At 42.5% G+C, this 136,871-nt stretch overlaps 4 protein-coding genes across 10 annotated transcripts; 1 reads left to right on the forward strand and 3 right to left on the reverse strand.

Annotated features, from left to right (window-relative positions):
* The first annotated feature begins 3,832 nt into the window (after positions 1–3,832).
* Positions 3,833–84,347, forward strand: CYFIP1 (cytoplasmic FMR1 interacting protein 1). 3 transcript variants are annotated; one of them, XM_076358809.1, is made up of 31 exons: positions 3,833–3,926; positions 23,117–23,240; positions 23,425–23,514; positions 24,886–24,963; positions 26,038–26,139; positions 27,895–28,076; positions 29,474–29,570; positions 29,710–29,838; positions 31,146–31,250; positions 31,419–31,510; positions 32,758–32,875; positions 33,806–33,928; positions 36,431–36,556; positions 36,850–37,016; positions 38,414–38,561; positions 39,976–40,123; positions 41,810–41,966; positions 42,587–42,683; positions 43,035–43,111; positions 43,205–43,313; positions 43,880–43,999; positions 45,732–45,931; positions 53,622–53,709; positions 66,698–66,841; positions 68,391–68,481; positions 76,557–76,687; positions 78,960–79,032; positions 80,225–80,319; positions 81,484–81,722; positions 82,647–82,794; positions 83,268–84,347. In XM_076358809.1, the coding sequence occupies exons 2-31, from the start codon at positions 23,124–23,126 to the stop codon at positions 83,430–83,432; spliced, it is 3,756 nt and encodes a 1,251-aa protein (XP_076214924.1). In that variant the 5' UTR covers positions 3,833–3,926; positions 23,117–23,123; the 3' UTR covers positions 83,433–84,347. The 3 variants fall into 3 exon arrangements, with proteins under 3 accessions (XP_076214924.1, XP_076214916.1, XP_076214932.1); XM_076358801.1 differs by lacking the exon at positions 39,976–40,123 and adding an exon at positions 40,426–40,579; XM_076358817.1 differs by lacking the exons at positions 3,833–3,926; positions 23,117–23,240; positions 23,425–23,514; ... (10 more) ...; positions 36,850–37,016; positions 38,414–38,561 and adding an exon at positions 40,426–40,579 and having other exon boundaries at positions 40,071–40,123.
* LOC143170453 (fibronectin type III domain-containing protein 9-like) lies at positions 59,087–63,365 on the reverse strand. Of its 2 annotated transcripts, none has more exons than XM_076358788.1 (2): positions 62,971–63,365; positions 59,087–60,220 (listed from the first exon to the last, which is right to left on the reverse strand). In XM_076358788.1, the coding sequence occupies exon 2, from the start codon at positions 60,153–60,155 to the stop codon at positions 59,484–59,486; it is 672 nt and encodes a 223-aa protein (XP_076214903.1). In that variant the 5' UTR covers positions 60,156–60,220; positions 62,971–63,365; the 3' UTR covers positions 59,087–59,483. The 2 variants fall into 2 exon arrangements, with proteins under 2 accessions (XP_076214903.1, XP_076214894.1); XM_076358779.1 differs by having other exon boundaries at positions 59,087–60,308.
* Positions 84,348–87,356: 3,009 nt separating the features above from the next.
* NIPA2 (NIPA magnesium transporter 2) lies at positions 87,357–101,057 on the reverse strand. 4 transcript variants are annotated; one of them, XM_076358828.1, is made up of 8 exons: positions 100,828–101,057; positions 97,995–98,051; positions 93,134–93,194; positions 92,549–92,771; positions 90,807–90,863; positions 89,921–90,011; positions 89,203–89,363; positions 87,357–88,330 (listed from the first exon to the last, which is right to left on the reverse strand). In XM_076358828.1, the coding sequence occupies exons 4-8, from the start codon at positions 92,685–92,687 to the stop codon at positions 87,693–87,695; spliced, it is 1,086 nt and encodes a 361-aa protein (XP_076214943.1). In that variant the 5' UTR covers positions 92,688–92,771; positions 93,134–93,194; positions 97,995–98,051; positions 100,828–101,057; the 3' UTR covers positions 87,357–87,692. The 4 variants fall into 4 exon arrangements, with proteins under 4 accessions (XP_076214943.1, XP_076214952.1, XP_076214968.1 ...); XM_076358837.1 differs by lacking the exon at positions 100,828–101,057 and adding an exon at positions 100,398–100,596; XM_076358853.1 differs by lacking the exon at positions 100,828–101,057 and adding an exon at positions 99,770–99,790.
* Positions 101,058–105,834: 4,777 nt separating this feature from the next.
* NIPA1 (NIPA magnesium transporter 1) lies at positions 105,835–121,607 on the reverse strand. The gene is made up of 5 exons (XM_076358863.1): positions 121,244–121,607; positions 117,910–117,957; positions 113,904–113,994; positions 112,449–112,609; positions 105,835–111,148 (listed from the first exon to the last, which is right to left on the reverse strand). Exons 1-5 carry the CDS (start codon positions 121,605–121,607, stop codon positions 110,637–110,639), a joined length of 1,176 nt encoding a protein of 391 aa, XP_076214978.1. The 3' UTR covers positions 105,835–110,636.
* Between the last annotated feature and the right edge of the window lie 15,264 nt (positions 121,608–136,871).

Here is a 136,871-nt window from a genome sequence, read left to right on the forward strand (position 1 = left end):
GCTTCCTGCTGTGGGCAGGTTCTCACTTTCTGAGCTGGCTGCGCATTGAGACCTCTGAGACAGTTGCTGCTTTCTGCTTGGTCTCTTCTGCTTCAACTCTCGCAAGTGCTGTGCCCTTTACGTAGGTGCCTATCTCCTCCTGAGCGCTGAAACAACAAGTTTGCTCTATGTAGTGTGGAAGCATATAATCTTTTCATAGCCTTGCCATGCTTTAAACCATTTGCTACATCTGACACAAAATGAAGTCTGTGCTGACTTCTTGTGCGAAAAGTCTTGTCCAGTCCTTCAGAGTACGGACAGGTGGCTGATATGTTGCCAGAGGTTGGATTTAATTTTTTAACTGACTTATAGACAACTACCTATTTTCTTTCTTTGTAGTTTTCCATGGTGTCCTGTTCTTGGGGTTATTGTGGCCATTGCGCATCGTGGCTTCATAAATATCTTTCTGTGTCAGGTCATGACAGTTTCCTGTGTTGCCTTACCTCCTTTCTGAGTATGCAAAGATCTCTGTGGACTCAGCAGGTAAAAAAAAGAAATGAATAGCTAGATATGCTATTAAGCTTAATCGCTAAAATATCTGAGTGGAAAGGTGCAAAACCAGAGAGTACATCAGCATCTTAGACATAGCAGACACCTCATGGCAGGACCACAAGATTCCTGTTGAAGCTCTCAGGCTGCTGCGGAATCGAACTCGTCCGTGGATTCCTGTGGGCTCTTGCCACAGTCAATGATTTTCTTTCATTGACTTTGGATAAGTACTATAAAGTCCAAAGAAAGAAATTAAAATTAAAATGGCTGGAATTCCGGAAGCAGGCTTGTGGACGTCTGTGGCTAGCATAGTGCCTTGAACAAAGGCTTTATCTAGTCTTCAGACAATTGCATTATGCTTGTTCCTACCATATTATCTGACGTTCATCTGGTTTAGATGTAGGGTACATAAATTGCCAGGAGCATGATACATTAGTGTTATAGATCTCGCTAAAGATCGTTGACAGGCATGGGTTAAATATCAGGTTTAAATAAATACCACCCAGGAAAGGGCTGTGTGAGATCCTAAGTCTAGCCATCGGCCTCATAAAAAACACACCTAACTTCCAGTGGATAGAAGATCAGTTAATGGCTTGATCAGGAATACGTAGACACATAAATCTTTAGCTAGGCCCAGAAGGCCCGCGTTCAGTGTGACAAGGATAATTAAGAAGGATGGATACAGTAGAGGGAGAAGCAGGTCATGGAGCCTGCTTGAACGCCTTTAATCAAGTACTGTCGTTGAGTAGTTAAATTGCACAAAAGTGGAAAGAGCAGGGAGTCGTGGGGGCATTTCAGAATTAAATCTGGCAGCTGGAATGGTGGGATGTGGGCTCTTTTAAAATCGTTCTGATAACCATGCCTTGTGTTACATGAGAACATAGACATCCAGATGGTAAAATGTAATTGTCCTCTAATTCCAATATCAAATAATAGAAAAGCAACACGAATCTTGACTAGCTGCATATCATCATCAATATTTTTTATCTGACCTTATAGGTAGCGATAAACTTGAGTATGGGAGTGTTGATAAAGAGCAGATTGCTCCAGCAGTGGGGAAGGAGCTCCTTCGCCCACTCAATTACTTTAGAAGGAGCATAGCAAGACCTGGGGCATCAGCCAGTCCTTAGGACAAGCTGTTACTGCTAGGACAGTATGGCGCCGGCTGGCAGCGTCTTACTTTCATGCAAAGCAGCCGCTCCTGGCACCAGGTGGCTTTCGGTAAGTACGGGAGCTGCAGCGGCAGTCCCGCACAGGAGCACTACGACGAAGCGTCACCCATCTGGGGGCAAGCTGCTGTTGATCAGATCTCGCTGGGAGCTTTTGGCTTCGCTTGGAGCAAGTGCCCTGTCCTCGCTGCTCCGTTGTGGCTTGGTAATGGAGGTCTCACTGCTGACGTAGGCCAAGCGGCTGCATTAAGACAAGGCTGTTCTGAATTTGCACTCACCCAGGACAAGGAAACAAAACGAATCCTGCGTTACGAAGGTGAGTTACTCTTTAGCGAGCTCGTTGCCCCAAGCAGGGTTTGTGGAAAAGGGCATGGGATGGATTGCATTGGACAGTATCAGCTGTCGTTTTGGAAACCGAAGCATCCAGCTCTGGTTGTGTTTTACAGTTTTGACTGAGCTGGGTTTAGAAGCTAGATGGATAAGGAGCTGTGAGGGGTGAAATTCATTTGTTTGGTATACGCACTCAAAATGCTTATGAATATATACAAACAGAGAAGAATAAGCAGCCACATCCTAGAAAAGAAATTGTTTCACAGAAAAGACTATATTGCAGCGCTGGGAAAAATATGACTGTGAAGATGTGTCTGTGATATGATGAAATGGTAACAATAACATTTTGAAAGGATGCATAACTTCTCCGCAAGCTGTGGGAATTCTTAATGATATGGAATGGGTGGAATAATGGGATTAGAGAGTACTTGAAATAATGAGAATTGGGGGGTTTAGCAACTTATCCCCCCTTTCCAAAGGCCTTCTTGTAGATGCCATTACAAAAAGGCTAGTTAAGGAAACTTAATACAGCGGAAACTTGTTTGAAAAAAACAATAGATGAAGTAACAGAATAATTATTCTGTTCTCAGCACAAAAAGCATTAATAGCACAGTGTCCCACTAACAGCTGTTAAAAACAGAGACCTAAAATTGCTTGCTGCAGCAAGCAATACTGTGGAGTTTGCTAACGATTGGAGAGGGTTTTCAAGAGTAAATAAAATATTGGATGCAACTTAAAGCAGTCAAATACAAGCAAATAGGCTTTGAGGAAAAATCAAAATTGTGTGGGAGTTCCCATGCTCTCAGCTGACTGTAACCCCTACATATAGTAGGTTTGTGGATTCTGTCTGCCATAAAATAGTGATGGAAAGAACAATCCTGACAAACTTTAGTGAAAAAGAGCTGGCAGTTTCATTTTGTGGTGCAGCATCAACTTCATTAGATGAACCTTGAAGAAATAAAAGAAAAACAGAACTTGGGAGAACGTTACATGGGAAAGGTAAGCGAAGTTTAAAATGAGCAAGTATACACGCTTTGTTGTGTTTTATAGAAAAATAAAAGTGGGAGGTTGTCAACAGCCAGTGGAAATAGCCAGTCTTGTTTTTTCTATTTTTAGTCTCGGTGAACAGTGGCGTTTCGGATACGAAACAGACGTGCATGGGCACCCTCTAGAGGACACTCGAAAGGGTTTCCTACGGGATACCCTTCGCTGCTTTAAGGTTAGGTCCTGCACCCTTACTGCTGGGCTCTTTCCCTCGCCGGCCTGCCAAAACTGTAAAGTGGAAAAAACCCAGGTGACCTGTTAATGCCGACCGCGGGGTCCCCGGGGCGCTGGACTTCCCTACGGGGGGCTCTCGCGGTGATGCTGGGGGCACCCGGGCCCCGCGCGGACAGGGGCGCAGGATCGGACTTTGGTCGTACACAAGTACGACGGGGGCGCGGTCGTCTTATACATAGATTTATCTCATATACAGATTTCCCTGCGCACATGGCACGGAAAAGGTGGCTTTCATGAAAAGCGAAGAGACGGATCACAGCGCGGCAGCCGAGCACGCAGCTCTGCCGCCTGCGGCAGCCCCGGGACGGCTCCCGGCTCCCCGGGAGGAGGAGGAGCCGGAGCCTGCCGTGGGGGGGGAAGGGGCGGCAGGTTTGGGATGAGGCGGGAGGAGGAGGAGCTGGAGCGGCAGGAAGGGTGTTTCCCTGCGCAGCTCCCGGTTGAAGTGACTCAGACAGGAAACTCCCCGCCAGGCGCGGCCCAGGAGCGGAGCCGCCGGGCCGACGCGACCCTCGGCGGCGGCGGACGGGCCGGGCCGAGCGGAGCGGAGCCCCCGGGCGGGCGGACAGACGGGCCCCTCCCGCCGCCGGTGCAGCGCCGTTCCCGGGAGCCGGCGGCGAGCGGGTGAGCAGCGCTTCCCCGGGCCCGGAGCGGCCTGCCGGCGGGGTGGGGGCCGTCCCTGCGGCGGCGGCGGCGACTCCGCCGCTTTGGGTGCGCCTTCGCCCCCCTCCCCCGTTTATAAAGCGTTTATAGACGCTTTATCTGAGGCGCCGGGCGGTTCCGTGCCCCCTCCGCGCGCCTCTCGCTAGTGACCGCGAGCCCGATACGCTTATTTTTGTTTTATTTATTCCCCCCCCGCTCTGTTTTTGGTGCTTCCCCCGGGCTGACCCCCTCGCAGCAGGCTGCGGCCCGCCGAGCTGCGGGGCCGCGCCCGCCCCGCCGCGGGGGCGCGGGGCCTCCCCGGGGCCGCCGGCTTGAAGGTGCCGGTGCCGCCGCGGGGCGTCCCGCTGCTCGGGCGGAGCCGGGCCCCGGGGTGCCGGGCGTCGCCTCGGAGGTGCTGCTGCGGCGGGGCTGCGGGCGGGCGGCGGGAAGGGTCGGGCGGCGGCTTGGCCGGGCGCTGTGAGGCGGCTGTCGGCGGCAGGCAGGCAGGTGGCCGCTCCCTCAGGGGGGCCCCGCCAGTGGGTAAAGCCTCAGGGGTAGTCACCTAAAAGCCAATTTTAGCCTCTTCTTCTGGGTGTGGGGTCTGAATTGTTCTCTCTCACGCGTAGCCCGTGTGTCTGTAACACAGGGGTGGTTGGAGTTCTGCTTCCTAGGCTGTCCGGGAGCGGATTAGATGGGGAAAAATAGGAGTAAAAAGCCCCATGCAAGTTCATCCCGCTCTTCAGATGAAGGAGGTGATCTAGTGTCTGTCTAAGGACATCGAGTAACTTCCTCTTGAGGAAGTTAAGTGTTGTGCAGTTAAAATAACTGTGCTGTAGTGAGAGCAGCAATGTAAGCACGAAATTCCCCAGGTGGATGGTCTGTTACCCCCGTCCCTCTCCTGCCTGGCTCTGACGAGCAAAGTGATGAAGGCAGGCATGCACTTCGTCTGTGTGAGTATTCCCGTAGTTCATTGGCAACTCTGCTAATCGTCTTTGCCCTTCAGTAGGCTCTCGTTGCCTTGATTTTTATTCCTGTGCCGTTTGATGGCAGGTTTGAGTAGCATTTATTTAGACATGTAAATGGTTGGTTGTGCCAGGGAGGCTGTTAGGAGGAAGTTGTCTTTGTGGGATGTAGCCAGTCTGCCTGCAGTGGTGGCTGGAGAGTGTGCATTGGAGGGGCAGGAAAGCTGTCTGGAGGAACTTTTTCTTAATTAGAAGGTCATACCGCGCTTTGCTGTAAACTGTGGGAAATGGAAGGCTTAGGCTAATGAGCGACTCCAGTCCTTATTGCATTCCAGTTACTTATTTGCCATAACTTTAACATAATAAACTTACTGAACACGTACACATGCAGTGTTGCTGGTTAGCGTGTTTTTCAAAGCAGAACTTCTAATAATAGCATAATGCAATTCTGTGATCTCTGGATTATGTTTATATTAATTGCACTTATACAAACTGTTTTCTGCTCAGACTGAGTACCTCTGAGCTATATGCTAGAAAATGCATTGCTAGTCCTTACTTAAGTGTTCTGGTTCTTGGCTTTATTTAAGTCCTGCTTTTGCCTTTTAAAAACTCTTTTTTTTGCATTTGTAAACACAGAGTTTCTCCTGATCTAATGTAAAAGGCTCTTTAAGCGTTCCCAGACAACTGGTCTGTGAAGTCTGGCTGGTGTAGGCAGCCAGTGCCTCTGTAGCTGCCAGGAAGGAGGAGGAGGAATTCGGAAGCAGCCTGTACAGCATTGGGGTACAGCAGGAAGGCTTAGTCCCAGTATTGTCAAAGCTTGCTCAGCTTGCGCTCTAAGAAATGTACAGTAGGCTTTCTCTGCAGCAGCTTGAATTTTTAATTTTTTTTTTTTTTTTTAAAGGATGATGTGATTGATGAAATCTCTCAATTGTACTTTGTGGTTTTCAGATTGCTACACCTATTTTGCTGCTGTTGTCGTTGTTTAAGAATAAACCTCTCAGAATCTTAGAAAAATAAACAAGACACCACTCCCCCCCACACACCCCCCCAATTGCCCTGTTAAGGATGAGTAAGACTTTGTGTGTTTTGTTTACAGACCTTGGGTTTGGTCAATTCCTGTTGAGGGTCATGATGGGGAGAGCAGAGTGGTGTTTGAAATGTGTTCAGCAGCGTTAGCTTAAAACTTCTGACTTAGTAGATAGCACAATATTTAAACCTAAGTGGAGCTGAATTGCATATGTGTTTTAAAAAAATAAATCTACGTTATAAGAAAGGGAATGTTCCACAAACAGTCCAGACTTTTCAGTTCTTAAATCCTGAATGTGTGACTTACAAAAGCTGCTAGTCCTTTAGTGATGTATGTGTAATATCCAAAGCATTCATTAAGAAAATTCTTATTTGTTCAGTTTGCCTCAGGTGGAAATTGTCCCCTGGGCTTGAACCTACAAATTCTCTCGATTGATTACACAGACTTTAAAGTGTAATTAAATAATTAACAGATATCTGTTCCAGCTACATGTTTTATGTTAGAAGTTTGTCTGATATACTCCTGAGTTTTGGTTAGTACTTTGTTTATGCATTCTGCAAGAGGGCTGCCTTGGAAGGTGGCTAGTTCCCAAGGGTAGGTTTCACAATCTTGTTATAACTGTCTTCTCAGAATCATCTGATTTTTATTTTTTGTTTTGTTTCCTGAAGATTTCCAGGATATTCAGGCTGAGGTGGAAGCTTCAGGGCGGTCGGATTGGAGCTGCAAAGTTGGAACAAAAAGATGGAACAAAAAATCCCCACAAAGCTCCATTTCTTAGATTCAGTTTTATTCGTCCTTTGGCCCGAAAGCTGCTAGAATCGCTTGCAGTGCTATACAAGAGAGAATTAATTTTAGCATAATTTTCACACGTTTTACGTGTGCATCAAGACGGTCTCATTTTACAGTCATTGCTCTGCCTTCTCAGGGCAAGTTCTTCGTGTGGTTCCTTTACCAACGAGTAAAGTAAACTTTAATGTCAGGCGGCGTGTTATACCATAGTGAATCAGAAGTCAGCCGGATGATTGACTTAGCTTCTCTTGAAACAGTGACAGTGCGCGTTTCTGAATTTTTATTGTTTATATATTTTTAAATAGCTGTAGTTACTATGGCAAGCCCCAACTTAATAAGCAATTATTCTTGAACCGAATTAAGGGCTTGTTTACCCGGGGATGCTGCAGGAGCTTGACACAACCCAAGCGTGAATGGCCCGTGAAGTGGTTCGGGTGGATCCACGCAGGCGCTTGGGAATGTGGTTCGTTTAAACAGTCCCGAGCTTCCATTTGGACGTGCTCTCAGCCAGATCACACAGAAAGGGAGTAGTAAATGTAACAGATTTGGAAACTATTGATATTTAGAACGTACACCTTGCCCTACGAGAATAAGGTCTGCCAGATGCCACTGTAGCATTTTGTTAGTTCTTGGCTACATTGTTACTTGAATACATAACAAATGAAAGCCACCTGTATTGTCCTTTTTTTGTGCATATGTGCAGATCTGACACAGTAACATGGAAGAAGGACATTTCAACATTGTGAAATATGATTGTATACCTACAAAAACTTACTGACAACTTAGTAACAGTACTTATATTTTAAGCTACAGACATCCGTTTAGGATTCTTCTTTTACTATACATCTGCCCTTAGAAACTGATGTTTGTAGGGCTCAGGGGTACGCTTTGCTGTGTAATACTGATAACTGAGAGTGTGCATTGATTTTCTTGGTTTAAGTACAATTCCATTAGTCCACATCACCTGCCCTTCTAGAGGTAAAATTAATGTATGATGCATTGATGAGACTTACTACAGGAAGGCAGAGGGTGCAAAATAGCAGATAATCTTTCGATCCCTTGGCACCAAAAATGTTGTAACTCATCTTTTGGGTCGCTCCTTATCCTCGTAAACACACCGGCAAAAAAACCTGAAGCTTGTTTGCTTCGTAGGACTTAAAAGATTTTCTCTGTGTCAGTATGTACTTTTTGCTCTCTACCTCTATTATGACTATAAATATATGTGCGTTCATAAATGTGCGCGTTGTGGAGGAAATCCTGTCTTCAAACAGTTCAGTGTTTTTTGGGAAAAGTGGCAGTCTCGGACTTCTAACTGTAAAAAGTAGGGTGATGGTAAATGTGGGTATGGCACAAATAGTTGTCAGGTATTTGCCACCTCAGCAGAAACCCCCCTCCCCTCAGGCTAACCGTCAGCAGGACAGCAAGTGAATTTATAGCTGTGTAGCCTTTCTGGAGAAAGACAGTTGTAGGGGACGTGATTTAAGGTTGTGGGCAGCAAAGTGCTGGGGAGGGAGCCCAGCTCTCCAAGCCTCCACGGCTGGGAGGTGGTGGTCCCAGGGATGGCTAGGAGCAGTGCTTGTGCTGTGCTGCCATATCCCTTCCCCACATCTTCGGTAGCTGTTTCATCCCACCAGCACTCTGCTCCTGCTGTCAGGGACCCAGATAGGCCATCGGCCTCACGGCCCGGTGAGGCACTGAGCTCAGGGAGGGCTCTCGGGGTGGAAATCCCTTTGTAGCCAAACAAGCTGCTTGCTAGGCGCTCCCTGCGTGGGACTTAACCTGGCTGTGTTCTGCCAGGTGTGGACCTGCAACCCTCCAAGTCACGTAGCGAGGTCCCTGCTAAACTCTTCTCAATAACCTGAGAGAAGTAAAGGTGAACACGGTGGTCCTTCAGTTGGGTGGTTGCTCTCGGGTTCTGCGTCTGTGTTGCTGGGACAGGTGCCCTGGCATAGGCGCAGCTTAAAGTGAATGACCTCCCCAGGAGGGGAGGTTCTACCTACTAACTTTAATAAAGCTTTTCTTATTTCTAATAATTGGGTAACACTAACACGTGAAGAACTGACACTTCTGTTCTTGCTTTCATTAGAGGTAAACGCCAGGGCAGCAGGCTGTGGTGCCTCCCTTTCCCTGGTTTATAAAGCAGTTACTCGTGGAGTGAAATTGCATGATTTCTCCATGCTCGAACCAGATGTTGGGACATTTTCTCAGTTTAACGCTGTGTGTCTCAGCAAGCCTCTCACAGGGCTGGTTTCTGCAGGTCTGCTTTTCAGGAATGTTGGTCAGGAGGTAGTAGAATGACCAAGCAACTTTTAAAGCCAAGAATTACTCATTTGGAGCAAAAAAAATGCCATTCCTCCTCCCCTCCCTCCACCAAAAGACATCTCAAGACTTCAGGCAGTGTGTAGACTTTTATGCTTATTAGGTGACACTCTCTACAAATGATTAGCAGGGTTGAGTCTTAGTAATGTTCTTATGAATTAATACAGTATTAAGTAAAAGAAAAGAATTAAATGGTGCTTTTGGTTTTAGAAACAAATACTCAGATTTCAGAACCAGTACTGTGTTTTCATGTTAGGACATGAGTCTCAAGAGTCGACATGCTGAGCAGTGATTCCAGCTGTGTAAATGGTACAAGGAGCTTTCGGAGATGCTTACTTCATGCACTACAGGTATACAAGAGATTTGTTTCCAGGGCTTAGACAAAAATATGGTAGTGCTGTATGTCACTTTAAAATACTTTAATTCTGACAGGGACATGGACACTTTGTTGGCAGGAAATAAAAATGCTGTAGACCTGAGCTTGATTTATAGTCGTCTTTCAGTGTAGCTCCAATTATTTGAAGTGGGTTCACTGACATACATTAAATCAATAAGGAGAGTGCACTGAATTATATGTTCTGAATGTAAAGTTCAGGTTAAACTATCATGACACGTTGCTCAAGATAGATGTGGATGCTCGTCAGGTGATATCAGAAGTAAAGCTTTTGATGAATTTTTACTGAAATTGCATATTTTCATGTATTGTATAAAAGGTTAGAGATGATGAGCTCTTTTAGAGGAAAAAGAAAGCTTAAGAAACTAAAAGCTATTTGCTTATTTCCGTTTTCTCCTCCACCCTGTCCTGTAGTATTTCCTTAATTTTTTTAAGAGAACTATTAAATTATAACTTGCTTCTTGTCTGATTCTCCCTCTCCTCCCCAAAATGCACGTAGCGGTACTTTTTTTTTTTAACAGCTTCTGAAACCTGTTTTTTTAAAATACTGTAATTTTGCAAAATTGTACATTATTCTTGTACCGTGTTGGATATTAAATAAAAAGCATGAATAGTACCAATTTGCCTAAAATATCTTCCAACTTATTTTTCAGATAAAGAAGCATATTTTTTTTTGCTTCAGTGAAAGTTGAGGGAGCTGTACTGCTGATTTTAGTAAGTACTTTAAGGTTGAGGGAAGGAGTGGGAATGATGGTACGCAGCCTCTTTTTTGAAAAGTCATTTTTATTGAAGCCTTCGTTCACTTTTTAAACTTAAATAAGTCAGCCAGAGCTTCATCTGCAGGTTTGCACTGAAATACCTGCTGGATATAATTAATGCCTGTCATGTCATCGGGGCCATATGCTGTTACGACGGAGCTGGATGCATAATGCGGAGGTGCTGTGGAAGGGAAACTCGGTGGCTGCCCCGACCTGAGCAGCTGCCCTCAGCGGTGCCGTGGCTGGCGGCCTCCCCGCAGGCAGGGGCTGCTGCTGGGTAGGTGTCCTGGTTTTGGCAGGGATAGAGTTAATTTCCTTCCGAGGAAAGGTACAGTGCTGTGTTTTGGATTTAGGGTGAGAACAAAGTTGATAACACACCCATGTTTTAGTTGTTGCTAGGTAGTGTTTACACTAGTCAAGGACTTTTCAGCTTCCCGTGCTCTACCGACTGAGAAGGCTGGAGGTGCACAAGAAGCTGGGAGGGGGCACAGCCAGGACAGCTGACCCCAACTGGCCAAAGGGACATTCCATACCATGTGATGTCATGCTCAGCATATAAAGCTGGGGGAAGAAGAAGGAAGGGGGGGACGTTCGGAGTGATGGCGTTTGTCTTCCCAAGTCACCGTTACGCGTGATGGAGCCCTGCTGTCCTGGAGATGGCTGAACACCTGCCTGCCGATGGGAAGCAGTGAATGAATTCCTTGCTTTGCTTTGCTTGCATGCGTGGCTTTTGCTTTCCCTATTAAACTGTCTTTATCTCAACCCACGAGTTTTTCTCACTTTTACCCTTCCGATTCTCTCCCCCATCCCACCGGGGGGGGAGTGAGCGAGCGGCTGCGTGGTGCTTAGTTGCCAACTGAGATTAAACCACGACAGTGGGCTCCACCAGAAGCGGTGAGGCTGACCTTGGAGCAACCATGTCTGGAAATGGGCTCAAGAAGAGAGTGCTGTCTCTCTCTTCCCTGAGAAAACAATGTTTTCTTCTTTATTTCTCCCAAGTCTTGTGAAATGAAAGTACGTTTCAAAAACTCACATGCTTAAATGAACAGTTTGTCTATGGCTGAGGGGTTGCATTATTGCTTAGATTGAAATCTAGACTCCAGACTCTTGTCTTTCTCTTGATCTTTGTGGCTCATCTCCCTCACCTGTAATGTGACAGACTGGTGCTCAGCCCACCATCCACTGCTCCTTTCAGCATATGCTCACAGGTGCACCCTTTTTGATTAAAGTAACAGCAGTCCCCCCCACCAAATACAAAGGACAACCAACCAAATCCATGTTGAACAGGCACAAGCATGAGCAGTCTCTGATGGTAGTCCTGCAGGATGAAAGGTGCTGTGTCTGAGGAATGCCGGGTTAACTCCGAGCACACGTGCTTTCTCCTCTTCTTTCTGGGGTGGTTATTGCTCTTGCTGCTTCCTTCCTTGTTCTTTGCAGAATCCTTACATTGGGAATCTTATCCTTGCTAAGAAACAAGAGAGCTTTTCACAACTGCTGAACATGCCATAAGCGCGGTGCTTCAGTGCTAAACTTTAGTCTTGCCCAAAGCAATGCTGTGCAGCATTGCTTCCTAACACACCCATGCAACAGCAGGAAGAATCAGAAGTATGAAAGAAATGCGCGTCGAGGACAGCCGCAGGAGGCGGCAGCAGCACAGCAAAATGGCCAAAGCAGCAAAACAAGAAGAGAAGATTAAACAACAGGGGAGGGGAGGAGTGAACTGGGTGAGAGGAAAAGAACATGAAAAAGAGAAGGGGAGGGAGTTAGTCAAGAAGCAATAAAAAGAAAGAACTGGAAGTTGAAGGACAAGCAGAACATAAGTTGCAGTTGATGCAACTCAAAGATGTGGTATCAGGGGAGTGTTAAAGGGGTGAGGCAAATAGGTGTAGCAAGAGAGACCTCAGCACACCTGACCTAGAATGAGGCAACAGTTAACTCTTCTATCTTCATTCCAGCCTGAAGAGAGACCAAATATTGTGGAGGGGTTTTTAATATGTGTGAAAGTTTAGGATTAATGCAGAGCTGAGTTGGTATTCTGAGTGAACATGGAAAAAAAGTAAGAATTAATTAGTAAATCAACACAAGCCCCCTCAGCCTTCTAGCTCCACCAATAGCAGATTTTTAAATTTTATTTTATATTGGCGACTTATATCTTGGGCTTCAGGCTTAGGTACACAGATAAAACAAACCAAGCAAAACCCCTCTGTGAATTCTTGTAGCACAAGTGCCGTTGCAGAGGGGGTTGCGTGCTGCAGACCAAGCTGCAGCGACAGGCCCTTCCTCCTTGTTCACATGCGTGGGATGCCTTTGGAGCAAACTTTACAGGGTTAGGCTTCTCCCATATCATCGTAATGGATTCTCAGATAAAACGAGTGGCAACAAGCAGAATCAGTTTCCCATTTTTGAAGTGTGTGTATCGCACTACGCTTGAGGTTCCTGCGTGGGGATAGCATTTGACCCTACATTTTGTCATCAGGCTGTTGCACCTCTCTTCCAAAGCTTCAAGGTGTGGAATGATACTGCAGATGCATAGTACTAGCCAGGCTGCATATTGAAATACCTGGTGATTACTTGCTGCATCATCCACTGCAGGTACTGCTGCTGTAGAATTAGTGCGTGCTCATCCATGTGCTACTGCTGGCTGCTAGCACAGCAGGAGAAGATAAACCCACTCTTGTGCTAACTTGCTAGCAAGGATATAGTGACTCCAGCCTTGTGCTATGATACGGGAGTGCTAGGGTTACACGATGTTGTCTAATTGTGGGAGAGTTTTCTTACTGAAGCTTTAAAAGGGAGTAGCTAGTAGACCTGAACCTGGTGGCAGGCATCAAGGAAGGCAATTCTGTCCCACCGCGGCTCACCAATCTTGATGTAGGCTTTGTCCAAAGAGCCTGAGAATTCCCGTTCATAACCTATTGTGAGGTTAGTGGAGCGTCAGGCCTTCCTGTCATTGGAAATGTGCTTCAATTCATCCAGGGCATTGGAAGGGAACGCCTATAGTTAATTGACAAGTGTGACCGATTGTCATCTGAGTGCTGGTGGTCAGTGTGTCAGCGAGCTGTTTCAGCTATGACAGCATCGTTAGCAGTGGTGTCCTCCTGACCTTGATTATGGCGTGGGAGGGAAGAAGGAACAGTACTGACTCATGAAAGCGTGGCTTTTAGGTTGCATAAACGGTGCTGCTGTTGCTTACCAAAGTATCTGATGCTGCACAGAATTTGGAGTCCGAGGTGATAAGACTGGTGTATCGCTGAGCCCTTGAACCTTGGTTGCACAGTCATAGCATAGTTTCGCTTGTGTAAAGAGAAGGGAATCGCTTGTCGTGATGTTTCCCTGCAGGGGACAGAAGCTGGTCTGGTAGCAGTGTAGGCTACCTTAATGAAGAAGGTTGCGTGAAAAATTCATGTGTGACTGAAGACAAAGTGCTTTTAGTTTGGGAAGTTGAGATTTTCTAAGGAAAGATTTTCTGTGCTTCAGCATTATGTTCTCCTCCAAATTTGTGCCTGCTCTTGGAAGCCTGCTTCCTCCCCTGCACCCCTCCAACGTCAGGGCAAAGCAGTTAATGTGAGCCATGCCGCCCCATAGGAGTCTAATACTAAATTAATTGTTTCCATTATGCGGCCATTCTTCTGGGACTTGCTATGGTGCTGGGATGGGATAATTAAATGCCGGAATTTTTGTTTTCCCTTTTGCACCTATTGAGCCTTTTTTATTCCAGTCACAGACGTATTTTTGAAAGCTTAACAGTATGTCAAATCTGTTGCACAAAGGACTGTCAGCTGCTGTTTGCTTTCTTCTGTCTTTGACTTTAATCAGGCAGGCCAGTAAATGATGTGAAAAGCATTTTTCTTTGCTCCTTCAGCTTATGCAAATCTGTTGCTTAGGAACAAAGAGGAGCTCCAGTCCCAAAAGGAACATCTTACACTGATCCCCTTGGCAAAAAGGCAGATTGTGCCGTCCAGAGCACAGAAAAGGAGCATTCAAACAGAGAAGATCCAGCACGTTGCTGTTCTCTGAAGCACTTTAGTTATCAGTCTGGTAAAATGTTTTCTGCTCAGTCTGAATTGATAGGTATGCAGTTGAACAGCTGAGGCTTTTGAAGTTTAATTAAAATAGAACTAAAAGGGAATTTTTGAGAGAGATCTTGGAGTTTTGAAAGAAAAGTGAATATTATAGTAACCGCTGTGCTGTTCTTGGAAGAGAAAATCCATTCCCTTTGTTAGCTCTTCCCTTCACAAGGGCCTTTTATGATCAGAGTCTCATGGTATAACTGGAGTATGAACATTACACAGAATATTGAATCAACTTCGCTTCATAGAAAAATTATTTAATTGATTTTCTACAAGCCAATAAAATAAAGGAGTGACACAGTGGAACAGAAGGAACCTGAAAATGTTGTGTTGCTGTAGGGATAAAACTTAACTTCTGCTGCTGTGTAGACCCAGCCTGTTCCTGTGGGAATGTTGTCGTTAGTTCCCATGGAGTTCCCTGAGATTGGTCCCATAGACCCCGGTTCAACAGGCCATTCAATCATCTTTTTAAGTTTATCCCTATTTTAATTTCTCTCCTTCTATGCATGGACTGCTGAATGCCTTTGTTCCTCCTTTTTTGAAGCATATGCTTTCTTTAAGTGCTGTAGGTAGAATTTTCCTGATTTCCATCATGGTATCCTGTCCTGTAAAGTAGGGTAAGCTTTGATTTATTTATTTATTTATGCCTATTTTAAAAAGGCAAAGCAACTCACGTAGATACATGTTTAGATTCATGGGTTGTATGGCAATTATAATTTGCAATATACATGCCAGGCCTGAGATTTTATTTTAATTTAAGATTCAAAGATGCTTTTGCAGACTTAGGAAAGAAGAGAAGCAATGTCAAAGGAAGTGCTGTTTAAAGTGCAGACAGACTTCCTCTTTGTTTTATTTTGAGCCTGGGAACATGTACAAGCACTTGGAGGTCAAATGCATCTATTTAAAAGCAAAATGAAAAAATTTGTTCAGTGGACTGCAAAAAGGCACGGGCCATCCCTTCCCAACACCTTTTTCAGTCAAATGAAACAGTGTTCTCATCTGCAAAGTCATAAAATATTCTAAAACTTCTGTTATGCAGCAATTTTTTCTTAGTCGTTTAAACTCCACCTTAATTATCTCACTCTCTGGCATGAGTCTTCTCCATTTGTTTGGATATGAAATATTTTTTTCCACTTACAAATTTCAGCGTTTGAGATCTTCTTGGGTTACGTAGAGCATGGTCTTACCAAAAACAATTCCCTGAACGTCCCAAAACACCTCTGCTTTCTTGGGCTGTATTCTCGCGCTAATAGTTGCACGTGTTTTATTGGTGTTGGATGTATGCTAATTTTAAGAGCATACATTGTACTGGGTGCCACTGTGGCCCGTTCGGTGCAGCAGGAGGTGGGGTGTGCTGCAGCATCTCTTCTTGCCCCACTTGTGCAGTTGCACTAGCATGTTGCTGAACAAACGGTGGTAGCTTCTCCCGCAGTGGAGAAGGAGGGAGGAACTGTGCTGGAGCGGGTCAGGCTTTGCTGACCCAAGCTCAGAGTGTGGCGTGCAGCCCCTGGCTGCCAGCTGCAGCCCCGAACTGCTGATCCGGCCTTTTGTCACTGGGGGCCCCAACCTCTCCTCTGGAGCGGTAGGAACTTGCCCTGCAGTTACGGTAGCCATAGGATATGTTTTTCCTGAACTGTTTCAGGCTGTTTCAAGTGCATTTTGAATGGATTCACGCTGCTTTTAAACTTAGTTTTCTTGGAACTCATGGTTAAATGACTGAAAATATTTGGGTTTTGAGATGTGTATTTAAGATACCAGTGTCCAAGAATGGTGAAGAAAATGAGTCCCTGTGGTCTGACTTGTACAGTTTGTACAAATGAAGAGTTCATGACAATTTCAGTGCTCAACCCTCTCTTTTGCATCTGAATGATGACTTTGTTTTATGCCTCGTTCCAGGAAAAGCACTTGCACTGTCTGTGTGAAGTTGGGCTCCTGCGGTTCCCTCTGCACCCTGTTGCTTTCCCTTAATTACAGAGGAAGATTAGCCAGTGCTGTTACTTGTCTGACTCTTCTCACCCTGAGAGGCAGTGTGGCTCAACTCTGCCCATTTAGCTCTGCCCGCCTGCCCGGCCAAGTGCGGCTGGAGGTTGTGGTGTGTGCGTTTGGGGTGGGGAGGGAGGGGGGTCTGTCAAAAGAGAAAGCAGCGGTAGGTGGGCTGCTCTGAAGAGGATAGGACCTCAGGAGGGGTTTGATCTGCTATCGCTGCCGTGGGGACAGCCTAGACAGCTGGCGGTTCGTTCAGGAGCACATGGGACGTGCCTCATTTTTCAGCACCCGTTTTCAGAGTCCATCCGAAAAGTGGGATGAACGAGTGGAGGAAAGTTATTTCATCCACCACTTTTTCATCTACCACTGCTAGTTTGCTGCAGCCCTTCATGCCAGGGCAGCTTGAGGACCCAACTGAACCCAGCTGAGCGAAGACACTTGTTTTACTCTCAGACTATTGGGACCTTCTGGTAATTCAGCTGAATTTAAGCTGAAGAAAGTGCAGATCCTTTACGTTATTGTCTCTTTCATACTTCTTTTTTTTTATCAGAGGTTAATGAAAAAAGGAAATCACCGTCTGTGAACAGCTGAGCTGTTGCCTAAATGAGATGAGCCTTTGCTCGCCTTATCAGCTCGAATGCCCTGGGTGGTGAGGTTGGCTGCTGTGCCTCCGTGCGTAATATTGGTGCTGGGGAGGAGTTCCCTCTCTGCGGTATTGCCTGCTCACTCCTCAGATCTTTCCCTTGCTGTGCTATCAGCTAAACCCTTCTTTCGTTTTCCATGGAAGTTTACCTTCCAGGGCACGAGATGAGCATGTGGTAGCAATAGACCCAGTTGTGTCCGTCGCCTGATCTTTCTGGTATGCAGCAGTATGGCAAAAGACGTGCTGTAAGGAGCTGACGGCAAAAAACACCTGGAAATTGTCACTGTGTCCAGATTGTTACCTGCTGCAACCCGCCGTGTTTCAAGCAGGAAGACTGCTGGCTTACTGCTCTGACGGTTGTGTGAGGGTAAATCCTTAAAGACTTCAAGGTGAGGGTGTTCAGGTGCTCCCAGGGTGTCAAATCTTCAAGTGAGTGATGCAAAGGAAAAAGTTCCTGTCAGCTATGGGATTTAGGTTTTAATTATTTTTATTTATTTGAGGGAAGTTTAACATTGTTACTCCTTTTTCCAAAAAGGAGAGCAAGGATTGCCATAAAGTGAATGCGTCTGCTTGCTGTGTAATAGTCTAAAGTGAATGCATCTGCTTGCTGTGTAATAGTCTAAAGTGAATGCATCTGCTTGCTGTGTAATAGTCTAAATCAGTGTCTTCTGAAGAACAGTTGCTTTCACTGTAGCTCGATGCTCTACTCTTTTTTTTTTTTTTTTTTTTTTTACCCGAAGGGCTGAATTATTCTCTTTATCTGTTTTCTGTGAGAATGGTCACTTGACAATCTTAGTCCAGGGGATAATGACAGTTTGCAAGTAATTTAAATGGCATATGTACTTGTACCTCTCCAAGGAGTTACTTCCCATTCTTGCCCTATATATTTTCAGGAAACTCAATATACCTTTTGATTTTTTTTTATATGTTTTGTGATAACATGATACCATTCTCATCATCTCCTGATCTTGTCTAACACAGCCATAGAACTTAATCTGATAATTTTTGTGGTGAAGGGCTTTATTTTTCATCTGTAAGTAGGTGTTATCAAACCCAGTTATTTCAGGTTGAACTTTTTATGTTGGGAATCAGTGTCTTTTTAAAGCTCAGCTGGATAGATTCTTAAGGCCATTAGAGGCCGTTTTGGGGGAAGTCTTGGCCAGATGATTGTGGCAGAGGCCAAAGAGGAACTGCGTGGTAATTTCTGCATTTACAATGAGGTCTCAAGAAGCCTACAGTTACCTAAGTTCATTTGCTTTACCCATATTTTTTTTTTTTAACTTGGTTGCTAGTTACAAGTTACATCTGTTGGATTGTGTGCGCCGTTGCTGAACACGTATAAGAATTATCTCCTATCATCAAACATAGTTTTCCTGTTTTAGCTATTTATAGATTGAGTGCCTGAGTTGTCTTTTGATCTTCTCTTTGATAAATAATCTGACCTGCCTAACTCTGTCACTGGAAGAAATCTTAAAAACTCAAAGGTTTTTTTATAACTACTTAACTCCCTAGATTTTGGGGGAATTTTTTTAACTTTGAGCTTGAAAGCTGAATAGTGTTACAGCAGTCCTCTCTCTCACAGTGATTCTGAAGTTAATACTCTTTTCTCTTCTCTCTGCTTTCTCAGTCCTTACCTTCTGGGTTTTTTTGTTCTGGTCACTTTTCTATTTTTTTTGTCCAAAAGACTTTTCACTATAATTTGCTCCTGTTCATATGTTTTTTCCAAATAGTCTGAAGCTTCAGGAGGCCTAAAAGAGCAAGGCTGAGAGATGCATGCTGGGCATTTTCTGATATGCTTGGAATTAAAATATAGATCTTTTGCAAAGACTTCAGCATTATTCTGTAAGGATGGAGATGTGAAAACAGTGTCTCTGTTAGGATGGACGCTTCAGTCCTCTAAATACCAGAGCAATGTTGTGAGCAGGGCACTGTGTACCATGCAGTTGCATGGCTGTGAACAGCAGTAGAGAATTACGACATTTAAAAAAGATAGGCAAATCTTTTGTCTGAATATGTTTCAATAATAAGCCAGCTTTGAAGTTAAATCAAAATGTAAACAACGCTAAAGGGACTTCAAGGTCTGGTGCCTTTTTTTGTTTTGTTTTTCTTGTGGACAAAATGCAATGGAGGTGGCTCAGAGAGCTGCTCTGCAGCACAAGCTTTTCTGAGCAGGTCAGGCCCAGCTGGTGCTCATCTCCTTCAGAGAAGAAAAAGAAGAATATCATAATTTAAGGTAGTCGGTGGCCTTGCTGTAGCATAGTCAAAGTTTCCCTAAAAACCCTGTGATTGATAACTCTCATCCTTGGACATGGTGGGACTTGGCACTGTAAGGCTGAAGCTTGTCTATGCAGGAGACAGGGATTTTCTTGCTTTGAAATCCAGAAAAAGGAGCTGAAAATCAGCACAGATGCTGCTGTCTCCTGCTTAGAAAGCTTGGTGTGCTCATCAAACACCAGAATTTAGCAAAACAACATGCTGGCATATGTGATTCTCTCTGCTGGAGAGAGGGTGTCAGATAATGAATGGTTTTTAATTAAGTTGTGTACGTCCAGGAAAACATGTTCTTGGAGTGTGTTTTTACTTTACGGCTGTAATGATGGGTCCTGATACAAAGATAACAAAACGAAGAGGAGGATTTTTTCAGAAATAATTCTTACACGTCTTCTACCTGAGAAAATCCATCGTAGAAAATCTCAGGTAGGTACAAAGCTAAAAACACAACATTGTAGGAATTTATTAAGAAAGTAATTCTCACAGCTTGGGTAAATTTACTAGTGTAACTATAATTATCAGTATGACTACAGCATTTTAATCTGTTCTCATTTAGGTAAACTCCTAATCAGACTGCAGCTTTTTTTAAGTAGGTCCTATGTTCTCTGCCGTAAAGGAGTCTGTTAAAGTATTAGCTCTCCTGCCCAGTAATTTCACCTGTAAGAACTCATAGTGAATGACTCTTAAGGAGGCAAAACTATCCAATTTTGTGTCTTGGGAATTTTAGTTTTCTTAAACGAATTTTTCTGAGACTTAGTGGGGAAAAGAATTCTGGTTTTGCCAGCCCTCCGTAGCTGTACATTAGAAACAGCTGTTGTCTTTTGGAGCTGGTTTTATTAACAACAGCAGCAGAAAAGAAAGGGGAAACACCCCAGAACTTCAAGGAAATCTCTTCTGTCCTGGTCCCAGGGCTTCTGCATCAGGCGAGGAGGTGGCACGGACCGTGCGGTGGTGTCGCCTGGCTGTGGGACGTTGTCTCCCAGCTGACGCGGTGTGAGTGTGGCCGAGCTCCAGCTGTGCCCCCCGTCGCTGCTGTCATCAAACCTCTGCTGCTCGCTTCCCGGGGGGCAGAGGGGAAGGGTGAATCATGCCCTCGCAACACTTGCAAACGTGTCAAAGCTGGGCAGGAAGGTGCTGCTTCCTCTTTCACGTCTTGCTAGGTACCAGAGTGAAAAGCTGGAGAACAGGCGCGTTGAACTTGGCCAACGAAACACCAGGTGTGCGGATACCTTTGGCAAAATTACAAAGTGGAGCTGTCAGCGAGAGACCTTAAAATGAGAAGGTTTTTCTAACAGTCTGTGCCCAATTACTTATGTTTTCCTGGTTCAGAAAATGCTGATCTGTCTTTGGGAAATCATGCTGATGGGCTTGGAAAAACGTGCCTTCCCGTATTTTTTTTCACAACCCAGAGGGCAGCGGGAAGCATTTGTTTCTTAGCTTGTGCCTCTGGCCTGCTAACGGGGGTTTCCCAGACGTGTGCTATTAAATAGATGGCAGTGTAAGTGAAATGGGATTTTGGTTTTGCTTATGCTTTGGTTTCTATTTTTAAATTATTTTCCCAGTATTAAAAAAAATCCACAGGTAGTATAAAGTCTGGTAGTCTGAACATAGAAAGCTGATGTTGGAAGATAACATCTGTGCGGTTGTAAATATTGAGGCCAAAAGTGTGCAGGTGTGCTTTCTGAAATAGCACATACAGGGATTAAGGGCCGTATCTTCAGAATATTTACTTGTAGTGCTGAGGAAACACAAGTCAGGAGCCTGGCTTTTGTGGATGCCTGGGTGTCTCCTGCACCAGGGACCTGAGTCATCAATGGACCATGTTTTAGGAGGAAAAGGAAGACGTGTGCATTGGCGAGAGGGTGTTGGTACTTTTCTTGCACTCAATGACAGCTCCCCTTTACTTGGATAAGAGCAGTAATTTTTGGTGTAGAACGGGCAGCCATTTTTCGCTATGGTTTTTGGAGCATGGGTGCAGCAGTTTTTTGTAGCATGCCCTTGTTGTGCTTTCTTGGAGCTGGCGCTTTCTGGCTGTTTGCCTGTCCTGCGGTGCAGCGGAGGAGAGGGCTATGGGCCCATCGGTCCCACCGCCGGCACGTCCTGGAGCAGCTGCACAGCCAGGTGTTTCTGCTTTGATAGGGAGGCTAAGAGGAGGAAAAGTTTCAAGTTGGAAGGAGCCTCTCAGTTAAACTAACCTATGTGAAGTGTTGTGTGGTTTTCTTTTTTAGCTAACGCTTGATCTATAGATACTCAGACCAAAAATTAAAATACTGTTTATTTGAAATGTTCTGTCTTCTTAGCAACTCGCTGCCATTTCCTTTAGGGTAAAACTGTTGAGAGTCTTGCCTCCTCACAGGACTTTTGCCCAGAAGTGGAATTTTTTTGGCATTTGTTTATTTATCGAAGGGAGGACACCGTAGTTTTGCTGGTCTCTAATTTGAGAATAACTGTGGTTCTTGTGAAGGAGCTTGAGCTGGGTGTAGGCAGGTGTTGGGCAAGCATCCCGGCGCAGGTCTGCCAGCCGGCACTCCTGTCAGTCCAGTCCTTCATTGTTTTTCGGCAGGGATCGCAAATTGCACAATATGGGCGTTTGTTTATTTTAACATAAACTCATATGCTCAGGCTTGAAGCAAGGTTTGGGCTGGGGTTTCAAGAAGCAAAAGGCCCGTGGACCTTTCTCATGGTGGTTGTTTAAAGTTGTCGGCGAGCTCTCTCCGTACGTCATGCGTTAGCTTAGTGGCGGTGGCTTGGGACGCAGGGTTGGTCTCTGAAGGTAGATAGGTAATCACTTCTGGCTGCTTCCTTCCCTTTGCTTTGGGTTTGTTTGTTTTTTTTTTTTTTTTGCCAGCTGAGCCCTTCCTTGGAGGTAAAGCTGTTGTTTCTGTGGGGCTTTCCCCAGGAAACCATAATTAGGTAAGAGAAAGTGAGGAGGTTTTTCTGCCAGGCATCTGAAAGAGCTGCGAGTGGGAGGGATCACTAGCCCGTCCCAACTCTTTCTCATGGTGAGTTTTTGGTAAAGCCACGGTGAGATCTGCTTGTTCCCCTCCTGCATGTGGGGATGGCACAGCTCCCTGGGGGTGACACATGCTGGGCAGGGCCCTGCTCCTCTGGGATGCAGGTGCTTCGTGCTTCAGGGGTGTTCCTGCCCTCCTGGTTAGAGCCGAGGGCAGCGCACCGCCACTCCTTTCGCAGTAGGTGCACGGTTTTCCTCTGGCAAACGGGGGAAAATAACTTGCAAAGCCCTATAGAAAAAAAGACAGCTTGATTAGAGGTGTTACCTTAAAAATGAGGAATTTTTTACTCCACTGAGGAGGATGAGTAGGTCATTATACAAAAGTGGCAGATTGGGTTGTTCTTCACCCCACGCTTTCTTCATGAAATTTCTTCTCTTTGCTGTTCTTGGTTCGAACCCCCATGCAGTGGCAGCAGTTGGAGGTGTGTGGAGATTGCCATGACCCTGAGGGGTTTTGGGCCTCTCCATCACTAACTACTCAGAGCGGATCTGGATGTCCTGGGACATGAAACACTGGAGACTGCTGGCACCTTTTGACAGCCAGGTCTCCTGAAGATGGGCTGGTAGTAGTATCTGTGCATAAGGGTTTGAAGACACATCGGCTCAAAACTGAGCATTAGAGGTCATCCTTTCCTCTATTTTTGGTGTATCTCTGGTGTGCAGCAGTGGGGGGAAGAGAAACATTCCCCAACTCATAAAAGTAGGGAGGAGGATGTTAGTCCTAAAAGTCTTTTTTAAACTTGTATACTAAAACCAACTGGGTTTCAGTTTGACTGTTTCCCTTCCGTTATGGTTGAAGGGAAACTGCACATTTCCCATAACATAAGTAGTTCCCTGCTCTTCGTATTACTCATTTGTTTTCTGTGTATATAACAACATATAAAAAGTTATATGTATGTGTGTATATGTATCTATATGTATGTATGTACTTTTTAACCAGGTGCAAAATGACTGCTCAAGTAACACTGGAGGATGCCTTGTCCAATGTGGATCTCTTGGAAGAATTACCATTGCCTGATCAGCAACCGTGTATTGAACCCCCACCATCATCTCTGCTTTACCAGGTGTGTTGTCATTGCAGGAAAATGAGTTTTGCCATTTCCCATTGCTGTTAAGAAAAAGAGTGTGTGCTTTTCAAAAAAACCCAAAACAACCAAAAACAAAACCAAAGTGTGTTTATATTTGCAATATATATAAAAATTCTTTTCCCTGCCAAGGATTAAATTCTGCATTTTGCTTTCTTTGCAGCCAAACTTCAACACTAATTTTGAAGACAGAAATGCTTTTGTCACTGGCATTGCAAGATACATTGAGCAAGCTACAGTCCATTCTAGCATGGTAAGTAGATGTTCAGATACATACTTTTGTGTTAACTCGGAATAAAAGGAGAGGAACATGTCTTCTTGCATTTCATTATAAGAATTGTGGTCGCAGAAAACCAGAAACCAGGTTACCTACAACACTTCCAGGATGCAGTGAGATGAAAAAGTGTGTGGCTTTTATTTTTTCGTACGTGTACTTCTTGTTAATTTTAAAATGGTCTTTCTTCTTGGTCAACCAATGTTGCTCAAAAGTTTCTTGCTTTCATTGTGCGTTTTTCCAGTATTCTGAGGTGAGTTGGTTGTATTGACAAGTAGCTGCCATAACTTGAGTGAAAAATTACGTTCCATCCTCCCAAATTTCTGCTACTACTCTGTCAGTTTAGTGGTGTTGAAGGGTTTTTGTTGGCTTCCTCACTGTGGAGTATGTTAGTGGTTTATTGGCATGCTTTTGTGTAAGGTATTCTGTGGTTTTTAACAGTTCCACAATATAAGATAAGACTTCATACTAGTAACTCCATCCATCTCTGCTGATGGCGTTGCTGTTTGGGCTGCAAACGCTGGTCTGTACTGAACTTGTCATGGCACTCTTGGAAAATGAGGAATAATATGTCTTGTAATTCTAGAAGCCAATTCACAAACAGTGGAATGGGCAGGTTAAGCACCTGATTACATGCTACTGAAAATTACATAAATTTATGCCAAGCGACTCTTAAAATTATCTGGCGACTCCTTAACCTGTTCTGATTGTTTGGATGTTGTAGGGCCTCTCCTTTGACGTGTAAAAAAGGATATTGCTCTGCATGTGCTGACTCTCATCCTTGACCATTCCACCTGCAGTACCCGAGTTTAAATAGAAAAACAAACACTCACCCCTTCGGATTAGCATTTTTATTTATAGATCACAGTGTCTGTAGTTTTGGGAAGAAAGAACAACACAAAAAACAATCTGATCTGGGGAGGTAATAATTTTTGTCATTAGGTAGGCATAATTGCTGCAGTTGTTGATTAGTGATCTGGTAGGTGTTTGTTGGCTTACGTGGTATGAAGATGATGCTGTGAATTCCCTCAGAATTAGGTTGGGTGCTAAAACAGATGACTGAGGATAAATGAAATTTTTTTTAGCTGTTGGATTATAACCAAGTTGGACATCAGTAGCTGGTAAGCTCTAATATAGGTAACATGCCAGCGGAGCCTATGAATTATGCTAATATTATTTTACATACATACAGTATGATGTATCATTCAGCTTGCAATATATTTGTGTTTGTACATAAATGTTCTGATAAGAGATAGGTTTGTTTGGACAAGGTTTTGGAATTGTGGAAGACAATTGGATTTAACCTTTTTGTATTACTATGCCTAATTATGCTGAGTGTCTTTCTTACAGAATGAAATGCTAGAAGAGGGTCAGGAATATGCAGTTATGTTATACACATGGAGAAGTTGCTCAAGAGCCATTCCTCAGGTAAAGGATGAAAATTAAACTGTCATGCATCATGTGAACTTCTGTCTTGTTTTGGTGTGGAGTTGCACGGGTATATCTTTATCAAGGAGCTATGAAATGTAGTCTACTTTGACTCCCAAATAGGCAAGCTGGACATGCCATAGTGTCTTTTAGCACTTGGGGACCAGTTGGTTGGTCTCTCTCTCTCTCTTTAAAAATAAGGGAGCTATAGCAATACCTCATGGGTTTTGTGTTAATCTTACTGATTGGTTCAAGAGTAGTATAGGGGTAATGTGCTCTAGAAGGAAAATCTTTGTCACATCTGTTTGAGGTAAAAATTTAGTTAATTTCATTCAAGAGAATGGACCCCCCCCAACTTAATACTTAAGTTCAGAACAGGTTTAGCAGGTGGCATAGCATGTAATAATCACAATTCAGGTTAAACATTTAAGTTTCTAGACATCCTAGGTAGTAATTTTCTGAATGTCAGAGCTACACAGTGTTTTGTTGATCTGTATGCAAATTAAAACCCTGTGAATAGGTGAGAAGTCCGTAGGCAGCCTCAGGTGTCTGGGAATGGTTATACAGGGGTGGGGTGGGAAGAATATTAAGATGCATCAGAAAACTGAACAAAATTATAGCCATGAGCTGACACCTGCCTGCTTTATAAGGAGTTTGTAATGCAATTATTTTTGTACTGAAATGCAAGGAAGGCTTATCCTGTGGTTTAAATATTTAGAGTGGAAATCAGGTAATCTGTTTTAATTTTTGGTTTTGGGTCAATTTTAGTGCATGACTTTCAGCAAGTGGCTTAATAATGTGGAAAGAATATTGTCCTAACCATACAGAGGTGTTTGAAAACTCAATTATTTGCTGTGAGGTAATAGAGAGAAAAATCTTAGGTTGTTTTTTTTTTTAAACACACACAGTTAATCTTAGAAGACTAGCATAAAATTACCAAAACCGGCAATTTATGCCTTAAGTTTGTCTCTTTAGGATGATAATACATTTTCTCAAGTTGTCATTGGGGATTTTAGTTTCTGAGGCTTTATCAGAAAAAGTTCTAAATGTAATGATCTCTTCAATTGCCCTCAGGTCAAGTGCAACGAGCAGCCTAACAGAGTAGAAATTTATGAGAAAACTGTGGAAGTTCTGGAGCCAGAAGTCACAAAACTGATGAATTTTATGTATTTTCAGGTAAAAGGAATGGAAACAAAATTTGTCAGTAGGCTTGTATCTTTGTATTCCTATGTCGTATGCTTGATATTGTGTGCTCAGATACTGAACCTAGTCATTATACTTTGGAAAAAAACCCAACCCCATATTGTCTCACAGAAGGGCAGAATTTCTAATGCCTACCTTAAAAACTTCAGGCGATCTCCATTAAGACTTTCAGCATAAAATCGGGGGTAATTGCATATGGTCCCTGCATAGCACATGGGGACAGTTCTGGCACTTTAGGAAGAAGGGAAATAGAAATATAATATGTTTCACATGCATACATAAAAGCGTCTCGGCACAGAAACCATTTGTTGGGGGGTGAGGGATCCACAAGTCTGGACACCAGAGCAGCAGGTGCAACTTTGCTACAGAAATTCATAATCGAGGCAAGCTAACCCAGCTGTTGTGACCTGCCAGCCACCCGCGCTACGTGGGCGCTGGAGAACAGCAATGTGTCTCGCGTTCTCCTCCCGTGCTGGCAGCTTGCCATTTGGTTCAATGGACTGAGGATGTTTCCAGGCACACAGGAAGAGGAGACTGAATGAAATGTAGTATTTCCTGTCGTCTTCCCCAACTGGCGGATCTTACTGACTACCAACAATCTCCTTTTGTTCAAGGAGATTAGTGCTCTAAACTCAGAACAGATTCCTCTTTACGTTTGAAGTTGCTGCCTTTTTTGTACTTGTGTCCTGGTTTTGACTGGGATAGAGTTAATTTCCTTCCTAGTAGCTGGTACTGTGCTGTGTTTTGGATTTAGGATGAGAACAATGTTGATAACACACTGATGTTTTAGTTGTTGCTAAGCAGTGCTTACACTAGTCAAGGACTTTTCAGCTCCCTGTGCTCTACCGACTGAGAAGGCTGGAGGTGCACAAGAAGCTGGGAGGGGGCACGGCCAGGACAGCTGACCCAAACTGGCCCAAGGGACATTCCATACCATGTGACGTCATGCTCAGTATATAAGCTGGGGGGAGTTAGCTGGGGGGCGGGGACCGCCTGGGCATCTGTCGGTGGGTGGTGAGCAATTGCATTGTGCATCATTTGCTTTGTATATTCTATGATGATGATGATGATGATGATTTTCCCTTCCTTTTCCGTCCTATTAAACTGTCTTTATCTCAACCCACGAATTTTACTTCCCCCCCCGCCCCAATTCTCTCCCTCATCCCACGTGGCGGGGGGGAGTGAGCGAACGGCTGTGTGGTGGTTAGCTGCCTGCCGGGTTAAACCACAACAACTTGTAATCTCCATCTCAAATGACCCTGATGTGTGCTTGGAAATAAGCCCTCAAATAAACGTGGCAGGATGATTTTGCGAGTTGGCATGTACTGCTATTAATCAGTGTGCTGTGGGGTTTTTTTTGTTTTAAGAGAATATACCTATAATCTGCCTTTTTAATGCATATACACTTTCTCACTAAAGAAGATGAAATCACTTGTTTCAAAGGGATTTTAAACTTTTATGACTTTAATCTGCAAAGAAGAACCTTGCCCCTTGTGCCAGGCAAGCTTTGTGGCAAAAATCACTGGTGACACTTATAGCACGCAGCAAGTACACACAGAGGTGGAGCTGGGAAGTCTGTGCTGATGCCTTGTGAGCCTTGCATGCTTTAAACGTTTTTCTGCTTCAGTGGCACTTTTCATTGGACCAGCTCCAGTTACACGATTAAACTTTTTTCCTGGAAACATCATGGCTTTTACTCCCTGTTTCTTCTCTTTTTTTCTCCACTAGAGAAACGCGATTGAACGATTTTGTGGGGAGGTGAGACGCTTGTGCCATGCGGAGAGGAGGAAGGACTTTGTGTCTGAAGCATATCTGATCACGCTGGGCAAATTCATCAACATGTTTGCGGTATTGGATGAGCTGAAAAATATGAAGTGCAGCGTGAAGAACGACCATTCAGCCTACAAGCGGTAAGTGGCAAGGAGCAACAGGACCCGGGTTTCTGCTGCCAGGATACAGGCCTCCCAGGAGATGGCAGCAGTTGCTCTTTTTCTGACAGCTTTCTCTTCAAAAGTAGTCCCTTCACGTGTGGGACAGATTACCTTGAAACTAGGGATGCATTGGCTGCAGTTAGGCCACTGAGTAAATCTATTTTCTTTATGCTGTTCTTCCAGCAGCAAAAGGTTCTTCTGCCTTTTAATGCCAAGCTGTCAAATACTTCTGTCTTGGTGTACCTAAACATAATGAATATACTTTGCTCAATAAAGCTTTTCTTTTTAAGTTTGAGAGAAAACTGGCTTTCTGGTCCCTTGTGCCACTTCTGTCCTGTCCTGTCCTATTCTATCCTATTCTATTTTTGGCATCTACTTTTGGCATTTGTAGCTGAGAGTTGTTACACTTGTTCTGAAGATGTTTTGGCTTTGCCGTTCAAGGTCTCCGTGACCGCAGGTCTAGCAGGGAGGGGAGGAGGGTGGGATATCAGTGGCCAAGTTTTGTGCTTGAGCTGCCAGATGGTATTGGGTACTTTTGTCAAACACGGTGGTCAGAGCAGCAGGGGAAGACAGTCTTTAAGCCAGTTGTAGCATCTGTGGTCTTTCATAAAGAAAACCATTCAGCCAATGACTAGCCAATTTTATCTATGTTGCTTCCACTTAGATGAGATTTAATTTCTACCTTTACCAGTCGTTGCCTTTTGTAGTTGTTGTTGTGCCTGGAGACCTCTTAAACTTACTTGGTTTGCATGTGTTTTTCTTTGGAGGTGTGCTTCTGGAGGACGAACTCTGTTTTCTGGAAGGTTGACTTTTCCTGGGTTGTTCCGTGGCTTGGGTCTATAGAGCCACTGCTGCCCCCATCAGTTGAGGGATATACCCAATGGTTTTTGGGTTGGGTTGGATTGGGTCTTTTAACTAGGGTGCAGCGGGGGATTTGGGATTGGAAAACTGTTCATTTGGGATAAATGAAGTCCATATCTCTCTCATAGTGAACATGAACCGTTCTTTTCAGCTATTTTCCTAAAAAGCCTTCCCTTTATCTTTTATGAAACAGGCTCTTGACACAGATTTGTCGAGTCCATAGCCTGTGTTTGGATAACTCACTTTTATAAAGCTGTGGCAAAAAAAGTACTGGCTGTGTCTGCCAAGTTCTCTTTCTGCTTGATTCAGGAGTTTGGAGGTGGGGGATGCACTGGGGTTGACAATCCTGTACGAGCAGTGAATGAGAGAGGATTGTACTGGCAGCTAAAGATATGCTGACTACTTACAGTTCCCCTGGTAGATTTGGGGACGAGTGTGTTTCTATTGAGAGAGGATGGATTTGGTTACAAGCAGGCCTGCTGAAGGGAAATACCTTTTTTCCTCTGTTTCCAAAGAGCTGCTCAGTTCCTGCGAAAAATGGCAGATCCTCAGTCCATTCAAGAATCCCAGAACCTCTCCATGTTCCTTGCCAACCACAACAAGATAACACAAGTAAGCTTTAATTGTCTTTTTGCAAAATACCTAATGCTTTACAAAACTATTAAAATAAAACTCTTCCAGTTTGGTAGTAACTGTTGTTCCCCAGGGAGTATAACTAGTTGACTAATATTCTTTTCTTCTTTTTTTCCAGTCTTTACAGCAGCAGTTGGAGGTGATCGTTGGCTATGAAGAGCTGCTTGCAGATATCGTAAATTTGTGTGTGGACTACTATGAGAACAAAATGTATCTAACACCCAGTGAGAAACATATGCTTTTGAAAGTAAGTTTCTTTCTGGTACAATATTAAAAAATAATTGTTCAGGCAGGACACAGATGTCTGAATTCCTGGGTTTTTTTCGTTTTGCCTTTTTCTTTTTTTTAAAAAGAAGAACCAGATTAACCAAATAACTCAAACTATTCCTTTCTGTTCCCCCCCCCCCCCCCCCCCATTGTCTTTTTATTATATTGCATGGTAGATCTATTTAGAAGGTTTCTAATCCATTTTTGTTTTTCATAATTTGAAGTTGACCCAATTGAACTGCAGCCTTGCTAGGAAACCAGTTCTATGGAACTGTGTTTCTATGAACTATGACAACAGAAAGGAACTACTACATTTTATTTTTAGATATATGGCAAGTTTGTATAAAAAGCTTTTGGAGGTGAGGCTGTGTATCAAAGATTTCAGGGAACAAGTAGCTTAAAATTAGGGTTAGTAAGTAGGTAAGTTTAGTTAGCTGGAATGTGTACATGTAATAAGAGAGTGCTGGGCAATATGAAGTGTGGTTGATCTTATCACTGCATGTCTTGCAGTGGAAGAAAAGGTATAGAGTAAGAACTGAAAATTTGCCTCATGACAAATATTTTGAGTCACCTCAGTGTTTAACTTATGAAGAGCTCTGTTTATTAGGACCAAATGAAAGCATCCTGAAACAATACACCAACTCTAGAACATTTGCGTTCTGCCTGCAGGGATGTCCAACGTCTCTTTCATATTTAGGCCTTTTGTTCAGTAAACGTGTGCTTAGAACACATTAAGTGGCTAATACTCAGTTCTGCTATTGTTAATACTGTATTATAACTTTATGTTAATGAATAACTTGAACAAAATGTAGTTAGATTTTTTTTTTGATGCTTCTGAGCTCGTGTGTGTATGATTCAGACATAGGCTGAAAGCCATGAAAAGCAATAGCTCAGAGATGTTAGATCTAAAATTCTGTTACAGATCAGTTTGCACATACAGAATTTTAATAAAATGGAAGTGAAAAAAGACTTGTCTAAAAATAGCCAGGCTCTAGTTTCAGTGAGATTTTTTTTGTACGCTAAACCTTTATACAAACAAGTAGCATCTTTTAAGGATAACTGATTAGGCTAATGTTAATGTAAAAATTACTAATATACATATAATAAAAGAATACTACAGAAATGTATGTATTTGAAAATATATTCTGTTTGAAGGAGGGTGGGTGTTTCAGGACTGTGTTTTTAAAATACTACTTTTTTTTTTAATTATATCAAGAACAGTCTTACTGCAGCATGTTTTTACCTCTGAGGTCCTTTTGTGAAGAGGTTTGTCTTTTTCTTTTTCAGGTTATGGGCTTTGGGTTGTACCTGATGGATGGAAGTGTCAGTAACATCTATAAGCTGGATGCAAAGAAAAGGATAAATTTAACCAAGATAGACAAGTTCTTTAAGGTTGGTTATGATGTGATCTTAATATGTGATTTTAAAGGTAATTCCCCTTGCATTTTAAATTAAATAGAATGAAGATCACTTCGGGCTATAATATGGGTAAATAACGGTTTCCTTTCACTAAGATTTGTGTTAATAATTTATCTAATCTGATTTGTTCCCTGTGTACAGCAGTTGCAGGTTGTCCCACTGTTTGGTGACATGCAGATTGAACTTGCAAGATACATTAAGACCAGTGCCCATTACGAGGAAAATAAATCCAGGTAAGAGAGAGAAGGAAGCAAAGAGTGGAGTGTCTGGGCTGGGGAAAGTCAGGCCCTTGGAGTATGTTTTCGTAACCATCCGTTAGTCTGTGGGTCTGTGGTAATTACTTTAATAGGATTTTCACTTTGGTCTTCTTTCTGGTGTGGGTATTTCACTATTAATGTACTTCATGTAATAGAAACAACTAAAGAAACAAGTTGTTTAAAGACCTTTCTATGCTGCTGAGCTCATTCTTGCATCTGTGACATTTCTTATCACCTGGGTTGGAGGAAATGAATTTTGTCTTATACTAATTTCATTTTTACTTTTTCCTTCAAATACGAAACTTTCTTTAAAAGAAATGAAGGATTTTACTAAGCAAGGTGAGCAGTAGTAGTGCATGGGTAAATAGGCATGTGTATATTGTATATGGAGCAGCAACTTAGCTTGCCTCCCCCCTCTTTTTTTTTTTTTTTTTTTGGCTAGGTGTGCAGCACAGCAAAATGGCTGGAAAATGCAGCCAGTTTTTACATGTTTCCATGGTTTATGGTTATTGCTTTGTTTTAGTGAACGTTTCCGTGCTCCTCCAAGACCTTCCCTCCATGCAGTTACATGAATTTAGAATGTAGTGCTTTGCATTTTAATTCCTGCAGAAAAAACACATAACCTGCATGTAATTGCTAAGAAAAAATCAACAGCGGTGGGCCTACTGAGCTACTAAAAATATGAGGCTACTTAACATGACATTCTTGGTAGCATGTCTTTTGTGTCCCTCTTGATAACATGTTGATAGTATTTAACAATGCCTTTTTTTTTTTTTATTTGGGAGCATACTCTAGGTTCTTCATAGTTAAACAAGAATAACGAAAAACAATCCGAAAGTAGCTAGATGTATCTTGCAGCCTATACCTATACTTCTGCCCTGCCTTTCAATACTTTTCAGTCTCGTCCCTAAGTGTATGCTCCTGAAGAGAGATGCCGGTGTGTATTTCATAGCAGCAGCCTTTAAAAAAATACAGAAAAGAAAAGAAAAAAGGGTTTTTTTAAGACTTGGAAGAAGTGCTGTTTGAACTCAGAAGGGCAATCCATCGCTAATGGGTTGTGCAGGGTCAGAGGTAGAGGTGCGAGGAGAGGAAAGGCCTCAAATAAAGGAGAAGGAAGATTTTTTTTAAAAAAGTCATGTGTTGTGGTTCTTTCTTTGCAGTATCAGTTGTACTGTTTATTGCTTACACTGATTTAGGTGGGGTTTTTTTGTTGTCTGAAACAGATGGACATGCACGTCTTCCAGCAGCAGTCCCCAATACAATATATGTGAGCAGATGATCCAAATCAGAGAAGACCATATGCGTTTCATATCAGAACTGGCTCGTTACAGCAACAGTGAGGTGTGTGGGATTAGAGCTATTCATGCAAATTTCTTGTCACTGATTAACAGTTTTTGTTAAATATCTGAAGAGCAGGTAAACCTCAGGCTAGGTAAATGACAAAGCTTGATCACCTGAATCAAGAAAAGTTGGCTGCAGGGCTAGTACCCAGTCTCTGCATGATTTTTACACTATTTAAATTTAAAATAATAATGATCCATCATACAAACTGCAGTATTCTTCTGCTTTTTTATATATATATATAGACTATATATCCTAGAACTTTTGGCATGTCTCTTTTGGAATAGGTTGTCTAGCCCTTACTTCAAAAGGCTGCTCATAGCAGTTTAAATGAAACTAAAAGTTAAAAGATTAGCTAAAAAAAAAAGAAATGCACATGTATACATGCATGTATACATATACAGAACCTACAACATATATATAATATATATAATTAGTGTCTTGAATTCATAGAATCATAGAATAGTTTGGGTTGGAAGGGACCTCTAAAGGTCACCTAGTCCAACCCCCAGCAATGAGCAGGGACATCTTCAACTAGATCAGGTTGCTCAGAGACCCGTCCAACCTGACCTGGAATGTTTCCAGGGATGGGGCATCCACCACCTCTCTGGGCAACCTGTGCCAGTGCTTCACCACCCTCAGCGTAAAAAACTTCTTCCTTATATCTAGTCTCAATCTACCCCCCTTTAGTTTAAATCTGCAACAATATTTTGGTGATTAGAGATACCAGTGCTTTCCATCACTTGACCAAAATCTGAAGTTTAACTATGTAAGTCTCTGGAAGAAAAAGCTGATATTAATGCAGGTGTTGGTACATGATGCTGTTTTAATGCTTAAAAGAAATCTATGTAGAAATTTGGCTATGGATGCTGGACACAGCATGTTCTGATGTGGGTTTGGGTTTTTTGTTGTTGTTTAATAATGTTCTAGGTGGTGACTGGGTCTGGTCGACAGGAAGCTCAAAAAACAGATGCAGAGTATCGGAAGCTCTTTGATCTCTCTCTCCAAGGCCTGCAGCTTCTCTCCCAGTGGAGTGCACATGTCATGGAAGTGGTATGTTATCTGGGGAATAAAACCAAATGAAAAAGAGGCAGCTTGGTGAGGTTGGACAGGCTTTGCTTTAATGGAATGAAAAATGTATGTTGTGTTTTGTTCCCTTAGTTCCCCTTTTCCTTCTTCCTTCACTCCTTTTCTCCTCCTGCTCTAAACCGCATCCTCAGAGGAAGGCACATGAAGTTCTCAGACGCTAGGAGTAATGTTGCTGCTTTGAAGATCCAGTAGCATGTACAGTCTCATACAGTACATCCAACTTGTTATATTTAATGTATTTATATATTATATATTACATAATATATTTAATGGATAGGTGATCACCTGTGAGCCTTGACCAGATGTTTTTATGTTGCTCTTGATACGTACATTTTGTAGACTAAGACTTCATTATTTTCCTCTAAACGTTGTTTAAAATTATATTCTGTTAGGGATATCCATACCAACATGCAGTCACACAGGAGGTGATAGAACAACTTAAATTGGCTACATTTAGACATCATCACTTAGTAAATTGAAGCATGTAAGGTCTTATCCAAAGACACAAAAATGAATGGAAAGGCTCCCATTGGCTTTAGATCAGGCTTTTAGTCAAAAGGAAAGTAAATGTGGAGAAAGGAATATTTGAGAGGAGATGAGGGAGGGGAAATAAAGAACCTGCAGACTTGTTTCTCTGTATTTTAATAATTTATTTTAAAAACAGATGCCAGTTAGAAAAGTGACTGTGTTTTTTCCAATAAGAAACTGCTTAAGGCAGAAATTGAAGAGGAGGATGCAGGAGTCCTTTTCATGCTGCAGACACTTAGATAAAAGCTGCATGTCTTACCTGCACCAAAGCATGTTCTAGGAAACCGATGAAGTACTGTATGAGAGAAGCCAGACCTGCTCCTCCTCTGCCTCTGATGTCTGAGGGAGCATCAAGCCATTTGCATTGCGTGAATCCAGTGCGGTCACAGCGGGCATAGCTAGAGACCCAGTTTTCTTTCTCTTCTGTATTTTTAACTGCCTCTTTTAAAAGCCAATAGATGAGTCATGCTTTTACCTGTATTATCCTATTCCTATTTAAATCAACAGTGTATTTTATGGTGAAAATCTTGTTCTCCTTTTCTCCTTCTTAAAAGAGGTTGCTGTCATCTATTTCTGGCCTCTGCAACTCCCAGACTTGCTCCTGTATTTCTGTCATTGCAAATTGCTGCATTCAGGCTCTCTCTTCACAATGACAATCTTCCTATTTTATTATATCTCTGTAGAAATTATGTTTTATTATATCTCTGTAGAAAGTCTCTTGTTCTTAGCTCTGTTTTTATCCTCCCAGTTCCAGAACAAACTTTCTCTGAGGACCACAGCAGGTTTTGCCTATTATCACTGCTTTTCTTTCTGTCTTATTTATATGGATTCCCTTAAGTACTTCTCATGTAAGTTTGTGTTCACCTTCTCCCTGTCCTCCTACTGAGAATTTATTCTGATCTGGAGTATCCTACTTATTTACCCGTCTTCTGCATTCACTCAGTATCCATGAACCTTGTTACATACGTCATGTTCAGATAAAAAATTTCAGCATTCATTTGATGTCCAACTTAACCCTGTGAACTTAATGCCCCCAAAATACTTCATCTTTGTTTAATAATTTACCCAGTGTCCTCTTTGTAGCACTTAGGTTGCAGGGTGTGATGCTATTCTTTGCCGTAGGTAGATTGGTGCAAATGTTAATCCGTTACAGTAGGCAAATTTACATTGCTCTGTAATCTAACACTTATGCAAAGATAATATCAACCAGACCTTACTATTCGCTGAACTCAAACTGTGAAAAAATTGTATTTGAATGTGACTAGGATTTTTCACTAAATGTACCCTGATGGATATTAGATCAGCCTGACACTGCTCAGGAACATTTTGAGCTGTGTTTGCAGTGACTGAAAAGGCAGTATTTAAGAGAAATGCATGCTGTGCAGATGATATTGTCACAGATAATACAGCTATTTCCACACCTTTCAGCCTAGTAAACATAAAAAAAACCCCAACCCCCCCCAAAACTGTGTAGTTTTCCAGTTGTCTTTTGAATTCTAAATGTGAATTTTTGGCCAAGTTGGAAGCTCTTCTTTTTGTGTGTGTGTGATGGATTTTTTTGTTATGCTCTGAGGTCTCTTTATGTTTCTCGTGCTTGAATTGGAGAAGAAACTTTTGCCTACGCTAGCATTTGCTCAGTAAAAAATACTCTGAAGTGCATTACCTGCTGAGTGTGAATTGCATTTTTTTGAGCTAATACAAGATCGCTGGCTTTCAGATAACTTTGTTAGGCAAATTATTGTTTGGCATTTCCACTAGATAGTAGTGTCAGAATTTATGCAGGTTTTGAGAATAGTACCAAATACTATTTTTCAGATATTCTTGAAAACACTTGGAACATTTCTTAAAGCATGTTATTTGTGTCCAGCTATGTTTTGCGTTTCTCAGGCCTTTTCCCCCCCAATCTTTTTTCTCCCTATTCTGCTGTGTGAACTGCAGTATTCATGGAAGCTGGTACACCCAACTGACAAATATTCTAATAAAGATTGTCCTGACAATGCGGAAGAGTATGAAAGAGCAACGAGATACAATTATACTAGTGAGGAGAAGTTTGCTTTGGTTGAGGTAAGATAAATCTTTTTTTACAGGGATTTTCCAAAGATTAATTCTATACAAAGGAGAACATTCTCTATAAGCATTTTCTATACCCAGTGCAAAAAGACAGCATGCCCTGTGTTGACTCTGAAAGAGCATGTTTTCCTCCATTCAGTCTGTAGGAGGAGCAGAGAAAAGCCATCCTTTATATTTTGGAGCTTGTTAATTCCCCTTTTATCACTTTCTGTATTTAAAAAAGGGCTTTTTGAACAATTATACAAACAAAATAAGAAAAAGACACAATTTTATTTTTTCTTTCCCAGGTGATTGCCATGATCAAAGGTCTTCAGGTGCTGATGGGAAGGATGGAAAGTGTTTTCAATCATGCCATTCGCCATACTATTTATGCAGCTCTTCAAGACTTTGCCCAGGTCACACTTAGAGAGCCGTTAAGACAAGCCATTAAAAAGAAGAAAAATGTCATTCAGAGGTAACATCCTTGTTTTCATCTTCTCCTGTATTCTTTCCCCCAAATCTTACGAAATTTGTTCCAGAATTGCACAGCTGTTAAATTTTGCCTCTTTAAGTCTGTAATCCCCTACTAGTCTGTCTGGTATTCAAAGTTAGCTTCGTTGAATATGTATTGGAAGTTGAAGAAGTCTGGAGTCAAAAATGAATGGCTGCCAACATGGCTACAGTAAGAGTCCAGGCTGTCTTGAGCCACTTAGGACTACCGCAGGAAGTCTTGCGTTGCCTGTAGTTTATTTTTATTTTAAGGAAAGGTAAGTACTGTAATACTGAAAGCAAGACTAGTATTTTTATTTTGAAGAAAGGTGTTACTGTCCGCCTTCCTTATGATTCCAGTGTTTCCTTTCCTTGTGCCTCATGTTTACATCCCACCCCATAGTTTTCTCTCTGCCCTCTTAGCATCCTGCCTTCTTTCTCAGCTTCTGCTGCTTTTGGCTTATTAGCCTTGCGCTTCCCTTCCAAGTGCTCTGTCTGCCCACACTGATTGGTGGCATTTCCCGACACTTTTTTTGTCCCTGATTGTTTGCTTTTAATCTTGACTTGTTTACTATTTGTGTACTCTCACGTTTCATTGCAAAGCTCTTAGAGGTGAAAGTCTTTGGCTCATTAGGCTATTGCTAAATGCTCTGACTACCACAAAAATACCATCATAAGCTAAAAATAAACAAATTATTCCAAATTACCAAGTTTGCAGGGATAGTCTTTTTGTCCCAGGGACTTTCATGAAATAGGGAACTATTACTTTCATACCTGCTCGGATCTGGGAGGAGACATTTGCTTGATGATTCAGCATGCCACAGGACATGGCAGGCTGTGTTTCTGACAAGTATCTGAAGTCCTGTTCAGTATTTGGAATGAGAAGTATGAGGCTGTTAGTATAAATTCCAGCTGAATTCTGGAGTTCTGCTGGAAACAGGAATTCTACTGTTTCTTTTCATTTCAAGCCCAGATTGTCTCTCTCTAGTTTGGTTAATAATCTGCTTTGGTTTGATTGAATAATCTGCTTTTTGTGGTTTAGGAGAACAAAATGGCTTGATGTGCTTGCTAAGGATCCCAGAGGTGAATTCTTGACAAGTGACTTTTGTCTTTGGTGAACCAGTTTCAGAGGTCAGCTTTCTTCTGACAGAGGAGAAGGGCTCTGGACTATCCTTTTTGATAAACAGCACGGAGCGATTGTTTCGTGGATGTGGCATTCGTGAAGTTGTTGGCAAAATCGTTTGCGGTTGCTCTTGGTTAGCCCGAGCTCCCGAATGCTGTTGCAAAGTTTCTGTGCTTGTGGAAGAGTGCGTAAAAAAGTAAAATGATCCCCTCAGTGTGCTTGGATGCATGCCGGTCTGAAGTAGTGTGAATTGTGTTCAGTGTTTTGCAGGCCATCAGAAAGACAGTCTGTGACTGGGAAGCTGGGCACGAGCCATTCAATGACCCAGCTTTAAGGGGAGAGAAGGACCCCAAAAGTGGTTTTGACATCAAGGTCCCAAGGCGTGCAGTGGGACCCTCCAGCACTCAGGTATCTTCCTGTCTGGTGGTTGTGATATCTGTCAACAATTATTGCATGGAATGTTTTCTCTCTGGCCTGAACTATTTAAAAATTGCAGAGTCTTTTTTTTTTTTTTTTTTTAAATGTTCAAAATCTACTCTAATTAGATTTATATTTACAAAATTATATATACTTAACCAAAATCCTCTATCTGGGTTGCTGTCACTTTCTACTCTGGTGCATAATTTTTCCAAGTGTTCAATCTCTTTAATTTGACTTACCGGGAAGAAATATTTTCTCATTGGGCTCCTAATGTTATTTAAATAATATTTTTGAACTATTTGAATTATTTCTTGACTCCCATCTCTGGTGTGGCTGGTGGATTTTTTTTTTTTTTTTAAAAATCCCATTATTCAATAGGTGTCTATGTAGTTTTAAAATATGTTTAACATATAAATGATTGCCTGTAAAATATGGGAGAGTATTTGACTTCTGACAAGATCCCTCTTACTGTTCAGTAACGAATGATAAAACTGCTCCCTAAAATCTATTTAAGCTGCTGCTAAAACAAGAGGTATTTCGAGTGTGTTTTCTGTGATAGTCATTGAAATCCTATACCTAGGTACTCATTCTTGTTACCTCCATATAATTCTCTTTTTTATTTTCTTTGTGAATTTGTTTGGAGAGTGTATGGTCTGGTATTCATAGTTCATCTGAGTAAATGATGTACTGAGCACTTGGGGTGAGAAATTGAAGGCAACTGTGGTTTGTAAATTGAATATTTTAATCTGTGGGGAAAAGAGCATGTATGAATAATAATCCTGGGTAATAAAAAGTTGCTTAAATAGTGCTAAGATGGGTTCAATAAAGATTTTGTTTTGGGAACTGGAAAAAAATTTTGATTTCTAATTTTCTGGGTGGAAAAAAATTAAATATGACTACCAGTGTGCTTCTCCTGCGCTTGGTATGTTTAAGGGCTTTGTTCCACTGGCTGCAACAGGCTGTTTAGTGTACACGGTTCTGTCTGCTTTTTCTGCTCTTGGGCTGGCACACTTGTCTGTCTCGGCTGACAGGAGGAAGGGAGGTCAAATATATCGATTTTTAGATAGGTTTTTCTCAGTTTCACGTAGTTCTAAAATAGCTATATATGGATTGGTAATACTTGGAAATCTTTGCGAAATCATTTGAGAAGCTAATGGCTCTCTGAGCATCCTCTGAAATGAACGGGAACTTTTCCTTTCGCTTGAGGGAACACCGGATTGCAGTGACTATTCTGAATGAAGAAACCTTTCTGTATGTCCTCCTCTGCATGCTTACTGTGCTGCTTTTCATTTTTAACAAACTAACACATTTTCTCTGCTTCTGTTTCCCCTTCCTTATTCACCCATGTGTTTTTATTAACGGATTCTCTCTCCCCTGCCTGCCCCTGTCTGTTGGTTTTTAGCTCTACATGGTTCGCACTATGACAGAGTCCTTAAACTCTGCTGAGCTGTTGAAGCAGCTCAAGTCTCTGGGATTGGAAAAGCTATTGCATGTGACACACAAGTTTCTGAGGCAGTCCTACATCTATCCGCCTCTTTTAAACTTTGGTGGTAAGACATTACTTATTACTTTTACTTTTGTGGTGATGTGAACTGTTCCACTGCAAATGGTCTGCTGCTAAGTGTCAGTGGAGGTCCCCTTGGCATGGGTAGGCATTCGTGCTGGTGCGTAGGCTAGCGTTGCATCTGTTCCTTTTGCCTGAAAGGCTTTTACCCACACAGTGCCAGTTTTCAATTTGAAGTGGAGCAGTCGCTTACTGATAGTAATTCTCAGTGTTGCTCAACTAATGTACCATGTGTATTTTCCTTTTTTCCCCCCCTTTCCACCACAATTGTTTCCTTTAATGATACAGCTTTACATGGTGAGAACTATGTTAGAGTCCCTCATTGCTGACAAAAGTGGTTCCAAGAAAACCTTGAGAAGTAGCCTTGAGGGGCCCACCATATTGGACATAGAAAAATTCCATCGCGAGTCTTTCTTCTACACTCATTTGATAAATTTCAGTGGTAAGATATGTAGATGATCAGTGTCCAGCTTAGCATGTCCTAACACCTCTAACACAACCTGGAAAATGTTTCCGATTGCCTAAGCCAACTTACCTTTGGTTTATTTATCAAAAGCCTTGGTCTGTCCAAACTTTTTCTGAGACGTGATATTCAGTATTGTGGTGGGATTTTTATTTTGACTTGTTATACGTTTGTTTATGACGCGTCAAATTTCATATTGTTACCTCCCTTTTCTATTTTTTTTATGTACGTATTTATATAAACAAGGGACAGATAAGCCTGTACACATTGAAATTTTAAAAAGGAAGTGGTTTTTGTGTTTTGGGTTTTGGGTTTTTTTTTTTGTTTTCATTTTAAGTACAGAGGAAACAAATTCTCTGTTGTGGTAAATTTGATGTCATTTCACTACTCTTACTATTCAGTTAATTGTAATCGGAAACATGCTGTCCTAAAGAATTCACCTACTGACATTGAATGTATCTAGTCTTTGTCATCACCATGCTGTGTTGTCTTTCATTTTTGTTTTGCTACTGGACTCCTCTACCCTCAGAGAAGGGGGAGCCTGTTAATGTCAGTCATAATGCTACTGGGGAACAGCACTTCAAAAGGTCTTCAGAAGATCTTAATGTAAAGAGTTCATTCCCATTTTGGTTCTCAAGCCGTCCGCAAAAGGAGGCTTGTGCCAAGTGTTTTCTGGAGAGGTGGGAAGCACACCTCCGTGTCCTTGACAGCAGCCTCAGCAATGTTTTGTTTTAATCCCTCCTTCATGTGTCTGTCTGTCATTTCCTGCCCATCGAATCGACAGGAACGTGTGGAGTGATTCAGTCCTCCAGAGGGAGAGATGGTACTGGTGGATCTGGTACAATTTTGTCTCCTTCACCTGTTGCTTCCCAAGTTCAGCATATGGCTTTCTCAGCCCCCAACTGAGAAACTAAACTAGAAATCCCCCTTTACTGGTGTACATAGTGTTTCTGTTTAACTGGTAGTCTGGTCCATTTCCACGCTTTTTTCTGTAATAAGGCACCACTTTGGGGGCCAACGTGAAGTTCAGAACTCTCTGAAAAAGTCATGGGCTTTACGTTTTGAATTTGGTTTACGTATTCGGCCTATGTATAGCTCTAGTGACTCACACCTGCTTTTTTGTTTCACATTGCATCATCAGAATCGCATTTGTATTGTTCTTAATGTATTTCTGTAAGAAGTGTAATTCTTCCTTATTTATTCTGAAAGAAACCCTGCAGCAATGCTGTGATCTGTCCCAGCTGTGGTTCAGGGAATTCTTCTTAGAGCTGACCATGGGCAGAAGAATCCAGTTTCCCATTGAGATGTCCATGCCTTGGATTCTGACGGACCATATTTTGGAGACCAAAGAGGCATCAATGATGGAGTAAGACCTACTTGTGCTCTTCAGTTGAATGATTATTCTTAATGATTGTCACTCCGTATTATAATGTTACTGCTTTAATTGGTTTTAACAAACAGTCACTGAGAAGGTATTCTAAACCTTCATACGCTTTTCCTCTTACATTTGCTGATTTACAGATTCTCAACGTTTTCTCTTTGAAAACAATTATTCACAAATATTCAATATTTGTGAATAATTGAAATAAGAAACCTTTCATGAGAGTATCATTGCACCAGCCAAATATGTTGTTCCCTGAGTGAGTTCTCTTTACTTACTCTTCAAAGATGTCAAATATAATGCATAGTGGTAAAAGCATAATTCCAGTTCGATGGAAAGCTACATCTAGAAAACAAGTTTCAGACTGCAAACTTATCTATACAATTTCTTGAACTAACAAAAGACTTTCTTAAAGGAGAAGGTGCGATTCTTTTCATATAAACTCAAACAAAAAAATGATCCTGTTTGTGTGAACGACACGTAGATTATAATATTGACTGGCTTACAACATCTTGACTGCACCATCCTAAAGAATCATAATTTCTATAGACATGTAACTCTTTTTTCTTTTTTCTTTTTTTTTTTTTTAATTCTTTTTCATTCAGGTATGTTCTGTATTCTTTGGACCTTTATAATGACAGTGCTCATTATGCACTTACTAAATTTAAGAAGCAGTTCCTCTATGATGAGATTGAGGCAGAGGTAAAGTAACCTTACCTACTGGAGAAAAATAGTCTGTAGCTGAATGTGAAAATGATGCTAAAGGCCAAGACCTGTTATAAGACATTCAGAACAGTTAGAGATAATAAACAAACTGAGAAGAAAGGCCAGAAGATGGGTAACTGGTTGGGTGGTATGTTGCAAGGAAACCTGCAGACGTGTGCAAAATGGCTCACATTAATGCTGAAGACTGAATGTCATCTTCTCTTGTACTGGGAAATTTGGATGCATTAACTTTCTTAATTATGTTTGATAAACAGTGGGAGGTCTTGGATAAGCTCCCCTCTTTTAATTTTAAGTATCTCTAAATGCACAATTTTTTCGTCCCCCAAGGTAAACCTGTGCTTTGACCAATTTGTCTACAAGCTGGCAGACCAAATATTTGCGTACTACAAGGCAATGGCTGGCAGGTAGCTATTCCAGTAGTGAGAACTTTTATTCATGCATTTCTGCTCTGCTTTGCTGTCTAATATATTTTAAGAGTTTTCTTCCTTTCTTAATAGCCTGCTTCTGGATAAACGATTGCGTTCAGAATGCAAGAATCAGGGAGCAACCATTCAGTTGCTACCGTCCAACCGCTACGAGACACTGCTGAAACAGCGACATGTCCAAGTGAGTTAACTCATACTCTGTTGTATTCCAGTTGCTCGGCAATTTTCCAATGGTGTTGATTTATGTAGGTATATAAAACTTGCTGTGCTTTATGTCCTGCCATCTAAGTGGCATAACTGACATTTGAGAATCAGCTTTTTTGTCATATGAAGGAGTAAATTAAGAAAAAAAAACGTAAAAGATCCTGTTTTAATGCAAATGTCTGTTGCAGTTAAGCAAACACAAGCCAAATAGGAATGTCACATGTGGTAGCGTTATCTTCCTAATAATGTCTTTCACCAGTTTTCAGTATGTTGTCGGCACCGTGTCATGGAAGCATAAAATGCTGATATAAATACTTAGATGTCAATGCAACATGTGGTTTTACTTGTGTTTGTGAGAATTGGGATGTAAATTGTAATACTTCATTTGTTCATGAATTTATAAATTTTATCCATCTGCTTTGTTTCTGTGTGTTTGGAATGCAAGTTCACCACGTGAGAGTCTGTTAATCTGTGGAGTCTCATAGTCCTTGTGCAGCTTGTCTCAGACTTTCAGTTCCAAACCTCATGGCATTTTTTCTTTAGCTTCTTGGTAGGTCAATAGACCTGAACCGACTGATCACTCAGCGAATTTCAGCAGCCATGTATAGGTCAATGGAACTGGCAATTGGCCGATTTGAAAGTGAGGATTTGACTTCCATTGTGGTGAGTGTTGTGTTGCAGTTTTGCCAGAGCACTAATACTGCAGTTAGGAGTCTAGAGTGCTAGATGATGATGATGATGATTATTATTAACTTAATTTTATTTTGTTATGGTTTTTTTTTTTTACTTCTTTTATTTACATTGATATTGATAGCACTTCCCCCCCCCCCATTATAAATCTATGTTTGTTTTTTTAATGGCAGAAGCAAAAAAGTTTTCTCAGATTTTGCTTTTTGCTAGACATCCTCTAGGTATTCTCTCAGTGAATAGTTGTACAGTCACTACTGAAGGGAGAAGAGGCTGAATGACTAACAGGCAAACTTGTTTTATCCCAAACCGTAGTTAAATATATATACAAATGGGCAAGAATTTAAGCAGTCTTATTAGAAAAATTACAAAAATTTTGCCTCTGATGTTTTGTTTTCATTTTTCTGTAAGCATGAAATCGTATGATGCTATGGTTGAAGTTTTTCTGGTTTACTAGGTCTAGATTGACTAAACCCCTTACCAGAGAAGCAGCTTATTCTTGCAAAAGGCATTTTTTTGTAGTGTAGTTAGTCATCTGCAGCTACACCATAAATTATACTGGCAAATCCTCTGTTACCATTGTAGTATATTGTGGACTTTATTGATTCTGATGTGCTGTGATTTTTTCACCCCATACCTTAACCTGTATCTCTGTTCAAACAGTGCTTTGGCCTGACCTGACGCAGTATTCTGGAGTATGCTGCTGTACATGGGACTGTGCAAGTCCCAGTCCTACTGAGGCTGAGAACCTTGTTCTTTCCTTGCCCAGCAAAAAATAAATATGCTGCAAGCGAGGGCATCTGTAGAGAAGGCATATACTAGAGGCTATGATGAAACAAATAATGAGAATGCTCATTTTCCTTAAATTTTTGTAAATGCCCACTTTTGTCCGTGCATATAGATAAATTGCAGACCAAAACAAAACAGCCCTGTGCCTGGTAGAATCAAAATGAGTTTGTTTACCCAGGCAGCTTGGTTTTGTAGCATGACAAAATAAAAATAATTTTTTTGTGGAGGAATGAGATCTGACTTGTGCCTGTGGAAGGAGAGCATCTGTGCAATATTGAGATGTCTCTTTGAGTAAGTTTCCTGATTAAAATGCTAACAAACAAATTTTATTTCCAGACAGCATGAATTTGACAAGTAAATAGGCAGTCAACAAGAAAAATATCAGACACATTGAGTTCTGCTGGAATGAAACAAAATTAGAAGTTGTGCAACAAAGTTTACCATTGGTTTTTCCATAATAAGTTTTCTACCTGTGAGATTTTGTCATGCAGTTAACTACCTTGATTTCATTTCATTCTTTACTGAAGATAAATACGGAGGCCTTAGAGCTGTGCAGGAGTCTGGCTTTTCATGACTTTTCAGTGCTTGGTATTATAGCCTTTGAATTACTTAAACGTAGTTTTTCTTTGTTATGTGCAGGGTTTTCTTAGTAGCTATGCAAACAGAAACTGTTGATGTGTTTCTTAGGCCAGAGGTTCTCCCTCTTTCTTGAGTTATGAAGTAGCGGGGCTAAGGTGTTGTCCCTCCGCCATCTCCTTTTTTTCCTTTCCTTTTTTTTTTTTTTTTTTTAAATGCAAAATAATTTCTGCTGAAAACTGCTTGTTTTCCTCAGTAAGCAACTGATACTAATAGTTTAACTAATAAGTTTCTCCATTTTATTAAATGCACTGCTCACTTTCTTTCCTCTTGTTTTTTGTAGGAGCTGGATGGCTTGATAGAGATAAACAAAATGACTCACAAGCTTCTGAGTAGATATATGACCTTGGACAGCTTTGATGCCATGTTCAGAGAAGCCAATCACAATGTGTCAGCCCCTTACGGAAGAATCACTCTTCATGTCTTTTGGGAACTCAATTATGATTTCCTTCCAAACTACTGCTACAATGGATCCACTAACAGGTTAGCATGGCAGCTTTTTGTTTGCAGCAGTTCTTCTACCACCCCCTTGCAACTTCTTTCCTAGCAAATACTGACAAGTCCATCTCCATTCATGTAGTGTGTTTTCCATTTCTAATGCTTTACTTGAAGTGAAGCAGTATGAGTCATTTTCCTAAGTACTGTAAAAGTTATGAAAGCCTGTTATTTGTCCACAATAGAAGTCAAATGTAACCGCAGCATCCAAATTCTGACATTTTAATGACTTAGCTATGATACGCTGAAAAATAAAGCGTGTCCAAAAAGACTGCAAAGTGCGTATCAGGAAGATATTTTGGTAAACAGGATCCTCAACTGTGAGATGATGTAAATAAAATTATATTCCTGATTCTGCATTAATGTGAAGAAACGGATTGTTTACTGGAGAAGGGAAGAGTTCAGTGTTCACTGCAACTACAGTTGCAGCCTTTAAGGAGAGTAATTTAATTTCTATTAATGGAAATAGAAAGAGAAAGGTAAAATCTAAAGTCTGAATGAGTGGAAGGCACAGTGCTTGGGACTTTGCATTTCTGGGCTTCCTGCTTGTGTGCTGTTTTTAGGATTTGTGTTGCTTTTAGCCTTTACTCAGGTTTTGGTTAAAGCACTGTGAAGTGACAGTAAAATAATATTGAATATTGAGCTGTAGGAAGAGGAGGAAGCCTGTTCTCATCTTTCGCTGTCTCCTTGGAGAGCTTTCCTTGTATGACATGTTCCATGATGGTTATGTTGCACTTTAGATCCAAGATTCTGTCTGTGGGGGGAAGAAAAAAAAAAAGAGGAGTGTGTTTTTTGTGGTTAAGTTTTAGCTAAGAAACTTCTGTTACATGAATCTGTCTGCACAGGAGAGTTGAATGTATTTCCAAGGAAGCTACTGTGCAGTTGATGTATCTGGAGATCAATATTGGAATATTCAGTGCAACGTATTAAGAATCATATAAGCATAATATTAAAAGAAAACCTTGATGAAATGCTGATCTTTCGCCTTCAGCTTTAATGAAAGACATTCAATAGCTCCTACAACAATTCGGTCCGTGTTCACTGTGGCTCTAAGGACTGCCGTACTGCAGACCACCGTGCTTGGGAAGCGAGCATGGAACACTAGACACTAGCAGGATCCTGCAGAACTGTTGCTTGTCTGCTTAAAAACTGTACGCACGAATTGAGTTAGGCTGATCCTCAAGCGTGTTGGGTAATTAATTTAAGAGATGATAAAGGGAGCCGGATCTTAGGCAGTATGTGTACCATGTGTCCAATTTCATCACAGAATTGCTTTGGTTTCAGTCAAAAACAGCAGTGTGGAGAGAATTAATGTGTGTGTTGCACACGCTATAGAGCACCTATTGATGTTTTTGCTGGGAGAGGGAACAGGGAGTTTCTAGCCCTTTTATAGTTGTTAAGCACATTCATTATGTCTATTGCTGCCTTGCTGTTAGCATGAACTTTAAACTGATGAGCTCTCTCTGCATGCAACTGTACAGGTTATTGTCTGCAAATACAGGAGTACCCAGTGAGGAGCTCTGTGTGAACTGCTAGTTTAATTCTTGACTCTTGATAGGGAATGTCTTGCATGAAAGCTACGTGTAAACGAGGGAAGAGAAGTAACAACAGAAGGCTGGAAGAAAGAGAAATAAGCATGATGAAAAGCAGAGAGGTTGCTTGGTGGTGAATGGTTGGAGGTAGAGCTCCCAGGAAATGCGTAATAACTGTGGCTTGCCTTTTATTAATTTGACCACAGCCTAGGTGTAAGGGTCCTTCTTTTAAAGTTAGTGTTTTGGTCAGATTAACTTGTACCCGGTACCTTTGGAAGCTCTTTTTCCAAGAATGCTTGAACGTAATGATTTCAAACATTTGTAAAAGAGTTCAAGTGTCTAGAAACCCTGCAGGTTGGGTTCAAAGGCTAAGGCTATTCATGCAGAAGTATTGAAACATGTTGCATGTTTAATTATTTGGGACTGAGGAATTTTTTTATATCTGATAATGTATTGAGATTAAACAGTGAGGCTGCTAGTGAAAGATTTAGCAATTTAATAATTGCAGTTGCCAGTTTTCTGGAATTTAGTCTCATTAGTGCTGGCCAGCTGCACAGCTGTGTCCAGACTCAGGTGCAACAGTTTGTGGAGAAGGAATGGAGAGATGAGCGAGGGGACCTCTGCGGATGGGCATTAGCAGTGAAATCCAAGGGTGTTTTTAATCTACTTCTTGTCAATCAGGAAAGAAAGAGAACAAGCTTTTGGATAATGGCATGAGCATATGAACTGCAGGTGAGGTCAAGCCCTCTCTAGTCCAGTGTCTTGACGCTGGCAGCAGCCATGCAGAGGCTGAGTATGAAAACAAGGGAGGCTTGTGGTGATTTTTCTTCCAGGAAATGTGCCGGCCTCTAGCAATGATCAGGTGTTTGTAAAACAAAAATGGTGGGATCTTAGTGCATTTCTGTCCCTTTACAGGTATTTTTTTTTTTCCCCCTGTTGCTTTGTCCAGTCCTTTTTTTAAAGCTATGTGAGGTTTTGGCATTCACGACGTGCTGTAGTGAGGAGTCTGCAGTGGAGCTGTGTGCTGCATGAAAAAGTATCTCTCTTAGTTTGCTCTCAAGCTGTTGCCTGCCAGTTCTTATACTGAAAGTGACCATGAGCAGCCATTTCCCACTTGTTGTCTTTCCTGTGCTGCTTGGGATATTTTTTTTAAGAGCTGTCTCTCATGTTGGCCCTCAGTTGCATGTTTTTCTAAGCCAAAGGTCTTTCCACACCAGGAATCTTTGTCATGCTTATGCCTGCATCTGTACTTTTTTCATTCCTCTGTGTCTTCGTGGAGTTAGGAGGACTAGGGCTGGCCAGAGGATTCAAATGACACATGGACAACTGCCAGATTTTTGTTCTTTGTTCTTTTTCCAGCATCTGTAGTGTTCCTTTTTCTGCTTTATTTCGTTACTAATTCTAAGCTGGTCTTTTCCTTCCATGACAGCATGTTTTGTGTTCAGGGCTAAGAGAGGAGTAAGTGTGAGACAGCCTAGACATTTATTTGGATTGAGGATTTTCTGTGCTTTCTTGACACAAATGGTACAAACTTCCTGAGACAGTAGTCAGACTTGTAGCTCCATCGCCTCTCAACACATTATCCAAATCTGTATTCTCTGCTAAAAATTCATGTATATAGCACTCTTCCAAATGCAGTATGACATGTTTCTTCTGAGGATACACATTTGTCACAGAATGAACAAAAAGACCAGCTTCTTATTTTTCGGTCTTCCTGCCTGCCTCCCCCTTCCTTTTGCGAGCGCTCTGTCTCTCTCGTACTGCTTTTGAGACTAGTTTTCACAAGAGAACAGCTGTGTCTTCTTGTCTTGCATATACTCTGTGATAGTCACTGTTCAGACAAATTTTCAGCCCTTTCAGACACTGCTGGAGCAAACCTGAAAAGCAGCACTGGCAATGAAAACTACCTAGTTTCTGCTACAAAGAGCCAAATGGCGTAGTTACATAGGCTCATGCAAAGTAGGGGCGACTGTAGTCAAATACTCCATCAAATCTGACAACAAGCACCTTATCTTCCCCACCTAAAAAAAAAAAAAAAAAAAAAAAAAAAAAAGTAGTCTTCTTTCTGCCAAAATGAACGGTGGTAGCAATGGAGTGGCAGATATCAGTTACTGTTTTATGCTCTGTTTTGTCTGCTGTTTCCTCACACTTCAGTTTGTAGCCCCCTGTTCTCTCTATCTTGACATCCATATTCAAGAAGGGTGAGTTAGATCTAGCATTCACTAAGAGAGGAGGTGTAGGGCTACCCTTAGATCTGGTAGACAGAACAAGCTAATTTGAGAAGGCTGGAAATTAAAAGTGTTCATACCAATTAGACAGGGAAGTGCAGAGGGACACTTTCTGTATTGAGCAGGGAGGGAGAATTGTGATATCTTATTACTCCTCAGGTGAAGCTCAGAAAGTTTATGAATGAGATTGTGTGTCTGATCGGGTGCCTGCAGTAGCAAGGCAGCAGGCTCATTGACCGAAGTGGCCTCTTTCAGATTTCTCCTTATTTTCTTAAATAGATAATGGAATTAGAATCATAGAATCATTTAGGTTAGTTTGTGAAGTGCTCATCATGAACTCCTTCCCGGTAGGTATCACAGAAACACCGATATAAAATGATTTGATCCCTAAAATACTTACTTTGTGACTCATGTTGTCCTTTAGCAATCACTGTTGCAAAGCTTTGGTAAGCCAGCAGGCTTTTCATCTGCCTAATCTACTTTGACTGCTTACAACCTGCGTTGATTAAAATGGATAAAGTGCTGTGAGATCATCAACACTGATTAAAAATGAAAAGAACTGATTATCTTGGAGTATGCCAAAACCTGCATCCAGCAGTATCCAAGGGAAAGTAAAAATTTGTCTAGCTTTAGCATTGATATTCCAAGAGCTTCAGTCCTTCAAAGAGATGTTTCTGTTTCTTGGAGGAGGAGCAGGAGGAAGTCAACCAACAGGATGTCAAAAAGAAAACACATACACATATTGAAAAAGTTTGAAGAATAGCAGATGATGCTGAACTGTAAAGGTTTCTTTATAGCCCTTAGTTTTGAGAGAAGAAATCTCTGATATTTATCTGAATGATATGTCGGGATCAGTCACATACCTCCTAGAACGATGCACTCTTTTCCCTCTTGTATCCTCAGTACTTAGCCATAGCCCCGCTGTAAGATACAAAGTGACTGTATCTCTTGATCCTACTTCCTTTTCTTAACCTCTTTCTTCCTCTCTCGGCATCTTTCCCCCATGTCCCTCAAGAAAGTATAAAAATGGGTGCTTGCTTCAAGTCTTAAAGAAACCTTTAAGGTTATTTTGCTACTATTCTAAAACATTAGAGATGGAGGAACCCCCAAGAATGTAGAGGTGCACTGGGGAACACACAAGAGTTACTTGTGTTTGTACAGAGCTAATGAAACTTAGAGACTGTCTCTCAGAAGTGTTTCTCTGGTATTTGATTTCTGAGGCTGTGATTTCTTCTCAATCCAACTACAGTCCAACTGGTTAGCTCCCAGACACTACTGACACTGTAGTTCAAATATATTCATAATACCTTTTTGAAAAGAGAAAGAATAAGTAACTATTATTATGAGCTTCCCAACTCATGGGATGCACCCACATTTATATTCTGAAACACTCTTTTCCTTGTGAGGGTTTTAATTTAATCAGCTCTTGTCCAATATGTCTGCATGCTGAAACCCAGTCTTATCTCAAATGACATGGTATCTCTCTTGATTTCTTTCATTTTAGAGATTTTCTTAGGGCTTGAAAATTGATGTCAATTTAAAAAGGAATAGGATTTTGAGAGAAAGAAGGGGAAATAGAGTAGTCTCTGCGACTGTCATATGTTGCAGATTACTTTGAATTCCATCAAATGTTTACAACATCTCTGGTAAACTCGTTAATGAAGTATCTGTGCAGAGAACAGATTCAAGTAATCTCGAGGAAGTTTTCAGTTGCTATGTAAGTGAGAAAGAAGGGGGAACTTGTAAACTGAGTGTCGTGGTTTAATCTCAGTCGGCAACTAAGCACCACGCAGCCGCTCGCTCACTCCCCCCCACCCGGTGGGATGGGGGAGAGAATTGGAAGAGCACAAGTGAGAAAAACTCGTGGGTTGAGATAAAAACAGTTTAATAATTGAAATAAAATGATAATAATAATATGATAATACACAAAGCAAGTGATGCACAGTACAATTGCTCACCACCCGCCGACCGATGCCCAGCCAGTCCCCGAGCAGCGGCCCCCCCGGGCCAGCTTTCCCCCAGTTTATGTACTGAGCATGACGTCACATGGTATGGAATGTCCCTTTGGCCAGTTTGGGTCAGCTGTCCTGGCTGTGCCCCCTCCCAGCTTCTTGTGCACCTCCAGCCTTCTCAGTCAGTAGAGCATGGGAAACTGAAAAGTCCTTGGCTAGTGTAAGCATTACCTCGCAACAACTGAAACATCGGTGCGTTATCAACTTTGTTCTCATCCTAAATCCAAAACACAGCACTGTACCAGCCACTCGGAAGGAAATTAACTCTATCCCTACCGAAACCAGGACACTGAGGAAATGTAAATGTAAGGAGGTTTAAACGCTCTCTATATAGTATCAAAAATAATACACATAAATGATCTTTTCCTCAAAAGCTCTAAATGCAAGCACTTTCTGGGCTTCAGGAAGTACAAGGACTTTTGGAAAGATGGGGCTAAAATACATATGAACAAGTAGCTGAAACTGTAGGTATACCTATTTTTGAGCAGGTTAAAAAAATACAGAAAACCTTGTCCTGAAGTTACAGATTCTCACAAGAATGATTCCGATTACTCAGAAATAAAACACAGTGGAAATAATTGTAAGCAACATGGTGCAATTTATACATGTTTGGGTAAAACAATTTTTGATTAGCATGGCTAGTTTTGTTTTCAGCTAGAAAATGGATGTATTAAACATAGAATTTCTATGTTCTTTCTAGGAAAAATTATTAATGAATAATTTATTTTGTGTATTGGTTAAATTCAAACATATTATAAACAAAAAACAGATCAAGATATAATTGTATCTTATGATATTATAATGTACTGCAAACTTCCTTTCCTGAAACCTTTTCCTAGATGCATTTTACTCAGCTATCACTCAGAACAGCCTGATCTGAGACAAACATTTGATGTACACTTCTTAAATAGCTGTTTTTCCTCTTCCCTGTGTATGTACAGCTTTGCACCATTTACCAAGAAATCCTTTTTATCGAGTTAAAAAATAAAGTAGCCATCCAACCTGTAAACACACGCACCAGTAATTTTGCTCGGTTTAGTGAAGTTAAGCAGAATCAGAATTGTAGTAGATGTTGATTAACTTCTTTCTGCACTAAAACTGTAGTGCTGCAAAACGTGCATTACGCAGTTAACAGGCGACATCAGGGGAGTAGGTCTGTGCAGACCTACTGTGCAGACCTGTAGGTCTGCAGAGCTCTGCCCGAGCACCGTTCTTCAGACCCCGAGGCCCTCAGTTTGGAGTGGGCTGTTTGATCCTATCTTTTGCAGTACTCCATATCTTTGTAGTTCTCTTGTCATCCTCTTAACAATATACAAAGGTAAGGCTAAACATGATTTGTATTAGTACATGCTCGCACTAAAGTATGATCAAACTTTTGAAACATTACTTTTGCTACAAGGATTGTACCTTTCCTCCTGACTTTTTTTTTTTAAGGTATTAACCTAAAGTATTTCTCCTGCTGTGAGTTTCGTTGGGGAGGGGGAAGCTACAAAACATTAGACAGAAATGTTATGTTCTTCTTTGAAGGTGTAGTTCATTCTCAAGGACATAATTTTGGAAGCAGAAGGAACTTCCTTACTCTCTGTGAGAGGCTATTGCTGCTTTGTTAGTTGCTTCTCTTTTTGCTGGGTTGGGCTAGAGTAGAGGTGAGAAATACTTTGGGACCCTGCACACCACTGGAAGAACAGGGTCCCAGTAAGTGGTGGGGAAGTGCATTGTGATTTGTGTACAGGCTTTTGGGCAATGCAGGCTATGTGCTTCCCCAGTTTCAACTTGGGCTGAGAGGCTACCGGTCTGGTTTTGATTTTATATGTAGACAAAAGCAGTATTACACAGGGTAAGGTGCATTAGGCACAACCCTACTAACCTAAGTATAATTAATGAATTCTTTATTTTGTTTTTGTAGGTTTGTTCGGACCGTGCTACCGTTTTCTCAGGAGTTTCAGAGAGATAAGCAGCCTAATGCACAGCCGCAGTACCTCTATGGATCAAAGGTTGGATTTAATTCCCTTTATATCTATGGTTTGCTAATGTTTAAAGGTATCTTTTTTTAATTCTAGAACTTATGGAATATGAAAGTTATTAAAAATGGACTCAAATACATTTTGTGAGTATTTTAAATTCAATATATGCTTTTTTTTCAGACTTTGCTGTGAAGCTCACCATATGTTTCAGCCAAAGTGCAAGTGATTAGTCTGATGGTTAGTCTTGTCTGACATAGCTAAAAATAAGTCCTTCTCTCAACCACCTTGCATTGCACAGTTGCTTATAGTGGCAGAGCAGACTCAAAAAAAGATTAATTAGTCATCTGGTGAAGTGAGAACAAGAGCCTGTCTTGGGTGCAGCTGCTCCCTTGTTACAGTGATGAAGACTGTGATGGCAGGAGAAAAGGGAACAGATAGGAAAAACTGCTTCAGATGTTATCTGACTTAAAAGGAATATAGATTCTGACCATCCTAAACTATCAGATACCAAACTGCTTAAATTATTTTAAAAAAAAAAAAAAAGTAGCATTTCTTTGCGATCTTCAACCTCAAAATTGTTGTGATGAACTTGGCCTTCTGGCCATCTCATCTCCTGTATTAGCATCATCTTTTGTGCTTTGCAGATTAGGAGTGCCTAGAAGGTTTATGCAAGTTTTCAGTAGAAGTGTACATGATACGCAGTCACGTACTCTGCGCCTTAAGGCAATGCCCAATATGGAGGTTGGAAAGGAGCTTACGTGGGTGAACAAGTTGAGAGAGTACTTGGCACAAGAGAATAGTCGTGGGTTTTCGTGGAGCTACCCAAGTGAGGAAAGTTAGCCTGTATTCACAGGACCAACTGCAGTATTGTATGTTGGAGGCATAGATTTATTCTCTCTGATCACTGCAGATTTGTTTTCTTACTCTTCGGAATTACTACCTGGGTCTTGACGACAGTTAAAGGCACAGCACATTAACGTATATCTGCATTTTTAATATCCAGTCAGAAATATTGATCTACTTCCAATAGCAGTAAACACCAGCAGTGGTATCTTCAGCAAATCATTTGAGAATATTTAACAAGATGTCACTCTTAATTTTGCATTGTTTTCTTGAATATCAGGGAGGCAAAATGAAAGTATGGAAAAGATCAATAAAAATATAAGGATCAAATTAGAGGATTGTTGACTAAAAAAAAGTTTTAAAATTATGTACTCAATTATCCTTGTAATTTATACAAGTGTGCTGTGTCATTTTCATGTCTAGCTACTTTCATTATCTAGCTCCTACTTAAACATGAGCGTAGTTAGTCCTTGTCTTACTCTTATTTTCTGTACATCATATCCTAGTTATACGGTGCAATCTCTGTGAAGTGATTTGCCCAGCAAGCTAGTTTTTGAGAGCTGAAGAAATAGCTCAGAAGTTACAAATTTCAGTCCTAATACATCTGCTGCATTTGTAAAACTTTCATGCTTTTAAAATGTAAAAAAGGATTCACATGTCTTTAATATGGAATTTAACAGCTGATTGCCTGGTACTGTGAATAGTGTTTTATATAATTCTTCTCCAACAGGGAACAGTAAATTATAGGAAAGTGGGATTTTCTTACATTAGAGTTATTGTGTTCCTTACTATTTTAGGAATTCACCAGATGCAGTGTAAAGAGCAAAAACCCCACTGAATTTAGCAGAGATTGGTAACTTAATTTATCTAAGTGATGATACAGTGGGGTGAGTGACAGAGGATTAACTGGGGAACCTTTTTTTATCAGTCAGGTTACTAAACTAATTTTAATAATGTAATCTTTACTCTGAGCGCTATATATTTTCAGAAATCTGATTATTTTTCTATATGAGCAGGAGCAATCGAGGAGGTTCTTAGATGCATTTCTGGAGCAAGTTTCATAACTAGATATGCCTTTATTAGCAAATATTCCTGACTCTCAAGTATATTTTTATTCTTGAATCTAATGTATTTTGGAATTGAGGATATCTGAATGGAGATTTAGGAGGACATTTCTACTGTATATAGCAAGTTACAGATAGTAATTCTTATGTGATAGAGGCTACACATTCTAGCGTGTGATATAATTGCATGATATTATTCTGTGTAATATATAGCCAGGCTTGTCACAGAGCACATCCTTGTTTGGGTCCTTTAACAGTTATATTCTTGAACTGCCTCCTGACTGGATAATAGTGCAGTATGGAGTAGCTATGTATTTTTTATTTTATTGTCTTTTTTGAGTTCTTGAACTACTCAGGGTAGTCAGGTGAGCACTTTGTATTGATCATATAGCCAAGGAATATGACTTTTTATTTTCCTTATTGGACTTTGTTGGTTGGTTTTGGGGTTTTGGGGTTTTTTTTAGCAATCCATGGTGTTTACTTAGGTCAAGACAAGCATTGAGGTTTCTTGTGCATATGTACACTCATACGTGCATGTATTGGATTGTAATGGCTAAAAGCACTTTCTGTGCAGAAGCTTTGCACGAGCAATGTGCTTGATTAAGAGTAATTAAAGAAATTTTTAGTTTTGATCTCAAAGTGTTCACATATTCTTAGATATTTCTAAATGGATCTAAGCATTTGGCCTATATTAATGTGTATTGATGCTTAGCATAGACAGTTGTGTCCACATTCTCTGTTGCATCTAAAGTTTTCTAAGCGGTATCTTCGTCCAGTTAGCAAAACAGAAACCCACAGATACAACTTAATTCTCCTGGCTGACATGGGAGCAGAGCTGTCAGGTGGGAAAGAGCTGACCTGCAAAAGCTCGTCAACGTTTTAAGTGAGCTGGAGTATTTTAAAAGCTCATTGCGCATGGTCATTGAAATCCTTTCACTCAGGTGAAGCGTGTGTAGGATTAATGAAATGAATGTTAGCAGATTGAAATTTGGCAACATGGGCTGAATGCATAAAATACTTAATAAAGTACATATAAAAAAGAATCTCTTCTGGGGATTTGAAACTAACTTTGCACATTAATGAAGTACCTGGTTTTATAGAGGTTGTGTAGACCAGAATTTAAGAGCTTCCTTTCTGGCTTATACAACATTTTCCAAAGATCTTCATGTTTGTATATCTTCTGCATTTTGTAGATGCTAAGTCATTTGTTTTGTGAAAAAAGACCCCTTTGGAAAATACTTCTCAGTGTGAATATAATGTGTTTATCTACTGCTGGTGCACAAATTAACATCAGTTTGCACTATGTGGCATCTTGTTATCAGTTTGGTAATCACTTGGAATGTTTGCCCCTTACTAGATCACTGTTAAAACTGCACAGTGAACTACCAAAACACCGAATTGCCAGAATGAACCTGAATGAATCTTTAATAAAACTTTCTGAGCAAGAGTCAAAGACTCGTAGCTCTGTGAGTGTGTGGTGACGTGAGTTCTTCAAAACTGGTGCAGAAGTCAGATGACACTCCTTATGCATTGCTTATTTGCAGCGGGTGCAAGGTGGTCCGTTGCTTGTGAGGTGATATAAATGTTTGTCTGAGTAGTGCACAGTAAACTCCTTGGGTGGAATAGTTTTATATTTTGATGAGATAAATCCCATTCCTGGGAGCACTTCCATGGTAGCTCCTTGCCTTCTCAATCTGATGTATACATGTGTGTTTTTGTATATATGTGTTTGTATATAAATAACAAAATTCAGTAGGTGAATTGCCTCAAAACTGCTTTAAGACTGAACTGCTCCTTGTTCTCAGTATGGTATATACATGTGTGTATAATATAAATGCATGTAAATATATGTATTGGACTGCCTTAAAACCCACATAAAGAAACAGAGATGCAGAGAAGTAAACAGGCTTTTAAGGGCCCAAGATGTTGGCAGAGATGAGAATGTGTCTCTTGGCTCCATCCCTTTAACATCAAAATAATCTTTTCTCTCTGATGAAATCCTAGTCAGAGAAGCGTTAACGTTAATTTGATTACAAGATCATTTTAAAGCATTTTTTTTCTGTCCCCGCTACCCAGCTGCCCCTTTTTGCCAGTAAATCTGTAGTGTTGGCTTCATGCTCCGAAGCGAGCTTTTCAGTGTCTGTTTCATGAAACACCTTCATTTGAAACAGCAGTAAACTTGTCATCTTCACAGTTTATTTAAGACTGGTGTGTAAGACAAAGAAAAACATGTGTCAGCTGGAGGAAATGCCATGTAGGGGTGGAAAACATGTTATTGCTAACTTAACACAATAAAGATGCCTTTTCAAGCGTTTTCTAGAAGTAATACTTGCCACCATTCAGCGCAAGTTTCTGTGTGTCGTACCTATCCTAGCAGAAAAAAGTAAAGACGACGCATCAAACTTATGCCAGCTCGTGTCTTCCCGGCAATATGAGAGTTGACGTCTTTCACAGGTTGTGGGAAATGTTGTCAAAATACGGTAGCTGAAAAGACCCGCTGCCTGCTGTGAAATACTCGGCGGGCGCTCTCTTGCCAAAACTGTACACCACCTTGGCTTCCAGGGTGCGGTGGAAAGGGATGGCAGCTGCCCAGCCAGCAGTTCTCCAGCCTTTGCTGGTACAACTGAGCTGTGTCAACAAGAGCTGACTTTGCGCATACGTTCGTGTCAATAGCAGTTTAAAATGCCTGCAGTCACAGTGTATCTTTGTTTTTTTTAGAAATACCGTATAATACAGCAATACTAAGATTTATTATGTTTTTATGGAACACAAATGCACTGAAGAGATTTAAAACACGGTGACATACACATAAGCCAGGCAAGACACGTTGTGTTGTGAGGGTGAACAGATTTCTGTCCAACGGGCCTTTCTTGGCGCTTTGCTGTGAAGTTCAAGGCAGAGTGAGATAATCAGCAGATTTGATTGTTACAAAAATAAAATGTGTTTTGGCATGTTTTTACTTCCTTGCCCCTTGGCTACACAAAATGTACTCTGTGGTTGGATAGAAATTTGCAGTTGGTGAATGAGTTTTATCATTAAAACTGAAAGGGAAAGAGAGAAGGAAGGGCCAGGAGTTGCTTCTCTGAACTCTGTTTCCTCTACAGGGAGTCACTTGCCCGTGAAGCAGAAGGTAGCTTGTGGTGGATACAGAAGAGTGCAAAATACGATAGCCCAGGATATTTCCTTAGTTTCATTAGAAGTGTTCTTACAGAGTTGCTATCTTGCCTATGTTTTTAGACCGAGGGGAAATTTCAAAGACAGGCAGAAGTATACCATTAAAATCCTGGTGAGTTTAGCTTACACACTGAGACTGACCTCGTTCAGGTGGGAGCTATGGAGAGCACCATGGTCGGCGAAGTGCGTAGTCTGAGTGTAGTAGTTTGTAGTGTGTAGTTTGAGAAGCAGTCGGGATTGTGGGCGTAAAACTCACACTGGCAAACCACTGTGCGCGGGGTGTATGTTCCAGTTCCCTGTAGTGTAGCAGTCTGGGTTGCCATCAGAAAACTTCTACTCAGTTTTAATTTTGTGCTAGCGTAAAAAAAAAAAAAAAAAAAAAAGTCTTTTGGTCACTTTTGGTTCATTTTTATATTTGTTTGCTGTTTTAGACTAAAGAAAAGCAACTAAAAAAATCCCCTCAAAATGTAAACCGATTACTTTGCTACATGCTTCATTTTTAACTAACGGAGTGCAGCTGAAGTGCTCACTCCTTGGGTATCTGGACCTTTGCCTCTGACTGCGTACGGGCTGTTGGAAAGGGACGTGACACCGGAGGTACAGCTGGGAGCATTGCGCTGAGCCGTCGGAGCTCCCTGTCGTGAACGGTGACAAAGCACACAATGCATTTGAAGCAGTTGGGATGTCGTACGTAGTAAAAATCTCCTCCCTGACAAAAGGTTTCTAATTTATAGCAGAGCACTGTCCTGTCGTTGGCACTTGTTCCCGGCTTTTGGAAGTCAGCGTGACGGGGTCCGTGCACGCTGAGGGATTCTCTATGATTGTGGCCAGCTGAATGCCACCCGCATGCTTTTCCTCGGTGTCCTGCATCAGTTGGCTCTGCCCGCCGAGCTCCGCCGAGGCGTATGCCACGCTTTTGGTCCATGCCTTCCCGTGGTCTTGTTCGGAGGTCCCGTTTCGCCCTTGCAAACGCTCGCGTCTCCTGCGGCACAGGAGGTGCAGGCAGCCGTAGAGGAGGATTGCGGCGATGATGAGGAGCAGGACGCTGCTGACGAGCCAGATGCCCAGCGCCAGCTCTTTCTTGGTGTTGCTCGCGGATGCCGGGTCTCGTTCCAGCGTGTTAAAAACTCTGCACTGGTCACTGGAGGGGTTTGCGGACTGGCAGGTCACGCACACGATGTATGTTGTCAGTGGAGTTAGGTTTTCAACAATAAAGGAGGAGCGACTGGTGGGCACTCTCTCTTCCTTCTGAAAGCTCTTTCTCGAGTAACTCGATAGCATGCTGTTCCAGTTAGGGTGGTACATGACGCTGTAAAAGCTGTCGGCACAACTGGCCATTTTTGGCCAAATTACCATTGCCGTGTTTCCTGTGATGTTTTGGACGGTTATTCCCATCGGGTTGTTGCTTAGGTAGGTTTTTTTGTTAGGTAGGTTTTTTTCTCTCCCGATGGCTGATCTTGCTGTGGAAAGGGGAGATGTTAGTTTCCCAGGGAGGTAACTGAGAAGTTGCAGCACTGCAAATGTCGTGTGGATCTTAATCGTAGTGCTCTGTAATTTAGGAAAGGAGTTTATTAGGAAACTATGCTCTTATTGTTGGTACTGCTGCGTCAAAGTGAGAGTTGGGAGTTCATAAAGTTTGGAGTATTTTAAACTGTGTACTTTTTTCCCAAGTGAAAGGCTAGATACGTGCTTATGGAAATTCAACCGGAGCTGCTGCCTGTCCGGGTGATCAGTTGTATCTTGTCTCCATGAGAGACGGTGTGTTTTGCACAATTTGCAACTGGGGAACCACTTCCATTCACAGTTTTTTTTTCAGATGACTGTGCGCTTGCGACAGGGAATGAGGAGATGCTGGCCCTCAGCATCCCGTTCAAAATTTGCCTCTGTGTCAACTTTGGTATACACGCTGCCTACGTATTTGGGACAGTCCCTAGAATAAGGTCACTGGATATTTTTGCTTAAGGAATTTGTGGTTAGGTAACATAAAGGGAAACAAAACCTCTTAAAGACTATAAAGGGGAGAGGTGAATACGCTTTGTACTTCTGAAATATATACCCCTCCCACAGGGAGAAACAAATGATCAGAAGTTTAAACAGATGCATTAATAAATGTCTCTCTCCTTTGGAGCAACGCTGGAGTATTCTTTTTAATAGAACAAACATTTCTAATAGGAAAAAAAGCTTAATATTTAACATAAAATTATGTTATGAGTCAAACTGTCATAAAAAAAAGTCATTGAAATCTAAACTGAATTGAACCGCTGTCTGGTTTGGCATTAGACTAAAGGCTGACAGATTGACCGTCCAACTAATTAACTCTTTACCTGTCACACAAAATACTTGCCTAATGAGTATGTTGATAAGTGGGGTTTGGATTTGTTTGTTGTTTAAAGGAAAGAAATGCAGCATTTGCTTTTCTCCCTAGTCTGAGTATCTTGCATTTTGTTTTACTTACTTGGTGTTTTCTGTAATCTCAAAGCTTGCTTTTGTGAGCAGTGAGTTTTCTTATGTTAAGTGGCAAGTGAGGGGTGGCAGGAGGGGACCTTGAGGGATAAATTCCTCTGGCCATCCACAAGTCTTGATTTTTGCCTGTCACAGTCAATTGAAAAACAGAACAGTATGTGGAAACATCACCAGATATTATTTTGTCTCCAATATAATTTTACATTAGTTTCTTACTCGCCGATACTCTCCATTTTTTGCTGGTGAGTTAGCACACCTGTAGCCACTGCTAGAGCAGCGGCTGTGATGACTGTACATTGGTGGCATCAGTATCACAATATTTAGTCTTGATGCTAGTCAGCCTCTTGGAAAAGCTTTCTCAAGCTAGGCTTAGTTGGTGAAGTACAGCTTTCGCTATAGCATACCCTTTGGATAAATAGTGATCTTTAAAAAAATAACTCATACTCTTTTCTGTGCTACGTGACTGTATGTAATTCCATAGTCCGTCTGCCCTGAACTGATACTCCTCCTCATAATGAAATTAACATTAGAAAACCTGCCAATATTTTGAGATTCTGAGTTTGTGTTACCACTGTAAATAGTGTAAGGAAAACATCTATCTTCTGCAATTTTTTAAATGTTTCTGTTAAAGAATATCTTCCTTTCAGGACAAAAAGTTGACTTCCGCCTTGGTAGACTTTTAATTAAAATTGTTATTTTATAACAAAACAAACCTTAATAACAGCCAGTGCATATTTTTGTTCGTTGGGTGAGTTTTTTTTATTTTACAGTTGTGAGGGTAACTTTTTCAAAAGAGCCTACCTTGGCAATTTAATCTGATTCTCTTGTAGTTTAATACTCAGTTTCTAGTGGCACTCGTGTGAAAGTTTTTTCCACTGTGAAAGTTTCTTGCTTTTTTTATGAACATAAATTCCCATGACAGTAACACTGTATTTCATTGTTTATGACTTCATTATAAAAATTACTTTTTTTTTAATGATCAGGTTTCAGATGTTAAGTCTCCTAGCTAAATTACAATTTACAATTGAAAATTTTCCCAATTAAGAAAGCTCATAACTATTGCTTATAACATATTCTGAAATTATTCTGTAATACTTTTACTGTATTTTATACTAGATAGGAGGCTGGCAAAATATGTATTATTTTAGTGGGATCTTGATTGTTACATTACATTACTAGTGAGAATTCTGTGTTTATGAATGAAAATTGTTGCTCGAGGCTTTTGGATTATACTTACTGGGAAGTGGGAAGAAAAAGATGTATGTTCATTTTCATTACAATGAGCCTTAGATATGACTGATCTGGGTAGATGCTGCCTTTCTAATCATGTGGTAAGTGCACCCTTTTTGATACAGCAACAATATAAAGGAATTGAGTTTGCTACCAAATAAACTTATTAGACAGACACATTTTGGCACCTACCCAACTTCTGCAGATACTAAAATCGGGCGCATTAGTAAAATCGGAGCTTTTACTTGCTCATTTGTCTTCTCTTTAGCTGGTAGATACCAATTACTTAAAATTGTAGTTTATTTTTATAGAACACTTCCTAACACAGTCTAGAAACAATAGTTTCATCCTCACAGCATTTTCTAAGTTGAATGTTTGGATTTTAATTGAACAACAATAATACTGTTTTTTTAATTATTACAAAACATCAATTATTAGAAGATATACAATTACTGGCATGTAAATGTTTGGAAAACCCATTTGATGTTTTATAGATTATTATAAAGTCAGTACTTACCGTCACTTCCTGACGGAAATTTCAGAACAGAATTTTCATACGGTGATGCTGCTGTGAAAATGACATAAACACTAAATTTTCTGTATCCTTTTTCACATGAGTTATTTCCTGCCTGATCTCTGCTTGCCAGTTTGCTTTTTCTTCCCCTCAGATTCCCTGGACTGAATTCTCATTCCTTGGTGCTTTCAGTTTTTTTTCGCCGATGCTGCTGGTGGCATAGTTTCTTTGTCTCTTCCACTTAGATTCATGCAAGAGCACATCTTGTCTAAAGATGCTCTTGCCTTGCTTTTCAAAGAACATACAAGGGGAAAAAATAATGCCTTTTCCCCCCTGGCTTGCTTGCCTCCCCTTGGACAGTGTACTGCCTGAACATCCCTGTTATATGCTCTTGTGCCTGTACCAGTGATGCTGTGAGTGATTAATGTTAGCACTTTGATGACATCAGCAACTAGCATCTCTCCCCCCCCCCCCCCTCCTTTTTTTAATTTAATTTAAGCAGGGGAGGGAGCAAGCATAGCTTAAAAAAAAACAAAACAGAGGTCCCTCTCTCTTTCCTTCCTTTCCTCCCCCCCCAACTTTGTTAGTGGCTTCTTCCCTAAGCATTTTATGCTTTTGTGCATCAATGGGGGGGAAGCGGCAGTGGCGTGTGACGGTGTTTTCTAAATCCCTTGTCACAGTTTATAAAGCTCTGCTAATCCGTAAGCGTTTACAGGTGGACCGTTTTTAGGTACTTCCCCATGAGGGTTACATTAAAGAAAGATGTATTTTTAGATTGGCTGGCTTCTTATTGTTATGTATTGGTGAGTTTTTAAATACTGAAATCATGTTTTTAGGGCTTGCTTTTCTATGACAAATTTCTGCTGTGTGAAGAGGAGTTCCCTCCCCTTTACCTCACAGCAGTAAAATGCTTTAACCTGCTGGAGTAAAATTCTCCTTTGACTATAGCCAAAATAGACAGTTTGGACACATTTATTGTGGAGACCTACCTGATTGGAAACATCAAAAGCAAAAGATGAAATCTCACCTTTTAGGGACAACTGTTTAAATGCTTAGTGTATCGGGACATTCATCTGCACATATTTTCTTAAGGTTTTACCAGTTGTCTCCCCCGTCGATGCCCCAGACCCCTTTCCTGTAAGCAGAGCGCTACGCAGACGCACACGTTGCACTAGAGGGATGCAGCTTTAGGCTGTCCACCTGGTGGGGTGTGTTTAGAGTTTAGCCTTTTAGCCAGCTCCGATCTAATGGCACGACCGTGTCGTATATTAGGAGTCCAGTAATTAGCCAAGTGTCTGTTTTAGTTTGCGTTCACAGAAAAGACGGCTGAGTATTTGGAAACAGCCCTCCTCCACAAAATCAACACAAGCCCGCAGTCCTTAGAACAGAGCTTCCCACACTGACGGACGGCTGAGACCGGGGGACCCTCCAGAGCAGGGTGACCTGCAGCAGGTTGCTCAGGGACATGTCCGGTCAGGTCTCGAACATCTCCGAGGACAGAGACTCCACAGCCTCTCTGTTTGACACCCTCACAGTAGTGAAGTTTTTTCTGATGTTTAAATGGGATTTCCCGTTTGTGCCCATTGCCCTTTGTCCTGTCACTGGGCATTGCTGGGCAGAGTTGGCTCTGTCATCTTTACTCCGACAATCAGTTGCTTATGCATGTGGATGTGATCCCCCTGAACTTTCTCTTCTCCAGGCTGAACAGTCCCAGCTCTCTCAGCCTTTCCTCATAGGTAAGATGCTCCAGTCCCTTAATCATCTTTGAGGCCCACTGCTGGACTCTCCCATAGGTCTCTCCATGTCTCTCCCGTACTGGGGAGCCCATCACTGGACCCAGTACTCCAGGTGTGTGTCACCCGTGCTGAGTGGAGGGGACGGATCACCTCCCTTGACCTGCTGGCAGTGCTCTGCCTGATGCAGCCCCGCTGGCTGTTGGCTGCCTTTGCTGTGAGGACATACTGCTGGCTCGTGGTCAGCTTCTTGTTCACCAGGACTCTCAAGATAAGAAAGACAAAAAACCCCCAAAACCCACCTTCTTGGAGGTCAGGCTGTCTTGCTATATAGTTTCTTCACACAGATGGAGACAGAAGTTCAGGCACGTAAGAAATATAACTAAACCTTTAAGTAAATTTCAGTACTGGCAACTTCTTGAATTCTCACATTGCAGAAATAAATTGCTGATTATAATGTTCTGTGGTTGTTGAAGCATGATAAAATTTATGTAATTTTCTGTGTGTGTGTGTTTTAATAACATATGCAAAGTTTCTCACTTAGGTCAGGAGTTGCCCAATTCAGAAAGTTGGTTTTGGATCTCTAGTTCTCTCTTGTTATGACCTAGATGGTCTCTTCTGAGCCTGTGCTTTCATGTATTTCTTTCATAATGCAACAATCTTTGACCCATGAGGGTTTGTGAAGTACATCGAAGGCATCCACAAAAGGTGGCCAAGAAGTGTTAACCTGTTGCCAAATTTGCATTCGCTATATGTCAGTCTAGAATCCAATCTTTAAATTTCTAAGTCCACAGTTCAAAACGTGTTGGAAACTGTTTTTTATATAGAGATTTACAACATAAATAAAAATGTGATCTTCTATCCTGATCTCTTCTAAAGATGATTTATAAGTCCTTTTCTTTTATGAGGCTAAAATCCTTCAAGAGCTTGGTAGAGTTTCATGACTTGAATTCCTAGTAGTTTCTTTGTGCAATGCTATGTATTACAGTATCTGGTATTGACTTGCATGGATAATTGGGGCAGGATCTGCATTGGAGGGAAGGTCAATGTTCTTCCTGGATACTGGTGAAGGAAAATTTTCTGTTATAGCTGATGTGTGTGGAGTTGCAAGTCTAACAGTACACTGTCTTTCATGCATGTATTAGAGAGAATGAAAACTGCAGAAAAGAAGAGGAAAGACACCAGAACCTTCTGCAAGAAATGTTGACGAGATTCCCTTTTAAAATTAAATTTCAGGATATTAGGAGTACAACCCACTTACAGAAGTGGAGGACGTTAGGTTAGCTAACTCCCCTTTAATCCGCGGCTTCAGCAAACACTTCCTAAATCCTTACGCAGCATCGGTCTGTACAGTTGTGTTCGCTTTGAAGAAATAGTCATTAATATGGCAAAGCACCTGATCCTATTTATACAACTCTGGAAGAATTTCTATGAGGTTATATCCCAGACTTAGATTTGCTTTGATCTTGTGTACAGCTAAGGGATTTGAAAAAGAGAGATCCTTATTTATTGGTTGCAGAGAGCAGTAACTGCAGAAGGCTGTTTCTTCGTAGTTGAGTCCTCAGAGACTTAAAACACCTATTACGAACTGAAAATTGAAGTAACTTCTTTCAAGATGTTTTGTACATAAAATGGACGATATAGGAATAGAAGCTGTGCTTTAAATTCAGGGATCTGAACATTGGCATTGACTACTCTTTTATACCTGTGTAAATAGAAAAATACAGAAGAGAAAATGTTCACGGCTTTATAAATGGTAAGTGGAAGATGCCTGGTGGGGAAAAAAAAGCGTTTACAAGTTTTTCTTGCTAATACAGAGATTTTGGTTGGAGTTCCTGCCTTACAAAAGGGAAGCTTTGTATTTTAACTTCCTGGAGAGTGAGATACAAAGTTGTTATTTCATTTTTAATATGCTCTAAAATGCTGTTTAAATGAGATTTTTATAAAGATGCAGACAGCTGAAATTCTCATTAATCATATCTGTTCTTTCGTTTTAGGCGTTGAATCTGGCATATTCCAGCATCTACAGCAACTACAGGAATTTTGTTGGTCCCCCTCACTTCAAAGTCATCTGTAGACTTCTTGGGTATCAGGGTATTGCTGTGGTGATGGAGGAGTTGCTGAAAGTCGTCAAGAGCTTGGTATGCCAATTGTCTTTCATTTTCTGCTATTCCAAATGGCTTCTGATAGGAAATGTCTCAAGAAAAACAAAGTGAAAGTAAGATCTCAGATAAAACTAATTAAAATGTTACTTCCATTGAAGTTCAGTATAAACTGTGTTTGAGAGTACTCAATGTCTTGTGAAAGCAATAGATGATGTGCTTTGGTAGACTGAGCAGTGTTTTGAAAACCTTGGATTTTGCATTGGAGATTAATTTAATTTGTGGAGACCTATGCTGTTAGGTCCTGGGTAAACGCTGGAAAAGTATGAATGTTTCAAATTAGTTGATTTCAACTTAAAGATTGTACTGTAAATTCACTTTCTCGATATTTTTTGAGAACAGCTGGAGTGTGCTTTCTGCCTTGCCTAACTTCAGGGCTTTCGTTAATAACATCATTGACAGATGGCACCTTAATAACAAGGAAGGTTTAATCTCTGTGCTTGATCTAGCAATGGATAACATCAAGCCTATTTAGAAGAGTGCTCAGACCAGATGTTGAAGAAGTTATCCATACAGCCTGGGTATCTTGTATTGGAAAGGGCCTTTTCTGTAACTAGGAGGAGGCTGAGGGGCTGGCTGTTCGCTATATTGTTAGTATCTATGTATACGGTCATAATGCATTGCAGTTAAGTTTAAGCCAAAGAAATGGTCTTTTCCAACCTGTCCCTGTTGCCTGTAAGGAGCATGCTGCCAAAATTATCCAACTGTACTGGGGGATAGCTGTAGTTCTCATAATCTCACTTCAGACACTTGACACATTTGGCAGTTTGTTTACAGTAATTCCCACAATGTTCTAAGTACTTTTTTGACGTTCTAGAAAGACTGGAGCCTGCTTGAAGGGGTACTATGGCCTGATCTTCAGGAAAAGAGGAAAACGTATTTTTCATCGTTTGGGGTTGAGTTTTGGTTGTTGGTTTTGGGGGGATTTTTTTTTTTATTATTTATTTAAGTGGTAAATCGTCTCAATTCATTAAAGGTAGCATTGAACGCTTGGGCATTTATAAAGGAGTTTAAAGGGCCTGGGGGAGGTATCCTGCTGATGCCTGATGCAGATGCTCAGATGTAGGGAGACAGGTATGAGACGGGTCTCTAGTGAGAGGAAGGCAGACTGACTGTAGGCTGGGACTCTGTCTTAACTGGTATGTCCGGAATAGCCAATTTGAGCTGTTACAGACATACCTAATGCTAAGGATTTTTCTGTTGTTGCTGCTTTTGAAAGCATTCAAATGCAACTTTTTTTTTACCAAAAATCTAAAATTGGCTAGACGATAGTCTGCAAGAGAAGAACACGATTTCCTCTTTTTTACCTTCCTGACCTTAGCTGTTGTGCCACTCTTCCTGTAGCAAAAGGTGGCTAATGCCACATGAAGGAAAGTGCAACCGTATTCATTTGAAAAAGTTGCCTTTTTGAAGATGATGACTGACAGAATTAAATGCAAGATTTTTAGAGCTTGTTTTAGAGCAATTTGTTGTAAAGTTTCTTAGTTCAATAACACTGACGTGTTTACACACATCCGTTTTCTCTTAGTTACAAGGGACGATTCTTCAGTATGTCAAGACCCTGATGGAAGTGATGCCCAAGATCTGTAGGTTACCAAGACATGAGTATGGTTCTCCAGGTTAGTTCATGTTTGGTGTTACAATAGTAGCCTTAGTAAGATGATACTAATCACCGTCTTCTGGATCATGTGTACCTCTCTCTTTCCCTCCCTTTCTTCTCTCTCCTATTAATCAGCACTGAGTCTTTGTTTGTTTGTTTTTTGTCGTAACAGGAATCACTGAATTCTGGGCTTTCTGAAAGTACTTAATAAAGTTTTAAGACTTCTATGCTTAGGGCAAATAAAAGGATGACAGTCTGTATATAGACAGCCTTATGACAAAATTGATCTTGAGGTGGGATGTTCACAATAGTTTCTATTTCTAGTCTTTCTCATAAGCGTGTTGAGCTTTTCCCTCTGCAAGTTAGCCTCTCGCACTTGTTCCGTTTAAATGTTTAATTTAGATAATGCTGATTCTCTGGAAAAGCCTCTATTCCCTCTTCCTTTGCCCTTATCAAATGTAAGATAAAGGGAGTGCTACTGCTGAGAGGCAAACTGGTCCTGCCAGAAGAGTTTATTTTTGTCTGAGGCTTGTGTGGGGCGCATCTTAGCCACTTAACAGGAGGTGTGACAGTTGCAGAAGAAGAAATGACTTTGAAAGCTGCTTGCCACTATGGAGAAATAATTGGCTAATTAGGATTTATCATATTGTTCACTGAAATTCTGAAACTGCTTCCACCCCCCCCTTCAAAATATTCCTCCTCCGCAACTTCTAATTAACACAAATTAATCCTTCCATGTGCCACCCACCTCCTGAGTATATCTTTATTTTTCCAGAGTCTCTTAGGTTTATTAAATGCCACTCTAACTGGAATGAGGTTGGGTTTTTTCTCCTTCCCACAGCTTGCTTGACGCTTAGTACCAATGTTAAACGAAATCAAGGACTTGCTAAGCATTTCCTTCCTGTTTTTCTCCCTGGAGCATAGAAATGGATGAATCACGGTAGTTAGCAGTATAAAAATAATCTAGCTGAGGTTTTTAGCCACTCGTTAAGGTCTGACCACAAAAGCAGTAGGTATTCTCAAATATAGATTACGCATCACCAGGGTCTGCGATGCTGCAGGTGACATGAGGAAGCTCATAGTCTCTTGCCAGAAATCCTCACCTGTAAGGATTAAGTATTTGGCAGGAGATGCCCAGAGACTTAAGCAGAAACTTTCTCTTGAGTTTAAAAGGCAATCTACCCTATAGGAAAGGCAAAACTTTCCTTGTGGAATGGTAGCCTTCACAGGATTGATTAAAACATTTTACAACCCTTCATCGCTTTCCTGTTTTGTAGAGGTCACAGACTGCTTTGACCTCATATTTACTCTTGCAAAAGAAATCCCGTATGTTTAGATGCCTACTGTACTGAGAGATCAGAGTAACTCTTGGTGTTATGATGGAAGATCACAGTGACTAGATTTGGACTGGACCTCAAAAACCAGCCTGATTCTGTGCTCCTTCCCTGCCCCTGTTCCTAACAGGTTTTGTCTTGACCACATGTATTTTTCCTGTTTTGAACTATTTCTAGCAGTGGACACTTAACTTCCCGGAGAGTCTCTTCCAAGAAATGGTAGAGACAGCCTTTATAGCACTGTCACGCCGCCTCTCCCTTTCCTTTCGAAGATGCTAGACAGAAAATGCGTGTGGAAGCTCAGGGCACCTCCGTCCCTCTCTCACGTCACTGAAGAACCGCGTTGTGCTCTCTGACGCCTCTCCATCATGGAGCTGTCTGCCCTTGGAGCAGCTCTGACTGATAAAGGAAAACGTTCTCTGCGATGGGGACGTGCTGTAGATTTTAGCCCTCATCTGGCATCTTGAGGGGAACTGCCAGACTGTAGAAGGGCAGGCTCAAACCGTGCTTGATTTGAATCCCTGTCCTCTCCTTCCTGTGCTAAATTCTCCTCTGTAGCAGTCTTTGCCACACCTTGTTTGCTTGGTTCGCCACAGAAAATGCAAGCTAATACGCGCCAACTGTTGCCTGTTCCCTCCTCTGCCTCCGAAAGCTTCCTGCAGAAGTTAGTAGTTGTAGTAGTAAGTCTGGGTGTTACGGAGCGTGTCTGTGTGCTGCTTCTATTCCTTCGTAACAAATAATTTCTTTATAATCGGCACTACCTACACATACAGACCAAAACTGTGATTCTGATCTACAGATTAAATATGTAGATTCTCGTCTGTCTTGATGTAACATGCATTTATCAATTCAGAATTAATTTCCTGAGTCCATTCTCCATATGCAAAGCGATTTAAGTATGCTCAGTAAGTAAGTCGCTAGCTATTTCATGCACTTCAGGCTTTTCATTTAGAGAGCTTTGTTTGGACTCCGATTGCAATTCCTTGAGCCCTACATAATCAGCCCTCTAGGCCTGTGGATTTCTAAATGGTGATTTATTCCTGCTAAAAGGAGCAGGGTACAGACAGTGGCATCAGAGTTGTTCAGGACTCCTGTTCGCCAATGGGTTTGTTTCCATAGGAACACTCTAAAGCAGTGGGGAACTTGCTCATCTTGTAGTCATAAAAATATTTGTCTAAAAATACATTAAGCATAAGGATTTTTAAAGGGACCTTTTAAAGTTGCTAAAGCTCTTAAAGGAATACTGGCCTATAAGAGTTTAAACTTGAAATTTCATCTTGGAGGTAACATTTTCTTCTGCTGTTTTTCTAGTATTTGAATACGGCATTCCTGCTTTTGATAAATGAGTATTTCATGTCCTGCCACTCTGAAGTGTCATTGGACACGATGAGGAAAGTAATTTGTTAGCTCTGCTGTGAGATGAGGCTTAGACTTTTGTCACTGGTATATCACCCCTGCAAAAGAAAGGTTTTTTTTTAAAAACATCTTTGAGCTTAGCAAGATATAAACTTGGTGAGAAAGTAGCCTAATTATGTATTTTTTTCCTAAGTATAGCATTTCCATGTTTCTTCTTTAAAAAAAAAAAAAAAATTAAAGAAACAAAACACCCAAAGCTGGTGCAGGGCAAAACACTCATTACACCAGGCCATGACCTCTTGAAATCCCACGTGTTTGCACGGCAGTTTGGGGAAGCCTCCCAGTGCCCCGTGCTGCCGGCTGCTGTGTTCCCATCTCTCCCTGTTGGCAACACCTTCTGAGCTGCTTCAGCACAGCAACCTGGCAAAAAACAGTCTTCCACCCCTCCTTTTTCTGGAATATTTTGGGTCAGGGTCTAATAGGAGCTGGAGCTAGCCTGGGCCGGGAAGCGTGGTGGAGGGCAGTAGTGGCTAGAGGCTGCTGGGGAAGCGTCACTTGGGGCACAGCAGAAGAGCTAGTAATGCTTCCCGTTATCCCAGGGTTTTGATCAGATTGGATGAGTAGGAGAATAAGTTAATTTCTTGGTAGGGACGCGATGGCTTGAGTCCTCATGGGGAAGAATATGAAGGGAATTTATTCATAGGTTTTTCTGGAACCTGTACATTGGAGAAAGATTTGGGGGGGAATCACAGACTATTTGAAAGAATTTGGGGGCAACCCAAATCACCTAGATGATTGTGAAAGGGCAGTAAGGACTGATTAGATATGCAGAAAAATAGGATATTTGTTTCTAGCAAAATAAACACAGTGCACAGGCTCCGTGATCGTAATTCCCACATACATGCATATGCTTAAACCTTACAGACATTTCTGTTAAAAGGAATGGCATGACTGCTGATATGCAGAGTTAACGATGTCTCTTGTGAGCCAAAGAAGTATTTGTAGCTACCATTTGAAGGTCTGTATGAAAGTGAACATAAACTAAAGATCATTATAGCACCCTGTTTCTTGGGAGCCGTTCTGCTGTTGCAGATCAGCAAATTTTACTTGACAATAGTGAAGTCAGTACTCTGCAGAAAATAATCCGTAACACAACTAGACCAAGAATTATATTCAAGATCTAGCTTGTTGTTAGTCAGCAATTCAGTTCTAGAATTAATAGCCAATTTTTGCCCTAATCTTTTAGGTACCAGAATTGTTACAAGCTCTGGAACATGTCTGATTTGAGTCTGTAGGTGTGAACTGAGATTGTTTTACAGAAAATGAAAGGTGACCAAAGTGAAGAAATCCAACCAGCTTTGTGTTGCATGTGTTGATTTGGTCTGACTTCCTAAATTAATTAGTGTACAGACTGCACAGCTGAAACTTGGCATCTGCTGTTTGAGTGCTGTTGAGATAGGATTTTGGGAGCAGAGATGGAACCTAATCCTTTACTAATCTTCGGTACTTTACTGGATCTATTTTATATCAACAGCCTTTGCTTTTGTTGAGATCTGTGTAAATCAGAAACTAGGATTATAAGATCAATTATTATGACACCTAATATCATCCCATCTGCAGGAATAGAGGGGTTTAGTTAAAATTGCTTTCTTGGAGAGAAGGAGCAAAAAGCCTTGATTCATTTGCTTTGCAGAATGCTATGTATATATAACTAATTCAGTAACTTTCCAATTGCACCCACAAATAAAATCAGGGGAAAGAGGAAGGTTGCATGCAGTTAAGTGAAATTAACTTTCCTAAGAGACTTGCTCTTTTTCCAGGGCTTCAGTATGCATGCGTAGTCTTTCATGAAAATACACTTCTGTGTACTGTGCAGTATAAGGAGGTGTAATCGGGAATGCCATTGCTCAAACATTAATGAAAACATGATGATGTATTTCTGCCACAGGACTCCACTGGGGAGCAGATCGTGCTTTCAGTGTCATTTCTGTTCCATCAAAAAGAGCCTATGTAGCTCTGTAAACTTTCGTCTGTTTTGCCGGTAAATCAAGCCCTTCATCTAAGGGGAAGCAGCGCACTGTTGATAGCGGCATTTGGAACAACTGCATGCTAAATACTGGGTGTCAGATTTTGAGAATAACGACACAATTCGTTCATGAATGCATGTGTGTGTGTGTTTATATCTCTGTATATGGAGACTGGGGCTTTGGGCGAAGAAGTAAGGATCTTCGTTAAGGACTTTGAGAGGGACTCTGTAACTTGGAGTGACTATAAAAGACAATATGTATTTTTGTGGTATGAACCCCAAGCCTCTTTGACTTCTGCTATCCTGCTGCTTTTGCGTGGACTTACAGTCTTGCTTTGGTTTCAGTTGCACCTTCAGTACGAGCTCCTTGTTGCTGGTCACAGTCCTCTGTGCTGTTCCTGGTTTCTCTCTGTGCCATCCTGCTCCATTATATTTGCCGTAGGTGATGTGGGTTATTCTCAAGATTTCACTTCAGAGCTGTCCATATAACATTGATAAAATTTTCTTGGCATCGTTCTGGGCATCAATCAATTTTCTGAAACTCCCCACAAAATCCACAGGCTGGGCGGGGGATTGAGAGAGTCTGACGCCGTCCCTCCGCCCGTCCCTGTCCGTCCCCGCCTTTCCATCCCCTTCACGACCAATAGTTGTTTCCATGTTGCGGTAGCAGAATCATCCTTGCTGCTCTGCTCAGCTTCTATTTCTCACCAAATTGCTCCCCACTCGCCATACAAGATAAAGGGAAAAACATCCCCATGTCTGTCCTTGCTCGGGTAGTGTTTTCTTGCCGTGGCAACTATGTGGAGAAGTCTACAGTTAGTCACTGTGTTTCAGGGAGTCCTCCAGCCCTTCTGTTGGCTCACCATCAATCTCTGTGTACATGCCGTGGATACTAAGACCAGAAGCGTTGGTAGGTATTTTAGTTTGATTTCCTCTGTGGCACAGACCTAAGTCCAGGATGACGCAATGGACTTTTGCTTCCAGAAGGGTATCCAGTCTTGGTATGAGGAAGGTATTTGATTGCGTATGAGGAAATTATTTGACTGGACTTCTAGCAGTTGATCCTTAGAAGACCTTTCTTGCTAGGTGTGGAAGCCCTTTCATCAACAGGGAAAAACACAAAGGAAATACTAGGGCGTGTAACTAAAACGCACTGTAGACTTGCGGTAAAGCTTGCTTCAGTGCCGTCACTCTGCATTTTTTTTCTCCTAGCACCAAAAAATTTTGTGAAAAATTTTCTGCTATATCAGTCTGCCTTTTCAACCTCATCTTTAAAACGGGAATCCCAGTATTCAGCACTGCAGCACCTCATTGCCGTCGTGGGCAGGTGTGTTTAAACAGCAAACACAAGTGCTCACTGCTGCTCAAACACCGGGGGATTGCAATTGGCCTTTATACCGCAGCGTTGAATGTACACCAAGAGTCTTTTGCAGAGCTTTTTCATTACGTGGCCCCCATGTTATGGGAAGGGGGGAGTTGGTGATGTGCTGGCATGACTTCTTTGCTTTTTAGCTAGATTTAAATGTGTTTTCCTCTGAATAAATCAAGCTCAGCAAGCACTCGTTACATCTGAACTATCTCCATTAGTTTTTCAGTTTTGCTTTTCTATTGAGTCACTAAACTACTCAAGTTAGGTCTGAAATTTATCTCCACTGAACGTGTGTGGGAACACTCATTTACTGCAAATTTTCTATTGACAAACAGTTCTTTGAGATGTAACAGAGCCAGCTCTGCATCCCCTCGCCGTGCACTTTATTGATGTTTTGTGTTACTAATTTTAATGACGTGAGGCTTTCTGTAGAAGTGTGTGGGTTAGCTGTACAGTCCTTCCTTCACAGTACGTTTTCAAGTTCCTCTGCTGAATTTGAGGGATTTCCTTGGCACAGATACGCTCCAGGCTGTATTTTACGTTTGCGCGCTCCCCTCTCAGCCATTGCCTTGCTGGGTAAATACCGAAGTCTAATCTCCTGCATGGGAAGTGTTCGTCAGCTGCACCCAAGGAGCACACGGGAAGGTGGTGGGGGGCATCTGTGCTCTCTTTCCTTGTCTCCTCTCAATTGCTTTAGATGTGATTGGGTGGAGATTTAACTGGGTGACTTAATGCAGTGTAATGGAAATGAAGTGCCGTATGTAGCACGCAGTTCGAAAGCTTTGCAGGATGTATTTTCTTCTGTCGTCAGTCGAGGTTTTTGGTGGCTTTTTAAAAGGGCCAGGCTTATGCAGACAGATGGAAAAATACTGATAAAAATTAACTTGTAAAAAGCCAGAGAGCTGTCTGACCTACTGTAGTTCTCTGCTCTTCCTCGCCCATCCTGCACATCACTTTAATCTCCGCGGTGCTGACCAGATTGGGTCCCTGCAGAAGCTGCCAAGCCCGAGGTCTCCTGGGCTTGCCTCTAACCAAGGGACTGCACAACCTTTCTGGGGCTGGGGGGAAGGAGCTGGAAATCCACCAGCGCGTTAAGCATCAGTGTTGTTTGAGAGAGGTTTAGTGGAAAAGACATATGATTATGTAAATTACATGTTTTTTAAAATGATAATTTAGCTGTTTTTTAAACAGCCTTTGGCAAAACTTTGACAGAAACAGTGTTCTGACTGTGCTTGTCAGCAGGATCTGATGTACCCTTGCCAGCGGAGCTTGACTTGTGGTTTCTGTATTTCATGGTTTTGTGAGGTTGCAGATCACCTCTGGCTGGCTGTGGCACTGTCAGAGTCGTAGCCTGACACCACCCCTGTTCCCTGTATCTTTAGCGCTCTGCTCCTTGCTGGCTCTGTCATCCTTGAAAATAACAGCTGTGAATTGAATGTGTCGGGTGGTGCGGCAGGTTGGGGAGAGAGGCTGGAACAGGGCTAATCGCAGACGAGAGCCCTAGTCTCTCTTCTTGCCCCTGGGAGTTATTTTCTTACCTCTTACACTGGCTCCCTTTTCTAGGAGTGAGAAGCTAGGCACTTCATTTTGCATGATTTATCCAGTTAAAAAGGTCAGCACACCACTGGCTTAACACTTCATAACCTCTGATTTTCAATGTATTTAAATACTGCTCCTTTCAGTTTTCTCTAGGCTGCACGTCTGGAGATAAAAAAAATCTCATGTGCTGATACACGGAGGGAGAACTATAAACCTGCACCCTTGGTTAGCTGTGCTCTGATACAATATATTTATGCATATTCAGCGCAAGCTTTCAATAGGCAAACTGGTTAGAAATCGGAGTGCTTTTGAGGCAGAAAGAAAAATTAGTCCTGATCCATATGACTCTTATCCACATGACCAGAATCTTTTGTCTGCTTTCCCAAGGTAACAGGTGTGCCTGTGTGATCATCACTAGATTTCATTCTGGCTCCTGAGACTTAATTTTTTTGCTTCTCTTTTGATTTCAGGTATCTTGGAGTTTTTTCACCATCAGTTGAAGGACATCGTTGAATATGCAGAACTGAAGACTGTCTGCTTCCAGAATTTGCGGGAAGTGGGAAATGCCGTCCTGTTTTGCCTCCTCATTGAACAGAGTCTGGTAGGTGCCTGCTGTGCTAGTTGAAAACCCATCTGTCTCTCAAAATGTACTCTCAAATTTTGTTGCTAACGTCATAAATAACAAGGTTGAAATCTCCAAGTTTGCTGTTGCCGATGGGCAGATGGGTAGAAACAGTTCCTTGCTCTGATCTCTTACAGTCTTGCAGAGGCTTTCATGTCTGCGAGATAGCAGCGATGCCTGACTTTGCTGGGTGAGAGACATTGCCTCGTGTACAGTACCTGAGGATCAAATAATATGACCTTCATCATAAATTATGATCAAATATAGTATTCCTGCAGTCAGTCACAGGGTGGCTACTCTCTTAATGTGAATAAGTTGTGCGTCTGGTACTGTTATTTTCCTTCCCTATTTGTCATTCCTGTTGTCATCTGAAGCATCACAAAGTTAACGTGGACTTCTTGGACATCCTTCTTGCTGCTAGGATGGCTGACAGTGGCGCCCGCTCTGCCAGATATTCATCTGGCCTTGTTTGAACGAAGCTGTGAAACATGTCCAGTCTTTTGGCTGCTTCTAGCCTCTACCTTTCAGCATGCGAAGCTGCCCGCTGCTGAGGGCACGGTGCTACAATTGCTCTTTATCCTTGCCTCTCTTTTTCTTTTCCTGCTCTTCTCTCACGTTATACAATCTGCTGTGGAAACAAAACGGCCAGACGTGTAATTTCTTTGTCTTCATGCTTTTTGGGTGCTTACAGAGGGAAAGGTGGGCATTGCTTATGGGCCAGAAAAGCAACGGGTGTGCTGTCTTCCCTTTCTTTACCTCCATTGCGCCTTCGAGACTTGGGTGGGGAGTCTCTCCCCTGCCTGTGTGTACGGGGTGCTCTGTCCACGCTGTGCAAGCACACGCTGCCGCTGAGGCTGGGCTGCCCATCACGTAGAGATCTTTGCTGACTGTGAACCAGCTACATCATTTCCTCAGCAAGCTGGCTGGGGGCCTGCCATTGCACAAAAATAAATCCTTGCGTAAGCCTCCTTCTCTAGGGTGTATTAAAGCTGTTGATGTTAGGTAAGGTAACAAAGACATGCTGTTCCTCGGAGTACTGTTCATGGTGTTAGAGGATCCCTCCCATGTGGTGGAGAGTAATTAGAGAGCCAGGTGACAAGCAGCGAACCCGTATTCAGTAATGGGGTAGCTGAAACAAAATGAGAAACTGGATTACTTTGGATTCAGGCTAACGGGGTACGTGGCGAAAGACCAGGCAGGCGAGGGCCCTCACCGCTTGAGGGTGTACCAAAGTGACACCAGCACTGGAGGTACCTTCTTTGGGACACCACCTTGGTGACACTTTCTAGTAATACACCCCTGTTCGCTGCCCCTCCTCTTGTTTTTGCCCTCAGTGGTGCCCCGATGTCCTGTCACGTATTTCAGTATTTTTCCATTGTGGTCATCTATCACAACTAAACAAGACTTTACCCCGGTGCAGAATGTAGGTCTGTAGTGCGTTTCTGCTAGTGGGTGGGTCTCATTAATCTTGACTGCCTAGCACGTGCATTTTCATGTTGTTGACATCAAGGAATTAGACCAGGGAAAGGCACATGAGCCCCGGTACCCTGGCTTTGCCGAGGGTATGGCTGATGAACGTGTCTTCTAATACCAGCGCTGAGGGATTACAAACAAGGAAGGCCTCTGCTCCAAAAATGAGGAGAGGGGCTTAGCAAAGTCACGCGTCTGCTTCTGGTCATCTCTGCATTTTCTCTGCACGTACATACAGCAGCCGAGAGCCAGGAGACATCTGTCTTCCTTTCCCCCGTCCCTAAAGATATAAAATACTTCCTGAGAGGTGGTTCACTGCTGCTGTCGTGTGCCTCAGCCCTCCTGGAGGGGAGATGTGCCTGCCACGATAGGTTGTGGGAATAGTGTTGGTAAAAATAACCAAGCAGTGAGTCATCTTCTTCACCGCTCTGTTTGTCTGCGCAGGGAGCCGTCTGCCGCTTTCACACCGAAATTACTCATTCTGCATTAGTCTTTTTAATAAATACCCTGTCCTTTACAAACTGCCAGCTGAGGGTGGGAGGAGAGCTGCTGGAGTTTATTTGGGAATCCAAGGTAACCTGGTGAGATCAACTCGTCTTTGGGAGCGATCCCGTGAGGAGAGCGAGGGCTCAGAGCCGCTCCGTGCGGCGGCGGCAGAGGCTGGCTGCCCTCTGGTGTTTCTGCGATGGCGTCGGTGTGCTTTTGGAAGCGCATTTTGGGGATCTGGTGTGGTTTGGGGATTCTTCGGACCTAAATGCCTCTTGTTTCCATTTCGTTCCAGTCCCTAGAGGAAGTGTGTGACCTGTTGCATGCGGCGCCGTTCCAAAATATCCTGCCCAGAGTTCACGTCAAAGGTATCGGCTAAGTGAAAACACCTTCCTTGGGTAATGCTTTCCACTTGTCTTGCCTGCTGCTGTGGTTTCGGTGACCGTCCCCAGCCATCCTTTACAACACCGCTGTTAATTACAGGACAGAGGTAGCAGATTCAGGCCTGTTTGCCTGGCTGAAAAATAGGTGCTTCTTAGCCAGGCTCGGTGCAAATTACAAGAGGAAGAGGAGGAATGCCGTGACAGGGAAAAGTGGGATGGATACCCAGGGCAGTATTGCTCCTCTATGTGGATGTGGTGAGAGGCTTTCCCGAAGGTGCAGTGTAGCTTATATGATTGTCAGTTAAATGGGGTGGGCTTGATCATACAGGGTATAGGAAGTCTGTCAGCAGAGTAAGTAAATACAAGTGGTCCCTGGTCCCAGTAGACTTTTCACATGCCTTTTTACTGAACTGGGCATGCAGTGGTGAATGTTTGCAGGATTGCTTCTCTGGTATCTGCTTTCCTCATCCTTCATCATCAGAAAGTGAGCTTTTTTTTTTCCCCCTCACGCCTCTCTTCTTTCTGTGTTGCTCCTCTGTCTCCTTTCTTTTCCATTTCTCGCTGCCAGAGCAGCTGATCTGATCTGCTTGGAGAAATCCCGTCAGTAAAAGTCTTGGAGAATATTTCCAGACTCACCGTAGCTACTTGCATCTCTGCATAAAACTAACCAGACCATTGTAAACAGTATTTTCCCATTTGCCGGAGAACATTTCCTACTTGCCAGTGATGAGGGGGTGCCAACTACTTTTTAAAGCCTTGTTATACACAGAATTCCACCCTCATCGTACCCCACCTTCTAGAGTCAAGCATTTATGATAAGGATAATTTAGTTGGCTTAGTACAAGTGGGAGTCAAATATGTTAGCAGCAGCAGCATAATAGAGCCTTATATTCGGTCTTCAATTTAGTTAATTAAATGTATTCTACTACAAATCCTTGGTTTCTTTTTGTTTGCACATACAATGCAACATTTTAAAATATAAATATATATTTTTCTAAAAGCACACTGAAGATTAACGAACTACTTAGACCTATAAAAATAACTTACCCAGTTTTCTACTGCGCTGAATAAAGATTGTGTAAAAATAAGAATTTTCTTGCTTAGTTTCAATTTATAAAATTAAGTCGGCTGCCAATTAAATGAATCCATGTGCTCTTTTTTTTTTTTCTTCTTTCAGAGGGTGAAAGGCTCGATGCTAAAATGAAGAGACTAGAATCAAAATATGCTCCACTACATTTGGTTCCTCTCATTGAAAGACTAGGAACACCCCAGGTAATCTCTCTCATTTGTGTCAGAGGCAATTCAAGAAATTTCTGAGCACTAGAAAGCCTGTCCTTTCACACGTGCCGATAGCTGTGTCAGAACTTCAACCTGCACATCCAGCTTGTTCACACAACAGGGTTTGTTGGATTTTTTTTTTTTCAGATCCATGGAGTTGGTAAAGCCCTTAAAGCACAGAAATTTAAAACATTTAAGACTGGGGTGGAAGTGGCATGTTTTGGGGAAAATTTGTATGTACGTTGCTACGTGATACCTTCTTGGATAAGGGCCAGCCTGGGAGGTCCTCGTGCAAATTCCACCAAAAGCAATCAGTTTTCTTGTGTGCGTGTGTGTGTGTATATATATTTTTTTTTTAAAAACAATTTATTCCTCTCTCAGCCAGATGATTAGAAACTCTTGGAAAATGAGCTGAGTTGAGCTTTCCTGGAAACACAATGACCAGAGAGAGCATTCTTGAACTGCCTTTGCAGCTTCAGCACTATTTTCCTTTCTCTCAGTGTGAGCGGTACATTAATTCCCTGCTAACCTCAGCAGTTTACAAGTGATTGAGATGTGAATAGTAGAAACTAAGAGGGGAGTGCTCTGAAGCAGACTTCAGACTGCTTTTATCATCCTATGTGCTGCAGCTCGGTGGGTGCTGTTGCACTGTAGGAGAGCGCTCTCAATGTGATGGGGCAAGCCCTAACCGGCACTGCCGTTCATGGGTTTTGTCTGAGCCCGTTGGTGCTGTCTTCGGAGCTTTCCCATCTCTAACAGCAGCAGCTGAGGGAGGTATGCAGAAGAGCGCAGGCAGGAGCTACTGCCCATACTAGCAGCAGAGCGCTGAACTCTTTGGGTTTTCTTTCTGCCTCCGTTCAGGCAAAAAATTCTTTAAACTTCCCTGGGACTAGTCCAGGGTCAGCGTTACTGCAGTTAGCGTTACTTTCAAGTCTGTCTGCTCGAAAAGGCTTTTACAATTTTCTCTGAATGTTTTTTCCACTGAACTGAATCCCAGGTTAGTGGCCTCTGACCTCACTTCAAGTCAGGAGGAACATCTGCTAGAATAAACCAAGTGAAACTGAAAAACGCGTTGTTTTGGTTTTTTTTTTTTAAATAAAGTCTTGCGGTCAAGTGGCTTTTACCAGGATTTTGCACTTTCTTTTCTCTCCACCTTAGCAAATAGCAATCGCAAGGGAAGGGGACTTGCTGACCAAAGAACGCCTCTGCTGCGGCCTGTCCATGTTTGAGGTTATCCTGACGAGGATCCGCTCCTTCCTGGATGATCCCATCTGGCGCGGGCCCCTGCCCAGCAATGGGGTGATGCACGTGGACGAGTGCGTGGAGTTCCATCGCCTCTGGAGCGCGATGCAGTTCGTCTACTGCATCCCCGTGGGAACGCATGAGTTCACTGTGGAGTACGTACTGCCAGCTGCCAGCGGTCCACCTGCGGGCAACAGTACTTTGCTTGTCCTCCCTGTAACTGGCGGGGGGGCCTAGAATGGAGGCGTTTGTTTGCCTGTCTGCAAGAGCTTAGTGCGAAAACAAGGGAAAATGCTGCGATCACTGGGAGGGGCTCATAATCCCTGAACACAGATACAATTATATCTTTAACAAAAATAACCCTCTATGTTAAGTATTGCCACTGTATAATGAGTGATCCCATAACAAACGGGCCCTAGCACGCGTCTTTCAATAGTAGTCAGACCCCTACGGACGCTGAACTTAAATAAAACAGCTGAACGTTGGTGCATATATTTCTAACAAGTATTTTCTTCTCTGAATTAAGAGCAAGAATGAACACTTGGAAGTTAACGTGATTAACATGAGTTAACCAGGAACTGTAGTTCTTGGTTTTGTTAATTTTGATGATAGCCTTATTTCAGTAAACCGTTGAGCTGTGACATGCTTTTCACTGAGCAATTACGGAGGCAACAGTATAGGACGCTTGCTTCCTTTCTTGCCTGCCGTCCAAAGGAGCAGAGTGGTGTCGAACTCCCAATTTGTTTTCTTTCAAAGCGTTGTTTCCTTTGAAAATGAAATGTAATGCCGCTGGAGTCTAATGGGGGGTAAAGGCTTTTGGAGTAGCTCTACATTGTGTAAAACTGGGGGGGGGGGGGCTTCTGTTCCTTCATTAAGCAACCATTTGCATCGCTTGTGGTATCTGGAAAGAGAACTTAATTTACTGGAGACTTTGCCGTATTTTCTAGATTAATGTCAAACATATTCTAGAGTGATATATATGTAGTTTAGTATCATGGCTGATTACCGAGCATTTCCTGGGGATACGTTTCTGAAGATTTAGGTGAAACGTGCTTTATGTGGTGCGTTTCCTCTTTCAGGCAGTGCTTTGGAGACGGCTTGCACTGGGCTGGCTGTATGATCATTGTGCTTTTGGGACAGCAGCGTCGCTTTGATGTGCTGGATTTCTGCTACCACCTGTTGAAAGTCCAAAAGCATGACGGCAAAGACGAGGTTATAAAGAATGTGGTGAGTTGAAAAGACCTATTCTGTATTCGCTGTAGTAATAAAGACAACAATAAATCAGGGCTGTTTGTGCTCGGATGCGGTGTAGACGTAGCAATCGCTTTTTAGAATGAAATGCTGAAAATGAGGGCACCAGAGTTTTTAGGAACAAAAGATTAAGGCGTTAGCGCTGGAGTTTGAAGGCTGGTCAGTGAGAATTCTGATTTCCTGAATATGTGGGATTTTCTTAATGCTTTCCATGTCTCATACGTGCATTCAGATTATGACAAGGCTGCTGTAAATTGCCCTTTTTTGTACAAAAAGCAGCACTGTCAAAAACCAACGTGCACCTTGGATTTTCACTGGATTAGCAGTGGAAGGGAAACATTCATAACGTTGCTGGGAGAGGTGAGGTAACAGCATTTGCTGCTTTTGTGTCTAAGGCTTTTCATCTCCAAAGCTAATTCCTGTGTGTCCGGTTTTTTTTACGTTCGCAGCCTTTGAAGAAAATGGTTGAGAGAATTCGCAAGTTCCAGATTCTGAACGATGAAATAATTGCTATTTTGGACAAGTATTTGAAGTCCGGCGATGGAGAGAGCACACCCGTGGAACACGTGCGCTGCTTCCAGCCACCTATTCATCAGTCCCTTGCCAGCAACTAGACTTCCCACCTAACGATACTTTGTGCACCTATTTAGGCTAAAAGTTTGAGAAAGGGGAAAAAAAAAACCAACCACAAAACACACCAACAGTTTTAAGGAATACTCTCATCTGCATTTTTCAGTATGCCTGCGCCATTTGAGTGGTGCACTGTCCTCTTCAGTCTCCAAGCACAGTAACTGTATACAATCTATACTTATTTTTCAAGACTAAAATTTTATACACTTTGATTAAAAACCTGCGACTGTAAAAGATTTTTGAAATCTCTTTGCATTCCTGGACTGAGGTGGCCATTTTAGACTGGACTGGCATAATTTCCCCCCGAAGCTATTGAAATAATAGCTGTGGAGGATAAGAAACTGGGTTCTGTAGAAAAAAAACTTTTAGAAATCAATTACTAATTGTTTGTATTAGAGCATTAATTGCTTAATTAGCCTTTATTAAAAAACAAAACAAAACAAACAACTGCTGGTGCTTTGTGAATAATTTTTCTAGCCAGTTGATTATTTTTCCTCTTTGCAAAACTATTCTCTGAGATCAGTAATTATGGAAATGAAGGCTAATTAAGGTGATTGTTTCAAAGTTATTTAACATGGAGGTGACTGATTGTATTCTGATCTTTTTAAAAGGCAGTAGTTTGATTGATTAGAACGGGCACTGTTTACTGTTTCCTAACGAGAGCTTCTAACACGAGTTACATTTTGGTTGGAGATACATACCTGTGTACCAACACAGATGTTTACAAGCGATAAGGAATTCTTGTTTACAAGAATCTTGAATACAGTGATCAGGTGTAATCTATCCCAGTACATAAGCTCTAACGATGTTAATCATGATTTACTTACAGAAAGTATTTGTTTAATTACATTTACTGTATTATGCAAACACTGCATCAGTAAAATTGTTTGTAAAACTTTGCAACTGTAAAACTTGACTTTTCAAGCAACCAGTTCAGCCGAAAGCAGTAACTCCTGCTTGCTTTACTGCAGGATCCTAACGGAGCTTTTCAGTGGTGTTGGATGGTCAGTCAGCTGTTAGGATCAACCCAACACTCTTTTCCCAAAACAAACGTGAGTTAAGATGGCCGGAACAGACACGGACGGGTAATTACACGTTTTACCCAGGATATGGATTTCTGGAGATGTTATTTGGTTAACACTTCTAACCCATAGTGTGAAACCAAGAACGCATCCCTTTGCGAACCCGTTTTTCTCCCTTCCCTCTCGCTCGTTCAAGGTTAGGTTACGGCCCATCCTTTCTCCTGCTCAGCTCTTTTCAGATGTTTCACAGCAAGGGAATCAAGTCCAGTAATGGGTAGAAACGAGCGTCTGCAGAGGCGGTATGCAGGAGATGAGGAACGTGTAGGTACTGGGGTGGCAGGGAACTGGATTTTGAGGGGAAAAAAAGAAATTAACTGAAATTCCTCAGCAAAACAGAGGATGGGGATTTGCCGGGCAATCTATAAGCAAATTTCCCGTACCACAGGTTTTCCCAGGGCACCTGTGCTCGAGAGCTGCCATTCTGGAGTGGTCTCCGTTGTGGTGAGAGCGCACACAAGGCTGCCCGGGGTGGCGGAGACAGAAGTAGGAAACACTTGTGCTTTGTTGCGCCAGCTCGTTGCAGGATTTCTTTTACAAGATGCTTAACACACAGTTTTCTGTAGGAAACATTCCTCTTTTGTCCTTCACCGCACTCTGCAAAGATGACTTTTAGCCAACCAAACACTTCCCTGGCTTCAGGCTTCAATTAAGGGAATGAACAGCTTTCTTAATTTGTTGAGATAATCATTGGTTTAGGGATAAGTCTCACATGCTTGAGGCTTTGGCTTGGCACTGTGGTGCAGAAATGGATAATTAAAAAAGCCTGATTTTTTTGTTGTTGTTGTTTAAGAAATATTTTAAAATAACGAATCATGGTGCGAGTAAAGTAAATTCTAATTCTTACCGGTTAACTGGCAGCAGCTAGCAAATTGGTCTCTAACATCTTAAAACCACTAGCGTTAATACAGATGTTAAGATCTTTTTTTTCTTTTCCCTTTAGTTAGTACAGGTTTAAGATAATTCGGACATTAGTCCTATGAGATGCTCATTTCACATTTTCAAAGGTAGCTTACTATTTTTTTTCATTTTCAGCAGGATGTTAGGCTTTGAGTTAAAACCTCTTCACCTGGTGTAGCTGCTTCTCCTACCTAAAAGGAATAGTCAAGCAAGGTGCACAAAAGGCCTAACTTTTTCATTTTAAATTCTCTCTCATCCAAAACAGCGGGTCTGTAGGCCAAAACATAAAGTAACAGCTTCCGCTGTACGAAAATGTAACCTGCTCTTCGGTCAGGCTGGTGCTTTGGTACGAAGGGTGGCAGCCGGCAGTTCAGTGACTCGGTAGTTTGACTTCTTCCCTGCTGCTCCCCATTACTGTGCTCTTGGTTGCGTGTTAGGGGGATGTGTTTCCGTGACATGAGCGCTGCCCATGTGATGTCCCATAAAATCAGGTAGAAGTTCAAATCCCGTTCTTCAACCAGAATTTAAAGAACCTTTTTTCTTGCTTGACACCTTGGCATGTGTGACATTGTTGTGGTTTAACCTCAGTTGGCAACTGAGCACCATGCAGCTGCTCGCTCACTCCCCCCCCCCCCCCCGGTGGGATGGGGGAGAGAATTGGAAGAGCACAAGTGAGAAAACTCGTGGGTTGAGATAAAAAGTTTAATAATTGAAATAAAATAATAGAATATACAAAGTGAGTGATGCATGATGCAATTGCTCACCACTGGCTGACCGATGCCCAGCCAGTCCCTGAGCAGCGGCCCCCCCCGGCCAGCTTTCCCCAGTTTATGTACTGAGCATGACGTCACATGGTATGGAATGTCCCTTTGGCCAGTTTGGGTCAGCTGTCCTGGCCGTGCCCCCTCCCAGCTTCTTGTGCACCTCCAGCCTTCTCAGTCGGTAGAGCATGGGAAGCTGAAAAGTCCTTGGCTAGTGTAAGCACTACTTAACACACCGATGTTTTAGTTGTTGCTATCAATGTTATTCTCCTCCTAAATCCAAAACACAGCACTGTACCAGCTACTAGGAAGAAAATTAACTCTATCCCTGCCGAAACCAGGACAGACATGTACCAGAGGAAGGCAGCAGAGTTAGTTACACAGGTGGGAGCTGGTTTTTTGTCCTGGTAATGATCTTAAACTATACTCTTTTAACAGTAAGCACAAAAACTGACAAATTACAGCAGTAACTAGTTGCCTCTGTCCCAAATAATATCTAAGCTTCACACCTACAGTAGAAATGTTGTTATAAAAATATCACTAATTTTTATCTTCTGCCTTTGTGAACTTAAAGAACCACCACCTGCCTTCCCTACCCCTTTTTAAGCAATGACATTATGTTTCCCCTTTCTACCCCTTTTTTTAAACATACAGTGTCACAGCCAGTAACTGCGTTACTGCAAACAAAACTGCAATTCTGTGAGTTCAAGCTGCAACATCAAAAACACAGAGCAGCTCTAGAGCCAGGGCAGCGTTGGCCTAGCAAGCAGATGGAACTTGGCCCCTTCCACAGAAGAGGGAGTAGCTGTTTTGGCTACTACTAACAACTCGCATCCTTCCTTCTGCGAAAGCTGGCACAGCAGGAGCTACCGCCTCACCTTCCCAAGCAGAGGAGAAGCTCCTGCCTTGTTGTTGCTGTCAGCCAGCTACTCCGATGTGGTAAGGTTGGGGCTTTTTGACGCAACTCCTGCAAGCTTCGCATACAGCTTTAGTAAAGCAGTATTTTCAAAGGATTAGTCTTGCTTGGTTGAACCTTCCCCTTCCTCTTTTACAAACTGGGACAAGAGTGCTTACTGCAGCTCCCGTTTTAGCGTGTTTACAGTCACTCGGCCTTCAGTCAGGGCACAAGTACAAAGGATTGAGGTTCACTGCAAGCTTTTTACCACCAATGCAGAAATAAAGCGATTTATTTTTGATAAAATTGTCATTAGTGCAATACATCTTGAAACAGAAGACTGAAATGAAAGTATTTACACATAACTTAAGCAACAAAATCAACTGTGGTCTGAGGTCATTTTAGTATTTTTTAAAGTAAAAATAAGGCAAATGAAAACCCCTTCAGTGTTCTTTATCCAAACTAATCAAACTTAAAAATTAACGATTGTCTACACATACTGTTAAAAAGTACATGAGGTTCCAGACAAGCTCAGACATTTCACAGCAGAAAAAAAAAAATTTCCAGAGTTACAGAATTGTTCTTTCCTTCAGTAACACGTAGGTATTTTCAGAAGGCTGACAGACTTCCATTTCTCCTGGCTGAGAGACTCTCAGTGGATTGTATTTCACTTAGACAGGCAGAACTTTCTTCATCGTGATTAAAGCAGTCGTACGTGCTCAGCAAAGTACCATTTGCCGCCCTCTCATCTTTCCGCAAAGAGAGGGGCAGATTTGCTAGGGTGAAATTAACATCTTTGAAGGCATGCAATAGAAAGATCCCCACAATAATAGTCAGGAAGCCACTGAAGGTGCCAATAATGTCATCAGCCGCCATGTGTTGCCATTCCTTGAAAAGGATGGCAGAACAAGTTAAAACAGATGTCGTAAAGATTACATAATATATTGGAGTCACTATCGAAGTATTGAATATATCCAGAGCCCTGTTTAAATAGTTGATCTGCGTGCTCACACAGACAATAAGGCTTAGCAGCAGAATCCAAGATAAGGGATGTTTCAGCACTGGTTTTCCTGCAAAAAGTTCCTTTATAGTGATGCCCAAACCTTTTACACAGGAGACTGATAATGCTCCGATTACAGAGCAAATTGTTATGTACACGAGAATGTTGGTCTGTCCATGGCGAGGTCCCACCACAAATATTAGAATTAAAGACACAATGACAACAAGAGTTGCGAAGACCACAAAACCTGTGGTTGGGGGGGAAAAAAAAAAATCTCGTTATTTATGTATACTATCAAGAGCATTGTAGAGGTACCAAGAAAACATTAACACTGCGATTGGCTCAGCTTAAACAGAAGAGTTCAGGACATTGCTCATTACTCTCCAACGTAAAAAGTTAAAACGATTTTATAGTAAGCTACCTAAAACAAAAGAACGAAACTCAGGCGTGTTGTATTACCTCTACCAGTCTATCAGCAAGATGACTACAGGATTAGCTTGCTAAATTGCCTTACGCACAGACTCACTGAGGTGAAGATGCCACTGGATACAGTGTCTGAATGGTTTTTAGGGAGGTACGTTTTGGCAGGCTGCTACATTCATCGGCAGATTTCCAATAATTGGGTCATTCCTTAAGATCAGCTTTTTAATCTCTGTGCTGGCTCTTTCCTCATGTTTAAAATGGGAATTGTCTTTGCATATATAGTATTTTGCAGATGTGTATTTGCGAGTGCCTCATCTTCCAGGATTCCGTTTCTCAGCAGACTTACCACAGCACCTACTTTTTCATTTTAAGACTAGCTCAAAGTTGGGCTTAGAGGCTGACACACTTCAATTAAAATTTACAGGAGTTGTGTTTATACAACTGTGCTGCTGCATTTGTTTAAACTGTCATCTCAGTGGTTCAAGAGACATCAAGACATTTTGTTCAAGGCCAGACGAGTTCACTGGCATCATGCAAAGCTCCCTCCGGAATTATGTCACAGAATTCAAATCTCTACTTCATTTTGACAACGTGAAGCAGACACGGGCTATCTTCCTGGGACTTGAAAGCAGCAGTAATGAAACTATAATAAAGAAATTATGAGCTGCATACATATCAAGCCAGCATTTTTCTTACCTGGATCACCTAGTTTGTGGGACATTTCATTCAAAGTTTCTACTTCCTCCTCTTGTGGAGCGTGAATTACCATCACAGTTGATCCCAGTATACTTAGCAAACACCCTATTTTTCCATGTAGATTAAGTTTTTCATTTAAAAAGAAGGATGACAGAATGGCACTGAGAAGAAAAAAATGCACCAGGAAACATGGAATTAGTAATATCTTATTCATTTGCTCATCGACTTACAGGTTGCTTTGACTGTACAGGTCGCTTGCATACACAACGTGCAGCTTAAAAGTAGCTACATAGTTGATTTTCTATCTCAAGATGCTTGCTACGGACAGAACGACCTGTTAATATTTGGCATCTCTCCCCAGAACCCCTTTTTTATGCTGCCTCCCAAAAAACTCTAAGCACTTGTAAAAATAATTTTTAAAAGACAAAAATCTTAACTCTACTTAGGAATGAAAATACTACCCTGTTGTATACAATGTGTTTTTGAAATGCAGAAGGTGATAGCTTTTCACAGATTGAGGTGTAGATGCATTGCTAGAACCCTTTTATAGCACAGTCCCTTCACATTTGGAGAAACTTAAAGTTACTCCTGATGTTTATAAGCACTCTGTTGTTAAGAACAAACCACATTTATTACAGCATATTTCAGTGACATATTTCTAAATAAATATTCTACTTCCCTCTCTGAAATCACACTGCTTTCTGTTAGTGTTTCTTACCTTACAAGAACACTGAGAGCTCCTAAAGGAGTCACTAACGTAGCTGGTGCAAAAGCATAGGCAGCAAAGTTAGCTACTTCGCCAGCTCCCACTGCAGGGTAATAATAATAATAATTAAAAAAAAAAAAAAGGAGTTTGACTGTCTTTTACACAACAAACCTATGAATCAGTGCAAGTGTTCTTGTAGACACAAACATGCAGTAAGGGAAGAATGGAAAATTCTAATTATAATGTTCAGCTAACAGTACTAGCAGAACACCCCCCCTCCCCCTGTGATTATATTTTAAAAACAGGCTGGGGGACTGCAACAGGTATTAAAATTAATTCAGCCAAATCAGAAGGTGTTTTATTTTGGTGCCTATGTTGTAGCTCCCCAGCCTGCCAACTTGAGTCATGAACTTCTGCACGGAAAAATCTGCAATGGCAGGATACAGGGCAATGCGCACATTAAGCCATAGTTACCTGAACACAGCCAGTAAGTCGAGAGTTTAAGCAATGAAAAAAAAAAAAAAGTTCAGAAAACAGACATCATCCCAAAATATGCTTCCCTCTAAAGAATCCTGTATATCTAAGCACTTCTCTGCTAAGACGAAAACCAGAATGCATATGCTAGCCAAGAGATACAGGAAGACCAACGTCTGCCTAGTTCCACTGCCCAAAGAGGGCAGTCAAATTAATGAAAGACCTTCTGCTGTGAGAGAAGTTATATTAAAATCATGAGAGCTGCACCCATCAAATCACCAGACAGCATTACGATACATTGTAGAATCCCCATCTTGCTCCTTTTTTGTAACCATTGCTGCCATCTGTGGTGTAGTTATTTACTTAAATTATATAACACAGATTATATTTTCGATACTTAGTTGAATATATTTTTGATACTTACTTGAAAGAAGTCCAGCCCACCACAGCCACTCCTTAAGGTATGCATGACCACCTTGACCTAAAATTGAAAGAATGTTTGCTACGCCATTAAAACCACATATCAACAAACAGTAAGCCCCATCGCTGATAACATCATCAAAATAATTTTTGCAGCCCATGCCCTTAAAAACATGGGCAATCTTTTGATACTTGGGCTTTATAGTTAGAGGGGTTGAAATAAAATCTTCAAATTTCTGAAGTGCATACGCCTCCTGCAGCCTACTTTGTATTAGAAATGGCACTGATGACCATATCTGCATTACCCCGAAAAACAGTTCTTTCAACTCATTGTAATGACACGAAAAGCCAAGTTTAGTGTCTCTCATGAGAACACTATTTTGTGGATATTGTGTGTGACTCATGTGGTTGATTACATGTACAAACATGTGAAATGCAGTCACACTTTTCCATTCCAAACCAGGGAGCATGTATTACATATCTCGAGATCAATCATCTTTTAGAAGCAGAGATGACAGTTACTGAACTAAAAATATTCAGATTCAACCCTATGAATCACCTGAGGATGCTGCAACCATCCTATCTAAATCCACCCTATTTCAGTTTAAAACCACTGCCCCTTGTCCTGTCACTACAGGCCCTGGTAAAAAGTCTTTTTCTATCTTTCTTTTAAACCTCCTCCAAGTATTGAAAGGCCGCAATAAGGTCTCCCCGAAGCCTTCTCTTCTCTAGGCTGAACAACCCCAACTCTCCCAGCATTCCCTCATAGGAGAGGTGTTCCATCCCCCTGAGCATTTTTGTGACCCTCTTCTGGACCTGCTCCAACAGGTCTGTGTCTTTCCTGTGCCGAGGGCTCCAGAGCTGGACGCAGTACTCCAGGTGGGGTCTCCCCAGAGCAGAGTAGAGGGGCAGAATCCCCTCCCTCGACCTGCTGGCCACGCTGCTTTTGATGCAGCCCAGGGTACGATTGGCCTTCTGGGCTGCGAGCGCACATTGCTGGCTCCTGTCCAGCTTTTCATCCACCAGTACCCCCAAGTCCTTCTCGGCAGGGCTGCTCTCAATCCCTTCATCCCCCAGCCTGTATTGATACTGGGGGTTGCCCCGACCCAGGTGCAGGACCTTGCCACTTGGCCTTGTTGAACTTCATGAGGTTTGCACAGGCCCAATCCTCAAGCCTGTCCAGGTCCCTCTGGATGGCATCCCGTCCCTCCAGTGAATCAACTGCATCACTCAGCTTGGTGTCATCTGCAAACTTGCTGAGGGTGCGCTCGATCCCCCTGTCTATGTCATTGGGGAAGGTATTAAAATAGTATTGGTTCCAGTATGAACCCTTGAGGCACACTATTCGTTACACGTGATCATTACATGTGATTTTTAGTTTTCTAAAACAATCTCCTGACACTCAAATGCAGTTACCATTCTCCTAAATTCACTCATTCAGGAGCACAGATGTAGTTAAGAGTGCTGGTTCCAAGTTCAATTTGCAAGTACAATTCAGGTTTAACTGACACGCGAAAGAATCGTTCAACAAGTGTCCCTAGAGGGCATTACGTGCAAATTAAGTAATATGTATCACACACAGAGTTAGGTGTATCTGACACCAGAGAAAAAACACATCAGCTATATGTTTTAGGTTTCATACACCCGTAACAAACAAAAGAAGTCAAAACAAGATCATAAGTTTAGTAATCTTCTGTTAAACAGCAAAACTTAAATGTCGGCAAGTTTCTTAAAACATGTATTTACCTGCTCTCATGGAGCCTTTCCTCGCTAACCGGAGAAGGCCTTTCTTTTTCAGGATGAAACTTCCTCCAATGAAAATGCTGGAACTCATAGCCAACACCAGACCGATACAGAAGTCATATCTCCCACGAGTTTGGCTCATCTCGTAAACTACTAAAGACTATCACATTGATCAACGAACAGTAGAACTTCTGTTACTCAACACAAGATGATGCAACACTGAAACCTGAGCAAAATAAACACATTGGAATTAAACTGGTAGAAATACATACTGCACAGGAAAATCCTCAACAGCTCACGTGACTGGTTCTCCTGTGAACCGTCTCTGCTATGAGCGTTAGGAAAAAAAAGGCAATCTTTGAAGCATGTGTAAGCTTGAACCACGGATGAGTGACTAACAAGTCCGAACGCACAGAAGGAAGGGCTTCTGACCTGGCATATAAAAACTGAAACCCAAACAAATAAAACTTCTTTGAAAAAAGTTAAGGAAAACTTAAAGAGGTGTGATTTATTTTTCTTTTCAGTAAGTTCACAGATCTATGTCCGGCACACCATGTAACCGACAATACTGATCAAACAGTTACTTACATTGAAATCAGTTTGTAAGAGAGTTTGGGAACAGCCACAGCATTTCTGCCATACAAACTCACTAGAAAAATGGAAAAGAAGATTAGAATGGGTGTTCAACCATATAGTAATTTCCCTAACACAAACAAGCTTGAGATGTATGCACATGCACTTATCCTCGAACGAACAGGGAAATCTGGACCAAGAAATAAGGCATCTGTTTGTCGATATATTTTACAGTTTCCCATACCTGTATGAAGCATCTTTTCAGCTTAGTTACAGTAACTAGTAAGAGTTTACAGTTTAAAAGCTTTCACCTAGCTTGGTAAGACTCCAAATTTACTTAAGTAAGACCTTCAACAACAGCTTAACAGAAGACAGCAATTTTTAGGCTAGAAATCAAGATTTTACGTATTCAACCTCCAGCTTAACAAGGAAATTTATTTCAGTGCATCTTTTCTCCTGTTACAAGCCGCAATGAGGATATCCTGGATTCCATCTAACACACACGATTTTGAATTTAAGGTACCTCTGTAAGTAACTTTTAAACTGAAGAGAAAAAAGCTTAAAGTACTTTCAAGGTGATTAACCTCTCTATAGTATGAAGGGAAACAAAAACTATTTTTAGGCTTTGATTTCAAGACAACTGATAATTATGGCAGTATAGAGAACTGTTCTAAAGGAAGAACACACCTATGGATAAAACAATTCTTACTTCCTGGAAACACCAATCACAGATGTGCCAAGACTAGCATTTAGTTCTCTAAGAATTATTTTCCAGATACTCAGAAGCATGGCATATGACATGAGTTGCATTAACAAGCTTTTGATTTAAAAGGGGGGAAAAGAAGAGGATGGAATAAAATGTTTCCATCTCAGTGCTTATTGGAATCTGAATTCCACAGCTTTAATGTTGAGATACAGCAGCAGCTTCCCCAAGCGGGAGTACAATGCTGCTGTCAAGGCACTGCGGTATCAAGCACCCTCTTTCATGCCCAGGCAGAGATGGACGCACCCACTGGGAGTCCAGGACTAGATAAAATCATATTCTGGTCTGCCATGCCAGTTCACAGTTCCGATTCCTGCACCTGTTTCTTCAAAACCTGTTTTCTTCTGAAACTACCTTTCCCCGTACGTTCTTGGTTCTGACTTTGATTAATTTGCTACACCCCTAGGAAAAACCTAGCAGAGAGCTACAGATAACATTAAAAATGAACACAGATCCTTTTACTTGCAGCCAGTTAGGCTGTGAAAAAGTATAGGAAAACAGTCCCATTTAATAAGCACTCAGCATGGCACTATTCAAAATGCTGCAAGATCCACAGTTCAAAATTCTCAAAACCTCTTCCTTTAATCCTTGCATAGTAATTTTTAATATCTTATTTTGTAGGAAAAATTTAAGTAAATGAACTGCAAGGGTCTGCTTTCATTTTCTAGCAACTTTTAAAAATAAACTTAAGTAGATTGTTGCATGATACAGAATCGCCTATCAAACAAAACCAAAAAAGACAAATCATTAGTGCGGGAGACAGACCAGAACAAGCCACCTCACTAACCGCATCAAATATTTCTCTGGTTTTGAATTCAAAGCAAGACTTTCAGTCCCCTGAAGAACAAAGGCATTTTTTAACGCAAGGAAAAGACACCAAGAGACTTTTGCAACTGTTCTCTCTACCATCTTTTCTAGCAGTCACAAGTCACACTGTTCAGGTAATCAAGCCAAGAGTGTTCTCCTAGCTCCAGCTGCTGTAAAATGTGGTACTGGTATAGCATCACCTGGGGGAGGGGGGCTTCTTTTGCTGAGCTTTTCTACTCTACCAGTGTTTTCATCAGTTGCTAATCTATTTATATTACTAATGGGAGCGCTTTTACTAGTGTAGCTTTTTACTAAAACAGAACTCACTGTACTGGCAAAACCACTTTTTTTTCTCTCACTGGCCTGCACAGCTTCATCTACAGGATAACATTTCTGACAGAGGTAAAGAGCATCAGTTAGTCCCATGCTGACATCTTCCACCCGCTGCATTTCAGAGACAAGGGAAGAAGCACAGGCTGCTTTTCTCCGGAGTAGAGGAAGAATTTGACTGCAGAAGAATGAGGAAAACTTGCGAGCTAACAGGTAATTTTCTGAATTTAGACTTAAAAACACCCTAAGGATGCTACGCTTCAAAACTAGTAGTTCTTCTCTCCCCTGTGTCCCAAATACATCAAAGAGTTTTCGATTCCCTGTCAACCACTTTGTTAATCTCATAAATGACTCAAATCTTAACCACTTCTTCACACAAATCACTGCTAGCTCTTCTTGCTAAGTTTATTTGTCCTCACAGACACGGCCAGTCCCATTTCTGCTTGGGCTGGACTGCCATACTTCCACCTCAGGTTTATACCGATGTCGATATTTGCTGACCATTTCTGCGGCACAGTCATGGCGAACCCCACTTCTCTCTGAAGAGATTTGGTTCACTCTGCACACAGCGCAGATGTAATTCGCATGCGTAGAACTGACACGTATAGGCACAGGAAGTTTTGCACTTCAGGAAACCAGTAGTTTAATTCTCACCCTAAGACTTAGTAAAAGAAGAAGAACTAATGCGTTCTCATAAGTATAATCAAGAAAAAGATATTACCCTTGGAAGTAAGAAAAAAAAAAAAAGCCACGAAATGAGCAGTTTCTGAATAAATACTCCTCTCACGTTTCAGCTTTGGGAACATGCCAAAGCTGTCCCATTCCAGCAGCCAGGGCTGCTACTAAGTTATAAACAGGAGAGAAGCCATAAAATGTAGGAGTTAAACAAAGCTGGCAGTGGTTTTAGTTGTATTTGGTGTAGTTCTGCAGAGGTTCTTTAATCAAGTTCACAGCTGATTTTAACACAGAGTATTTTATCCATCTAAGACTAGCAGGTTCATGGAGGAATACTAGTTTGCTGCTCTGATTTCAGAGATGTAATGAGGGGATGAGACTTTCCTATCCACAGAAGGTACAACATTTACAGTGCCTCGAAAAACGACCCATTTATGGATGGCCTGTGGATAATCTAGTATCGTGAGTCATAACTCTCAGTGTGCAACAGTACAATGACAGACAACACAGGGAACGTATACTGAGTTTGAAGGTTATCAGACAAGCAGAGATGGAGAAAAAGCTTTCTGAAAAAAAAACCTGGGGGACATAAGCAAGTCCAGATTAGACACAAAGTTTGTTTGCTTATTTTTAAGATGTAACCGAGAAGTATCACAAATGCTGACAAGATAACAGACTCTCTGGTCTAAAACACAAGGTAACACTTGTTTGTCTCTTTGCTCAAAAGTCCTTTCCTCCCAAAAGCAGCACATATGCAGTGCTCAAAAGATGTTATATATTTATTGTAACAAGTAAGATCTCGAAATATTCAGAAACATTAAAAGTGGTGCCACGAGATGAAATAATATTTTACATTTAAAAGCAGATAAGCATAAGTAAGTATCAGGGAGTTATCAGCCAAAGAAAATTAGTATCACTTCCACAAGCTGTACGTTGTATGGAAGCAATAATTAGTTGGTAAAAGTAAACATGGTGGATTGCCCCAACTTTGCCTACTTGGCCACCAGCCCTCAAGGGTTCAGTAGACAGTCTTTTCTCCTAGAAGTAATCTAAATATATGCTAAAATATTTAAATGCTAGAATTCACAATTTTCTTGTCTAAAACCTGATCGTAACTGTGAACTGGATGATGTCCCTAAGCTAAAAAGGACCTTAACAGGGCATTTACTTCAACCCTCTGCCATGTATGGCATCATTCACTGCTGCTCCTCATTACAGATAATTCAGCCAAGCTTCTCCCAGGAAATACTTACAAAGGAAACTTCACAAACACCGCAGCCATGCTTTGATGCTGTTAGAAACTCTCATTATCTAATAATCTTCATCTAGATTTTCACTTTGACTACCAAAGCCTGTTATGTTTGTCCACTCTGGACTTGGGAAAGATACAACTCTCTTTATCTTTGCATCTACGTCTTAACATTGCTCTGCAAGTTAGGTGCTTGGTGCTTCCTGCTGTGCCACCCTCTGAGTCCAATCCCAATAGCCCACTTTTTTTTTTTTTTTTAATGAAGTGCAACTCCCAAAGCCACATACAGTATTTTAGCTGAGTTATTATTACTTCCGCAATACAGTGGAAGACTATACTTCTTTTCATACAACCCAAAATGGGTGGTTTTCTTAGCCCTCCCTGAGCAGTTATCTACTGTTGACTCATCTTCAACTTCTCTGTTAGTATAACCTCTAAATTCTTTCCTACAGAACTATTGTTCTCTAAACTGTATTTGTATAGCAAATTATTCCTGCCTGGGTGTAATAACTTTCATTTACTCCTATAAAAAGCATCTCTTTTTTTCAGAAATGTTTCCTGAAAATATTCATCCGAGTTTACGCACTGGCAACCCTTCCCTGCTCAATGCCATTAATTATTTCTTTGTCCTTTCAGCCAGATCACTAATATTAAACAGCACAAGATTCAGACATGACTCACACAGATTTTTAAACAAAGGTCTGTTTTGACAAGACATTACTGATAGTTACTCCAGGTACAGCCATTCAGCATCTTTTGAACTGTTCTGTGGTATTTTATTTTCAATTCTGCTTATTTACAAGAGCTCCATGAGAAGTTTTATGTTTCTAACATTGAAATAGAACACCTATTTAATGCCCTCCTAGCCATAAAGCTTTTCATGGAAGAAAAAGGGGCTGAATCAACAAGCTGCTTTTAACAAATACACATTGACTATTGTGTGTTCCCTTCTTCCTTTCCACAGGCATAAAACCACTGGAAACAGAAACACTCCCTAACAACAAAAATCCAAACATTCAGTGATGAGCCTTTCGAAGGCTCATTATACATACCGATTTTGTTCCAAAATCCAGAGGTATTCACTTCTTAAATATTTCAATGATAGGCTTCTACAATATAAGTTAAAAATAACATTAATTGGCATTGTAAGAATTCAGCTAAAAAACCTACGTCCATCATTTCAATTTCATTTCCATGCATGACACACAAGACTGTACATTATCTCATCTATGCTTTAAAAAGGGACAGGATTTTTGTTTTAAAAACACTTGAATAACAAAGTAGTGTGATTTTAAATTTGATCTTCCCTAGGTATGTCTCACCTGAAGTGTTACAGTTATTTCATCCCTTTAATCAAAGAAACTAACTTGCGATCTAAGCTATTCTTTAGAAGGTAACATGCTAAAGTTGAACTGAAATACCAGCCTAGTCCTTTCAGTTTTGTTCTCTAACAAGTGCTAAGGCACTTTTATTACAAAAACTAATATAAAGTTTTAATTATTGGCTTTGGTATGGTGAGTTTTCAGAGGATGTTTATAAATAGAACTCTGGGGTGACGGGGAGTATGAACACAGAAATATTCTCAGTAAGGTTACTAAAATCCCCCAAACATACCTAACTCCAAGCCTTCCTCAGTTATGTTCTGTCCACTCACGAACACATCGTTTAAACACAGGTATAGAGAGAACATTGAAAGGACAGATATAACATAGCTTTAAGATAAAAGAGCTGCTGGTTCAAAACCTAGCCACGTGCATCTTTAAAAGGCCAAGATGCACGCATACAATACCCATAGATTCCGTATACATTATTTAGGAAAGCGTACCTTCAATTTTGCACTGTAAATCTGCCCCAATACAGATAAAGTTTTCCAGCTTTGTCGAAGTTAAATGAGTGTGCAAACGTATACACAAAATTATTTACATATTACATAGGCAAGGTAAAAAAAAAAATAATTTGTTTGTAAAGATAATGTTATATATATGCATATATATATATATATGTTAGAGGCACTAGCACAAGTACTCAGAAAGCAAAACATACGTTAACTGTTCTAAAGTTACCTATTTTAAGAGTTTTAGTTTAACTGTGGGGAAACATCCCTTATAGCAGATTTCTATTAATAAAGCAAAAGCAACAAGCATTCCATTTTAAGAAACTGGGAGAAAACAAGAAAAACACCACAATAAAATTTTTGTACATCTTACTCTTTGTATTTGCTATTTGTACTTATTCTCTTCTATAAAAATGACCTTCAATTAAAACATTTTCACTTAAAACTAAAAAGTATCTTCACTAAAACAGAGTGCTATTCATGAACTGAACGCAAACCACAGACGGTGCTTTATAGCTGATACTATACTGACTGTATTTCCTAGAAGTCTATCAAAAGAGACTCAAGATAGGAGTACATGACATGACTTGCTCCATCTTTGCTGTATCTAGTACACTAGCTCCACTCTCAGTAGGATGAGTCGCCAGCACAGGTTCACCGAAGTTCTACCTTTAGTATTTAAGATGGGCAGTTTCAAATTTAAGATAACTCTTTAAGTTGAAGTAGAATCTAGACATTAGTCACTATCATTCCTTTGACATGACTGATAATCTGTTATAACCTGCTTTCTATTCGCCAGGATTTTATCCTGAGAATTAATAACTTTAATGAAAGCAGAACAGGTATGACACTGAATTCTAATACAATGATACTGATGAAAACTTACGCAAAAATTTCCTACCAACGAACTTGTTACCTTTTAGGGGAAAAAAACCCCTAACTGTATACAATGAGGCACATCAAAAGCATTCAGAAAGAGCCACGATGACTTACGTTTATTATGTTTTAATTAAAAATAATTTTAAAGGTACTGCTGGAAAATGGATAAAGTTGACTGGTTGAAAAAGAAAAGATCAGAAAAAAAATCAGGGACTAAAGAGTCAGACCCAGCCTGTATCTTCACAGTATAAGGAGGAACACAAATCATCTTTCTGAACTACAATGCAAAGCTAAGGTTATTTTTTTCCACCTCAAACTAAAGCACTGCCAGGGCTCTGAAGTTCTGCTGAAGTTGATCTGGAACCAAGCTGCACAACCCTCAACCTCAGCTAAACTCAATCCCAAACCAAACCCAAGACAAACTGGTTTAGCTCCCTGACTAACACCACGCACGCTCCATTAAGAAGTACAACAGCTCTGGAGCTCCGGCAGAACTAGCACACTGTAACTTGCCAATTCTGTCCAGTTAGAGAACCTAACAAACATCCAGATCTAGTTTTTTTTTTAATCTTGGCCTTCTGAGCCCAAACCACAGCGAGTCTCCCACTACGGAGACACCAACACGGCGAAGGTCTCCTTGGGCTTCTGCAGCCGGGTTCAACGCCCGGAGCCGTGACGGCCACGCAGCCACCGCCACCCGCCCGAAGGCAGCACGGCTCGCCCCGGCCTGCTCGTTCCTCACCCGCAGCGCCTCCCCACAGCGCCGAACGCCAAGGACCTTGCGCGGCTCAGGGGGAAGGAGCCGAGGCGGGGAGGGAGGCAGCCCGGCACCGGCGCTCCCGAGGCGGCATCAGGAAGGCAGGCAGGCAGGCGGGAGCCGGAACAGCCGGGGCCCCTGGGCGGCGGGGCCCGCCCGGAGGCGCGGGCAGGGCCCCTCCCGGCGGCGGGGCCCTCGCTCCGGCCGGGCGGGCGGCGGCGGCGCGTGGGGGCGGGGACGCGCCTCGCGCCCGCAGGCGCCGCCCCCCTCCCCGAGCGCCCCCAGCCACCGCCCCCCCTCCTCACCCCGCCCTCCGAGGGGCCGGCCGGGCCCGCCACCGCCCCCGCCCCTCAGCCAGCCCGCGACCAGCCGGCCCCCCTCCCCCCGGCGGGCCCGCCCGCCTCTTCCCGGTTACCTGCGGTCACCGCCCCTCACATCCCCGCCGGGAGGGGCCCCGCGGCCGTCGCCGCGCGCGGACAAAGAGGAGGAGAGGGGGGAGGGGGAGGCCGGAGCGGGCGGTGGGAGGGGCCGGTGGCCGCGCGCTCCACCGCCATGAGGGGAGAGGGGGGGCGGGGACCGGCAGCGGGGCGCGGCGGGCAACGACGGCGGGAGGCGAGGGCAGGCGGTGTCCGGGGCCCGGCCGCCCCCTCCCCGCTGATTCCGGCAGCGCCCGCCGGAAGGGGTGCGGCCCGCCCCAGAGCGAGGCAGCGGCGGGGCCGGGCGCCCCGCCCATCTCAGGTCACGTGCCCCTTCCCATAGCCACCGCCCCCCTCCCCCCTCCCGTTCCCCGGGGGCGCGCGGGCGTCACCGCCGCCGTTACCGGCCGGCAGCCGCCTCCCCGCGGCGCCCCCCAGCGGCCCGCCTGGGCCCCGCCGCCCCTCCGGTCACAGGCGGGCGTCCGGACGGCGGCAGCGCGGGGCAAGGCGGGCCAGCGCCTCCCCCGGGGACGGGGAAGAACTCGCCGTGGGAAGAGCTCTGCCTTGCCCGGCGCCGGCCTCGGTTTTTACAATAGCCTGTAACGGATGGCGGGCAGTGTCTCACAGCGACGGCGTTTACCTGCAGCTGTGCCCCGTTCATTCCCCCGTCCTGCCTCAGGCGCTCCCGCCAAAACGCACCTTACCCAGTTTTTACGCTCTCACCGAAAGGAAATGCACTTACACACCATACGCAGTAAGGGAGAGAGACGTTTTACAGGGTTGGGTAAAGGGCATGGTTTATTTATCTACTTCATTCGGGTCCCACGCTCTTACTGCATGCTTTACAACCAAACCCGCTTTCGTCTCACACGAGGTAGAACCGATACGTGTGGTTAGACAAATAGTTCTCCTCAGCTTCTAGTGAAGAGTCTTTGAAACAATCGTAACGAGCTTGGAAACAAAACCGGAGAAGCATCTTGGCTTTCCCCTCGCAGGGTACCCGTAACAAAGCTGTTCCTCACCACGTTACCTGCTGTGTTCTTTCTCATTAAAAATGGTCCCTCACTCTGTCATAAAAATAAAATTTCTACGCTGCTCAAAGCAAATGGATAAATTTTAGGCCTGTTTTATTCCCTAAGGCAACATTTCATTCCCCAATTTAAAACTAGCCTAGTATTCATGACATGAACTTTGCACTTGTGAAGTTGTTTTTTATGTATATGTATATAAAAATACATTTTTTATACCTAAAACCCACTAAGCCATATGCAGTTATTACCTACGTAACTACACAGTAGGAGGCTGGCTTTTCTGTGTTTTTACAAGATACCAAAACTGTGAAGTCTTTGAAAAACTTCAACGGCTAGTGAAAAGGATTCCTCAAATGGATTAAAGGAAATTAGCAACTGTACCACCTAAAACAGTACTGTATAAACGGGGCCATGGAAGTACCAATATCCACGTCAGTTTAAAGGAGCTAAAGAAGTTAACGTGCCTGCGATCATGCCAAATTTTGGAAACGCATACACATACATATTCCTGAGCGAAGCAGTAACAATGTCTGAAGCAAGTGAATTTAGTCTTCTCCTTCCACTCTCCTCCCTTGAAAACCACCTTTCAACCAACCTAAAACAATACTGAAGAGAATAAACACGTGAAAATACTAACTGGACTCCTTTAAGCATTACAGACTCTTTGTGGGACTTCTGTCATTATCCTCATCCTCATGGTACTTCAACCGCTAGTTCCACTTAACAGTCATCTGTTCATACAAAATAAGAACTTTTTTTAAGTGCCCTCAATTCGGCACAAATCATTAAATCTTTACTTCAAAGCCAGGGGTTGTGCTCAAAGCACCTCTGAATAATTTTCCACAGCATGGTACTTCAGGCACGTTTGCAGACTATCTGGAGAGAACTCCAAACATCGGAACGGTGGTAACCTGCCTAACCTAACCCTTCTTGTAGTGTAACTCAGCAGCACAATCCGCCTTTGTGCTCAATGAGTTTCACAAGAGAGGTCAGCTAGCGTAGGTACTTTTGCAAGGCTATGGACAGGATTTTTCAGGGCACAGTATCTACTACGTGTATGAACAACTCATAAGATTTAAAAAGGACAAAGAGCAAAAATGCCACACACACAACCCCGGGAGACATTACCGGGTCAGCAGGTAGTCTAGCTTGTGTTGCATACCGACTGACCCTTGGGCAGTAATTTCCAACGCAGCGCAGGGGTCGCGATGAAAGCCACCATGCACCAGCTGCCCAGAGCTGTGCTCTGGTACACTGTCCCTGGGCAGAACGCTGCCAGCTGGCAGAGATTTAGAATCATAGAATCGTTAAGGTTGGAAGAGACCTCTAAGATCATCGAGTCCAACCGTCAACCCAACACCACCATGCCCACTAAACCATGTCCCTAAGTGCCGCATCTACACGTCTCTTAAATACCTCCAGGGATGGTGACTCAACCACTTCCCTGGGCAGCCTGTTCCAATGTTTCACCACTCTTTCAGTAAAGACATTTTTCCTCACGTCCAATCTAAACCTCCCCTGGCGCAACTTGAGGCCATTTCCTCCCGTCCTATCACTTGTTACTTGGGAGAAGAGACCAACACCCACCTCGCTACAACCTCCTTTCAGGGAGTTGTAGAGAGCGATGAGGTCTCCCCTCAGCCTCCTTTTCTCCAGGCTAAACAACCCCAGTTCCCTCAGCTGCTCCTCAGAAGACTTGTGCTCCAGACCCCTCACCAGCCTCGTTGCCCTTCTCTGGACACGCTCCAGCACCTCAACGTCCTTCTTGTAGTGAGGGGCCCAAAACGGAACACAGTATTCGAGGTGCGGCCTCACCAGTGCCGAGTACAGGGGCACGATCACTTCCCTACTCCTGCTGGCCACACTATTTCTGATACAGGCCAGGATGCCATTGGCCTTCTTGGCCGCCTGGGCACACTGCTGGCTCATGTTCAGCCGGCTGTCAACCAGCACCCCCAGGTCCTTTTCCGACAGGCAGTTTTCCAGCCACTCTTCCCCAAGCCTGTAGCGCTGCATGGGGTTGTTGTGGCCGAAGGGCAGGACCCAGCACTTGGCCTTGTTGAACCTCATACAGTTGGCCTGGGCCCATCGATCCAGCCTGTCCAGGTCCCTCTGCAGAGCCTTCCTACCCTCGAGCAGATCAACACTCCCGCCCAACTTGGTGTCGTCTGCAAACTTACTGAGGGTGCACTCAATCCCCTCATCCAGATCATCGATAAAGAGATTGAACAAGACCGGCCCCAAAACTGAGCCCTGGGGAGCACCGCTCGTGACCGGCCGCCAACTGGATTGAACTCCATTCACCACAACTCTCTGGGCCCGGCCGTCCAGCCAGTTTTTGACCCAGCGCAGAGTACACCTGTCTAAGCCGTGAGCCGCCAGCTTCTCGAGGAGAATGCTGTGGGAGACGGTGTCAAAGGCCTTACTGAAGTCCAGGCAGACCACATCCACAGCCTTTCCCTCACCCACTAGGCGGGTCACCTGGTCATAGAAGGAGATCAGGTTGGTCAAGCAGGACCTGCCTCTCATGAACCTGTTTAAAGTATCCCACCAGGGTGGTGAATTCAGTGAGGCCCATACCTGGCAGAAAATTGATCAGGGAATCAGGCAGCTGTAACAGGGTCTCTGGTGGCCATGTCCCTGCTGCATTTAATGAAGACAGCTGAGCAGAACAAAGAAGCCATGTCTGCGAGTCTGCTCGTACAACAGTTGCACTGTCATATACAAGGAACTTAAGGGACTCTGCTTAAGACTTAAGCTCTTAGAACAAACCTCAGAAAAATCAATGGGACTTTTTTTTTTTCCTTCTCCTTTTGGCACTATCAGATTTTGGTCTCTTCCCATATGAACTATGTGGGTGAGATACATATGCTCAGGATTGGTTACATCCCAGACTTTCAGCAATAACGGTGGTGTAAATGGCATACTTGCCTTTACCACAATGCTGCCTTAGAGGCCTAACTCCAGAGGTGCACAAGAAGAGAATAGAGAGTTGAATTTTCCTGCTAAAAATGTGTTCTCAAAATACATCCTCCTTATCCTATTTACTTAAAAATCAGAGATGCTGCATGTAGAAAGGAAAGCCTCTCTAGTTTTCTAGTCTATCTTTGTACATTGCATTAATATCATCAACACCTTTAAAAATAAAATTGCAATGACATACCCAGTAAAGAATCCATGCCAATCTTTTCCACTGCATAGAACATTTTATATTGGAGAGGAGCTAATTTCCTTGTTTAAAAATAACTTTCAATTTTGACCAGCAGTAATACTGATGCATCCCCTAAAACACAAAGACTGAAGCAGTTCTTAATCATAAATCCCACCATTAAAAAAAAACAAAACCCGACACCCCACCCCCACCCCCCGCCTGAAAGTCACGTATTTGCCAGTACCTGATAGGAGAAGCTAAGAATTTCAGATGAAGGATTAGATTGGCAGCCACTGTAATTTTCCAAGTGATTCTTTCTGCAGGAAGCTCTTGTGACAGTAAATTAGACTGGTGACACAGACTTCCTTACAGCTGTTGCCACTCGATGCACACCCAACTGTGGAGTAGTAGATCTTGAAATAAAAGCTCTAGCAAGTAGCCAGTGTACGGGAACGCAGGAACAGAGCGCATGATAACCCTTAAGACACAGTTTGAAGCTACTCAGGCCCCAACAAACATTTCTGCTAGAGAAACGTTCATTTTACCTGTGAGCAAACTTCAGTACAATGAAGACATTAAGGCTCCAGCTTGTTGGTAGACACCACTATATGACAACCGAACCCTTCGTGTGGCAACTGATCTGTGCACATGAAAGAATCTGTTACTCTCAGTAAAAGCAAGGCTGCTATTTTATTAAAGGGTAATGGAAATAGTTCGGGCTTATGAACTGGGATTAGGCTGTACAGCAGCTAGATGTGTGGGAAACTGATCCCTCCCCCCCCCACGTGATAAAGAGGACGAGTCACAAAACAAGCATTGAGCTAGAAATAAATCATTTATTTTAAAACAATACAGGTTAATAAATAGATTAGTTATCAGAAAACTTAATAAATAGCCTTTTATAATTTACACAAGGCAAATACAACATGCCTATAACTATTTCTTAAAAAGCAAAGAGAGTAAGCTTGACTTATAAGCCATTAACAAATCTATATATACATTATTTGGAAGCTAATAAAATAAACCATTTTTATGTAATCTGTAGTAACTATATTGCAATAGCATTGAAGCAACCAAACCTGACACTGTGTATTTGTTGCCATCCACCTTTTCCCCATATCCCATTAGAACTATTTTTTACATTCCAGGAAATAAAAAAAAATAAAAAAAGAGAAAGTTCCACAGTTGAAAAAGTATTTAACTTGAAAATACCCCTTTTGTGTAATATTTTCCACTCTGTAGAGCAACTGTCGGGGGCGGGGGGGGACACACCACAACAAAAAACAATAAAAAAACCCCACTTATTTGCAGCTTTTAAAAAAGATTTCTTAATCCATAACATTTCAACACTGCTGTCTGAAACACTTGGGCATTAGTAATAATAACTGCTGACATCATTGGTGCCTAACATGGTACACACTAAAATTCTGCATCACTTAAGCCCATATTCAGTAGCACCAAAGAGTTATTACAAAGGCTAATCTCTGTAAAGAAAACAGGTAATAGATAAACATTTGATAACATTTGATTTAACAGTAAAATTTCAGCAGTTACACCATCTCAATACAACCAAGGAAGATATGTAGAATCCTTGATGTTTTATATCTATGAAACAAGAAGGTGAGAGGGGTATAATGTGCAAATAATGGCCCATTTTAAGCACCCCATATTTAATAACCCCAAATCTTTCTTCGAATACAACCCCCCTGTTTTTTAAATAAAAAGGAAAGCTAAACCTCAGATTCTAGTATTTCAGCAAATAAAATCCAGTGTTTTCATTTTTCAGTGCTAGTTACTTCAGAAAAATATGTATATTCAATATAAACCGAGATTATTAATAGGAAGCCTCACTTGTCAAACTGTGATATGACAGGTTCTTATTAATGTTAGTCACAGCTCACTAATAAATAGGCTCTATTTACACATACAGAGTCCTGGAAAGTCAATACAGCAGATAACTTGTTTAGATACTTTTCTTTTTTACATAAGTATTTAAGGTGTAACAAATTTTTTTTTGTTGTTGTATCAAAAAGGTTTCTACTCTCCTACTGAACATTTGAGGGATTTTTGTGTTTGACACCTAATAAAGATTGTGACTGACACAGGTAAATCCTCCATACACTGAAGGGATAATGATCAAAGACCTATCTTCAAGTGAGTATCAAGTAAGTAATGTTTGACAAGTATAATAGAAGCCAGACATATGGAGTGAAAAGCCTTTCATATGGATTTGAATTTAATTCAAATGCATCCCACCGCTGTAATGAGTCCACTTTTGGTATGTGTAGCCTCTCCCACTTCTACTTTGGAATCAGAACTGAAGTCATCTGGCTCGTAGCTATCGACAGATGTAATGCAAAGAGAACGTGAAGAGGGCAGACCCATGAGGGACACCAAAGCTCAGGAGACAACTATGCACACTTGCTCCCTGAGATGATGGAACTCAGTTATCTGTCTTATTCAAAGTGCTTACTTGTCAAAGGGGGGGGGGGAAAAAAGAGGGAATGGCTAAAATTCAACTTCAACAGTGCCTCCTTTTAAATCAGAAAAGCAACGGGACTAAAAAAAGGTAGGCCACCTAGAACGAGGAGGGTGTGGGATGGAGGGGAGAAGAATCATACCAGTAGTGACAACAGAAAATGCTAATACATTTCTAAAGTTAGAACTGAACCAGATCCAGGTACAGCAGAACTCAAAAGAACACTGCTGCATACTGAACAAAGTAGCAAAAATAAAGGTTTCCATTATTTAGCGTTCATGATGTGAAAGGCTGCAGATATAAACGATGCGCAAGGCCACGAGAATTTCTTTCACCTCATGTGCTGGCTTTTGACATCTCTGTTTTAAGCAACAAGGTTAATTAGACATTTCTAGAAAGTTCATCACAGATGAGGAGCAGCTGGGGAGAAGAGAAGAAACCTATGCAGACATTTATCAGCCGTAAGGATGGTCAGAGGACCACAGAACACGGCTGCTACTTTCTTCTTACTCTGCATAGTGAGTGCTTATCAAGTAAACTTGTGTGTGTGGTGGAGAAAATGGCAAGGTTTAGACAGGGCAGTCAAGTTATTTTGGATTTAATATTTACTAATAATTTGTATATGCACCTAACATACTAGGATAGGCACTTTCTAAATAAATAGGAATGAATTTTAAAACAAAACAAATATGGCCAAAGGAGGACTAAGATGAGACCACAATCATTTCCATTCTGACCTAAAGATTTTCACAGAAATCTTCAGAGATTAAAGGCTAGTGCAACATGCAACTCATGAACCCTGAATTTGAATTTTGAAAAGAAGGTTTGACTGCTTCAGAAAACAGCTAACATTGTTTTAAAAAGTAGGTCACTACAGGTCTCATAACCTATGTACAATTCCGGTTTCAATCGGAAAAAAGGGGATTCATACAAAAAAACCTAACTGTCTGCTGAGAACCAAGATACCATCTTCCACTCAATAATGGACAGAAGTTAGTTTTAACCAGCTTTCATAGTCCAATTCCCCTCATCTACAATTCTCAAACTTTCTAGAAACCATATGCAGTATTTGAAAATCCATGAAGATGGCCTTTTCTCTGCTAGCGCTATTTTATTTCACCAAGATACTCAGTTTCTGTGCTGGTCTATAGCAATGTACGTTTCTGCCAACTCAGAGTCATTCCCCCCAGTTTGGAGTTATAAAACAAGCTTCCAAATAACAGAGCGGAGCCCTTACTCCATCAGAACAGTCCCTTCAGAATACTAAGTCTTTAGGATTCACTGTTCACAATTATTGCTGCCATCAAAAGGGCTTATAACATTCCTTTTAAATGAAAACGGAGGCTGAGTTTTAAGGTAACATTAATTCAGGTCAACAAAAACCATCACGAGAGTGGACAGTATTACTCCCCATTAATCAAGGTCCACGTTCCTGTCAGCCAGCCACAAAGCTACATTCATGATTTCTTGATAAAGCATCATGAACTTCTTCAAATACTGTCTCGTAATCACGTTGGGGGTTTTTTGTTTGTTTCAAGAGACGTTCTGAACTAGAGATGTTGAGTTCCACTGTATGCTTCCATTTGTGTACTTAAATGGAAACCAACATTCATTACTTTTCAAGCTTTCCTTACACGTTTTTGACTCGTGATGTTTTAACTACCAAATATAAATAGAACATGAAAATTAACTATTTCTTTCTTTGACATATCAATGTTCTCTAAATGGTTTAAACTGAATGGTTCAGATTCCAATCATAGCTTAAGCTATCTGTATTCATTGTCAACATATTATGGCTGGACTGTTCACACAGGTCTGTAAATTACTGGATCTGGATGTATATCCCCGTTGGTTATCTGAAACTCAGCTCTCTGAATGCCTATGCTTTTTCAGTCTAACCTCCTTTTCCCACGTTACAAGAGGATCAGACCATCTTTTCTTGAGCTATAAGAAATCTCATGCTTTTCTCTCTCAATCTTCTTTTTTTGTGGTCCCTGCTTACTAGCTACTTCACAAAATGGTTTCCCGTATTCAGTCACTTCACTAAAATAAAGGTATGCTGGACTGCTTTAAACAGTCCTCCCGCAGATTACCCCTTCCCATTAGGGCCATGGGTTTTTCAGAAGCTGTCAAGGCATCTAAGGGTTTCGATTCAGGTTTGTAAATTCTTCCAAAAATGTGTGGCTCCTTCTGGATGCTTTACGTGTTTAGAATTTGAATACAGTCCAATATTATAGACAGTGAAATTGAATTATTAAACCGGTATAGGCCATCTGAAACAAATACATTCACATTTATGCAGTATTTTTGGATTACAAAGGCACTGAAATAGTTCTGAGCCACTTAGAAATAAGCCACCATATAGGCAATGAGTCTCTGCATCATTTCCACATCCTTCACAGTCTTTCTGTCTGCTCCCAATTAAAAACTCTCAGATGAATGCGGCATGTCTTAATGCACATAAGTTACAAAGAAAAATGCGTACCTGGACACTACCATCAGCTGATAAGTAATTAGTGAAAGATTTTTAAGGGTCCACTGCTCTGTATATAGCATTCAATTTAAAACTCCCCAGTGTCTTCACCGCATGGCAGACCAAGTTGCCGAGACAGTCACTAAAAATGACAAATCTGCAGTCCACGGTTCAACCAACATTTGTCTCAGAATTCACAGCCTTGACGGTGAACACGTTGCTATATCAAGATTAACAAATTGTTCCACTCATTTTTTTCCCCCCATATTTTAAGGTATACCTCACTCATGAAAGGTGTCAGATTGAGTGCATTAGAAACTGATGTTCTCTGCCCACAGAAATGGTACCTCAGAAGCCACAATACAAGCTTTCACACACAGGTCTGTCAGAATATCCCCAGATCGTTTCTGATGGATTATCTTTTACAGTAAGGAAATACATCGGTCTCTATGCTGACTCAATCAGTGGTTCCAATTAAGGTCATTTATTGTGTTGACTGGGGTACATGGACAACTGTTCCTTTGAAACTGGATGGAGGCCTCCGATTCATTTCACGTAGGCCACCAAATCGTCAGAGGGTAACTACCAACCTGAATCACATTTGAATCAGTGACCTAGAAATGAAAGGCTCTGCATCCTTCCCTGAGCCATCCAGTTTCCCCTCAAAAAATATTTTAATCTGTCTTCATGTTAGGCTTATTTAAATCCCCGATATTAAAGTTAAATTCCTTGAAGACTTGTATAAGAACAATTCCAATAGATACTGTGGTGAATCCACAAGCCATTCCCAAGAAATCTACCACTCCTACATTACTCCATTCCCTGAAAAGGATGGCTGAAGCCAGCAGGACTAGGGTGGTAAACACAACGTAGTAGATGGCACCAAACACAGAGGAGTCGAAACATTCCAGTGCCTTATTGATGTATCTGAACTGAATGATAATGCTACATCCTAATACTGCCAGAAGTACCAGACAGAGGTACAGAGCCCTTTGACTCGAGGGGTTATTGTGAAAGATATCTTGAGCAGCCAGCCCAATGCCTTTTGTGCTGGGAACAGTGAAACTGCCCAACAGAGAGCAAATACTGATGTAAACCATGATATTAGTAGGTCCATGAGCTGGAGCTATCCAGAAGATAAGCAGGAGAAGCATTAGCAGCACTATGCAGAGATAACCCACGAAAACTGGAAAACAAAAAGAAAACAAGATAATAGCAAGGTGAGAACTCTTGGTCTTCTAAAGATTTTAGCAGGCAAATCATGTCATACCAGTGAACTTCAGGTATACACCAGGATTAAGATTTGCTATTGAATATAGATCCAAATCACTGAGCTTTTAGAGATGTGGGCATCTGCAACTGATGATGTTGTCATGTTCTTTGGGTAAAACAAACCATCATGTAGTAAAATACACACTGTTGCACATTTGAACTGGATTTAAGATGGCTTGCTTTCTTTTCATTCTCTCTTCCATCAGGATTACATTCCTTAAAGACCCCTATGACAGACAGCAGTAATAACACCTCATTAATAACCAGTTCAATAAAGCACGGTGTGTGGATCTAGCAAAGAGCTTAAACAAAGTTAGATCCCATTACGGTGAGTAGGGAGAGTTGGAAGAACTGGGAGGCCATATCATTTACATTATAGCAACAGTACACAGATTAGACTGCTGAAAAACATTTCATGCTTTACAGTTTTAAAGAAATATATTTCCAATTTATTTTGGTCAGATTGAAATGGTAAATTTAGACCAGAGTATTTGTTTTCTTTTCTGTGTTTGCAAATTTTTTGGCTAGCTGATGTTATTAGGTTTGAGTTTCTCTCACCTATAGCAATTAAAGGAAGTAACAATAGTTGGCAGTTTAGCTCTTATGCAAGAAAAATAAAAGGGGGTCTGGTATGCATTAGCACTAGTCTGTGTCCTCCAGGAGCTAGTGGGGCTTTACATCCTCTGTGAGAAAGAACAGGCATTTCAGCGTATGTCTCAACAGCGTATTTCTACACACCTTTATTGTGCAAAGAAATCTGCTTTGAACGTAACTGGTATCTATTATAAACTTTTAATAAAAAACCCAAATGCTGAATTAAAGAACAAAAGACAATCAATATTTTTTGTTTTGCATAAAACAACTTAAATTGAGATCCTAGAATTATACCTTTCATCTCTAAGTAGCCAGATACACTTTTTCATAGTTTTAGAAAATTACAAGTTCAAATGGCCATTGTTCTGAGCTTGCTGTGCAGGATAACATTTTCAAAAGTATCCACATTTTCCTTTCTGCACACAGGTATCAATCTGACAAGTTCCAAGTACAGCAAGGCATAGTTTTCCCACACAAAAGCGGTACTGGTTTGCCTCTGTCACGTCATGGTTTCTTCAGAAGTCAATTTTCCTACCTGATGGAAGCGGTAAGCCTCTTCCTCCTGCGTGGTCTTGATCAATCTCACAAAATCATTATGAGTTAATAAAAGAACAAAGTACCTGGATTTGTAAGCTTCTCTTCAAGCTCAGCCTGAGTTGTTACACTCTCGGACTTTGGGGAATGGATGATGAGAACAACAGACCCAGCGCAGCTCAGCAAACATCCCAGCTTGCCAAGAATGTTCAGTTTTTCTTTCAGTAAGTAAGAAGCTAAAATGGACCTTTCACAAAGAGGAAGGAAATTAAAAGTTCGCCTACATCCTGTTAATAATGCTCCAACAGTGATGTCCCACACGAATTTCCCTCTTAAAGGAATAGTATCAAATGTTGGTGGATCTTCAACCAAATGTTGGTGGATCCTCAAAATGCATTTCTGACTTGTCTTAGGAAAGATTCATCCAGTCTCAGTCTTACTCAATCCTTGATGTTTCATTGCAGGGAAAAAAAAAAAAAACACACAACCAAAAAACTAACAAAAACCCCAACTACAACACCCCCAAAAACACTACCACATCACCACCACCTCCAAAGAAACCCAAACCCCCAAACCAGGCATCTGGCACCCGAGGCAGATATCTACCCGTTAACAATTTGGTGAGCTATCACGAAGCCCCATTTTATAGGTGCTACGCAGTCATGAGATAAAAGTGGCCTTTGGTTACAAAGATCACAGGGCTCAGCTCAGACACGTAGCTGACTGAAATACACAAAATTACGTGGCCTAGGATAAAATAATAGGTGGTAAGTAGAGCACCATCAGCGTGCTTCATAGTGTATAAAACTAAAGACAGCCATGAAGTCCACACAAAGCAATCTGCACTCTGAAGTAGATGACCAGTGCAGCCAGATACACAATTCAGCAGCCAACAGAAAAATCTCGAAGCAATGCACAGCTTTGTTTTTAAAGAATCATACTTTTTCACTGCAGTAGGTTCACAGCTGTAGTTTAGCTAGTCACAAAACATTTAGTTGCATATTAAACTCCTTTTAGGAGCACTCACTGCCTTTTTTGTTCCCTCCCTTCACATGAACGTAACATTCAAGAAAGTGTGGGCATGCATATGCAAGGGACCCCTGCTTCAGGAAATGGGGCCAAATCCAATTAAATGAAAATCAGCATCAATAAACACATGTGGGTTGTGGATAGCAGGGGAGAGAAAGAATGTGAGACAAAAGGACAGATCTACATAGTAAGGGAACTGTGAATAAAAGAATAAGTAGAAGAGTCCAGAACAACCACAATGAAAGGGGGGGAGGAGGAGGGGGAAATGTTTATCTGTTCCAGACCATAGTGATAGTTAAAGCAGAAGATACTCAGGAACCCTTTCTTCACCATTGCCTTCCCCCCCGCCACCACTTTGCTGGGGAAAACACGAATAGGTGACATTGTAACACAGCATTAACACTTGTAAGCCTGACATCTTCTCAGCGGACCTCCAGTGATCACTGAGTCAATCTGACATTTTATTAAGTAGTAACAACATTCAGATGAGAACAAGAAAAGCAAACTCTTACCCAAATGGAACGCCAAGAGCTCCCAAGGGCGTCACTAGCACAGTTGGGACTGCAGTGTAGGCCAAGAAATTCCCTATTTGACCCAGAGCCACTGTCAAAAGAACCAGAAATAAGCCTTTAAATCCCTTTGTAAAAAGAAGTAATGAAAACTTACTCAATACTGTTTGGGAAAGACTGACCTAACTGGAAAACAGATGTTACAAATTTGCTTAGCTCTGTCAATTTTGCACTTAAACAAAATGGCTGGAATTTTTCTATATTTTTAATTATTTTTTAATATAGGATTTATATTTGCTTTATATTTGTATTTATTTATATTTGAAGATCCAAGAGGGCACAGTAAATCTCATTTGCAACTTCTCTTTGTTGAATATAAATAAGACTATGAATTAGAAACACTCATGGATTACACTCAAATATCTCAATATTACACTCAAATATTTATATGAGGAGGGTTAAAAGTATATATAACCCATGATTTCAGCTTTAGAACGCGCATACATGTAACACGAATGCACTTGATTATAGTTGCTAACAGCAGTGTTACCTTTTGGGGGGAAAATGAGGACAGTACTGAGGAAAAGGAATCTACTAATGAAATACTAAGCACATGCATAAGGGCTCTTCCATATACAGCAGACCACATAAAATTTTCACACCACTATATAACATCAAAAGTAATTCCTGACCACTGTAAGAAGAACAGATCCCTGACAAGTCACAATAAAAGCCTCGCAGTCTTATTTTTTTTCTTTCCCCCAATAAAAGCAAATTCCAAGACGTACCACACTATTGCACATCACAGCTGCGATAAACAGTCCATGCGTTCAAGTTTTCAGTTAAAAGAGAAAAGCTGGATGGTTTTGCAAGTGCTGGCAAGTTCATAATAAGTCAACATGACACTTGCATAGTTACAGGGTCTGTGGTAACTGGCAAGAACCTTGAGATTGAACGCAAATTACATACAGCTCAAATTTCCAGTTGATGTTAAGAGCCATTATCAGCATTTAAAACCATTTCAAGAATCCAGGCTGTCTTTATGCTCAGGTTGGCATTGCCCTCGACTATCAAATATCGTTACCATCATCCTGTTCTTTACACCTGCAAAGCACTGTGCAAACATTAATTAATTTACCAAATTAGCTCACATTATCAGTAGAGCTGAAGACCTGTGTAACCTACAGGAAACACGAAGGAGACAAACAAACTTACAAAATGGCAGATTGTGGCAAAATTATACTAGTTCAATTCCCTGAGGCTTTCTCTACGTGCAGGAGTGAGCCAGAGAAGTTAACAAGAAGCATTTCTAGAGCACAAGAGTCAGCGATGGTCTCCTAAATTCTCCCTGCCCCTGGGAACAGAGTAACTCAGCTATCAGCCTCGGGCCTGTTTTTCAGCAGATGTACATGGCAACTTTGGCATTATCTTCAAGGCATCTGAAGGCACTGGGGCAGATCTTGCATGGAGGACGGGACACAGCTAGCACACGGTGTTTCTGCAGATTACATACATTTCCAAGTGACTCTGACAAAAGGTTGCTTTGTTTGGAGGTCAGCTGCCTTAACTTTCTGTTGGAAGAACCAACACCGATCCATAAATTAGGTCTCTGAAGCTCCAGTCAAACTGCACATATCATAAAGCAACAGAACTTACCAGAAGTTTTCAGTATCTCCACGGAATAATAGTAACAGTCTCTTACCACCACGAACAACAGACCAGGACTAATTAAGACCAATTAAAAAAAGAATCTCAGTAATTGTTACTGTCTACCTGATGTCGAGGACCTTTGCTGCCAACCTATCCAGTCTCCTCTGGATAGAAATTCCTCTCCAGATACATCAGTGCTGTAAGTCAATTCATGGCTTCAGTTCTTGAAGGCACACCAAGCTTTAAGCTTGCTAAAGGAGTACCAATATCCCCGAAGTTATTGCAACACAAAACTTGATGCACACTGACATATCCACATTAGCAAGGAGACCAGGAGTAGATCCGTACAGCAAAAGATGTCTGCTCTACGCACGTCAGGGGTTTTATTTCAGACTAACTTCAGCCTGCTCCCATGGACTGAAAGTCTGTTTGCAGCTGGTGTGCATTAGGCATGTTCCTACAGTGCACCTTCCAGCCTAGTTTCGTCTTAAAGTCCAGTTCAGGAGCTCCAACACGGCTCCACAACGTGAAAAAAAGCCCAATCTGTGGACACCAACAGGAGATTCGCTTCACAAGTGCATTTCCCATCTGCAATAAAATGCTAACATAGATGTATCCACTATAAAAACCAGCCACATCTATGCTGCTACCAAAACCTGCACTGAAACTAATTAATTAGCCAATTAACTAGTTTAATGCTCATTTAAATACCTGTACACATGCTGCAATCGCTCTTTTGACTTTAAAAAAAAAAAATCCCTTAGCAGAATCTGCAGCCCTTCCTTTGAAGTCTTCAGTAATCCAGTGGATCCCAAGGCCCCAAAATGGTTAGGCAGTGTTATGCTGAGTCAGCATGCCAACACAGAAATGCTTGTTCACCATCTCAACAAATATTGTGAGAACAAGTTGATAAAGTTTACGCGGGTTTTGTTAGTCATGCAAACTCCAAATTCCCTGCTTGAGAAAATGATGTCAGCTCTTACAATTTCGACCAGATAACTGGGGATATTGCTAATTCCCCAAACATCGCCTTTCTCTGCATCCCATCGGTGCCTACCTACCTGGCCCTTGCTATTGCTGTTTGTGACTCTGCTGCAATTCTGAATCTATAATATCCTTAAGCAATTCTTCCCTTGGTTCCTTTGTAAACTTACCGAGGCTTTGTTTTGAAATACCTGCACCTAGCTACTGGACAAAAGCCAACCGATACCATTCCCTTCAGCTATTTTGCCTTCTTTCAATTTTATCAGCTCTTTTAAGCATGAAATCATTTTCTCTGATTCACCAAGATAAACTCCTGTAATAAAACCTCTCTTATTTTAACTCCTTCTGCTCGGAGATTCAAGACAGGAGCCTCACGAGCGATAAACAGCAGTGATTTAATGCACGGATTTATTGCTACTTAGGCAGTAGTGAACCTGGCAGAGGAAAAAGCTGACAAAGTACTACTTAAACTCTGGTTAAATTAGCCGAGGACTTTCCTCTGAAGCTCTGTTTGCTTCTACACTTGCTGTCAACTTTGTCCTTCAAGGGATCTATCAGTTTCCATTCCTTTTGCATAGCTTGAAGACAACAAAAACAGAGACTTACCTTGTTGCCACAAAACAAGGGGCACAACTGGATGCATATACTTCCCAGAAACATCATTAGAACATTTCCAAATAATTCGCAAAAGGCTGGGGTAGAGTCTAAAAGTGGGGTATGATTTTAAGCTCGTGGGTAGAACTACGGCTGAACTGCAAGAGGAAAAAGCTAGCTGCTCCCCATGCTCTGGATTCACATCAGAGAATGAACTTAGCCTGAGAAGAGTTTACAAAGTTAATCAGGTATCAGCACCACACAAGGCTTCACATTAAGTAGATTAAAAACTGAAACTGTATCTGTCAAACTAGAAATCAAAAAGGTTGCTTTTTTTTTTTTCAGTTCAGGCTGGCCAAGTGCTTTCTGATCTAAAAAAATAACGTGCTCAATGAGCCCTTTTGTGCAGACCGACAATTTCTTATTCAGCTTCGACTTTTATTCAAAACTGAGCAGACCAGCGCAATCCAGAGACACAAACCGTGCAGGAACCCAGAGTCAGAGCAGCGCGTGGCTGCCAAGGGCTGCAAGTACCAAACGGTTCAGAAATCTGGACAGATGTCTGACTTGGGATCGTCCCATCTCTTTGCCTTCTCAAATACCATCAGATACAGTAGCCAAAGTGAGAGTTTACTGAAGGTGGGATATTTCTGAGGGATGGGAATTTCATGACAAGTGAGCGCGAGATTCAAGATGAGAACCCAGATTTCCTGATGTCTCATTTCACTGTCTAACCGCAACTTCTCCCTTCAAATAAAACCAAACCTTTTAAGATACTTACTCGCAATCGTGCCAGACCACCATACTATATCTGTTAAGTACGAAGTTCCTGAAAGAGGAAGTATAGGAAGACGTATTAGAAAAATATGAAATTGCAATATCGGAACTACAAAATAGAATAATTTCAACAGTCTCAACTATTAAGGACCTTCATCTTAACCCTTTTCTTCAAGGCAACTGAGTGGGAGGAAAACAAGAGAGAAGGTGCTCGAATTTGGCCTAAGTGTCCAAGTTGGACCTTCTTAAGACAACGTATTAGTCAGAAGTTCTGGTTTCCAGTGAAGTACCTATGTGATGCCAACGCGGTATTACTTAGAAGAGCGTCCAAAATGTCACCAAATGCTTCTGAGGGTGCCATTTAAACATACATGTTAGAACCACTACTAGGAGAACGGGAAACTTATGGAAACAAAACACGATTTGGACCAATTAGTTTGGTAATATAGCCTCAATGAAATTGTATCGGAGAAGCTGTAGCAGATAAATTGTTTTGGCACGCAGTTTTGGCAGTACCGTAGCGCGGACCAATCCTCCTGCATTTGAGCACTGGAAAATGCTACGACTGAAGCCTCCGAATTCCTGACATACTGCCACGTTTCAAAGAGAGGAGTAAACCTCCGGGTTGTCCCTTAGTGTCTCCTAAGCTCAAGGATGATTATTTTCATCGTCAGATTATAGGCTCTTGCCTTGGGATGCGCCAGGGGAGCCTGTGCACCACATTTTATAAGTTCTGCTTCTGTAGAACATCAAGGCTAAAGACCGCTTACTAAACTAAAGCCTGGCCTCCACCGAGCACGACCTTGGCATCATGCTATGCTCTTACATTCTGCTCCTCTTTCTAGCAATTCAGCTCTGCATTTATCTGGGAAGATGCTCTCTCAAGAGCTGCTGGAGCAATAGGCAATGTTGCACCTACCCTGAAATCCTAAATGAAAGAAAAACACAGTAATCTATAACTCTGGAGACGTGTAAAATATTAAGCGCTTGGAAATCACACTATATAATTGAAACGAGATGGAAAATGACTAATGGAAACGGCCAGCTTTAGAGTGGGTGTAATCATTTTTTAGACTTTTGTTATTGCGTATAAAATAAAAACACTGTTGGGGGCACAAATTACAGAAAATATTGACTCAAGATAGATAACTTTGCAAAATATTTGTCACCCGCTGCTGTTTGTAACTAAGCAAGGGTTACTAATTGCATTGATATTATATTATTGATTCAATAGCGAAGACAGAAAAGACTTGAAGTGCCTTCTCATTAATTATACACCACCTACTGAAGCCAATGGAAAAAAGACATCATCTGACATCGACGATCTTGGGCGCACAGCTCCGACTGCTAGATTCAAGGCAGAACCGCGCTGCTTCACAACATTTAATAGAGAGGAAACCTAGGGTATTTGCCTGGATGTCTCCACGCTGAGCACAGCAATAGGAAATACTATGAATAGCTCGGCAAGAGACACAAATAAACATCAGCAGTATCTTCAAAACATGATGTTTTACAGCTGCTGGCACTGAGAAGGCAGGCTCACACCCATCACCCGCTTAACTCAGTGCTCCACTGAAAGCTCTTCAGGAGTAATTAGACCCAGCTATACTGCAAAACGGAAACTTCTCCAACTGCCGTGGGATGGAACACATTCCTCTCCCGTGTGTTTTCTCATTGTTTCCCTTACAAAAAAAAGATTTGTATTTATGATGCAAACGAGATCTCTCTGTCGACAATAAAACTGGGTTACAGCCATCTTGGAGGGAAAGGGAAACTATGCTTGCAAAACAGCGGTTTGTCTGAGGCCCTAAACCGTAAGGTCATTGCAGAAAAGGCAAAATAAACTTGTTCGGTCAGGCTGCCAGCTGGTAGTAACACAGTTGCAAGCTTGCTCTGCTCCACTGCATCCACCCTGAACATGCTAGATGCAGCAGGCGCTGGAAATGCACTGTTGCTCTAACACTAACCATCTCAAATACGTGTGTGTGTATATATATATTTTTACACACACACACACACATATATACAGAGAAAATACCTAGCATGTCCTGGTCACTAAAAAGGATTTTTCATAAGAAAGAGTTCCCAGAACCTATGGACACATGCTCACACACACACAGACACCATCACCTGCAAAACAAATGGCTACTGACCACAGAAAGACAATTAAAAGGTCTCATGCAACCTGTGTTTACAACTTTCCCCTCACATAAAAGCATGATATTAAGAACAAATAAATATATTGCATTTTCCTATGTTCAAAGCATCGAGATGCAACTAGCAAAATGCTATTCAGAGGCTGCATGCTTTGGGGAGCTCCAATTTCAGAGTAAGATACAGAGTATCTTCATATTCTGTGAATTTACAGCTTTGTTTTGGCTAAACTGTCCAGTTCCTGAATACGTTCATCTCAGAAAACAATAATGAGGTATGGGATTGGAATATGAAAAAAAATAGTGATTTCATGTAATTGGCATGCCTTTCTTCTCTACAAAAGGAAACCACCACGTGACAGATGTTAACTTGTGGTGTGTGTCCGTGGAAGAGCTAGAATAAACAAGTGACAAGATGTGCTGGTGCTATTCACGGCAAAATCTCTCTGAGCCAGAAAAATGGGTAGAAAGGTCCCACAAGCACATGAAAACACCGCAAGAGAAACCTGTGTATGCACACACATGTCCACACGAGTCCCCAGTGTTGTATTATATGCTTATATACAACATACATAATATGTTGTATTACAGCGTGACAGAAGACCAGTGAGCAGGCCATACATCGGGAAGCTGTCGCTGATGACTACGCTCAATGCACCCTCGTTGCTCTCCACCTGCCGTCTCTTCGGTCATTTATCACACCCCTTACGCCGCGCTCCAGTCATCGACCTCTGATGTCAAGCACCCTTAAGGTGACAAACTAAGGCCGGCTCCCCTGGTCCAGCCGCCTGGAAGGTGTCCCCCGCTCCAGGCGACACCGTGACCCCCCCCGGCAGAGGGTCTGCCAAGACCCGGGGGGGACTGCCACCCGCGCCCCCCCGGGCTGCGCCCCCGCGGGACGGGCTGGGCCCCACGGCACGCACCCCCCCCCCCCCGCCACCGGGCCGGCCGCTGCCGCACCGCGGGGCAGCCGCGGCCCTTTCGCGGGGGCGAGGGGAGGGAGCGGCCCCGGGGGAGGCCGGGCTGCTCCCGGGGCGGGGCGACCCGTCCCGCACGGTGCCGGGGGCGATGCTCCGGAGACCGGGGAGGTTACCGGGAGGGCGGCGGCGCGGAGGGGAGAGGGAGGCCGGGAAGCCCCGGGGGGGGCGCTCCCGCCCGCCGCCACCGCAGCGCCGGGGCCCCTACCTCGCCCGCGGGCCCGCACGATCCCCTTCTTCTGCAGGACGAAGGTGGAGCCGTTCACCAGGCTGGAGACCACGGCCACGCTCAAGCCCAGCGACACGGCGGCGGGGCCGGGGCTCTGCGCTGCCCCCTCGCCCGCTGCCGCACCGACCGCCATCCGCATCGCCCCGCCGAGAGCTGCTGGCACGGCGGCTGCCCGGGCCCAGCGCACCCGGCAGCGGCTCTGCGCCGGGCCCCGCCCTGCGCTGCGCTGCGCCGCGCTGCGCTGCGCGACCCGCCCCGCCGGGGGCGGCTCCGGGCGGGCACCGGCGGCCGCCGCGGCTCCTGGCGCCCGTCCCGCGCCGGGACGGCAGCAGGATGACGTCATAACAATGGCATTTCTCTCCCCCTCCCCCGCCGCCGCTCTGACGTCATGGCTTTGTGCCGCCCTTCTCCGCGCTGGCACCGCGGGGGGCGAGGCGGCCCCGGGCAGAGAGCTGCCGTGCCGGCCCCGGTGCCGCTGCTGGCGGCTTGCAGCGTTTTGGGACGCGGGTGGGGGGGTCCCCGGCGTGGGGAAATACGGAGCAGAAGCTGCGGTCCCCGCCGGAGGGAGCTGCGAGCGTCCGTGGGCAGGGGGCCGCGGGAGGACGTGCAGGGGGATGCGGGAGGATGTGCAGAGGGATGCGGGACAGGGGGATGCAGCAGGACAAAGGGATGCGGGAGGACAGAGGGAGGCGAGATGTGCAGAGGACGTGGTCTGCAGGAGGACAGAGGGAGCCCCGCCAGGGGCTCCTGGTGCGGGAGGTTTTCTGGTTTTGTCTTGGTTCAACCACACCAGAGAGAGAGTTTGAGTATAAAAATTGGTCAGGTTTGAGCGTTGTTTAGAAACTTGCCTGATAGTTAGATGCAAAGGCTGTTAAATATATATCATTTTTCCACTGTGCAAGCATAAACTGTTTCCTGTAATAAATTTCACTGTACATGTTACATTTCACTGAAAACATGTTACATGTTTTCAGGCCAGGGTTTCTGGTGTGGGAGCAGCGCTGCTTTCCAGCGCTCTGGCTTTTCCTTGGGGTTTTTAAAATTCGCGTCGGCTCCCTGGTCCGGCCGAGAGCACGGTGCGTTGCAGCGGCAGGGCAGGAGCGAGCTGAAGGCCAGACAGGGGCTCGAGGCCGCCGCTGCAGCCCCCGCCTGTGACCCGGAGCTGCGGCTTGATCCACCCCGCCACCGGCTGGGTCAATGTGCCGGGCAGAGCCGGAGAATCAGCAAGTGAGCGTGTGGCTACAGGCTGGGAAAGCTCAGCCGCTGCCAGGGCTTGTGCAGGTGGCCTGACAACTGTGGGATCCATAGTTACTCCAGTTTCGTCCGGCAGTAAATCCCAGAATCTGCATTTCTTTCCAGGAAAAAGCTCACTCTCTCCTAACGGCAGGGCACAGTCAGCTTCTCAAAATCAGGAGTCTCCCGGCCCCTCTCAGCTATCATTCAGCAACTTTCAGGCTCTGGGAGGGCAGAACATAAGTCATCCCGCCCTCATGGAGAAGAGCTGGAGGTCTTTCTGGTAGCAATACCCCTGGGCCATCACGGGGCCACGGGTCTCTCTTTGAGAGAACTTAGTCTCTCAAAGCATGCAGTGCTGAGCTGAAAACAATCTTCCTTGCTAGGCAGAAATATTTTGTAGCATGTATTTCATTGCAGTTCTTACCGTTCCCAGATACGTGTTGAAATAAATTGATCTATAAATGGATTACTGTGGCAATATCCGTTGAAGGAAATGGGGTATGGTATCTCGGCTTGGTGTAAATGGAAGTGGGCATTTTTGTCATTCGTAACTATTGGGCATACTTCTTAGCGTAAATTTTAGCATTCCAAGGAAATACGAGTTTAGAGAAGAGGCAAACTCCTGAAAATGTTTCTCTTGTTAGCACATTTCTCAGTTTGCCTACACTGCTTGAGGCAGCTGTCCTAGGAAGGCACGGGAAGGCTGCAATATGCTTTTGTTTAGGTTTAACAGCAGGAAGATCTAATACCTATTGCAGTATTGCCCATATTTTTCACCTAGGTTGCTTCATCAAGTCACTGTATAAATATTTCATGCTATGGAAGAGAGGATTCATCCTTGTGAGACTCATAAGACCTTGCAAAATGAGAACACAGGAGGTGGAAGAACAGTTATCCATAGCAACCCTTGGAAACAAAGATAGAGGTGAAGACAAATACAGGCTAATTATAAATATCCATTTCTGATCTATATACAGCCTAGTAACATGTACAGTGAAATTTATTACAGGAAATAATTTATGCTTGCACAGTGGAAAAATGATATATATTTAACAGCCTTTGCATCCAATTATCAGGCAAGTTTCTAAACAACGCTCAAACCTGACCAATTTTTATACTCAAACTCTCTCTCTGGTGTGGTTGAACCAAGACAAAAACAGGTACCAGCGATCTCAAGAAAACAGTTTATTTCTCTCTAGCCATGTCATTTTAATCTCCTAATTGTAAAACTTACATACGCCTTTCTACAGTACATCTTTGGATAGGTAATTCTAAATACACTTAATCTGCCTTATTCAGTTAGTTACTTGCCATATAATAGTTGTGGTGTTCTTAAGGATTAGGCATAGACTAAAATAATAACCACAGCGCTGATAAATTTGCAAATATCTTGAAAAACAGAGCCTGACTTCACTAATGTCTTATAAGATCAGTTGATGCAAAAAAATCTGCATTATCTAGTTTACAAACATTTTGGACCAAAATATAAAGGTGCCTCAAAGATAACAGCTGTTATCATTACTTGAATGGAAATTAGATGATCTTCCTTAAACCATTACATATATACAGTAGATAAACTCCTAAGGTCCAACTGGTCTTCTGAGACTGAGTTTTGTTGCGATAACATCATTCCTGCTGCCGAAGTTGTGTCATCGTGTTTGTAGCATTGCAAAACAACATGCTTTGTGTTACTTTGGCTTGTACATTGCAATACTGCAGTATTACTGATGTCACAGCGGTCCGGTGTCTCATGAACACACAAATTGCATAGGAGGAACCTCACATTTATGTGGCATTTCCTCCAACAAACGCTGCTCCTCTCCACCAGTCTTATCCAACTCCAATCTAAGCACTCATAGTACTTCTAGTTCCGCACTTGTTGGCCACTTGTTGCTTAATTCAAGCAATATGTGAGAGCTGGTATAAAAAGTGTACAGGTTGCTTTATAGAAGTAGCTAACTCTACTCTGGTAGAGCATGAGTGTTCAGGATCAGGCAACAGGTATGAGCAGTATTGAATAGACTTACGTAGGGCTCCTACCCAGGGGAAGGGATGAGTGGTTGAGGTAGGTCTCTTGGAAGCAAGTGAGCAAAGTTGGTAGAGGTTCCACCATTTTTTTGCAGGGGTGATGGACCTTTTCTGGTTAGGATGGGGTTTTCCCTCATCTGAAGGGGAAGAAAAATGCTTATGCCTGATCTAAAGGAGTGTATTGTTTCCTCTGTAATGGCTTGGATTCCTCTGTCGTGTTTGTTTTATGTACGTAAAATAAAAATTATTTATTTTTTTTTTAATTAAAGCAGTTGTTGGAGTGTTTTAGCTAGGCTAGAGGAAAATCACATCAGTCTGTATCTGACACAGAATGAGAACACAGTAGCTGTGCCCAGAAGATAATCCAAAGCTCCTTATAAAATAGCTGGGAGAGCAGGGTGGAAGTTTACCAACAGCTGTGTCAGACTCTGAGGCAACAGCAATAATTCTGCTTGGCAGAACCACTATAGAGATCCACTCTGACAGCAATTGAAGCAGCAGGGACTGAGACTGCAAAGGAAACAGCGAGAAGACAGTGGCAATCCTTGCTATTTTTTCCAGCTCTTGAGAACCAAAGACCACAGTAAGGGAGCCTTTGGAACAAGTCTTCCAATGAAGGTATGGTCATTGCAATCATCTTAAAAAAAAGCAGGCTCTATCACAATCTTGCATGCAAAGAATTTGCCCGTCTTTCCCATACCTTGGGTGTTAATTAGCCACATTAATCATTTGCTTGAGCTAAAGGGAGTTCTGGAGCATGTTTCAGACTTACAGGTGTTGTCAGTATGTTGTTGTAAGCTTTGACATGGTGATCTACATCACTTCATAAGCTGCATACTAAACTAGCGTGTAGTAATCACTGAATCACCTATGGTGGTAGTCTCTTCCTGTTAAGCTGGTCAGCTGCTGAATTCAGTGAGTGGAGACCAAGTTTTAGGGTATACCTTGGAGACTTGAACAATTCAAATTCTCTCGAGTGAAGAACATCGGAGGCACTCCTCCTACTAATCAAGTAAACTCTCTCATTAGATTTGCTGGGTAGTTCCAACTATATATATATATATATGGATTTTCTACTACATTGTTCCTCAGAAAATCATCGTTTCTAGCAGACACCTCAGGGAATACAGCAGTCAGCTGCCTGCTCAGAGATCAATCTTTGTAAGGCTGAGTGCATCCTGTGCAACTCAGTGCAAACCTGAGCTTCATTGTAAGGTTTCTTTTTATATGGGTGTTTTTGAATGGGGTTTCAAGGCAATATTGTTGGAAGACTGTAAATGCATTGTGATGTATCTGAACTGGAATTTTTTGTCATCAGACTAAACAATAGGGTACCAATTTCATCATGAGAAAGGCCCATATTTAACTACTTGCCTCTTGAAGCTTCACTTTCACCTGACCACGCATTTGCAAACTGTAAGCCATTGAGCTCCCAGGACCCAGTTATTCAATTCTAGGTGTTTACAATACGCCACCATTCCAGTAACATGTTTTATCTACTAAATCTGTGCCTCCTCAGCATCTCCAACTTCACTCACCATTGCCCCAGAGGGCACAAAGAAGCAGCCTGTCTGCTCTGGGACAAGAGTACTGAGAAGCTGGGGTTCCCAGCTAATCGGCTTAAACAGGGTCCTAGCAGGAGAAATGGTAATGGGCTGATGCAAGGGTGATGGGCTGATGTAAACTGTTTCTAGGGAGAGTCTACCAGCCAGTGCATGGAGAAGGAGGGTTTCCATGAAGTTCCTCTGCTCCAAATCAGAGCAGCTGCAGAGCCAGCTGCTTTAGTATTTAATATTTAATATTTAAAACTGAGTTTAATATTTAAAACAGAGCTGGTTTGAGAGTTGTAATGAATGGTAGCTGTGGTAGTTACTTATCTAAGCTGGAAGGAAACTAGTTGGCATGAGGTTAGTCTCACTGTGTTTGGCAGATGTTCAGTATTGTCACGCAATCATTGCACATGCTGATCTGCACCTTTTAATAAGACAAGGTTATATTTATATTGAGCATAATATTAAGATCCTAGGCAATGTCAGAAAGGCATTGTCACCTTCTAGGGAAATTCATTCATCTTTTATAAATCCTGGCAATGTCTACACTTAAAAGTAATTTCTCTTAGTAGTCAAAGCAATAGTGCACAATAGTGCCTATTATATGATAGGTCAATATTAATACCCTGTTGTATGTCACGGATCCTAACATAAAGTGGGTTTTAGTGATGACTAAAATGCTTGGGTTGAATTTGGTCTGACTTCATGCAAAGCAGCTGACAGGAATGCTAACTTAGGCGAAATTGGAAGTAATGTTTCTGGTCCTTAGCGGATGAGGTACCAGGGATGTGGGACAATTATTAGACTGAATTACTGAGTTTCTTCTTATTTCCCCTATTTCACTTATGCATTTGGGGTCTCTTTGACATATACCTGTCTTAAAGATTTCTCTGATACTGTTTGCTCCTCGAATATTTACTCCAAAGGGGTCAGTCCCTCTTACAGTTTTACTGCTATGTTTGTCCTGGATATATGAAGGTCATGATTACTGGTACCCTGACAACAATTGACTTGCACCTGAAAGGTGTTAGAGGTTGCTAACCTGTCAGAATGAGATCCGAGAACAGGGATCCCTGTGCTTAGCTGTCACTGACTTTGAAGTGCCTAAAAACATTTACTGGCTATATGACATGTCCAGCAGATATTGTAGGTAGCATCAACCTTCAGGACAAGTCTTCCTGTGTACAGACTGCAGAGAGATAAAGTGGTCTTTAAAGTACATCATGCTATCTCCAGCTTTAGTGATAAAGAGTATTTTAATGATGATTTTAATGATAACCACTGCTGAAATGAGATCTTGTGGTTGAGAGTCATGGACGACTGTAACAAATAATAGTGTCTCAGGTCTAATGATCTAATCTTAAACTCAATGAAATGATGAGGTTCCTTTGTCAAATAAATGTGACTTAAAAAAAAGAAACAGAACAAAACAACACTTTTTAAAAGGAACTTGCGAACAAAAGAGTATTTTTAAATCTTTTGTCTCAGGACATCTTTCCTTCAAATGAGGCTGACTGCATAATAGCACTGTGAAAGGCAGATAAGATAATTGCTACTTCAGCAATAGAACAGCAGGAACGTCTGAAGGTCCTTCCTCTCTGTGATTTAGCCAGTAGCTGAAAACAGAATAATTCTCTACCTTAATGTTTCTTTTGGACTCTGTTTGGCTGACTTCAGTTTTGCCAACCCCCAGAATTAATGTTTGGGAGACTTCCCTCTTTTGGCCCTTAAATAAATCATTGTTTTGTCTGTTTGTTTTGTTCTTTTTTTTTTTTTTTTTTTACTTCTCTGCCCCACTCTGAGCTCAGGGACAATGATAGGTGCGGCAACACCTGCCAGGTTAGAGCAGGGAAGGCTTTCAACCACCGTTGTCAGAGTTTCCTCTCCTCAAAAAGCAAAAAGCCAGCTGGATTTTGAGAAGGGCATTAGTCAGATGCGTAGGGAGAAGGAAATATGCCAGCTGCAGTATCAAGCGGGAAAACAGAGATCTTAGCTCAGGAACCAGAAGTATACTTCACTAATACTGCACTGCACCCAGGACAACTGCCTGGCTTAGGAGGAAGACACATTTTGGGTAGAGGCTGGTTCTTTCTGCAGGTACCCATGCCAATTCTTCCTGCTGTGGGAATGGCTGAGGAGCACTGTGCATATAAGCTATCCTGCACAAGTCATGGGGGGCCACCAAAGCCCATTCTTCCTTCTGCCTTTGTGATGAGAGTGTGGCCAAGTGGCTGCTGACGATATAGCGGGATGTAAAAGTGCTCTTCCCTGTAGAGCCTGGGCACCTATATCGTAAAACACAAACTCTTATCAATTGATCTAAATAATGAGAAAAACAGTAGTAGCAGAATGAAAGCCACGGCTTGCCTTGCTGCTAGAAGGTAGGCCGCAGTCATGCAGTAGCTTGAGGAAATGGCCACCATGCTGAGATACTGAGACACAGTGGATGGAAGTTTTGTTTTCTGCCAAGTAAGAAAACAGCCCGCTATTTGCGGCAGTGCTTAAAGCAAATGCATGCAAACACTTCCTCATCTGAGCTGTGAAATGAATGCATTACAGTTAGCCTCTGAGATTCAGCACTGAGCTCTTCTCCATATTTGAGATTAAGCACACAGATCTGCGAACACCAGCGTGCTGAGCAGGAAGCGGCACACCTATATGCCACCTGAGTGTCTGGGCCGCGATCCTTCGTTTCCACAGGTTCACTAATATTTCGGCATCTTTTTCCATGCACGGAGGATGGCAAGCAGGAGTATACAGGCTTTTAAGTGCACAACGATTATTCATGGTGAAAGCACACGGAAGATAGCTATGTCTAACATGCCTAGCAAGCAAGCATTGCTACTCTCAGCACCCCAGTGCAGGGTGACACGTTCTTGTTGGCCACACAGTTGTCAGTCACGTGGGAAAACACCAGGCTTTGTTGTTCCTTGGAGCAGGCTAATCCTCTGTCTTGCTGAGTTGCTGTCTTATAACTACCTTCTGTTTTTTTCTCAGTTTTATAACTTTTACATTAGCGGTTTTCTCTTGAGGCCTTGAGTTAATAACCAATATAAGTCAACAATTTCACTGTTTTGGGTTTTTTTTGTGCTTTTCTTATCTTGCCTGGCTCTCTCACTGTCTGCCAATAATTTTCTTCAGTAAAGCCACACATCTTAATTAATTAATTGTATCCTGGGCTGTGGGCTACTGTTTACGATCTTTGGAGAGGGCCTGGCATTTTAGCACGGCTATTCTCAAACTGATAATGGTTGCTCCGTTAGGGACCTGGGGAATACATCTCCTAGCGAGGGAAGGTGGGAAAGCTGTCCTGGGGAGCTGCTGAGAGATGAGTAGGGGAGGGAGGAAAGCAAGATGACGGGCTGGGAACAGAGCCGGGAGGTGAAAAAGTGCTTAAAAGGTTCCCTCTGGGCGAGGAGACAGGTGGCACCAAGAAGCGTGGCTGAGGCAATCCGTGGATTTTGAGAGCTGTTGGGAAAAGCCGCCTTCTCCTATTGTCTCTGGTCCTGGTGTCCCTGCTGAGGGGTACTGGTTTGGCTCTGTGGCTTGCAGCAGTCACAGACTTCTGCTTCCTTTCTCAGCCTGGCTGTCAGGAGCTCCTTCAGCCCCTTCTCCCTCTGTCCTCTCCTTGCCGTGTCCCCTGCTGCACCCAAGCCAGCACTCCCCCTGCACCCATCCAAACCAAAAGCAACTCTTACGTGGGAAGAGCACCCAAAATCCAGAACGTACGTATGGTGAGGGGGATGTAGAAAAGCAATCTGAGGACTGCTGGCTCAGTGCATCTTCTCCCACACTGCCGAGGAGGAAGTGGCACTTCTCTGCATCCCAAAATAGCATGGCAACATTTGAATGCCCAAATGGCACTGTGTGCATATATGATAGGAGTTTCTCCTTTGTCACAGGAAATATCCCTGTAGGGGCCGAGTCATGCTAGTGCCTGGCTGGCTCCCAGGGGAAGAGCTAGGGAACCTGTGGGGACAGATGGTCACCCTGAAGAAACTTGCTGATAGCATCCATCCATCTTCTCTGGCCTTTCCAGGCAGCTGTCCAGCCTGTCAGGCCTGCCTAGCAGTGTCTTAGGTGCAAATATTTCAGTACATTGTTGGTGGTAAGCTTCAGCCATCCTTTGGGGTGGTGCTCAGAGGTGCTCCCTCCATCAGAGGGAACCTTAGGTCTGTCTCCTGTCATCACGTGACAAGAACTACAGTCTGCATCATTCATACAAAACCTAACAGCTGGGAAAACTGTAATTTTGGCTGCTGATTTTTACTTGTTATTTGAGCGTTGACAGAGTCCCTCTTCTGCTCTGGAGTTCTCTCTCTGTTGGTTTTTTAGCAGTTTTTTGTTCTTGGATTTTTTTTTTTCAAACTTCAAACTCTTCTGTTCTACTCTGCTAAGTATTTTCTGTTTGCTTACCTGTGTTCCAATGACTAATGTTTTTGAAGGGGTGAAACTTTGTACTTTCTATCTCCATTTTAGTCAGACCCATAAATATTACTGCAATAGGTCTCCTACACTGGAATGAAGTGTAGGAGAAATGGGAAATCAAGTTAGTTTCTTGAACTTTTATGCAACAGTAATAATTAACTTTGACCCCCTACCTATTTCTTAGAATTAAATGAACAAAGTCCTTGCTGTGAAACTATTTTTCTTCAGTATAGCAAATACTTGCAAACTGAATCAGCAACTTAACTGTAGCATGTGTATTTTTATAGTCATTCAGTTTGACAGTCTGACCAGTTTAGATGGACCATGTGGGTTAAACACAAAGTATGTTTAAAATGATGGTTCCGACAAGAAATGCCCAAATTCAGCCTTCCCATGCAGTTGTAATATGGCCCTCTAGTGAAAGTATATGCTGATACAGCAATATTGTATCGTAAAGCTGTGAATCACTGTACCCGTACAAGATGGGTAGAAGTCAGGAGGAAGGCTACTATGAGGCAGAGGTCCTAAGCTTCCTGGAGAAGTTGAAAGATGTCACATGATGTAGAGGGTCCACAGGGGGGAGACTCTCATTTTCTTCAACAACTGAATATCATGTGGGACAGCTGGACTCTATTGCTGTCAAGGCTATGAGGGCCCCTGTTGGTATGAGGTGCCCTGACCAGCCTCAGCTGGCACTCCCAGCCCCTCTCTCTGCCCGTTGATGCAGGAGCTCCACTGAAGCTCAGGCCTGGGTGTAAGCTATGTCATAGCGGTGTGTGCTCCCGGCCAGGTCCCTGGCATCCCTGAACTGTTGTTTCCATCTCCAAGACTCACCTCAGACCTGACTTGTCACCTTGCCTTTGCCTGTCAACACCCTGCCCTGCTTGCCCAGCTCAGCGACTGTGCCCTGTTGGTGAAGGCACTGCCTGCGCTCTGGTCACCCTCAGCTCCTGGCTTGCCCTCCCTTCTAGAGTAGCTCTGCTCCTGCTGCTCCCTGGCAGTTAGCTCAGGTCTTCCAGAGCCTGTCCCCCAGGTTGTGGCAGGGTTTGTCCCCAACAGCTTGCCCACTGGCTCCCAGGCTGCACACAGGAGCTTGCCCCCGTGGTTCCCCCTGCTGCTCCTGGCTGACCTCCAAAGCCTGCAGAAAGCTGTGGTCAGCATGCAAGAGGCAGACAGCAGCCCGTCAGCCTTCCTTCACATCCCCTCCACCCAGAGCAACCTCTGTCCCCCGGCTCCTTGAACCCTTCAACTGGAGTTGGTGTAGTGGTCCTGACCAGTAGACCATTGTACACTGAGGAGTTAGTGATCCACGTAACAGTCAACCTCAACAGGCCCAGGTCTGTGCTTCGCTGCACGTACAGGTTGGCCTTCAGGCTTGTCCCATGCTGCATATACCCCTTGGTTGCAGGACAACCTCGGCCAGCTCACTGCAACAGCTCCCCCTTGGTACCGGTGATTACACCACCTCTATGTCCTCACCACAGCAAGAAGTTCTCATGTGAGCATTCTTTCTGTTTGACAGTAGAAATGGTGAATAGCTTTGTTGTCTTTTAAGAAAGTCCCATAATAGCTTGAATGATCAAAATGGTGTAACCTTTTCCACGGACAGGGTCTGCACAGTGTGCTGCGCATGGATCAGAGGCCCATTTGATGCTGCATGACTTGGGGTTCCCAGCATCTAAAGGGACATAAGATTATCTACACTATTCTCTCTTTCTTTATAGTGTTAGATTTAATAAATAGGATTTTATATGACACATTACAGAGTCTGAGTAACTTTCTTACTGGTATCATCATGGACTGACATCTCCTGGTGCAAAGCATGAGGGTACAGGAATTTATTAGTCAGATGCAGCTAATCTTCACTGCCTACTCAGGGACTCACTCAACAGATATCAGCTGCTCAGCAGTGGCAATCAGTGCACCAGAGAGGAGCGTACCTGGACCCTTGGAGGAGCCCTGCCATGTCATAGAAACATAGAATCATAAAACCATAGAACCACAGAATAATTTGGGTTGGAAGGGACCTTAAAGATCACCTAGTTCCAACCCCCCTGCCATGGGCAGGGACACCTTCCACTAGACCAGGTTGCTCAAAGCCTCATCCAGCCTGGCCTTGAACACTTCCAGGGATGGGGCATCCACAACTTCTCTGTGCAACCTGTTCCAGTGTCTCATCACCTTCACAGTAAAGAATTTCTTCCTAATATCTAACCTAAATCTACCCTCTTTCAGTTTAAAGCCGTTACCCCTTGTCCTATCACTACATGCCCTTGTAAAAAGTCCCTCTCCAGCTTTCTTGTAGGCCCCCTTCAGGTACTGGAAGGCTGCTATAAGATATCCCCAAAGCCTTCTCTTCTCCAGGCTGAACAACCCCGACTCTCTCAGCCTGTCTTCACAGGAGAGGTTGCTCCAGCCCTCTGATCATCTTTGTGGCCCTCCTCTGGACCCACTCCAACAGGTCCATGTCCTTCTTGACATGGAAGGTTCTTGACGGTTCATCTTGAGGGTGCTCACAAGGCATGTGTGGGACAACCAGGGGATCAGGCCCAGCCAGCACGGATTCATGAGAGGCAGGTCCTGCTTGACCAACCTGATCTCCTTCTATGACCAGGTGACCCGCCTAGTGGGTGAGGGAAAGGCTGTGGATGTGGTCTGCCTGGACTTCAGTAAGGCCTTTGACACCATCTCCCACAGCGTTCTCCTAGAGAAGCTGGCGGCTCACAGCTTAGACAGGTGTACTCTGCGCTGGGTCAAAAACTGGCTGGACGGCCGGGCCCAGAGAGTTGTGGTGAATGGAGTTACATCCAGTTGGCGTCCGGTCACGAGCGGTGTTCCCCAGGGCTCAGTTTTGGGGACAGTCTTGTTCACTATCTTTATTGATGATCTGGATGAGGGGATTGAGTGCACCCTCAGTAAGTTTGCAGATGACACCAAGTTGGGTGGGAGTGTTGATCTGCTCGAGGGTAGGAAGGCTCTGCAGGGGGACCTGGACAGGCTGGATCGATGGGCCAAGGCCAACTGTATGAGATTCAACAAGGCCAAGCACTGGGTCCTGCCCTTCGACCACAACAACCCCATGCAGCGCTAAAGGCTTGGGGAAGAGTGGCTGGAAAGCTGCCTGTCGGAAAAGGACGTGGGGGTGCTGGTCGACAGCTGGCTGAACGTGAGCCGGCAGTGTGCCCAGGTGGCCAAGAAGGCCAATGGCATCCTGGCTTGTATCAGAAATAGTGTGGCCAGCAGGAGTAGGGAAGTGATCGTGCCCCTGTACTCGGCCCTGGTGAGGCCGCACCTCAAATACTGTGTTCAGTTTTGGGCCCCTCACTACAGGAAGGACGTTGAGGTGCTGGAGCGTGTCCAGAGAAGGGCAACGAGGCTGGTGAGGGGTCTGGAGAACAAGACTTATGAGGAGTGGCTGAGGGAACTGGGGTTGTTTAGCCTGGAGAAAAGGAGGCTGAGGGGAGGCCTCATCGCTCTCTACAACTACCTGAAAGGAGGTTGTAGCGAGGTGGGTGTCGGTCTCTTCTCCCAAGTAACAAGCGATAGGACGAGAGGAAATGGCCTCAAATTGCGCCAGGGGAAGTTTAGATTGGACGTGAGGAAAAATGTCTTTACTGAAAGAGTGGTGAAACATTGGAACAGGCTGCCCAGGGAAGTGGTGGAGTCCCCATCCCTGGAAGTATTTAAAAGACGTGTAGATGAGGTGCTTAGGGACATGGTTTAGTGGGCATGGTGGTGTTGGGTTGATGATTGGACTCGATGATCTTAGAGGTCTTTTCCAACCTTAATGATTCTATGATTCTATGATTCTTATGCTGAGGGCTCCAGAGCTGGACGCAGTACTCCAGATGGGGTCTCACGAGAGCGGAGTAGAGGGGGAGAATCACCTGCCTCGACCTGCTGGTCACACTGCTTTCGATGCAGTCCAGGATATGGTTGGCTTTCTGGGCTGCAAGCACACATTGCCGGGTCATGTTGAGCTTCTCATCAACCAACACCCCCAAGTCCTTCTCCTCCCTTACTATCCCCAGAGGAGGTGCCCACAGAGGTAGGTGTCATCCAACCTCACTCCTCATCCCAGAGGCAGGATGCAGACAGAAGGAAGGGTGAGAAGGGCCACTGTGCTGGTAGAAACTCTACCACCCCATTGCCCATACGACTGCCCCATTGACATGATGACAGGAAAGGAGGTGCCCTGTGGGCACATCTATGCCTTGTTGCCTTCTGATTTAGCAAAGTAGCTCAAGGACAAGCTGGCACGTGGGTTCATCCATCCCCCTGCCTCCCTTGCTGTGGCCCCTATGCTTTTCTTGTCCAGAAGAAGGATGGTGTCTCTGTCCCTGTGTAGATTGCTAGTCTATGGTATTAGACTAAATTAAATAGCTGTGAAAGTCAACTGATTTGTGGATAGTTTTAAAGGTATCAGCCTTTAAGAGTTTGGGGAGAAAACATAATATTTTATTGAATTTCTGGTTTAAGCAGCCTGACTAAGAGGCAAACCTTCCTCATACAAGCCTTTTCTTTCATTAAAGGTTCATCTTATTTGTAAGATGCTGCCTCAGTATCTGTTTTTCACCATCTAAGCACACTATGAAGTGACAAGGAGATGATCCCAAGCTGCAGTGTCAGAGTGGGAAGGAGGGAGAGGCTTATCGCTTGCTAAGTTTTGATGGAGTATAAACATGGAAGATTAAAGGGCAGTGAAAAAGATGATGGCTGGCTTGCCAACAGTAAGGAAAGGAAAGTATTGTGAGCAGGAAAAAGGTGAGTAGATTTGCAACTGCAAAAGAAATGAGACCCAAAACCAGAGAGAAAATGGGTAAGTCTGCATATGGTGATGAGAGGGGATGATTCTGAGATTAAAAATTGTGCACCACCCAGAGGTAGCAGAATTTGGCCTCAAGAGAAAAGGTGTCACAGGGCATAGGCTGGCCACTGTCACGGTGGAAGAAATTAGGTTTGGGTTTTTTTAATTAAAGTTTTTGCCAGGTACAAAATTAGCACAACAAAATGTCACCCAGTCACTGCACACAGACAAAATTTCATGGTACTGAGCAACTTCATTTTTAAAGGTCATGGCATTCTGATTCTTATATCTTGCATTTCAGTTAACTAATAGACAGTGCCTCCTTTATTACCTTTTCTTAAAAGTAAGGGAGGTAAGCATGTGCCTTAGAATAAGCCAGTGTAGTTTTTAATGTCTAAAATGGATTGAGGAACTAAACAGATATGAAATGACAGCATAGAAAATTCCAGTATATGCACTTTCTAAATAAATCATCGCTTCAGCAAGATGAAAACATTTACTAGCTTCAGATTTAGTTGTTTCTGGATGCTGATCTGTGCCTATGATTCCAAGACATCTAAACTTACCTTCAGCTTAGTTGGGTATGTATTTAAATAGCTGGTTGATCCCTCTGCCTTTCCCCATTTCTGTGCTATATCTTTCTCTAACAGCGTTGACATGCTTGGGAAGTAGAGTAAAACAATGTTCCGATCATAAGTCTATCCCCTTTGAAAGAGAGATTAGAGTTTTTGTCTGACACTCCCTTCATGAAAAAGTGATTAGTGAGATAGCAGGGCAAATTTTGTGCAATGCTTTCTCTTTTCAGCATCCCTTATTTTTGTTGCTCACTGCGCACGATCCTTCCACAACGTGGAGCTCTCTCACCAGGGAAATGGGAGGATGGGCTGGTAAATCCTGAACTTGCACTGAAGAGCAGCACGATGTGAAGTTCTTGAGCAGTAGGCCATCATTTCGGAGGGGAGGATGGTTATTAAAGAGGGGAGCATCAGTGCTATATTTAGCACCTTGTTCTAATGCCTTAAATGATTTTCTATTCACTTATAGAAATCTAATGTTTAAGATAAGCAATCAGCTGCAAGCCATCAGGTGAATACTGCCAGCTCTCAGGTTAGCTGCAGCCCTTCGTTCCCAGGTTCCCCTTCCCTTCCTTGCCCAGCACTGAACTGGATTTTTATAAATTATGTCGCACTCAAGGGCAAGATGTCAGAAAGCTCAGCACCTCAAAGACACAAGCAGCTCTTGTGAAATGCGCAAAAAATGGGTTCTTAAATGCATATGTGAAAGGAACAGTTTATGTTTCTTTCAGAGAGATAACTCATTTAAAATCCTTCGGAGCTAAAAGCTGACCTCAAACCCTGACAAATTTCATCTGTAAGCCATTTCAGAATAGCTTACTTAGGCCAGCGGCCGTGTCTGTGCTACATGGTTTACTGTACCTGTGTAGACTGATTCCACCAGCGTGTAGGTTTCCTCCCCTCCTTTAAGGCAAAGGAGGGGAAAGATGTCTGAAAGATTTTGGCTGCCGTACAAGTCTTGATATATTTTAATCTTGTGCTAC

The sequence above is a fragment of the Aptenodytes patagonicus genome, chromosome 1, assembly GCF_965638725.1.
Source record: "Aptenodytes patagonicus chromosome 1, bAptPat1.pri.cur, whole genome shotgun sequence".
In the NCBI taxonomy this organism is placed as follows: domain Eukaryota; kingdom Metazoa; phylum Chordata; class Aves; order Sphenisciformes; family Spheniscidae; genus Aptenodytes; species Aptenodytes patagonicus.

Excerpts from the sequence above, each read along its gene's own strand:
- CYFIP1 (XM_076358801.1), top strand. The coding sequence starts at position 23,124 with ATGACTGCTCAAGTAACACTGGAGGATGCCTTGTCCAATGTGGATCTC. Across the intron at positions 26,140-27,894 it reads TGAATTTTATGTATTTTCAG|AGAAACGCGATTGAACGATT; the intron begins GTAAAAGGAATG and ends TTTCTCCACTAG. Across the intron at positions 28,077-29,473 it reads GACCATTCAGCCTACAAGCG|AGCTGCTCAGTTCCTGCGAA; the intron begins GTAAGTGGCAAG and ends CTGTTTCCAAAG.
- NIPA2 (XM_076358828.1), bottom strand. The coding sequence starts at position 92,687 with ATGAGCCAAACTCGTGGGAGATATGACTTCTGTATCGGTCTGGTGTTG. Across the intron at positions 90,864-92,548 it reads GAAAGGCTCCATGAGAGCAG|GTCAAGGTGGTCATGCATAC; the intron begins GTAAATACATGT and ends TTTCAATTTTAG. Across the intron at positions 89,364-89,920 it reads GCTCTCAGTGTTCTTGTAAG|TGCCATTCTGTCATCCTTCT; the intron begins GTAAGAAACACT and ends TTTTCTTCTCAG.
- LOC143170453 (XM_076358788.1), bottom strand. The coding sequence starts at position 60,155 with ATGGGAATAACCGTCCAAAACATCACAGGAAACACGGCAATGGTAATT.
- NIPA1 (XM_076358863.1), bottom strand. The coding sequence starts at position 121,607 with ATGACGTCATCCTGCTGCCGTCCCGGCGCGGGACGGGCGCCAGGAGCC. Across the intron at positions 113,995-117,909 it reads GTGGTCTGGCACGATTGCGA|TGGCTCTGGGTCAAATAGGG; the intron begins GTAAGTATCTTA and ends TTCTTTTGACAG. Across the intron at positions 111,149-112,448 it reads AGAGAAGCTTACAAATCCAG|TTTTCGTGGGTTATCTCTGC; the intron begins GTACTTTGTTCT and ends TTTGTTTTCCAG.